Source organism: Eleutherodactylus coqui, chromosome 5, assembly GCF_035609145.1.
Source record: "Eleutherodactylus coqui strain aEleCoq1 chromosome 5, aEleCoq1.hap1, whole genome shotgun sequence".
In the NCBI taxonomy this organism is placed as follows: domain Eukaryota; kingdom Metazoa; phylum Chordata; class Amphibia; order Anura; family Eleutherodactylidae; genus Eleutherodactylus; species Eleutherodactylus coqui.
In genome coordinates this window covers 234,353,277-234,455,251 of record NC_089841.1, presented here as the reverse complement: position 1 = coordinate 234,455,251, position 101,975 = coordinate 234,353,277, and the positions used below count along the sequence as shown (strand labels likewise).

The 101,975-nt window shown below is 45.5% G+C and overlaps 3 protein-coding genes, 1 long non-coding RNA gene and 2 other non-coding genes across 9 annotated transcripts; 1 reads left to right on the top strand and 5 right to left on the bottom strand.

Moving 5' to 3' along the window:
* Positions 1-14,462: 14,462 nt before the first annotated feature.
* Positions 14,463-35,334, bottom strand: HAUS6 (HAUS augmin like complex subunit 6). The gene is made up of 17 exons (XM_066604347.1): positions 35,080-35,334; positions 34,910-35,005; positions 33,848-33,926; positions 32,827-32,959; positions 32,574-32,721; positions 29,861-29,923; positions 29,429-29,483; positions 29,155-29,328; positions 27,644-27,837; positions 26,107-26,236; positions 25,867-25,969; positions 25,005-25,095; positions 23,738-23,798; positions 22,483-22,659; positions 20,511-20,646; positions 17,033-18,010; positions 14,463-15,179 (listed from the first exon to the last, which is right to left on the bottom strand). Exons 1-17 carry the CDS (start codon positions 35,205-35,207, stop codon positions 15,082-15,084), a joined length of 2,844 nt encoding a protein of 947 aa, XP_066460444.1. The 5' UTR covers positions 35,208-35,334; the 3' UTR covers positions 14,463-15,081.
* On the bottom strand, positions 26,310-26,443 carry LOC136630981 (small Cajal body-specific RNA 8). The gene has a single exon (XR_010792983.1). It is a non-coding gene; the product is annotated as a small Cajal body-specific RNA 8 (non-coding RNA).
* On the bottom strand, positions 27,962-28,093 carry LOC136630980 (small Cajal body-specific RNA 8). Its single transcript, XR_010792982.1, has one exon. It is a non-coding gene; the product is annotated as a small Cajal body-specific RNA 8 (non-coding RNA).
* Positions 35,335-40,686: 5,352 nt separating the features above from the next.
* Positions 40,687-51,565, bottom strand: LOC136628440 (perilipin-2-like). The gene is made up of 7 exons (XM_066604346.1): positions 51,393-51,565; positions 51,242-51,305; positions 47,783-47,978; positions 45,697-45,779; positions 45,457-45,598; positions 44,685-44,869; positions 40,687-43,264 (listed from the first exon to the last, which is right to left on the bottom strand). Exons 2-7 carry the CDS (start codon positions 51,287-51,289, stop codon positions 43,148-43,150), a joined length of 771 nt encoding a protein of 256 aa, XP_066460443.1. The 5' UTR covers positions 51,290-51,305; positions 51,393-51,565; the 3' UTR covers positions 40,687-43,147.
* Positions 51,566-52,975: 1,410 nt separating this feature from the next.
* On the top strand, positions 52,976-95,271 carry LOC136628439 (uncharacterized). Of its 3 annotated transcripts, none has more exons than XR_010792880.1 (3): positions 52,976-53,017; positions 75,884-76,004; positions 94,455-95,271. It is a non-coding gene; the product is annotated as an uncharacterized lncRNA (long non-coding RNA). The 3 variants fall into 3 exon arrangements; XR_010792878.1 differs by having other exon boundaries at positions 52,987-53,021; XR_010792879.1 differs by lacking the exon at positions 52,976-53,017 and adding an exon at positions 69,842-70,195.
* Positions 72,795-84,019, bottom strand: PLIN2 (perilipin 2). 2 transcript variants are annotated; one of them, XM_066604343.1, is made up of 9 exons: positions 83,891-84,019; positions 83,329-83,374; positions 80,774-80,969; positions 80,019-80,101; positions 79,664-79,901; positions 78,659-78,843; positions 77,417-77,551; positions 77,042-77,332; positions 72,795-73,413 (listed from the first exon to the last, which is right to left on the bottom strand). In XM_066604343.1, exons 2-9 carry the CDS (start codon positions 83,356-83,358, stop codon positions 73,294-73,296), a joined length of 1,278 nt encoding a protein of 425 aa, XP_066460440.1. In that variant the 5' UTR covers positions 83,359-83,374; positions 83,891-84,019; the 3' UTR covers positions 72,795-73,293. The 2 variants fall into 2 exon arrangements, with proteins under 2 accessions (XP_066460440.1, XP_066460441.1); XM_066604344.1 differs by lacking the exon at positions 72,795-73,413 and having other exon boundaries at positions 76,448-77,332.
* Positions 95,272-101,975: the final 6,704 nt, after the last annotated feature.

Below are 101,975 nucleotides of genomic sequence, written 5' to 3'. Positions count from 1 at the left end.
AGAATAGGGGGCGTGGCTTCGGCCGTGTTAGCGTCATCACGTGCGACGTTGCGGCTGGCGTCATCGCGTAAATAAACCGCATCCCTGTAACCCAGCGACCATGTCGCCCTATACCCAATACCAGCGGCACTATGTTGCGCGATCTGGCGCCACGTTTAACGCGTAAGCAGCGGCATCATTTTTTTTTTTTTTGTGTATCAATCTTTACTTCATTCATAAACCGACATTGGACTATACGCCCGATTGGCTAGTAGACGTGTCACTCCGGACCGTCCCTCCCCTATGCTTTACCCAATTGGTTGCACCACGTTCCTTCCCCTCCCACAAGGAGGAGCTACCCCTACTTAAACCGACCAGGCACAGACAGTTACCAGGTCTGTCAGTTTGAAATAATGCCTCACAGGGGCTGGTAGTGTAGTTTAGATAGCGGTCACCATCTAGGACCGTATTGTACTTTAGCCAGGTTAGAAAATTTATCATCACAATTTCTAATTGACCTCCCTGGCTCTTTTGTCAGTCTGGGACAATAAACGCCAAGTATCAGGTGTTCAGACTGTTTAATCACTAGCACCTATGTTTGTTCAATAGTGTTCAATTAATGGACCTATCTAACATAAGGATTGCTATGTCAGCTGTCTGTTCATTATAAAACAGCATGGTCAATTGCACTATTTGCAAACCAATCGGGTTGCCTTTACAGTCGACTGTCTAGTGTAAGGCAACAAGATTGATTGCATTATAATCGCAAATCAATCTGTTTGTGTAAATCAGCCTCCACAGTCGTCTGTTTAGTGTAAAGCAGTGTTATTAATTACACTACACTAAAAACCATTCTATTTGCTTTTACATAATGTGCAATTAATCTACCAGCCTTCTTACATTGGCGCATTAAAAAACCAGTTCTTACGCGCAATTTTTGTACAACTGCTGTTTGCTATTCGAACCCATTGCAACAAAAATTGTGTGCAGTTGATTGGCATCGCACAATTTTTGGGCATCATTCAGTCTTATTTTCGTCCTGATGAAGCAGCGCGCCAAATAATCTGTCTTGCGCTGCGGAAACGCGTTGACGATTAGACGATTACGGACGATCTTGTTCGCCCTGGTCCACATTGGATTTCAGCTAACTATTTATATGTTCATCAAATTCGCAATTTTGCAAATTGACATATATTATAAGTAGCTTGGACTTCTCCTGACTTAATTGTCATTACAAGTCCAGCCTTCTAGCCTGTTTCCGATGATACAGACTTTGACCTAAGTTAAGAACTGGGTCTTGTCAGATCGATGACCCTATGGGGAAGTGAATAAGTCTAGTAACAAATAAGGTTACGGACTCAGTACAGTGCTCCTATAAGCGAGTGTACTAGTATAATATTTGTCTAGTGTGGATGATCTAATTGTCATTATCCACCACTTAGGGTTTTATGAGTGACGCTCTCTAGTTGTTTTGGAACAGTGTCTTTCCATCAATAGGCATGTTCTTATTAATGTATAACAACATGGAGTTATCTCAGTAGGCGCTACCACTTTCTGGTCCCTTGTATACCTGATAACGGCCCGCTACGGTCACCACCTTATCTGGTAGCCCCTCTTATCATTATCAATTTAAATAATATATTAAAATTCTGTATTTGAGTCATTCTAATTAAGCAAATTGCGCTAACCCCATAGGCAATTAATTTTGTGGTTGTTTTGTATGGTTGTCTGTCATTTTGTGTCCGTTTAGGGCGGAACCATCCTGCCATAGCAGTATTGGTTTTTTATCATTAATATTAATAAAGGTTATATTTTAGTTTCAGGCACTTTCAGTGACAAATAGTTTAAATTGCTCGAAGAGCCTTGGTTGTCACAGTGATTATTAGTTGTTGACACCAAGATCTACATTTCTCGATGCCATCTTGCAGGAGGATGGGTCAGATGGGGACGTTATTTTGGTGTCCTGTGCTGAATCGATGGTGGACATTATAGCATTAAAATTATTGCACTGCAGCCTCTGTAGATGGAGCTGAGGTGCATACAGATGTCTGGCATCTCATTTGTGAGTGTTGGCACTGTAAGGTGCAAGAGAAGTAGAGAGACTTACTGAGAGCAAAATCAAGAAGTCTGTGCCTAGTAAGCCACCGAGGAGCAAACCCAACTGCAAGGACTCAAACCTGGGACCTCTGTACTGCAAACCGCAACCTCCTGATACCGACTCCTAGCTTGGCATCTGTCTGTTATCTGCCTAATCCCTTTGTACTGCATACTGAGAGTTCCGGTTAATGACTCCTGGCTATCCTGACTACTCTCTGTTGACCTGCATGACTACTACACAAACAGCTCCACTTCCATGCCACTAAGACATTACACCAACCCTCTGTTTCTGAGCACCTGTTGAAAACAGCTGAGCGCGTCAGCCCAGCACTATTTCCATATCTTTCATTGAAGTGAATAGGAGCTATGGAAACAGTGTAGCACAGTGCACTACACTATTACTGTAACTCCCCAAGATACGGAAACAGCGTAGCGATGCAACAAAGACTCTCAAAGTGGCAGAGGCCGATAAAGAACTCAGAAGTGGTGCAGGCCACATGTACTGCTATGCTGGGGAGTGGCCAGAGAATGAAAATTCCCACAGGGCATGGGAGGAGTGGGACACTGCCTCCCCACCATTTCCTGACCCCAGACAAGAGCGGATGCCCAGTTGAAGAGACTACTCTGGCCTGTTAAACCTACAGTATCTAGGGTAGTGGGATGTATAAGGGATTGATAGATAAAAGGTTAAAAGGTTAATTACTTAAAGGATAGTTGCAGCTACACAGGATTTATTGGTAGGACAGTTGCTGAAATTGCAATTTGTGGAATAAGTAGTGAAATGAAAACGTCAAATATTTTGTCCTTTTTATGGAAAGAAAAGTTTAACTTTATTATTAAAGGTGATGCAATGTTTAAGCATTTAAAGGGGTTGTCTCACGCCGAAACAGGTTTTTTTTTTTTTCCATAAGCAGGACAACCCCAATGGATGTGTTAAAAAAAAACAAAAAAAAAAAAACATATTACTTACCCGAATCCCCGCTCTGTGACGTCTTCCTTCTTCCGACTTCTTCCTTCACCAAGATGGCTGCTGGGATCTTCACCCACGATGCACCGCGGGTCCTTTCCCATGGTGCACCGTGGGCTCTGTGCGGTCCATTGCCGATTCCAGCCTCCTGATTGGCTGGAATCGTCACACACGTGACGGAGCTACGATGACCAGCTCTCCGGCACAAGCGGCCCCATTCACCAGGAAGAAGACCACACAGCGCAAGCGCGTCTAAAAACACCAGAAGACAGCGAAATTAGACGGCACCATGGCGACGGGGACACTAGCAACGGAGCAGGTAAGTGAATAACTTCTGTATGGCTCATATTTAATGCACGATGTATATTACAAAGTGCATTAATATGGCCATACAGAAGTGTATGACCTCACTTGCTTTCGTGAGACAACCCCTTTAACCCTCCAGTGGAGAGCAGAAATTTAATAAAAAATATTTCTATTTAGTGAAAACATTTTTCGCTGCAATGAACTGGCTCCATCTCCATCTGTCAATACAGTAACATCAAAGTATCACACCTAAATCTTACAGCTTTTCAGAATATACTGCCTTGTGTTTTCATGGCCATTACATGACATATTCTGAAACTGCAAATTAGAGATACAAGCAATGAGCTAGTGCATAGAGACTGATGCTATCATGGTTCCACACACTGTACATGGAGTAAACAGCAGATTCCTAACTCTCTATAGCACACATAGAAATAACATTAGCATGGACACTTCTGAAGTGCCGAGCAGTGTAGATGTGATTTCACTACTTATAAATAACTTACCAGTTAACTGCTGTAGCATCTATTGGAAGCATGAAACCCCCACCTCCACTTCCTGTGCATCTCTCTGTTACTACTAGAGATTGACTAAATCACTTACGAGTTAGTTGCTGCAGTATCTGTGCGAGTCTCTCTTCCTACTCCTCTCCCCTTCCCCTATACACTTCTATCAGAAGCGTTAAATAACATCTATCTCCACTTCTCGTGTCTCTGTTACTAGAGACTGATTTAACTTGACAACAGGCAGTGGACAGCAAATTAGAAGTAAAGGCCCTTTTATACGGGACGAGTGTCGGGCAAATGATGGCCGACATTCGTCCCCATGTATACTCACTCCTGCATTGTTACACAGGAGCGAGTATCGCTGGATCTCTCACAGTGTGGCCGGCAGGGAGGCAGGGCCGCAGGAGGAGAGTTCTCTTCCCCACTCTTCTCCACCTTCCTCCATTCACTATAAGCAGCGGCTCGTCAGGTTATTCAGTTTCTGCATGCTTTTACTCCGGACGATTATCGTTCAAAACCCTGTGGGAGTGCTGGGTTTTTACGACCAGAACGATAATCGTCCCTTATAAAAGGGCCTTAACGGAGACGCCCTAGTGGCCAGCAGCATGTGTAAAGAATTAAAATCCCATCTACACCACCACTTGTGCTGTAAATGCTGTGTATTTTCTGCAGGTTAATCCACTGCATTAAATTTGTAGCATTTCCAACATGTTAAAAAGAACCATCCTGCAGTCTTTGGAAGTATATGTGGAGATATTATTTAGTAAATCAGTTGTACAGCTTGAAGGCCAGTCCCACTAATCCCAACAATAAATGCGGTTTTATAAAAAATAAATAAAAATGTATTCCCTTAAATACACGGGCGTATTTGCACACGTAAAATTGGCGCGTGCAATATGCAGTGCATAAAACACATTGATTTCAGTGGGTTCGTTCACACGTGAGCATTTTACCTGTGCATTTCAGTCGCGCAAGAAAAACCGCAGCAGCCTCTATTTTTCTGCTCATTTGCAAACTCAAAATTCCTATAAAGGTAAATGGGGATGCACAAATGTGCACAAAATACGATAGGAGATGCATAATGGCACAGGAAAAAGAACACATCTGGAACTCCTGACACTAATTAGCCATTTCAACTGGTCATCTGCTTGCTGTGCGCAAATGTGGGTGCAAAAAGCATAGTTCATTCCACAAACACGCATACACTCGTGTGAAGGGGCCCTTAGGGTGCTTTCACATGGGCCGAAAAATTCCGCAACAGTGTTGCGAAATATGCGGTCCTAGAATTCTGCACCAGAATCTGTATATCTAAGTGCTTTTTGGATCTGAAAATCCCTGCAAAATTCTGCCTTTTCAATTCAGAGTATCAAAATCTACGTGTTAGCGGTGTGAACTTTGTCGCCGAATATGACGCTGTGGTGGAATATTCCATCTTATATATGCCTAAATAGGTTAGTATAAAAACATAACAAGAGGTAACCATATAAACAACTGTAATGCATAAGGAAGAAGAGTGGTCAGAGAGGACATGTACAATGTGACACGGTCTATCATGTGGGAAATGGATCATTCATGTATAAACATTGTATCAATCGCTCGCTGCATAGACATTATATCCCTCATACAACAGTCGCTCCTCATCAACAGATCTTCATTCTTAGGAGAAATGTCATCGCTACAGATTGTAATAGGATTATACTCTATTTTTGGAATATGAGGCCACCTGTCACAATATGGGAAATCTGGTTAGAACACAACGCTCTACACGTATACTTATAATGTTGTATATACAAACGAACGAGAAGCGTGAAGAATGCCAATTATTACTGCCAGCAGGCACAGTGACTGCAGGAATCACCCTTTGTGTGTTCATGTATTGTGCCGATCAGCTGAGGGCACAGTAGATGCAGAACTCATAATGTACTATAATGAGCAATCTTGCCAACTACTACTTACCCACAGTTGCAGATCTGACAGATGCACTGGATGGCCGGCTGGGGTTTGTGAGAGTCCATGCTTGTTCTCTGCAGAGTTCAAGGACTTGTTCTCTCGCTGGTCCGATGAAAGGATTTACCTTATCCCCTCACTGCTCTCTTGGATGCTGCTGTTCTCATAGATGCATAGTGGTTACCATGGCGACTACTGTGATTGTCACAGCTGCACTACTTTTATTCACGACTTCTCCGGGTTCTCTCTATGCATTGTAGTTCTTCAAAAGCAGAGACCGACGGCAGGATCTTTATTTTATAGTTACCAGGGGTAAAGGAAAGAATTGATACAATTTATCTGAGCAAGCCTATAAATCGCAATCAAGGGGCACTGACAGAATTCAAAATGTATCAGAAGACATGTTTATGTAACATACCAGAAAGAAAATGCACCAGCAGCACAATGGATGTAAACCCAAGTCAGGGGCGGCAAACTCTGCACAGCCAATTCTAGAGAATGAACGCCACTTCTCCAATCGCAGTCAATATAATATACTCAGTCAATATAATATACTCAGTGTCGAAGGTTTCCCTGCGTGATTGTAACGTTGAGATAAGCGAATATGATTTCAGAGCAAGATAATTTTTAGCAGAAAACTGACCCCTTGAAAGGAGGCTCTAGTACCCTGTTGTACCGCCTCTAGCTTGGATACAAGATGTGATACAGATGACATGGAGGCTCTAGTACCCTGTTGTACCGCCTCTAGCTTGGATACAAGATGTGATACAGGCGGGCATGGAGGCTCTAGTACCCTGTTGTACCGCCTCTAGCTTGGATACAAGATGTGATACAGATGACATGGAGGCTCTAGTACCCTGTTGTACCACCTCTAGCTTGGATAGAAGATGTGATACAGTCAGGCATGGAGGCTCTAGTACCCTGTTGTACCGCCTCTAGCTTGGATACAAGATGTGATACAGGCGGGCATGGAGGCTCTAGTACCCTGTTGTACTGCCTCTAGCTTGGATACAAGATGTGATACAGATGACATGGAGGCTCTAGTACCCTGTTGTACCGCCTCTAGCTTGGATACAAGATGTGATACAGGCAGGCATGGAGGCTCTAGTACCCTGTTGTACCGCCTCCAGCTTGGATAAACAATGTGATACAGGCAGGCATGGAGGCTCTAGTACCATGTTGTACCGCCTCTAGCTTGGATACAAGATGTGATACAGGGGGGGGGGCATGGAGGCTCTAGTACACAAGCTGGAGGCGGTACAAGATGCGGCCGAGCATTATCCTGCTGGAAAATGCCTCTTGGAAGCCGCCATGTGAGGAACACCGGGGTTCATACAGCTTTTCAAAAAAAATTTTATGACAAAATCTTGATTTGGAATGACAATCGCGGAACTCAAAATACACACAATCAAAGGTTTAGGGCCCCTTCACACTGGCGATCACGATATCGCTGCGTGATAATAGTGGCAAAATCGTGACTTTTTTTCTTGCGATTTCTGGGAATCAGAACTGCTTTTTGTCTCGCAAAAACATGGCTGCCACTTGCGATGTTCTCAAGTGATTTTGCTGCAATTTTTTAGCGCGAAGGTCAATAGGTCTTTCTAAATGATAAAAAACACATCGCACACACAAGTTCCTGCTTTGCTATGCGATATACTAGAGAAACCTGCTAGTCAAGCGATTTCCAGTTAAATATATAAATTTTTTTAATATAAATCCAACCCTGAGAGGCCGGTTGAGAACAAAAACTTTGATGCACTTCAAAATCTGAAATATTTTTTGTATTTAAGACAGAGTATTGGGATTCTTGTGTGTTTTTAGTTCTGTTTATCCAGAGCAATTTCTTTATTTCTTTGGCTTTTAGGCTGGGTTCACACGGGGCGGATTTGCCGCGGAAATTCCATGCGAAATTTCGCCGCGGCAAATCCGCATGCGGATTTCAGAAATCTCGTCAACACCGGACGGCAAATCCGCTGCGGCTAAGTCGGCAGAAGCCCCTACTGCGGCGCGGATTTGCCGGCCGCAGCATGTTCATTTTTTTTCCCGCTCCGGCCGCGCTCTCCTCTATGGGAGCGCCGGCTACAGCGGAAGAGCGAGATTCCATGACTTTCATCAAATTCCAGGTCTTTCATGACACGTATGAACCCAGAACACCAGAACACGTGGCTGCAGGATGTCCTGAACACTGCAGTGATGCACGATGACAGCTCAGCGCTAACCACTGAGCCACATTATTTCTCTGTGGAAGCGCAACGCAGTGAGAAATGGATACAAGTCGTGGGTGAAAAAAAAAGTAATTAAAAATTTGATGTAAAATGCTCAGTTTTTCGCTGACCAAAATGTTTGAAAAACGAGACGTAGCAAAAATGCAACAAAAAAATTAGGAAATGTAGGTAGGGTATGAAATCCTTTACAAATTTAAAATGTTATGCATTGTAAAAAAAGATGTAAGGGTGGCTGTAGACGGGCTGGATTGACTATGGGCTTGGCGCAGCGGAAAATCAGCAGCAAACACAGCAACCAAATTCACACTTGTGGATTTTGCCACAAATTTCAAACATTTGCATTACAACAGATTGAAATCCACAGAATACCTGAAATCTGCAGGGCTTTTTTTTTTTTTTTTTTAACCCCCCCCCATTCATCAGGGACGTGGTTAGGCACCAAAAGGATTGGAGGCACATCGGCAGAGCTCTTTAGCTTTACCATTTCAGCATTGCCTTTGATCTACGGTAAGCCCTAATCCCCTTGTGCCATCTATAGATTTTGCACGATTCTGGTATCATTTTAAGGGGTTGAGTTAGAAAAACAGGAATTTTTTCTACCGATAATTCCCTTTCTTGAAGGCATCATGACAGCTTACGCTGGAGGTTGCTAACCTGCTGACCTGAAGGGACAGGAAAAGGCAGAACATAAAAAGGAACCTCCCCTCCACCAAACACCAGTGTGTTCCAAATAACCAGTGACAATACTTAACCAGGTGGTGTGTTTTTGTTGGCATCCCACACCTCAGACAGAGAAATCATAAGCATACACATTACCTCGTGTGTTAGACAAAACAAAGATAATCATGTTGGTAGGGGTGTGGGGAGGGAAGCCTTGTATGCTGTTATGATGCCTTCAAGAAAGGGAATCATCGGTAAGAAAAATTCCCGTTTTCCCTCCGACATCATGACAGCATACGCTGAAGGAACACCAGATAACTGGCATGGGCTTTTTTTTTTTTAGGGAGGGATTACTGCTTGTAGCACCTTCCTCCCGAAGGTTGCATCGTGACTAGATTTAATGTCCAGCCTGTAGGGTTTAATAAAAAGTATTACTAGAAGTACACATGGCCGTATTACAAGTCTGTTCGATTGAGGTGTGCACTCTTTCTGCCCAGGAAGATGCCACCACCCAGGTAGAGTGGGCTTTCAATCCTTCAGGGGAAGGGATGCCCTTAGCCTTGTAAGCCTCTTGGACGGCTCGCCTGAGCCACCTGGCTGTCGAATCTCTTGAAGCAGCCCTTCCTTTATCCTGCCCCGGAGATTGAAAGAAAGGTTCGTCAGTCTTTCTGAAACTTTCCGTCACCTAAAGGTACACTAGGACAGATCTTTTAACGTCAAGATTATTGAGCTTCTGCGCTTTTTCGTTTTCAAAAATTAGACAAAAGGCTGCAATGGACTATTGGCTGGCCTCTGTGGAAATCTGACTAGACTTTGGGCCGGAAGGAAGGGGGCGTAAGCCTTACAAATGGATGCAGTCTACTCACCCCTCTAAAAAAATTTCCTAATCCACTTGTGCTCAGCAAGCGCGAGAACAAAGAATGCCCCCAAAGCCACCACTTGGACTTTGAGGGTATTTGGACTCAACCCTTTATCCAGACCTGCCTGGAGGAAATCTAAAATTTTACGAATGTCTGGCTGGTCTAACGGATGTCCTGGCCCATCCACTCTGAGAATTTTTTCCATGATTTGGAATAAATCTTTTTTTGTTGAGGGCTTAGGGGCCGCAAATAGTGGAAACCACATTAGACGATAGACGCTTTCCTAAGAATTTTACCCGTTCTAGATCCAGGCCGTAAGCCTGAACTTGGGAACCTCCGGCTAAAGGAGAGGACCCTGCAGCAATAGGTGCGGTCTTGGCAGAAGATTGAAAGGCTCTCACACTGACAGATCTCAGGAGAGGAAACCAAGGTCTCTTGGGCCAATAAGGCGCCACTAAAATTACCGACAGCCTTGACCGCAGTAATTTCTTTAGGATGAGCGGAAACAGAAGTAAAGGGGGGAAAGCGCAAGTCAAGTCTCAAACCCGACGGAAATAGGTCTATTTCGGGCACGCCCCCTTTTTGTCACTGGTAGGCTAAACCCCTCGGGATGGAGTTCCAACTCTCCTCGGTCCACTTTCTTCCTGCTTAAAAAGTCTGCAGCTGAATTCTCGGCTCCATTTATGTGGAAGGCTGACAGTGACCTGTTTGGCGGGTAGGTTCCTTCAGTGGGCAGAACTCACAGATGGTGAAGTAAAGGATTCCTGGTGGTACCCTGGTGGCGAATGAGTAATACTGCCGTCAGGTTATCAGAAAAAACCTCACATGCTTCATCCCTAAAAAATTTTTGCAGGCTACGTAGGGATTTCCAAACCTCATTAAGTTCTCTAAAATTAGATGAACTGGATCTCTCATGAGGGTCCCATGTCACCTGTATATAGCCACCTTCAAAGTGGGCCCCCCCACCCTTTGGCGCTGGCATCCGTTATTATCGCGGAGTCAAAACTCCATTCGGATACCTTCGAAAGGTTGTCCGAGGACAACCACCAGCGGAGTGAGGATCTAGCCCTAGTGGAAATGGGGATTGTCCTGTCAAGTGAGGACTGTGACTTATCCCAATTCTGGATAAGTGCCTAGAAATCACGGCTGTAGAACTGGGCCCAGGGAACCACACCAATGCATGAAGTCATTAGCCCCCGGATCCGGGAGGAAGGAACGAACATTGGAGATGAGAATCCAAAATGACTCCCAGGAATTTTTTCCCGGTTTCCGGTTCCATGTTGGATTTCAGATCATTAGTGATCCAGCTCAGATCCTTAAATAGCTGAAGCGTGGAACCCAAGTGTGATCTCAGAATAGTCAAGGAATCTGCCACCAGCAGGAAATCACCCAGTTAGGGGACGATAATACCGTGATTGCGGAAAAGCTACCATTTTAAATCACCACTTTGGAATCTCCTCTGCTCCACAGATCTTTTCCAAAGGGAAGGCAGATAAATTGGAAGTGACGGATTTTCCATTCCACTCTCAGCGCAAATCTCAAGAACCTTTGTTAGTTGACATAATTGGGGATGTGATAATATGCATCCTTTAAGTCAATCGTAGCCATAACTTTATCCCTACCAATCAGGGGGGTGTTGCGGTTCTGATAGTCTTCATTTTAAATTTTCTATGCTCGATAAATTTGTTTAATTCCTTGAGATTATTATGCGGTGGGAGCCATCTGGTTTGTGAACAAGAAAGAAGTAAAACCCTTCCCCCCCCCCCTTTTATTATCCTTTTAGGGATGGGGATAACTGCACCAAGATCCAGCAGGATCTGTACACCCTTAAGTAGAGCCTGCTCTAGGGTTGGTGCCTGGATGACGGCCGCGGTCGAACCGGAAAGCCCGTACTTGGACCCAGGCCCACGCATTCCCCCGAGGTTAAAATGAATCTATTTGGAGGGCGAGATTATAGCGCAATCTTGTACCCCTCAACCACCAGGTGTAAAACACATTCGTTAGTAGTTAGGTTTCTCCAACTAATGCAGAAATGAACTAATCTTCTGCCCACCGGGCACGAAAACGCAGGCTAGGGGACAGCAGTAAGAGCCTTACCCCTTTCCTCCCTTCAGATAAAACCACCTTCTGGTCTTTCCTTTCCCCACGTACGTTGTAGACAAGGGACGTGGAGTGAAGGGTTTTTTGGGAGGTCTGATGACTGGCAGTCCCTGTTTTTTGTCTGCTGCCTTTTCCAACAGGCAATCCAGGTCCGGTCCAAAGATGCGTGAATCCCGAAAGGAAAGGGTGCACAGCCTATTTTGGAGGTTATGTCTGCTGACCACTACTTTACCCAAACTGCCCTCCTGGCCATGTTGGATAGGGCTGCCATGCAGGCTCCGAAGCGGACCATCTCGGTAGAAGCATCTGCCAGAAATCCCGTTGCCATCTGGAGCAGAGGGATGCCACCCGCCATCTCTTCTCTGGAGACTTTCTGGTCAAAGACACAAGCTGATCCAGCCAAACCGCCATAGACCGAAGTGGCTGAAATATTAGACTTAATGAGACTGGACGTGGACCAAGCCTTACGCATGGTCATGTCTACTTTGTTGACCATAGAGTCCTTTAAGTGGGACATATCCTCAAATGGTAGCCCAGTTCTTTTAGACACCATAGAGAGCTGTGTCAACCTTTGGTGTCTCCTCAAAGATAGCCACTTCATCGTCCGCAAATAAGATGCTCCTTAAATTCTTTTAGAAATTAATGGAGCTTGATCCACAGAATTCCACTCATTGAAGGATCAATTGTTTAAGTGTGGTGTTCACAGGGAATGTAGATTTATGTTGTAGAAGCAGACCCGCAAACATGTCGTCCTGCGCACTGCGAGGTTTCCCCATTAGTGGCGGGAAAAGGATATTTTTTTTCTCCCCCGACACTTCCCCAAGATCTTCAAGATCAAATTCTTCTGCCATGTCAGTCGGATTCTGACACTGCTGGAGCAGACCTTCTTGTGGCCCCGAAGGGCCCTGGTTGGAGGTCCGAGAGGGAGGACTGTTTCTTCCCGGAACAGATTTCAGACACGAGAGAAGATTTTTCTTTCTGCAAAATTTTTGCAGAACAGGAAGTGCATAATGTTTTAGTATAGGAGGAGTCAAGTTTTGCTAAGCATACTTGACACTTTTTACTTCTCCTCCTAGCCTCCCTAGGTTTTTGACTATCCCTGTCCTGAAATGACAAGGGAGAACTCTGTTAGCAAGGAAGTGTAGTGCAGGTGTCTGTAGGTTGGCCCACAGGACCACTTACAGCTTGTAGATTCTCTGGGTCCTCCCTGGCCAACATCCTGCGCTTGTGCAGGGGGCTTTTAACTTTTAAATCTGGCACCAAGCCATGCCCCCTCCATGCACTCCGTCTACTGCCAGGCCCCCTTGCGGAGTGTCTGACGTCACTGCTAAGCAGGAAGACCCAGAGGTAGCGTCCGTCACCTGGATGACGGCCGCGGTGGAACCGGAAAGACCGTACTTGGACCCAGGCTCACACAGTCCCCGGTTAGCACCTAGGTGAGGCCCTAACCACTGGGGTAACTGGGGCTGCCAGAAGAGATGCCACCGCTACTGGCAAGTCCTGGGACCTGCAGCATGAGACAGCATCGCTGGAGCTCTGCCGCTGCTGTCCCTGAGGGACAGGAAAAACACTGGTGTTTGGAGGGGAGGTTTCTTTCATGCTCTGCCTCTTCCTGTCCCTTCAGGTCAGCAACCTCCAGCATATGCCGTCATGTCGGAGGGAAAACTCACCCAGACCACTGAAGCCTCCAGCCGTTACTACGAGTATAAATGGCCTGGAAATGAGCCAAAGGAGTGAGGTGGCTCTTCTCTCCTACCGCTACAAGCGCCTGCAGCCATTCAATTCTCAGCCCTACGCAGGAATAAGTCACCTGCAGTGTTCCTACCAGCTTCACTTGGTCCGACACTGGCTCCCCCTTGCAGCACTGTAGTCCATCCTGTGTCGATGACAAGGACGTTGAGATAACAGCAAGAAGGAAGGTTGAAGCTCATCAACTATCCACTCTAGAGCACCTTCTGACCTGCGAACGCCACCCACTAGAGGAGTCTCCTGGCTCGATATACTGGCACCAACTGCATTCCCTCTTAGACACCATGATGTAAATCCCTACGTCCCACAGTATATCTGCAAGCTCAGAGAGAGATGTTTAGTGGAACACATCTTGTGTTCCAGGGAACAGCATGTCATAGACTGTGCGACTCTTTAGCTCCATAACCGGTCAAAGGAGCAACATTTGAGCTACTCTGTAACGATATGCATCTGCGTGTTAGAGTAAGTGCATTTTTTGTATAAATGTATTTTTATGCTCGAGAAGGGCGCCTGAGCACTGAAATGCGTTGTATAGATCAGACCTGATGTTTTCTTAGGGACCGCAAAAACCAGACACTATATTGCAAGATTTAATTCTTTAGCAATCCCAGGCTTTCACTGTCATTCCAGACATGATTAAAAACCTGGAAAAAAGACTCAGAAACACTTAACCCCCATCCAGGTGTACACTTCTAGAACTGTTCACCTCACGTCATTCAGTAGACCTTCTCTCACCATCGGGGCCCCCAAGTCTGGACGATTCTATGGCTAGTTTGGCAAATCCTCAAGAGGGCCAGGACCCTGATTGTGCCAGCCTTTCCACCCAGAATTCCAGCCTACTCCTCCAAATGAAAGCCATTTTTAAAAGGCAGAACTGCAGCAGTTAAGGAGTTTGGGGGATCAAATGTAAGACACGGGCCAGTAATCTGATGATATAGTAGATACAATGGAGGAAGAAGGACCCATGTCGCTGATCTTGAATCAGACTCAAATTTTGGCTTGAAGGAATGCTGCCTTCCAGTAGGTGGCGCTGCAAAGGTATTGTTCCATCTCCCTTATTTTAATTATGTGAAGAGATACTGTGACCGCCTTAGATATGGCATTTCCTCGCCCACAAAGTTATGCTTTGAATCCCTTTCACATGATCCATAGACAATTCCTGTTGACTAGTTTGATATCTATCCATCTCAACGTAAAGTGTTTTTATGTACATTACTCTACAAGTCCCTTAGTTCTCTGGAACAGTGCAAACAAGAGACAGCCCAGAGCGACACAACTGGTACACTGCTTTCTGATATGCTGAACATTTTAATTACAATTACATTTTTCCAACAGAAGCTCAGTATGCCAGGTACATTACGTCCAGAGGAATGAAAAGAATGCTACCTTAGCAAAAAATAAAAAATTTAAAGCGGAGGAGGACCTCAATAGTTTTACGAGAAACTTTATAATTTTACATAAATACTTTAAGTGAAAACCAATTGTTATGTGAGAAAACTGCTTCTAAAGTCAAAGGTTTCCAAATACTGAAACATGGCTGTAATCACAGCAAAATAGGGAAAAAAGGGCGTTGGTTTAGTTTCCTACAAGAAGTCAGGCAAACCTAAAATCTTGCCCATGTAAGCCATTGTCCAGACTAGCTTAAGAGGTAGTGTCCATCCCACTTGTAAGGATGCACCATGACTTCACAACGTTATTAACTGCCCCGTGCCTTCATCTGTGCATTGCTGGAGACTTAATGTTGGCTGTGAGAGATCGAGGGCCCGAGTCAAAGCTCCAGGACCTAAGAGGAAGCAAAAAAAAAAAAAGCGTTACATTTCAAAACCCATTTAGGCCTTTTCTTATGGTATACAGCCAAGATGCCGTCCGCAATCGGAAACCATGACATGGTCCATCTCGCAGCTGACACAATCGGCAGTCGGACTCCACTGACATTGCAATGTGGATCTGTCTAGATAAGACCAGCGCTGCATGCAACATTCTAACCAGCAAATTTTCTGGGATTATGGCAGAAGCTTTGGCCAGCACGAGTGGCAGTGCAAATACTACAAAAAGGGCTCAAACAGCTCCCCATTCACAGGAATTCATAAGATTAATATTGATTTAAAAGGGACTTGTTATTTGTATGTCGCCAACGTATTCTGCAGCGCTTTCAGGTAATTTGTTTATTACACCCCCCGCCCCCCCCCCCCCCCCCGGCAAGCTGGGCACTCATTTTAACTAATTGGAAGGCTAAATTAACCTTGAGCCGGCTACATGACCCATGCAGGGATCGAACTCTGAACCTTGAGGTTACGAGTAAGACCTTAGGACTGCATACTGCTGCCGTAACACTCTAGGGCTCCAAATAAACAAGATGGTCATCAATGCAACATAATATATGCAATTGGCAACAAAGTTCGTTTTGCAATATACACTTGTTACCCACTTGCAACTAGCCCAGCTGCCATGTTATGAAAAATCTAGCATAGGCACCATATGCAAGTCCAGTAGAGGTCCCACCTGACATACAAGCTGCCAACCAGAGAGGAGCACAAGAGAGACCAAGTGATGCAACCACACTACGAAGGGGGTGGGGAAGCAAGCAAGCTCTGGGTACAATTATACGGCAAGGAGTAAAGAGACTTTGGATGTGATTATACTGCAATGGAAGGTTCTGGGTGTGTAGGCTAGGTTGTGGTACTGTTTATTATACTACATATTACTCTAAAAGCTAATTTCACAGGGTCAAGTGCGAAATTTAGCCGTGAAACGCGGTTTGATATTGCGCTTGCCAACATGCTATGTCCCAGCGGATGCGAGGAGTTTATTAAAGCCGCAGCACTTCAGGGAAGTAGCGATAATCTGCTGCAGCTTTTAGCCATGGCAGAGGATCTGAAAGTTTCCAATCGGGTGCATCTAACGCACAGTGCAATGCCGTGCTGGCCCCATTGCCAACAATGTAATATAAACTGGAAGATAAAGACACTGGCAGTATTATACTGCCCACTACAGACATTATGTGTAAAACACTTCCTTCTATTTCATATTAGGATCAGCTTAAAAAGGGTTCCGTCATAAAGAAAGTTTTATACTCACCTATTCTTCCTCAGGCAGTCTTACCCCATCTTCTCCTGTCTCATGCAGTCCCAGAAAGGGAAGGGAGAGTGAGAGTGAGTGTCCTAGCCTCCAGCCCGCCGATTCTTCTGCTTACTGTGATGAAGCGTTCATTCACTGGCAGTCTTCTCCCTGCCGGTCAACGACGTAGGTGTCACAGCCTATCAGGGAGTGCCGAGCTATTGCAGAGACTGGGCATGCACGCTCTCTGCAATAGATCACAATTCCTGCCCCGTCAGTGAACGCTATGACACAGTGACGTAGTGTACATTGCCGGGCAGGAAGAATGTGAGGAATACATGCTTCATAAGAAGAGGATCCAGACAGCTTGTGGTGAGGTGACCTGGGGAACTGGAGACGATCCAGTAAGGAGTCTGACTGGGGAGGTATAGGCAAGTATGTCGTTCCTAAATTTTAGTTTAGGAGTCGATGGCTCCTAGGTAATCTTTATTTTACACTGGAGTCACCAAATGACATTAAATGTAAGAGAATTCTCAAGTCTAAAATACTTACATTAGACCAACAGCAATATGAACTCACCTTGTGAATCAAACACGTCTGCCAATTCCTCCAAGCGACTTCCATAAACTTCATTGTCAGGAGAAAAAGAGATGAGCTGTGGGAGAGAGAGTTTTCTACCTTTTGGGAATGGGGTCATTAAATATTCCAAGGATAAGCCTTCCTCTAAAGGACTACACACATTTCCAAAGTCAGTTTGCAAACAAGATTCTGATTTTTGTTTACAAATCCTCCTTAAAGGAGTTTGCTCTTGACCAGTCTCATCTATATAAAAAGTCTTTTTAAGAGCTTCATATCGAGTCCGTATAGAGTTAATATCCACTTTGCGATCTACACTATTACAGCTGTAGTCTGTATTCTGCAGGAGTTGGTCGCCTCTCGATAGACTCTTTGCTTCGGGAGTCTCTAAACTAGTTGTACTGTTAAGACTTACATTACCAGCTCCTTCTGGAAGGGTTTCATGCAGTATACCGAACTGGATCACCTCATGGCTGTCTGAGCTATTGTTATAATCTGCCATTTTTGAAGAATTCCAGGAAAGGGTTGTTTGTGCAGAAACATTTTCTGGTTGAAGAAAAGACTGAAGCGTTGTGTTGTCCATTATTTTACCAGATGACTGGCTTTGAAACATATTGGTCTCGCTCTTTTCTACTAATGGAGAAAAAGTTCTTGCATTCTCACTTTCCCTCAAGGAGTTCACCTTTTCTGGCTGCAGTTCCTTATTCTCACTTGTTGGTGAATGCAATGTGCTCCGACTGAAAGCTTTCTCCTGGAGTGAGGAAGGCTTCGTGCTTGTGGCAACGTGTGTCTCTGGAGAGTCATTCTGCTCAGACAAGAGAGAGGTAGACAAGAAGCACGCCATGCTCAGGTCTATTTGACTGCAGTGTGCAGGTTCCGGTTCTGCAGGGGTCTCCCTACAGGGGCTTTCCAATGGACTAGACGCCCCAGCGATTTCTTCAGTTTGGATGGCTTCTCTCCAAGATGTACGGATATCTGAAACTGAAAATTAAATTTAAAAAAACAGTTGAAGGGCTTAGAATTCTCTCTCTCTCAGGGCTGTCACCCCGAGGGGCAAAGATAGCAAAAAGCTGGAGTTAGGTTAATAGGTTCAACCCCGCTGTAGGGAAGGTATAATTTATCCATGGGGTCCAAATATTGAGAAATTTATCACCTTTATCTTCCGTTATTGAGGTGAGTTTTTCGTTTATGAGATACCAATTCATTCGGCATTTAACTTCGGAAAAATCCAGAGAAGCTTTATGCCAGGAATGGGCGATAGTTTTTTTATTTTGTAGCTAGGAAAATAAATGAAATTAATTTTCTGGAATTTGGGGGTATATATCTTTTTGTTCAGCAGAGCCTCCCATGGATTTTTGCGAAGATTATGGAACGTTACTAAGTAGATTAAAGAGTACGTCCTGATCCAGAGTTGTTTGACCCTGGGGCAGGACCACCATATATGGAGCATGTCTCCAGGGGACGAGCATCCCCGGAAACATTCTTTTGAATAGCCGGGGACCGCATGTGCAATTCGGGTGGGGACTAGGTACCATCGTAGTAGGATTTTATATTAGGTTTCCAGCATTAATATGTTACGGGCCCCACTGTTGGTAGATCTCCAAATCTGAGACCACTCCTCCTCACTCAGGACATCCCCTAGATCCTGCTCCCATCTAGTTACATAAGGTAGTTGTGCGCGGAACTTTGTGTGAACAAGGTTCGAGTATATTTGGGAGAGGAGACCTTTTGCTTGAGGATATTTAAGGCAATAGGATTCGAAGGGTGTGAGGGAGTATGGAGGTTTTGTGTTCCTCAGTAGGGAAGTTGACCAGTTTTTTAATTGTAAGTAGCGAAATATTTCTGAGGATGGTAAGTCTTTGTTCTGTAGGATGGAAATGCTGTCACACCTTCCTTTGAAAGTAAATGGTGTCGTTTGGAAATGCCTCTATTTATCCAGTTTTGAAAAGCTGAAGGGGAGTCTTGGCCTGGTGGGAATAAAGGGTTACGTAAAAGTGGTAGGAGGGGTAGGTGAGGAGAGATCAGATTCCCTGAATTTTTAATGGAGTCCCAAACTTTAAGGGAATGTTTTAGAATGGGATTGGATATACTTGTCCTGCGAGTCGGGGGAATCCACAATAGTGAGTCTACCGTAAGGGGGTGAATTTCCATGGCCTCTATGGAGAGCCAAAGGGGGGGGGGGGCATTTGCAGTGGAGTGCAAGGAGGCTAACTGGGCTACCTGATAATATTTTGTTATATGTGGGGTTCCCAGACCTCCTTGTTGTCTATGCCTATACAAAGTGGAACGTGATACTCTGGGGATTGAGTTATTCCAGATAAAGCGCAGGGTCATCTGTTGAAGTGTTTTCAAGTAATGCCCAGGAACCTGTACTGGAAGAGCTCGAAAGAAATATAGGAGTTTCGGAAGGAACGACATCTTTGAGTTTACCCTTCCAATCCATGATACATGGTATCGGTTCCAGCTTTCTAGTAGTGGACGTAGTTTACGGAGGAGTGGTATATAATTTTGCATATACAACTGATCGTAAGAGTTGGTCAGGCTCACCCCCCAAGTAGCCCAGCGACCCTGTCATCCATTGGAATGGGAAGTTGGATTGCAGTAGAGAGTGTGCGTGAGGGCAAGGTAAGGTTAAAAGCCTTCGATTTTGTTTCGTTAATTTTCAAGCCGGAGATCGACCCGAACCTGGACAGCTCTGCCATGAGATTCGGGATCGTAGTATGGGGGGAGGGGTGGGGGGGTAATGATATTATGGCAAGTATGTCGTCTGCGAACATGCTAATTTTATGGTGAACCCCGGCGATTTCAAGTCCTCTAATATCAGGGTTATTGCGGATTTTTATAGTTAGTGGTTCTAAAGCTAAAATGAAAAGTGAGGAAAGTGGGCAGCCCTGTCTCGTACCCCGCTGGATCGTGAAATCATCAGAGCAAAAGCCTTTATAGCGGACAAAGGCTTTATAATAATTATACAGGATTCGTAGCCAAGATAGGAATTCTGTAGGGAACTTCCAATGTTCTAATACTGAAAACAAGTATGACCAGTTCAGGGTATCAAAGGCTTTACAAACATCCAGGGAGAGTAACATTGTGGGGATGCCCCTAGTTTGGCAAATATGTGTGAGGTGTGTTATCCGACGAATACTATCCAGGGCTTGGCGGCCTGGAATAAAGCCTACTTGATCCTTCCCGATTATGGATGGTGAAGCCGCATTTAATCTTGAGGCTAGGATCTTAGTGAGGAGTTTTATGTCGCTATTGATTAAGGAGATAGGCCGGTAGTTGTTTGTCCAGCGGATCTCTCTCGAGTTTGGGAATCATGGAGATAGCTGCCCAAAGTGATGTTTGACCCACTTGTTTAGAAGTATTGGTGTAGGCTCCACATTGTTTTTAGCCTTTGTAGCATTCCCCCTAGATTTTCCTTTTTAGGGTTTTACCCATGTTAAAAGGTTTTGAAAAGCACAGGAACAAAAATCAAACTTACTCAAGTTTTCTGGGGTTCTAGGAATCTCTTTTGTAGACAGGAAAGGATCTGAAGACAGCATGCCAATTAAATCTTCAAGCTCCATTCCTCGATTCGGCACAGGCTTTGGTGAATCATTAACTATGTAATCAGCAACCTAGTGGAGAGGAAAAAAAAAAAAAAAAAAAAAAACAGGAGAGGAAAGAATAGAATAGATACTGAGTTACAGAACTTGCTACAGCTGGGGGGGGGGGGGGGATTATTTTTACCCAGTGCACGGAAGGCAATGTGTCGTCCCCAAACTGCAGAGATCACTTTGATGTAATAAAACACTCCACGTTACAAAGAGGTAAAGTTGCACGCATGTTTTTTAGAAGAAGTTTGGGACTACGTATAAGCTCTACATCACGTCTGCTCGGTTCTGGAGTTGGTCATAATTAGCAGATTTTCATGTTACCATGCATCTCCAATGTTATGTCATTTTATAATCTGTCAACTTTATAAAGATCTATATAAATATGGAAGCTGTACTCTGCACCATTTGTGATTATGCCTTGATCATATTTTAACACTTTTTTACATCATCGTTATGTCTAAATGGGGCTTATTGTTCAAAATTCGCTCAAAGGCAATCTTGAGCGATAATTGTTGTGTGCATTTACACAGCAAGATGAGCGCTCAAAATTTGCTTCAACAACAGTTTTGAGCGATCACTTTGCATAAGCGCTTTAGCTACTTAAGAGCTTATTTGTGTGTAAATGAAGGCTCCCGCTGTACACAGAAGACAGCAGGAACGCTGTCCTCTGCATACAGCTGCTTTGTTCTCAGAGAGCTCAGCTGGTATACAACTGAACACTCCAAACAGAGTATGCAGAACTGTAGCGTTTTCTTCATACTCCTAATGTGTTCTTGGAGCTCTCTGTTATCCAGCTGAGCACTCCAAGCAGGGTATACAAAACACAGCTGGAGCGCTGTCGTCTACATACTCCTGCTGTGTTCTCCGAACGGGATACTAGCTGAAATAGCCTCATTGGTATCCCACTGAAAACTCAGCGTGCGGTCCTGATGAGGCTCATCACTGTCTTTCAGCTAGCTGAAAGAAAACGATGAGCGAATGGTTAACGAAAACTGTACGATGGCCGTGTGCTTAGACAACGATCATAAGACGGCTTTTGAGTGATAATAGTATCTAAATGGCACTTTAAACGCTGCCTGGATATGGCATCCATCAACATCTCTGGATCCCTTACCACCTATGGTGAGAGCATGTGGCTTCTGTTACCCATTCATCAGTTCAAACTGAACACTTCTCCCAATGAAAGGTGGCTGCGCTTGACTGATTTTTGAGGTTTAAGGCCCATTTACAAGCGACGATTGTAGTTTTGACCAGACTCAAATGACTTTGCTGTCAATTGATGTGTTTACACGTAACGATAATCATTTGAAATACTCACCATTTCCCTCCTTAGCTGCGTTTAGTAGTGTTTATATGCAAAGTGGACATAAGTGGAAAATTGTTTGCTCAGGTGGGCATGTGTATGCAAAGAATCTCGAGGTGGGAGGTTTTTAAATTAGTGCAAAGAAAAAGCCATTGTCTGCCACGAGTCATTGTGCTTAGCTGGGCAAACAATCACCTCTCCGCTTAAATTGTTTGAGAGACTGAGCGACTGCCATCTAGACATAACTATTAATGCAGGCTAAAACTCAGCGACCAACAAGCGAATGACTAGTGGACGATGGCTTCACATTTACAGACCGGCAAGCGAATGACTAGTGGACGATGGCTTCACATTTACAGACCGGCAAGCGAATGACTAGTGGACGATGGCTTCACATTTACACGTAACCGCTTGTTTAAACAAATTTTGAGCGATAATCATTGCGTGTAAATGGGCCTTTAGGGAGTTCCAGAAGTGACAGAACATTACCATACAGCAGCCTGAATAAGAATGAGATAACTTTGCAAGTTTAAGAAAACAAGAAGGCTACAAACCTGTTGTGCAAGCTGTAGGAGTGCAGCACTTCTGGCATCTGGCTGACTTGGTATTGGGGTACAATGCAGTGAGCTGCTGGTAGGAGGAGTACTCCAGCTAGTGTCAGATCTTCTTTTCTGCATAGCAGATCTTTGTAGAAAATTCTCTTTTCCATTAGAGGTAGGTGTTCGAAATTCCTGTCAAAGTGCAATTAGTACACACTTGTTACATATACATCATGGTGACTGTAAACTCAAGTGCAACAAGTACACTGACTTGTATGTCATAACTACAGTAAAGATTTTATACATATGCAGGACTATTGAAAACCAGAACATTTTGATTGGGCTGGGGGGTGCACAGGAGAAAAGTCAGTACTAAATCAAGACTCCCGTGAGGGATCGAAGAACTTTCCTTGCTGCTTTACCCGTCATGAAACGCAGTTTTAGGCTGTCAGTCATTCCCCTGTCAAGTAATTCTGCTTCTCCTTCATATGATCATGGAGTTAAAGGGGATCTGCCCCTTCGAACATACCGCCTGGACTAACATGTTATAATGCACGAGGAGCTGAACAGATAGATATAGTTTATTGGAGAAAGAAGTGAATAAAATCTCTTATTCTATGCTGTACAGTCCAAGCGGTGGCCCCATCAGTGATAGACAGCTGTATATACATATAGATAGCTGTCAATTACTGACAGCTCCGCCCACTGGACTATTCCGCTCAGAATGTGCAGACATATGAATGAATAAAATACAAGGTATACTAAATATTTCCCCATAAAACTGTATATCAATCTGCCCAGCTCCTCCTGCTCTGTAACAGGACCCTGCAGTTTGGGCAGTATGCTTGAGCTGAAAGATTCCCCTTAAATTATATTTTGTCTGCAGTTACCACTAGGGGGAGCTGCCGGCATGCATGTTTATTGCACTCAGTGTCAGATGTATTAATATGTATGCAGTACAGCTCACAGTACAAAACAAATAAGAAACACTTAAAAACTACCTCCACAGCGCCATCTATTGGATGGTAGCATTCCTGCAAATCAAAGTGACTTCATAACAAGTCTTATCAATGATTGGGAATAGGAAACCAAGCCAGAAAACCATGCACACACTGTTTCAGGGCGATTACCCCTCATCAGTGTGCCGCAGCCTTCTAACTTGGTCTGTGAGGGGCCTGTGACATGGGTCAGAAGCGGGGTCGTGTCAAACATCTGAAAGAATTAAATCGGCTTTGTATACAATTGCATTTGATTTTAACTAGTCACTCACCTTTTCATTTAGGGACAGTCTACGCATACTAAGGTTCATTTTCTTAAACGGTAGAAGTTTCCTTAAAGACAGTGAAAGAGTTATGCAAACATTCCTCTATGTTCATAGCAAACCTAAAGCAAAAAAGTAGCCCATTTAAAAGGCTAGTGGGATCTGGATGCAACTGCACAGATTGCATTCATGCAGGCTAATTACAGGCTCTCTAGGAGACCAGTTACGTTAGGGTACGTTTAGACCTGCTGATTTCTTGTGTGAAAATTGCTTAAAGAAAACTAAGATATTTGGTTTGTGGCAGACTCCTCGGCACATAGAAGGTGGCTCGCTGATCAAATGAGACCAAAATGGGACCTTCTTGGCCATCATGGGAAATGCTATGTGTGGAGCAAATCCGACACGTCTCATAACTCCAAGAACACCATTCCCGCAGTCAATCATGCTGGTGGTAGCATCATGCTATGGGGATGCTTTCATAGGCAGGGATGGGAAAAGTAGCCAGGGTTGAAGGAGAGATAGATGGCAGTAGATGTAGGACAACCCTTGAGGGAAGCTCGTTTGTCTGCCAGATTTGGGACTAGGAAGATTCACCTTCCAGCAGGGGGGGGAAATAAATTAAAAAAAAAAAAAAAAGGGAGCTTGAATATACTGCTAAACACTACTCTGGAGGGGTCTAAGGGTAAAGATGGCAATGACCTAAAATAGTCTAATCAAAGCCCAGACCTCAAGCCAATTGAGACTATGTGAGAATACTGTTGTACATCAACACAACCCATCAAACTTGGGAGTTGGAGTAGTTTTGCCAGGAAGAACAGGCCTAAATCCCAGTGTCTAGATGTGCCAAGCTAATAGATACATACCCAAGTGACTTGCATCTGGAATTGCAAGAAAAGAGACTGCACAAGGTATTGACTTTTAGGGAGTGAATACTTACACACATTAAAAGTTTTGTCTTTATCGCTTATACTGCAGTAAAACAAAATATTTTGGACCTATAAAGTGGCTGCCATGGTGTGCAAGTCAAGAAGTAGAACCCTCTCAAATAAAAATAAATAAAATCAGTTTTTAATTCCAGGTCATAATGGAAGACAGAAAAACACAAAGGGGGTGAGAAAACCCTTGCATAGCACTGTACTGCCTCGGTGCTCATGATGGGGAAGGAGTTTCAACAGTAAAAGAACTAGTGTAATTAAAACATGCTTTGGAAACTACAGCCTTCACTGCTGTGAGCTTCAAAAGGCATTCTAAAAAAGAGTAATTAGGGAATACTTACCTTCCAGTGGGTGTGGACAGAGTACTATCCATGAAGCTCAATGAATCACTGAACGCCTTGTGCTTAACGCCAGAATCACTGATTGGTAACTCTAATGAACAGAATACAAAAACCAAATATAATACAAGAGTAGATGAAGGGAAAAGCTCAATTTGCGATTGTGTGCCTGCAGTGTTACAAGCTCTACAAAAAACCAGACTTCCTATCCAAAATAAAAAGGACCAATATAAGAAATAGTGCGCCATCTACTGGCAGTAACTTCAACACATTTATAAAGCCGAATGTCAGACATAAGTGCAGATTAGACCGAATAAAACTTGGCCTGACCAGCATACGTAATGGCTCGGCGCATTTTATAGCCCTTACCATGTAATTATCAAATTTGGTGCCATTTTATTGCACACTTTTAGCCCCTGGGGTAAATTATCTAGCAGTCAGAAAAGGCCATTTAATTGTGGTGCATTTGTGTGGTTTTTGATGCAACTAAGCATTTTTTTGGTGCATATTGTTATTTTGGCGTTTGCATTGCTCTTGTTTTTATAAACCCCTAACATTTTTTCTAAAACTTAGTTTTAGTAGGATAACATTCTTTATATTGCTGTGAGTCCAGACGCTCAATCACCTCCGCACATAATCTGTGGTACATTTTGAGTTAAGTCTTACAAATTCCCATTTTGGCGCATCTATGTGAATTTTGGCACAGCTAACATGAAGTGTGGCGCATCTCAGTTTCTTATAGCGACGCTATAGAGAGCTTTCACTGAGTTCCCCGTGGCCGGATTATCGCTGCGGGGAACATAATAAAAACCCGCCCGTGGACAGGCAGCCTGTTAACCACCACATGTAAATAAAGACTTCTTACCTGGGAGAGATACTTGGTATTGACTAAAAACACTGTTTCTTAAATCTTCATCAGTTGCAGGTTCAAAGGATAAAGGAGCCAGAGGTGGCTGAAGTTCAAGAACCTGGGAAAGAATGAACATAAACCAAAGCTGTGGATTTATCTACATGCTTATGCTGGGCTTCAGTCTCAGCAGAGTAATGCTCTCAAATTAATAGCTATATAAAAACAGGGATAAAAGTGCTTAAAAAACAAACTTACTGAATTTAATCCCTTAAAGATGCTGAATGGTGACTGGCCCAAAATCCTCTTCCATTTTCTCTCCCAGTCTCTCTCTTTGTCAGCAATCGAATTGTTAATACATACAATGTCCTCCCTTTGTATTTTTTGCCTGCAACATTTAAGTATTAGTAAACTTACTACATAATATTCCATTTTATAGCCAACTGACCAACCAAGCACAAACGTGTCTGCCCCGTATCTGTCCGTTACGATTTCTCTCATTTCGTCCCGGTCATCAAAAGGCAACTTTTCCTTTTAGGGAGATTTTGTGGCAAACAGAGCGAGGATGAACTTTGTTTGTGTATCAGATCTCCCAATGTTCAGCTTATCTTTTACGTCAATGATAAAGCTCAAGAGGCAGATGACAGATCTCAAAAGCCGAATGGTGGCCACATGTGAATTGTCTAAGGCCTCATGTCCACGGGGAAAATCAGGCCCGCCACGAATTCTTCATGGAGAATCCGTGGCGGGTCCCTCCTGCCCCGCAGACATGAGGCCTAAAAATCAGAGTAAACTCACCTGCTCCGGCCGATGTGGATCTTCCTTCGCGGCCTGATCTTTCTTCGGCCCGGCGGATGTGCTTGGCACACCGGTGGAGTGCTGCGCGCATGCGCCGGACCGAAGAAAGAAGATCCAGACGCGAAGAAGGGAAGAACTGCATCGTCCGGAGCAGGGGAGTTTAATTCTGGTAAGGGTCTCCCACGGATCCGGACGGCTTTCATAGAAGCCTGGGGGAGACCCGCACGAAAATGGAGCATGTCCATTTTTTTTCCCGAACGCGGATCAGCGCTTGAGGGGAAAAATGACATCCGCAGGTATTTAAGTACCTGCGGTGTCCAACGCATCCCTATAGGGCGCGGATCCGCGTGCAGATTTTAAGCCCGTGGACATGAGGCCTCAGGCCCAATGCACAGGGCCGTATTTGCACTGCGGGATCTGGAGCGGCCGTTCGCCCCAGAATCTCACAGCAAACACCACCCATTGGGCATGCTATGCAAAGTGCTTTGCCATGCTAATGAGCGGAAATCAACTGCTCGCGGGGGTAAAACAATCACAGCATTTCCTATTCTAGTGCGAGCCTCGCACAGACGGCTTCCATTGCAGTCAATGGAAGCAGTCCGTCCCACTGCGAAATTGCAGCGGATTTGTATCATTCTCTGCACTGCGCATGTGCGGCGGCACGCCAGCGTGCATATTCGCAGCACAGAGAAGACAACTGACAGGTATGCAAGGGTCACGGTCTGATTCCGCTGCAAAATCTCAGTCGAAATCCAACCCGGCCGTGTGCATTTGGGCTAATGTAGATAGATGACTACCTCCCAAGAACTACCCTGTCAGGGAGAAGAACATGCAGTTGCATATCAAGTCCTGCAGAAGGAACCTAGCTGTGCCTTTGTCCTCGCCCTACATTTAGAGGGCATGCATGTGTAAGGGGGTATCGGGTGAGACAAAAAAAAAACAAAAAAAACCTTGGCAGAACCAGCAGCTACTGCCAACTTCCTACTAAATAACTCACCTCATGCACTTTATCCTTTCAAGCATTTCAGTTTCAAACTTCACTTTTGATGAGAGATACTGGACATCTACTTGGAATTCTGTGCGGTTTTTGTATACATTTTCCTGTTCAACTATTTTTAAGGCTTCATTGAGCAGCTGAATAACTGTGATAAGATTCAGTTTTCCAGCTTCATACACATTTTCCAACTGCAACTGAAGAAAGAAACCATTTAGATAAAGCTAGTAAAATAATGGTATGACCTGCGGTTTGAAGGCAACATACAAAGTACAAGTATGTCACAGTATGTTTTATAGCCAACTGACCAACCAAGCACAAACGTGTCTGCCCCGTATCTGTCCGTTACGATTTCTCTCATTTCGTCCCGGTCATCAAAAGGCAACTTTCTTTTAGGGAGATTTTGTGGCAAACAGAGCGAGGATGAACTTTGTTTGTGTATCAGATCTCCCAATGTTCAGCTTATCTTTTATGTCAATGATAAAGCTCAAGAGGCAGATGACAGATCTCAAAAGCCGAATGGTGGCCACATGTGAACCTGGCAATTGTCTAAGGCCCAATGCACACAGGGATATTTGCACTGCGGGATCCGGGGGAGGCCGTTTGCCTCAGAATCCCACAGCAAACATCACCCATAGGGCATGCTATGCTAAACGCTTTTCCATGCCATTATTTTCTCACATCATGACTACAGGGGCAGCCATCTTACCCGAGCTACAGTTAACTGCATTTAGATGTGCTTTACAGCAAAACTCGTGGACCATACAAAGGACAGAAGGGGACCCATTGATATCTATGGGAGACTGTTCTAGGCATGCTCTGTGAACTGTACAGAGGTCATTGGGCAGAAAGGGGGAAGTAGATCACCTGCAAGCACCACTTAAGCAGCTCATCTTAATTGCCCTTACCGTTTAAAGTCCTTCAGGAGCTTGAACGACAGTTGTCCTGTGTAAATGCATACAGTGACTAAAAGTTGTTCAATTTGTGCATGCAGAAAACTGAATCACTAGCCGTTCAGGGTAAACAGTAGCTCACTTCTGAACAACTGTCTGCTTACAGTGAATGGAGGCGGGCGCACCCATCACCCCACCATCACCCCACCTCCATGCCGGCAGAGTGTTCAGCGATACTTCCTCCTGTGCAACATCACAGGAGTAAGCATCACCGAGACGTGCCGTTGGCCATCGTTTGCCCGACAGTTCATCCAGTCTAAATGGGCCATTAGTGTAAATGACAGATCCTGTGCTGTCTATATATAAAAGTGTCACCTTTTATTGCAATCCTGCCTGTGATAATGAGATGACTTAAAAAGTTCTCTTTACAAGACCGGTTTCAGAAGTGTATTTTACATCCGTAAAATGGATCCATATTACGGTAGCGATGTGTTTCAGATGATATTACATCAATAGTCGCCTCCACATTATTCCCTACTCAGCAAATATTGATCTGTATACAGGATATAAAGAGGATTTTTACTCTATTTTTTCCTTAAATATCCCATAAGCATTTCATACCTTGTACATTTCGCTCTCAATTCTAGTCACTAGTATGTTGGGAATGTTTAAGGTAACATTAGATGCATCCAGACAGAACTGATCTACATCTCCAATGACAACAGAATCGACAACCTCCATTTCTTTATTCATAGCGTTGAAGGTTTGAATAATTTTACTCCACATAGTCCGAACCTTTAAAGAAAAAGAAAAAAAAAAATATGCACGGGAGTATTAAATACATTAATAGAGGAAAATCTTTAAAAATATTCAAAAAAAGTCTACAACTGCTTACCTCCTCTACACTGGTATTTCTCCCAGACGCATCAGATTGAACACTTTGCATTTCTCTGAAATAGATGAAATGTAGCCAGCTTAAGAGTAATATTTTCTTCCAAACCAGAAGATACCCAGCAGAATATGCTATTAGGGTACGTTCACACGTAGTGGAAATGCTGCTACAACATCTGCAGCACTTCCACAAAAGAAACCGTGCAAGTATACAGTGGTGCTCCGTATAATGTAACTGGCTTTGTTCACATCATATTTGGACTCTTTGGGTTTCTGGTTTGTTTTTACATCTATGGGAATATTACAGTATATTTCAGATGAAGGACAATCATTATGTGAGCATCTGACCCACAGACACCTTCCATAGTGATATCAGCAATTAAACTCACAGCTTTAAGATGCCAACATAAACCTCCCACAAGGTCAGTCAGCATACCTGGACTGGGTCTGCAAAGCGGCAAATTCAGAGCGCAAGTTCCGTATCTGTTTTACAAGCAACCTTGGGGAGAAGGGAAAATACAAGTCAGTTTCTCCATGTGATCTGATCTGTTCACTGTAGTAAAACTCACTACAAGAAGTCCCATTGCATGCTAAAGAGTTTTTATTTTAAACACGTTTAATGCATTCACAAGTACCGCCACCCCAAATTGGCATTTAATGAAACATTCGATTTATTGCCACATGCAGTTCAAACCAGCACTGTTCTTTGAGACTACAGTCAGCCAAGTTTCATTTTCTGCAGTTTAACCCCTTCACGACCAATGACGTACCGGCACGTCATGGAGCGTCGGAGTATGTATGAAGAGAGGTTGCGTGGCAACCTCTCTTCATACAGTGCGAGCGTCAGCTGTTTATAACAGCTGACACCCGCGGGCAATAACCGCGAGCAGCTATTAACCATTTAAATGCCGCTGTCAATTCTGACAGCGGCATTTAAATCCCACGAACGATGTTCGGGGGTCCCGCATGGCCGCCCCGCGGTGAGATCGGGGGAGTTGTGCAGGAGTCATGGCAGCCGGGGGGGCCTAATGAAAGGCCCCAGGGCTGCCTTAACAGACTGCCTATCAAGCCATCCCCATAGGGTGGCTGGATAAACTGCCTAATGCTATAGCATTACGTCATACTGCAGGAGCGATCAAAGCATCGCATGTTAAAATCATGCAATAAAAAGCAATCAAAGAGTCGTATGTATTCCAAATCGGTACTTTCAGAAACTACAGAACATCCCGCAAAAAACGAGCCCTTGCTAAACTATGTCGACGGAAAAATAAAAAAGTTAGTGTGCACAAAATGACCGTAGAAAATTATTGAAAAAAATTAAATATCTTTGCAAAAAAAAAGGAGTAGTATAGTAAAAAACACACTATACAAGTTTAGTATTGTAGTAATCGTACAGACCCAAAGAATAAAGTTACGTCGTTTTTGTTGCCATTTGTGCGCCGTATAAACAAAACGCACTAAAAGATGGCGAAATGTCGTTTCTTTTTCATTTTACTCCACTTAGAATTAAGAATTATTACGGTTTTTAGTACATTATATGGTACTTTAAATAGCACCATTGAAAAATACAAGTCGTCCCGCAAAAAACAAGCCCTCATACAGCGACGTCGATGGATAAATAAAGGAGTTACAAATTATTTAAAGGACGACGGGGGGGGGGGGGGGGGGGGTAGCGAAAATGAAAAAAGGCGGCGTCATTAACGGGTTAAGAGTCTCACTGCTGCAGCACATCTTTCCACATCAAGACTCACCTCCAATCCTACTGTTAAGGGACTCTACTACCAAGATTTGTTGTATTAATTAAAACCAAATAGTGAAACATTTTTCTAATTGGTTTTTGTTCTTTTGTGTAGAATGTTGTGTTTTATTGTCCATACATGACTACGGGGGCTGACATCTTTCCTGAGCTACATTCAACAGCATTAAGAGCTTTTTACAGCAGCTTCATGGGCTAGTCACACAATAGACAGGAGGGGACCCATTGACTTCGTTTGGGAGACTGTGCCATGACTGGGCATGAAATGTCTCAGAGGTAATTTTTTTTAGGGAAGGGGAGAGTAGATAGTCACAACTGTTCCAGCCTGAATAAAACTAGTCCTTAGTTCGTTTGCTTGTTAGGTTTAACTAGCAGTTCAGTCATTCAAACAACTTGAGGGTAGGGGTCATTGTTTGCCCAGCTGAACTAAATGACTGAGGCCACAGTAGACAATGGCCTTTTCTTTGCACCAATTAAAAACCTCCAGCCTAGAGATTCTTCGCATACACACATGCCCATCTGAGCAAACATAGTGTTTACATATAAACACTACCAAATGACCCAGCTAACAGGAGAATTCCTGAGGATTGCAAAACAATTAGCTTTACGCGTAAACCACTCATCACTTGAAAGCAAAAAAGGTTGCTGAGTGGAGATGAGCGAGTATACTCGCTAAGGCACATTACTCGAGCGAGTAGTGCCCTAGCTGAATATCTGCCCGCTCGTCTCAAGAGTCGAGGGCCGGCGGCAAGATTTCTTTCCCCCTGCTCCCCGCCGCAACTCACCTGCCACCGGCCCCCGAATCTTTAGGCTGGGTTCACATGGGGCAGATTCCTGTCGGAAATCTCGCGGTTTGGCCGCAGCAAAAACGGCGAGATTCCCGCCGGGAGAACCACCGCGGTTTAAGCCGCGGCGGCTTTGAAGCTGCCCGGCCGCTCGCTTTTCCGTTACGGTCGGGGCTCCCATAGACGAGAGCACGGCCGTGACGAAAATAAACAAAAAAGAAAAGTAAATAGACATGCTGCATCTCCTGAAACTGCGGCTGCCGCAGCTTCAGCCGGACTTACCGCAGCGGATTGGCCGTCCCTTGTGGACGAGATTTCTGAGAAATCTCGTCCACATGGCTGGCTAATCCCGAGATTAGCGGCCGCGGGCGGATTTGCCGCGGCAAAGCCGCCCTGTGTGAACCCAGCCTTAGAGACGAGCGGGGAGATACTTGGCTTAGGCACTACTCACTCGAGTAATGTGCCTTAGCGAGTATACTCGCTCATCTCTATTGTTAAGTCGTTCATTCAAACGACAATCGCATGTAAATGAGCCATTAGTAAAGAAGCCCATCAGAAAGCAAGAGAAAAATAAAAATAAATTAAACCAAAAACATGCCAATACTAACTGCGCTTTCTTCTGATACTCTGTGATCACAAAGTCCTCCCTCTGCAATGTTTGCAGGTATCTATGGCGAGCAATCTTATTCCGAGCCAGAGCCTTCAGGGGGTCCTGGATTCTACACTGCAGAGCATCGGGAATAAAAGAGTTTTCAGCTGCAGAAGAGAGAAGAAAAAAAAGTCAGTTTTAAACCTTAGAAACTAGTAAAATATATAAAATTGCCAAAATGAAACAGCCAGCAGCAGATAACCTGAACTCACCGTCAACATCTCTCTTGATATGCTGTAACATAACATATTTTGCAAAGTGATACAGGAGTTGGACAAACTTAGGGCCACCGGGGGACAGGAATATTGATGCTACAACTTGAGGAAAACCGTTACCAACTTCATCCTAGGGAAAGGAAGCACAGCTCATTATGCCAAGTTTATGGCGTAAAAAAAATTTTAAAAAAAAGTTTCAAGTTCAGCAAACAAGAAGGATTGGGTCAAATCAATAAAATGTTGCATCGCAGCCTCTTTCAGATTCACCAATGTAAGAACAAGCCAGGACTATATGAATCCCTTTCTTTAGAGGCATTGAGCGGTGGCTCTCCCAATGTAGCAGGGAGTTCATCGCTGTAGGTTTCCTATAGATCGTAGTATGTAATCCTTCCCTGTTTGACTTGGAGATGGTAACATCCAAGAAGGGCAAGGTATTCGGATGGGTGTCACTGGTGGCTTTCAAATCCAACAGATTTAGGCTGCTGACAAAACTGACGCACGACTCTTGGTACCATTCCATATCACAAAAAAAAAAAAAAGGGTCAATAAAGCCCACCTGATTCGTGTCTCAGTGGGGTGGGTCACCCAAGACCACAATCTCCTCTCACCAGCTCAGGAGTAAAATGGCATTGCATGGGGCACAGGCTTCGCAGTACCCCTGAGCTGGTGGAAGCGCTTGCAATTAAACAGGAACGCATTCCTATTCGAGTGAATCGCAAGAAACTTATTGCGAACGGATTCTGTGCTTCATAGTGACAACCATGCAGCAGATGCTTGAGGAATACCCCCGTACATCTGAGACGGATTCTTATTATACTGAGGTCTTGTAATGAGTAGTAAGCCATTCATCCATGAATGGCTGTGATTGGACGGCGTGGTCATGTGGGCCGGCAGCGAGACTAGAAGCAGGCAACGACAATAGAGGAGAAATTCTGCTTTGAAGAATCAGCGAAACTGGAAACCCGCGAAAGGCGGCGGTGAGGCAAGTAGAGATATGGCTGTATATGAAGATACTTACTGAGATCTTCTTCAGCCAGTCACAGGTCGCTTTCCTGAACTCGGCATCTTTCTTTTTGTCCAGTGGAGGCCAGCAATATCTATGGATGATAAAACAAAGACTTTGGGTAAAGTTTTCATAAATATAGAAATATTTTAAAAAAAAAAAAAAGTTAACAAAAAGTTTCCAGATGTCCCATAAAACAGTCACCAGTAGCGGGCGATTACCCTTGGCGACACTGTCAACTCACAAATCCACATTTGCTCTACCAGTGAGCATCTACTAGAGAATGTAGCGACGGGCACAGAGCTGGAAGGCCCAGAAACTGCAATAAAATTGACGTTGCAGATTTGAATTCCGCGCCGCAAGTCAATTTCCGCACGGGTTTTGTGCAGATTTTTCCTGCAGCTTGTGGATGAGATTTCCTCTTTGCCGTTACTGTAAACGCGGCGGATTTTCTGTGCGGAGAGTTCATACAGAAATACCACCCTGCGTGGACCCAGGCTGAGGGCTCCCGCCCATAGCCAGAGAATTGCTGCAGAATCCATGGTACCATCTGCACCGCGGACCCACAGCAAACAGCGCCTATAGCACGCTCCCAGTTGGCAGCCATCTATGGGCACTCGGCCGCGGCGCCCCACTTGCCACAGCCGCCGGCCATCTATGGGCACTCGGCCGCTGCGCCCCACTTGCCACAGCCTCCCAGTTGGCGGCCATCTATGGGCACTCGGCCGCTGCGCCCCACTTGCCACAGCCTCCCAGTTGGCGGCCATCTATGGGCACTCGGCCGCTGCACCCCACTTGCCACAGTCTCCCAGTTGGCGGCCATCTATGGGCACTCGGCAACGGCACCCCACTTGCCACAGTCTCCCAGTTGGCGGCCATCTACGGACACTCGCCCGCTGCACCCCACTTGCCACAGTCTCCCAGTTGGTGGCCATCTATGGGCACTCGCCCGCTGCGCCCCTCTTGCCACAGTCTCCCAGTTGGTGGCCATCTATGGGCACTCGCCCGCTGCGCCCCTCTTGCCACAGTCTCCCAGTTGGTGACCATCTATGGGCACTCGCCCGCTGCGCCCCTCACCTGAACACCTCCTTGCAGCGCGCGCCGTCCAGCTCAGTAAACAGGAAGTGGAAGACGATGCAGAAGGCGTCCTTGTTGGGCTTATCGAACATGTTCCTAGAAGGGAGAAGAAGCAGAAGATGAAGCACGAGCACCGCATGGCGGCCGCTGCCTCACTGAGGGGCACTCACACTCCGAACGTCACGTGGGCCAGCGTCCTGCCGGCGGTGCTCGCCCCGGCCTCAAAGCCCAGCGCCTGCAGGGTCAGCCACAGGTGCTCCCTCTGCCAGGCCGGCTGGGAGCGCGGAGCGGCCTGCATGGTAGAACCCCCTCCGTGCGCGGCTAGCAGGCAGCTCTACTCCCGGCCTCACGCTTGCGGCTCTCTGGCTTCTCCAGCACGAAAAGTCTCTCAGCGAAATCAGAAGGAGGCCGCCATTTTCCCAGCCAAACCGCCAAAACAGTCTTTTTGTTTAGTCCAATCAGCAAACTCCATAGTGCAGGGCGGCAATTAGGCGAGGCCAGGCGTGGTCTCCAGAAACAGCCAATGACGAGGTAGAGAAGCACTGGTGGGCGGGGCCTGGGACGGACAAGTTAATGATTGGTGATGTCAGAGGCGGCTATAGAAAAAAACTAAGCGCTGGTGGGCGGAGCCTGGGACAACTGTGATTGGTGATGTGAGACGCTAGGGGGAAAGCTTCCTGTACGCCGCCATATTTCCGTAGTCCTGCTAGGAGTGTTGCAGAAAAGGAATTTTCATTCCAAGTCTAGAAGGACATGAACTGTCTGCTCCTGCACAGGGTTTCTAGATTTAAAAAAAAGCAATATTTGGTATAAATGAAGCCTTTGATATGCATGTACAGGGTGATTCTCTCACTAAGGGTCCCTGGGAGTCTGGCCAGTCTATGGGCGTATCAGCGTAGTTCGCACCCATATTGCGTGGGAATTTGCGCCCCACCCCACCCCCTCCCATAGGTTTCTTTGAGGACCTAAAAGTAGTGCATGCTTCTTTTTTTCCCCATGCAAAAAGAGCATCTGTATGACACCCCATAGACATCAATGGGTTCTATTCTCTGCGTGTTCTGTGCGCAAATTTTGAACACACAAAAAGCCTAGATTCACATGGACACATTTGCAAAAGTTTCACAGAAAGTAGAACCCATGAATTTCAATGGGTTCGTTCACATGCGCAGATTTCCTGCGCATTTCGGTTGCACCAAAAAAAGCTACATGCTGTATTTTCCTGCTCATTTGTGTACTCAAAGCTCCCATAAAAGCCAATGGGGGGTGCGAAAATGCACGCGCAATACGCAAGGACACGAACGGGTTTGATTATGCATGCGGAATCCCGCAGCGGAAACTGACTCTGTGCCTTTCGGTAACCCTGCGTACCTGTACGGAATCTTCTTAATCTGTAATGCGGATGGTCGGGCCGGCGCACATCTGCAGTACAGATTTTGCCGCAACGTCACTAGGCGCTGATGCAGATCCTGCCACCTATCCACAATGATGATTGTGTCGTTCACTTCTCATTCATCATTCAGCGTAAGCAGGTGGTCATTCACTTATGAGCGCCTGCCTGCTTACTGTGAATGGAGGCGAGCGGAACAATCCCCAGCCTGCTACAGCTCCATTCAGTCAGCGATGCTCGTTCCTGTGTTAGGCCTCATGTCCTCAGGTGGGTCGGATTCTGCATGCGGGAGCCTGCAGCGAAATCTGACCCTGCCCACGGACGAGGACACCGCTTACCCGTTGGGGTCTTCTTTTTTCTTTACTGCGGACGTGTACAGAAGTGCTGGCAGGGGCATATGTGCAGAAGAGTTTAATTTTTTTTGAAACTCCTCCTTTCCCGCGGAATCCACGGCCTGTCCGCAATGTCAGTTGCGGACGGACCGTGGAAGAGACGGTTTCTATTGACTTCAGTGGAAGCCATCCATGTGGGAACCGCACTGAAATGGAGCATGCTGCGATTTGATTTCCACATCCAAAGATCCGCAAATTAAATCTGCATGCTTTAATTCAAGTGTGGACGCCCATGCTTCCCTATGGGTGGCTTGAATTGCGGATCATCCGCGCGGGTACCCTGAGCGGATTCCGCAATTCATATCGGCCGTGGACATTGGGCCTAAAAGCACAGGAATAGAGATGAGCGAGCGTACTTGTTTCTGCACTCGAGCACCGCTTTTTCCGAGTAACTGACTACTCGGACGAAAAGATTCGGGGGGTGGGGGGTGGCGTGGTGGAGCGGGGGGTAGCAGTGGGGAACAGGGGGGAGCTCTCTCTCTCCCCCCCCCACTCCCCTCTGCAACCCCCCACTCACCCCCGGCGCCCCCTGAATCTTTTCGTCTGAGTAGTCAGTTACTGGGAAAAAGCGGTGCTCGAGTGCAAAAACACCCGAACCGAGTACGCTCGCTCATCTCTACACAGGAGCGATTATTGGACGAGCTGTCGGGTATCTGTTGCTGAGAACCCTGCTGATCGCTAGAATGAGGGGGCTGTAGCAGTCATCAGAGCGTTGCGCCCCCTTGGCTGTCTTTGCTAGTTTTTGACTGTTTCCAGTAGTTAAAGATGGCCGTAGAGAAAGCACCATACAACTCTATGAAGCCACCTTCAGCCGGTGGAAGCGGACGAAAATGAGTGTAGATAGCCGAGGGGCACAGTGCTAGGGTGAGTGCTGCAGCCCCCTCATTCTAGTGATCAGTGGGGTTCTCAGTAGCGGGACCCCCACTGATCAATACGTTTCATATGCACCTATGACATGTTAAAAAGTTATCGGAAAGTGACAGGTTGGGGCGTGGCCTGTCTGTGGGCGCAGGCGGACGCCTATTTCTAAGCTCCGCTTGGCCTTATCCTCCACCAGCAACTACCCTGCATCTGAACCAGATTCTTACCTGAGAGACTCCTCTTTAACTCCTGGACAGTAAAGACATGACGCACCAGAGGACTTCAAAGGTGCAGACGAAGCACCTCATCAAATGTTTTGCTGCTCATGATGCCCTGCGTGACTCCGAGGTTGAGGCCTGCATCTCCTCTCCCAGCGTCTCTCTGCAGGAGGTTCTTCTACTGGACCAACGGGATCGTCACTGGTCCTGCCGGAGGCAAGGGCAGAAAAGAACCCCAAGACTCCACCCAGAGGGGTCAGTAACATCAACTCCTCTCTTCTGAAGAGCGCCCCTCAGACATTTAAGATGGCGCCCATCATAGGACATGCTGAATCCTCCATAGCAAGTCCAGAATAGCAAGTTAGAGACATGTAGTGCTCAGTGCCTACTGTCTGATACTGAGAATACCCTCTGCAATGTCCCTACCTCTAACCAACCTGCTTCAGAAGCTTTTATCAAAGAGATGGTGATGAACACGTTTATCCTCCACCTCTAATGCTACCATAAAAGACTTGGCAGACAGCGTTAGCCACACAGAAAATAAAATAGGCGAACTGACCAAATCCCACAACGATTTAATTGACGCTCACTATTCTCTGGCTGAGGATGTTGATTTTATCAAAATTAAGATGGCTGATCTCAAACATAGAAGTAGGAGGAATAATGGTAAATTCCATCTTATTTTGGAAAATATATCTACACCAGAACTGAAAAGAATACTTTCTCCAATTGATAAAAATGCTACTTTCCTCTAATTCTCATATTGAGCTTGTTATGATAGAGCCCATAGACTCCCAAGACCGATGTTCTTCACTAGCATCACTTCCACTCTACAGCAAACCAAAATCCCATATAAATTGGGCTTTCCTATAAAGCTCCAAATGCAGATGGACGGACTCACCCATGCCTTAGAGTCTCGTGTGGTGCAGAGTGTTAAGGCAGCAGAAATGCAGTCCTAAACTCTTGATCACGACCTGAAGGTTGCTGGTTCAATGGTTCAGGTAGCTGGCTCAAATAGCAAGATTTATTTATTTTATGTCTTATTCAAAACTGAAGACAGTCCTATATTTCTGGAATCCTGGGGCATCCAATCTTCTGAACTCCAACAAAGGTCCTCTGCAAAAAGATCCACCAAAGTGACCCATAAGTGGTCCCACAAGAATTCGTCAAGTTGAGGCAATGTCCAACGTGCGTCCATTTCAAAGGAGGATCCTTTCCTGTCAGGCAAACTCTTTCTTCCCCAACACTATGCAGGTGATTCCTGTCTGGACCTATATCATTTTCTTGTTGGCATTTGTTTTGCTCCCTGGGTCCCTGGGAGTCTGGTCTGTCTCGTCTCCCGCATTTGAATAGAATAGAACAATGTACTTGTTCAAGCTCTTCCATGTTATCTTTCTCTTGTAAAAAGCAGACCTCCAAGGTTGTACTACCCTCATCACTTATCCCATATATTTTATGTCTGTTAGGTTGTGCTGCTGGAGTTTGTTGTTTTACAGGGTTCCAGGAGCACACCTGTACAGGTGAGGGTTAATTGAGCTGGCTGGGTGCGGTTGTTCAGGTCAGCCAATCCCCTGGGGCTGGGTGTAGATATATACCCCAGCCCCTCTGCAATGAGGAAGCTGTATTTCCCCAGTCGTGTCTGCTGTGTGTGTAGTGTCAGGTCAGCTTGCTGCTTGCTGTGTGTGAAGTGTCTGGTCAGCTTGCTGAGTGTTTGGTGTCCTGTGCTGCCTGTTTTGTGTTCCTGCAAGAACCGAGGAGCCTTGTCGAGGCCTTGCAGCTTAAGTTTGTTGGCTAATGTATGAACTAATCCCTCACTTTTTATATTCAGCTTTACCATCTGCTTTAATGTGCGAGGTTGTGTGGTAAGTGAGTTTGTGCATTTAATGTGTCAGTTCCGCCTGTTTGCGAGTGTCACCCTTTCAGGGAGAGCAGGGCCGAGGTTCCAGGGTGGGGCCACCTTTATAGAGGCGATCGCTCTGCTTGTGAGGTAGGTTCTCATCATCTTCCCTGCAGCTCATGGTCAGTTTCCCCTAACTTATGTTTTCAGGTCACGTTCGTGTGGGCCTGGTGCTTATTTGCATGCACGAACATAACAACGTTGCTTAAAATTCTTTCTTTGAACATGAAAGGGTTTAATTCTCCTTTTAAGAGATTCTTAGTCTGGAAGGATGCTATAGAAAAACAAGGCAATAGCCAAAGAGAGGTCGGCTTTACGTGTAAACAAACATGCTTTATTTATAACTGGTGCCATATATCAGGAACAGGACACGTTTCGACTAGAGATGAGCGAGTATACTCGCTAAGGCACATTACTCGAGCGAGTAGTGCCTTAGCCGAGTATCTCCCCGCTCGTCTTTAAAGATTCGGGGGCCGGCGCGGGTGACAGGTGAGTTGCGGCGGGGAGCGGGCGGGAGAGAGGGAGAGAGAGATCTCCCCTCAGTTCCTCCCCGCCCCCCGCCGGCCCCCAAATCTTTACAGACGAGCGGGGAGATACTCGGCTAAGGCACTACTCGATCGAGTAATGTGCCTTAGCGAGTATACTCGCTCATCTCTAGTTTCGACCTAATGCCAGTCTTGGTCACCTAGACTTGGATTAGGTCAAAACGCATCCTGTTCCTGATATATGGCACCATTTATAAATAAAGTATGTTTGTTTACACGTAAAGCCGACCTCTCTTTTGCTATTTCTGCGTTTGGAATACCACTACGACTGGGCGGTGTGGTCTGAGCTCCGTGCCTGCATGCCATCACAAACTACAAAGCATTTGGATGAAGTAGAGGTGAGCAAACTTTTTGCTTTTTTTGTATCTATAGAAAAACAAGGCTGATATTTTATGTTTTTGCATCATTCTCATGTCCCAAAGAAGTTCTCAAATATTTTCATGGCATGTTCAGATAAAAAACAGGCGGCAGTCCTGATAGCGTTCAGTGAAAATGTAAATTTTGACCTTTCTGAGAAACTGATTTATTGTTGTGTTGGAATCTATAAACAATACACCAATTACTTTAGCAAATATTTACTCTCCAAATTCCTCTCAGATTAGATTTTTAAACAAAACTATTAAGAAAATGCGAAACCTCCAAAAGGGCAAGTTTATTATGTGTGGTGATTTTAATGTCATCCCAGATGAGCACTGAGATTCTACAGGTTATGCTAATAGTACCTATCCTAAATTCATGCCGTGGCTTCACAAAGAAGCACTATATGGTAAGTGTCCATGCTTAAATGGCTCCTCCAGAGAATATACTTTCAGAATAGGGCTTTGTTAAGGCCTATTTACACGCAGCGATCATCGCTCAAAAGCCGTAGTTTGAGCGATAATCATTGTGTGTAAATGCTCCCATCTTTCACTCTTCAGCTGAACGATGATTTTTAGGTGATCATAAAATCCATTGTTCAGCCGGAGAGAAGATAACACAGACCGCATGCTGTGTTTGCTGGCCATGGTGCTGTCTTCTCCACGGGAGCGCTGATTACATTGTATCCAGCTTGCAGCCCCACAGCAGAACAAAGGAGCTGAATGCAGAGAATAGACCACCTGTTCTCTGCATACAGGTCCTGGAGGCTCATTTACATGCAAGGGAAGGTAATAAGCTGCTAATGAACATTAGTGTTGATTATCTTTGCGTGTAAATGGGCCTTTATCCACTGTCTGACCTTGTATCAATAAATCTTCTACCAGTTTTCTCTGACCTCCAGTGAGAGCTTGAACTTTTTTCTAGACAAAAATTCTTATGGGTTGGTTGCATAGCTTTATATAAGATGGTGTTACCAAAAATCATGTACTACCTCTGCTCCTTGACTACTCCTATTCCCTATTCTATTATTGCTAAATTTCAAAGACATTTATCAGACTTTATATAGAACTATACAAAACCTGGAGTTGCCTCGTCTATTTTATCTACACTTTGTGCCACCCAATTAGAAGTCCACTATAAACTGCTGACTAGATGATAGCTTGCCAAATGCTTCGCGGGGTCTAGCAACTTATGCTGCAGAAATTGTGGACACATTGGTTCCATTTGTCAGATCCTCTGGAAGTGTCCCATTTTGTCTCTCATGTTTTCTCTCATTGAGAAGACTGCTGGAGAAATGATTCCTATGAATCCAGGCAATGCCTTATTACTACTTGACATTAACTCAGTCTCTCATCCTTATAGAAGATTGACCTTCCATATTTTTTTATCCGCCAAGCTTTTATGGGCAAGGAGTTGGAAGTCTCCCACGTCTCCTTCTAGCAATGCTTTGGTAAGTTTGATCTCTGAATGCGAAAAACTTTTTGCCCTCCGTAATAACAATTTATACAACTATTACTCAATGTGGAATCCTTGGCTTCCACGGTTTCCTTTATTCCATTAAACCTCTGCCTCCTACAGTTTCTTTATTTGCCTTTTTTTAAATTCTCTGTTGCCTGATAACAATTTGTTTTAGTTCTTCTTATCAAAGTGAATGATACAGTCTTATATATTTTGTATGACAAGCTAATATCTGTATTTTAAGACTATTTTTCCCCTTTTGTACACCCTTGTCTTTGTATTCCAAACAAATTTTTTAGTTAAACGTTAATGATTTAAAAAAAGTTATCAGAAAGTGTAGTTACTCCGTAAGGCTTTGTTCCCACGAGCGTATATCAGCTGCGCTTTTCACGACCGGCATACACTACAATCTAAGCAGTAAAAGCTCATGAACGGGCACACAAATCTAATGTTTGTGCACCCGTTCAGACGGCATGGGCCCCGGCGCATATACGCAGAGGCCGCCATGCTGTCACCCCTTCCCTCCCCCTCGCCAGCTCACCTCCTCTCTCCTCCCCTCTGGCAGATTGCAATGGGAGGGGTCCCGCCTCCTCCCATTGCTGGCTGCGGACAAGAGGTGGAGAGGGGGCAAGAGCTAAATTCCCTCCCACCTCCCTTCTCCCATAGGAGCCTATACAGCGTCCAACGTATTCCGGCCTAAAAGAGTTCCAGGACTATCTTTTGGGCACGACGTACAAATGCCCGGCGCTATATTGGCTGGCCAGGCGCTTTTACGTTGCAGGAATACGACTATGTGATCTGATGCATTGGAATCCAAATGGATCAGATCATAGCGTATATCGTCCAACCGTGAAAACGGCGGGCCGATATACGCTCGTAGGAAAGAGGCCTCAGCAAGAAAGCAAAATGTTCAATCATGTGAGAGGCTCCAATTATTAACTTAGGGATTAAAATGGCATACAGCTGTATTTAAGACCTTTGCTTGGCTACTATAAACATGGTGGTGAACTGACATGACGTAGAAATCCATTTTGAATTGCCTTCGGCTTCCAGTGTTGGCAGAAGAGTGCTTACAGAAGGGCCAATGGTTTACAAAGGCAAAATGTGTTAAGAAAACTTCAGCTTATTCTTTCTTTATTACACAGCCACTTGCTTGAATGGAATCTTGCAGTTCTTCTTCCAGTGTATCTGGGTTGCTATCAGTCTCTGAAGCAAGCTCTTTGTCAACAACGTCAGGTACCTAGTGAAAGACAAGGTTTTATTCTTTTCGTAATGTAGACTTTTGTATCATGTAGAAGAATAAACATAATAAATAACTGGTTAAATAAACACATGAAGGCGGCCATATTCTAGGATAAAACAGTACTAGTCTATGTAAGATTGGGTTCAGTCAGTGTCAGAGCCTGGAGGGAGCACATGTACCCTGGTGGACTTCTGCTGTTTGCTGACCATTGCTGCGTCTTGCTGACCATAGGGATGCATTAGCATTTGTAGGGCAGCTAAAAGCATGCAGATGGGACTTCTTCCCAGGGTGTGGGTCGCATGCACTGGAAAAAAAAATCACAGCATGTTCCATTTCCCTGCGGGTCTCCCATACGGACGGCTCCCGCGGCTTCCATTGAAGCCTATGGAAGCCGTCCGTATCTGCAACACAGCCGCAGCTGTTTTTCTGCTGGGCCGCGGATAAGCGGGAAAGCAGCAGGAGTTTTTAAAAAAGAGCTGTGCACCGCGCATGCGCGCGGCATGCTGCCTGCATGCTGAGCAAATCCGCCGGCCAGAAGAAAGAAGATCCGTCCTGCACATGGGAGAGTCCCATAGCGTCCAGAGGAGTAAGTATAATTTCTTTTTCCTCTCCATGGCCCGAGGCACGTATGGATTTCACAGCAGGATTCGGCAGTGGAATTCATGCGTGCAAGTGGACATGAGGCCTTACACTGTCAAGTATTTCAGGACATTTTTCACAGCATCCATGGGTGCATCACTGGGGTTCCATAGACTGGTGGTGACAATTTCATAGACCTGGGAGCATTTTCCTGACATACCCTAGGACTGTTGGTCATCATATCACAATCCTTGAATGGTGAATGCTACAGGCACCTGTTAGCTGACCATTTGCATACATGTCTTCAGGAAGTCTTCCCTGACCACAGTGTCACCTTTCAACACGACAATACTCCGTGTCATAGAGCTCGCATCACTAGGAAGTGATTGGAGGAACATGACAATGAATTCTTCACACTGCCTTGGCCACCAAACTCACTGGACTGTATCCCTATTAAACATGCTTGGGATATGCTGGAACTGTGACATCTGCTCTGACTTATCCCCAAAATGTGCACCAACTGACAAATCTGCTGCAGCGGGCATGGGGTGAGTTGAGTATGGAGGATGTTCACTAACTTGTGGAATCTCTTCCTTGATGCCTGAAAGCTGTGATTGCCCAAAAAGGTCGACCAACTCGTTATTGAGTAGGTTTCCTAATGCAGTGATTGATCAATGTATTGGGACAAGAGTACAACTCCTAGTGATTCTGATCTCAACACAACATAACCCTTACAATGCAAGGTTAGATATGGTTGTAGAAACTTCAGCTGAAGCTTTATGACCGAAGTTTTTCAATTAGCAAACTTGTAATAGATTGCTTGAGTAGATTTACTAACCAGGTCAAGTGTGTTCTGGATCTGAGCAAAGGTTTTCTGACCCATGTTCTTCACATCCTTGATCCCGGTCATGACCTGTTGATGAGCACGATTGAGGACCTTACTAGAGAAGGATTCCAGGCAACCATAAAAGCTTGGCTTATCCTTTGACAACTTTGCATCTTCTGTTTTAGTTGCTTTCTTAGCTACAAAAGAGAAATTAGTTATGCCTACATCGATACTTCAAGGGCGTGTTTCAGTAACTTGTGTTTTGTTTTAACGATACAAGCCTACAAGTTTTGTGTCTTTAAGCTGAGTAGGTTTCTGCTTACCCATCTCTTTATCTGTTGACGGCAGGTATTGTTCCAAGAGAGTATCAGACATTGCAGCTGTCCATTTACACAGGACAGTTATCATTCGGAATAATGTGGGAATTTGAATGATAGTCCTTCTGTGTAAATGCATGCAGCCACTGAACGAGAGTTGTTCAGTCATTCAGTTTCTGCATGCAGAAAACGGAACGATGTGCTGTTCAGTGTAAACAGGCAGTCTTTCACTTCCTAATGACTGTCTGCTTACTGTGAATGGAGGCAGACTGGAGAAGAGAACGCTCCCTGGCCCACTCCGCCTCCACACCGGCAGCGCTAGAAGTGATGCCAACGATACTCGCTCCTGTGTAATAGTGCAGGAGCGAGCATCACTGGAATGAGCTGCCGGGTATCGTTTGCCCCACTATTCATCCCGTCTAAATGGGGTATTAGTGCAGCTTCCACACAATTGCTCACGATCTTACCTGCCTTGTTTCCCAGAACTGTGTTGATGCTGCCACTTCCAACAGCCTTAGTCCTCCCCGCAATACCCTGAACTGCTCCTGTAATACTCTGAACGGCAGCATCTTTGGCACCAACTACTGCTTCAGAGGCACTGGCCACAGCCTTAAAAAAAGAAGGCTATATGGTTATACCAATGAACTCGGAACCCATTGAGCAATTGTTTATACTGTACAAACTAGGTCATGATTTTCATAGCTCACCTTGTCAGAAGGCTGATGGAGAATAGGTAGGTTCTCTTCCAGCAAATCAAGTCCAACAGAGGCAATGGTGTTAGCCAAAGCAACTGAAAGAGGAAAGAAGGAGGGGCAGAATTCAAAAAACTACATTGTCTTTAACATGATACAAGTCATTATTGGTACATACCAAGCCAGCAGAGTCCCTGTGAGTAACACTAGGAATGTTTGCTGGCATTAAAAGGCAGCCATCACACATTAGATATAAGAAGTTTGGGCAACTATTGAACACATGGTCAACACATTCCATGTAGATGGGCCAATACATATTTTAGTTACAGTTATTCTAACAATACTTGCTCTATGACATTGACAGGAGAACAGGCTTTCTGGGAATATTCTTTCTAAAACAAAAATTTCAAATGCGCTCGACTTCTTCCTAGATGATAAGAGTTTTTCATCAGCTGGCTAAAATGACTGTTGGTTGAAACCACCCATCATCTACTTTAGTCTAGTGTGTATGGGCACCTTTAGACTACTTCCTAAGCAAGGAGACTATGAACGGCACATCCATAGAACAAAGCCTGTATATCATTGCAGAAATCAAAGGAAGGTTACAGCCATTCTTAAACTTCCTGTAACAACATATTGCCTTCGTGCTCCACTCCCAATTTCTAGACAACCACAAGTGGTAACAGCAATGTAAATTAGAGAAACTCTGCCTACATACATATGGAAATTATATTAAAGGGGTTTTGTCATTAAAAAAAAAATATCTAAACTTGCCTATCCCTTCCCTGTCTGTCTCCTTATCACATCTTCTCCTGGTTGAGCTTCTCCAGTGCCCCAGGTCAGCTCACTGCAGGCTTGGCCCAGCTTGTTATGAGGGCTGCATATCACAAATTCCTTCCGGCTGGGTCAGTGAAGGTCACATCCCTGTGCTGTAGCTTCACTGCCTAGGAAGGAATTGTAATCTATTTCAGAGATAGCTCTCTTGAACAATCTCTGAAGAAGATAGGCAGTCCCCCTGCTGACCTGTGAGCTGTGACGTAACGTTCATTGGTTGGCAGGCAGAAGACTGCCAACGAAATGTACGTAACCTCACAGGAAGGAGAAGAATCAGGCAGATGGAGGTGAAGTGATTTTTAGGGGTATTTTATCAATTTAAACTATGTTTTTGTGTATTTTTTTAATTTTATTTTTCTTTAAATCAAACTTTATTGAACTTTTTTGACACTATTTCTTAGTCCCTCAAGGGAACTTGAAGACGTGATTGTCCAATCACTAGGATAGTACACTGCATTACTTATGTAGTGCATTCTACTATGTCTATGACAACAGCCTATTAGACTATGCCAAAGAGGGGGTCTAATATACTGAATTATATGGCAGACACAGAGGCCTTTGTTAGGCCTTCAACTGTCATGGGAATCCATTGCTACCTTGTGATCATATTGCGAGGTGCCGATGGGGGACAGAAAGAGCCCCCTCCGCTTGTCATCTGCTTACATACTGCAGTTGCTATTGATTGTGGCATGGAAGGGATTAGAGATGAGCGAGCGTACTCGGAAAAGCACTACTCGCTCGCGTAATTTGCTTTATCCGAGTATCGCTGTGCTCATCCCTGAAGATTCGGGTGCCGGCACGGAGCGGGGAGCTGCAGGGGAGAGCGGGGAGGAACGGAGGGGAGATCTTTCTCTCCCTCTCTCCCGCCCGCTCTCCCCTGCTCCCCGCTGCGACTCACCTGTCAGCCGCAGCGGCACCCGAATCTTCAGGGACGAGCACAGCGATACTCGGATAAAGCACATTACTCGAGCGAGTAGTGCTTTTCCGAGTACGCTCGCTCATCTCTAGAAGGGATTAAACTGCCAGGATCTGAGGTTTCTCCTCTCCAAGTAGTTAAGGCAGGAGCCTGGCCATCAATAGTCAAGCAACCATTTAAAAAGATGTATGTGCAGGTTCAAAGCCCATTAGTGAGGCCAGTAAAAAGGCATACTGGCTGTCACTAAGGGGTTAAGATAGGGAAGTGAAAAAAAGTCTGTCTCTAACATCTTAATTAACAGTGAAAATCAAGAATTGTTGAAAATGAGAACTCGTTTCCTAATTAACATACTTTGAGGCTCAAATGTCTGTAGGATTGGCTTTGCTGTGGTCATCGCTACAGAAGTAATAGTTTTCGCCTTTTTCTCTGTGACGTCACAAACAGATTTCAGGCGGGGATTGTTGTCTTTGGTGTTCTCATAGGCAGAAGACACTTTATTGAAAGCGGAGTTCACCAACGGGAGGTTCATCAACCTTACTGCCGCATTCTAAGGGGAGAAAAACACACTGAAGTGCTTCGAAAGTATTAAAGGGGGTTTCCATGGAGAATTTTATTGATGACCTATTAGGATAGGTCATCAATAGTTGATCAGCTGGGGTCCGTCGCTTGAGACCCCGAGCAATCAGCTGATTGTGCGCCCACTGACAGCGCCGCAATTACACAGAGGTCAGAGAGGAAACAGCAGAAGTCTCTGCTCCGACTTCTGTGTAGTGGCCGGCGCTTGTAACTGCAGCTCACGTTGATTTCAATGAGAGCTGCCCTTGCAGTTACAAGCGCCGGCCACTACACAGAGGTCGGAGCAGAGACTTCCACTCCGACCCCTGTGTAATTGCGTTGCTTTAGCGGGCGCACATCAGCTGATCGGTCAGGTTGCCGAGCGAGGGACCCCAGCCGATCAACTATTGATGTCCTATCCTAAGGATAAGTCATGAATAGTATTCTCCCTGGAAAACCCCTTTAAGGCTGAGAGCCTAAAGAAATTCTTATAATAATTTGTATTACTACTAGCACAAAGTCACTTATATACAGAAGCTTTTGTAATTCTAAGCAAACATGAAATGAGCCAATTATACTTTATGTAGTGGAATCTCACATAGGATTAATAAAAATGTTTGTCCTGAAACCCTGAGGATAAGCCACCAGTGTGTGATTAGTGGGGCTCACCTGTCGGGCACAGCCACATGCAGGTAAAGAGAAGAGGCGATCCAAAAACTGAACCAATACGTTTACTGGCCAGCTGCTGCAATAATACATCACTCTGCAGAAATCAGCGGTTCAATACACGATCGCTTCACGCTCTTTAGAATACTGCGCCATAGTTTTGAACTCTCTAGTAGAGATGAGCGAGCACGCTCGTTTAAGGCTGATGCTCGAGCGAGCTTCATTTTTCTCGAGTAACTAACCACCATGCAGGGGGGCGGCGGGGGGGGGGGGGGGGTTGGGGGGGTGAGAAAGATCTCTCCCCCCCTCCCCCGCATGGGGCTCAAATGAGTATTCAGTTACTCGAAAAAAGCGAAGCTCACTCGAGCATCAGCCTTAAACGAGCGTGCTCGCTCATCTCTACTCTCTAGCAATAGCAACTTCACTGCAATTCACAGTGCAAGTCGGAGCCACTGCAACTTGTAACGCTCTTGAAATAAAGGGGAAGATTTATAAAACTGTCTAAAGCAAAAAATCTTTGTCGCTTTATTTCTTTAAAGAAATCTTTATTTGCACTGATTTACAGAATAAAAGTTAGAGTTTTGGTGCTCGTACAACAGGAGTAATTTTTATACTTACCCAGCTCCCCAATCCAACACTGTCACCCCTGAAAGTCCACGCATGTATCATGCAGCTGGACCAAAAGCTGCATGCAGAGCAATCAATGGTATGCGTAATGAGTGCACGGGCTGTGTGCAAACGTTAGGGGCTAACAGCGGTGGATTGGGGAGCCGGGTAAGCATAGCAAATACCTCCCTAGACTGCAGGGAAGCTGCCATAACGGCACCATAGCTTAGTTTATGGTGCTCATACCTGCTGACTGGTTCCCTTTAAGTTGTTTCAACTGCACCATAACCAAGGTAAAAAGAACACCCAAAAAACAATGGAATAATTGCATTCACTTAAAATCTTACAAGTTGCCCCACAAAACTCAAGCCTTAATACATGTATATCAATGGGTAAAAAATATATATATAGGCATATATGTATATACACACATGAATGGGAATAGGAAACCAACTTCAACATCATGAGGTCTACACCAGGAGTTGTCCTACTGGAGCCCTCTCCCAAGACAACTGGTCTCCCAACAAGACAGTCGTACAATGACAGTGGTGTTTGCATTGCTTCATATGTTCTTTTCTGATTAAAGGGGTTTTCCAAGGAAATACTATTGATAACCTATCATCAGGATAAGTCATCAATAGTTGATCAGCGGCGGTCTGTCACTTGGGACCCTGACCGATCAGCTGAGCGGGCACAAGCTGTCAGTGCCACAATAATACAGAGGTCAGAGCAGAAGCCTCCGCGCCCATGTCCGTGTAGCGGCCGGTGCTTGTAACTGCAGTCACGGCTCTCATTGAAATCAATGGGAGCTGTACCTGCAGTTACAAGCGTCGGCCACTATAAAGAGGTAGGCACAGAGGCTTCTGTTCCGACCTCTGTGTATTTTGAGCGGATGTCTTCGCGTCGACCTCCCATGTAGTGGCCGGCACATGTAACAGCGCAGCATTAATCACTACTAGGGGCTAGATCACAAAGCATTGGAGGTTATGTTCAGAACCTTCTTTCCTGGGCTACTATTTAAAAACAGGACAAAGTAGCGCAGCAGGCTGCAGTATTTCATCCTTAAAAAAAGCCAAGAAGGCGGCTGGAAACTAAACAGACCCCATTATAGTCAAGATAGACCCAATCGACTAGGGGGGGAGGGGGCTGATTTCCTGTTCTCCAAACAGAGCAGTAAAACTGAACGCTCAAGCGCTGCCGTAACTAGCCGTAAGACATGCAGCACTACAGTCAGCACCAGCCACATGTGACTCTGTGTAAGCAGCGGGTTGGAAGACAAATAACTTTAACTGTAAACTTCCTCAGGTTGTTGAGTAGGGAAGACAATACAATGCTGAGACTTCTCTAACATCAGACCACCTTCACATGGGCGTATTTGTGTGCGCCAGTCGCAAAGACTAGAAACCATTGATTTCAATGTGTTCGTTCACATGCATGTATTTTCTGCGCATTTCGGTCTCACAAAAAAACTGAAGCACGCTGTATTTTTCTGTGCAACTATACACAAAATGTCCCCGTAAAAATTAATGGAGAGGCGCTAACGTGCGCAAAATTCAATTGTAGATGCGTGAAACGCTGCTTAATTGAGCAGAAAAAAAAAACACATCTTGCATGTTGTTTTACACTTAAAAATGGAAAAATTGCATACGATTTTTTGACGCACTCATAGGAAATAATAGGCATTTTTTAAACAGAAGCACCGAAGAATAAGATATGCAGCAACTTTTCTATGTCGGTCTCAGGCTGGGAGTAAAATCGCCTGTCTGTATAAACCCATTGGGCTCTTGACTCGTGCGAGTTCCGTCCTTATTGCATTGGATGGAATTGGCATGGGTTTCTCGCCCATTTAGACATACAGCTTCATATACAAGGTGTCTAGTTGATGTAGTCAGGCTCACTTCATGCATCTGTCTATAACAAGGTGCAGATTCAGACATCACCCAGCAGATTAACGTCACCCACTAAATGACACTCAGTAGTTACCGGTTTCTCCTTTTCCACCTGCTTCTGCTTTTCCCCCGCTTCTGCCATGTTTCTGGGCAAAAGCCTACAAAAAGCAAGACACACAGTCATACGCAAGAACTGACGCCCCTCCTGCCCCCCAGCAAGGAGAGAGATACCAAGGAGCACCCACCTTGTGTCTTCACCGCTGCTAAGGAACAACTCCAGACTCCAGCCCAAGGGAAGAATGACTGCTCCTGCGGAGTCTGCGTACTTATGGGTGGCTAAGCATGCCCACTGGGCATTCAGCTGACTGGCAGGCGGCACGGTGCTGTCATGCAATCTGCTTTACTAGTTGCTGGATTGTGGCTCTGCGCAGTATACCGGGGTGAAAGGTAAGGCAGACTACATGTGTGGAAAAGTCATTAGTTAGCAACACACTTCTAATAGGGAAATGGGATTATGTCTACACTTTGTGAGCTGAAGAGTTTGATGTGTCATGAAAGGAATGACACCGGTCTACAAATAGTTCCTTAACTCTATAGATTTGAGGTTGTTGAATGTGAATCTGGAAGTAAAATTGTTCATATTCCATAACATTAGGGTACATTCACATGGGCAAGCATGATATTGGGTCGAGAATATCATGATGCAACCTCTCTCCATGCTCATCTGAGACCGTTCCCAGGTTATATGTAAAGAAACCCAAATGAGGCTGGAGGAAATTAATTTCGAGAGGCGTCGTGGAACCTAGTGTTTGATATGAAGACAGCAGCCATTCACTATTTCTATTAGCTATTGTGCACTTTTTTTCCCAGTTTTTTAACATTTTTGGGCTTTACTTGACGCAATCTTAAATCCCAATAAATCAAATTAAAGTTTAGAACTTACTTATTGTAAAAAAGAAAAATGTATACTGTATAAAGATGTGTTACAATTCAAAACTTTGTTTTCCACCTAAATATATGGACATTACACTATTTTGAAAATATAATGAGTATACAATAAAATTCACAGGCATAAAGTAAGACCCTTTAAAGGGATTTTCTGAGTTTAAAGAGATTAAAGGGATTTATTTTATATAGTTTTCGGTCCCCATGCCCAAAACTATGTGTATAAAATGAATATACTCAGTGTGGCATAGGGGTGATCCAGCACCGAATCATCTGACAGGTGACACCGTCCTAGTGACATCCTGTAAACCTGTCATGTGGACTTCTAATGTTGAAGTTTGTGGCAGGTTTACAGTAAGTCATCAGTGACATCAGGTCTATTGGCTGCAGCGATCACATGGGTAAACAACCCACATGCCCGCTGTAGCGCTTGTAAACAGAAGACCGAAGCAGCAGTGAGCACTGGTGGGGGAACATTGGGGTAGCTGGAGGTAAGTTTTGTGTGTGTTTGGGGATGGGGACGGGGTGTTATGTCTGCTGCATTCCCCCACTGCCACCAATAACTAGGGCTAGTCTTGGGGGCTATTCACATGTGCCTTCCTCCTCTTGCTGACCTTTTTTCCTTAAGCCCTCCCTTTCCTTTTTTCCTCCTTTCTCCTCCCCCTTGGCAAGTTTAGCCATGGTCTAGCTTAGTTGTGGTATTTGTTGTGTGACAGGATGACAGGAGTTGTAGTGGATGGGCGGTATATTTCTCCCAGACTCCTATCATTCTGTGAAGCATTAGGGAACAAGCTCTTCTGCTAGCCAATTAACTAGAAGCTCCAGTGGGAGGATGTAAAAGGTAAGGAGGTGTGCAGTTCTGGGCTCTCTCTGCCTGGAGATTCAGACACCCAAAGCTGTTGGAGCTGAGAGGATGTAAAAACCTGTGCGTGAGTAGAGAAGTTATAATTGGACTTGTGTTGCTTATATGGTGAGGCTGGAGGGAGTAGCCGTCCAGTCGGTAGTTAGAACTATACTTTCTAAAGTTAGAGCCAGACAGGCAGATACTTATTTGGTATAATCATCCAAAGTGGTTGATGTCTGTATAGCTGCACCTCAAGTTAAAGAAACTAAATGCCATCCTGAGTTTGGAAGGTCTGTGTATAAGCTGCTTGCATGGAAGATGTGACTAACAACACTGAGCATATGAACCCGTGCATTGTATGGGAAATGCACTAGCGGCATACTGGTGAAGCATGGGGCTCATATCAAACATGAGCATACCTTGCCCATTTCAAAACTCATACAACAGATTAGGAGTGTGAGTCTTCACACAAATGTACCCATTCAAAGGACATGAGAATTAACATTTTACAAAAGGGGAAAGCCCTGCGCTCGCTCCTCTTGAACAAAGCTAAAGCTACGTTACCCAATGTTTATGAATTTGGTAATAAATATTGCAAATTCCTAGCCGACTATTCAGCAGGCGCACACATATGTCCCCATGTGTATCTTGGAAATTGTCGATGCCTTTAGAGACTTTTACACTATGTTATACTCAATAGACAAATCCAATGGTGTTACTGTATGCTCTGGTTTCTGCGCTCACATCCAAACTCACCTTCTCAATTCAAGATCACCTAAACTAGACGCAGCAGAATGACTGATGTTACACCAATCAACAAAAGCAGGCACGACTTCAAATAATGAGAGAGAGAGAAGTAGATTGAAGAAGAAACATAACGCATTACAAAAAGCTATGGAAAAAGTGAGCACCTCTGCCTCATGCCCCTACGGAGGCAAAAGAAAGGGTAAAGAACCCCATACACTAACATCTGAGCCAAGATGGTTTATATACTACAGAGATCAATTTAATGAATTGGTCCTCAAAGCCAAATTTCTGGAGAACACTATTCTACAGAATCAAAAGCCTTGGTCACCCAGTCCTATTGTGTCCACCCGCCAATCTTAGAAGCTGCCTACACTCTATGGATATTGTCTGAAGTGGACTTACCCAGTCTGGTGAATTATGTTATATATAGTGAAATGTAGCAACAGTATTATGCTTTGATTGGGTCTATATGACCCTCATTCTTCTGAATCCTTCCCTGGCTTTACAATTACAGTTATTGTGGTATCTTTGAGGGTGTCGGGCAAGGAGCCTTGGAGAAAGGCTGCATCACACTAGTTGAGCTAGATAATCAATATGTTGCAGATCAACCTCTGTGTGTTGGAGATTGCCAAGCTGAGTAGGGTACGTTTATGTAATATTGGGTGGGGGTTAAAGAGTTCTGCTTTACAATATGAGTTAGCAGATAAATGGATTGGTTTTCAAGCTTAAAATAGGATTATTTGGTAAAAAATAATTCTATAGGAGGCTTTTTCCTTCAGTACTTATAAATACTGTCTCCCAAGGTTTAACAACATACCTTTGTTGAATGGGGTAGGGTTCGAAATAAAAGTTGTTTTTGCCTGTCTACATTGATAAGATAGTTCTTCCTCCCGTCTCCAATTATCCTTCGACAAAGGAGATAAACAGCTGAAGGCAACCCCACAACGAGGTCTTAAGGGTTACCCATACTAGCGTCTATTTTGTATCTTATCATATGATTCAATAAATATTTGTAATAGCTCTGAGCTAAGATCATTGCTGTTAATTTACTTTTCCCATGATAGCCTAGTTTTCTATTTCAATGTAAGCAGAATAAGGCTGTGATCAGAGATTGCACTAGATAGCTGTTCTGACAGACCTAAAGATATAATATTCCCTATAGTGTGTCATACTGAGGTGTAAGGCATTTCTATTCCCTAATCTCGTGGTGACCGACCCTGCAGAGGTTTCGCCAATTAACATCATTCATCAAAGTAGTGAGTTGTGAGGGGCTTGGGGCCAAATGAGCAGTAGATGATGGAGTGAATCTATTAAAATTTCCCTAATTAAATATTTCCAAGGTTTTTACCTAACTCCTTAGGTGTACAGTATTGGTTAATTCGGGTGTTAGACAGGAAAGAATTGCATCAGAGCGAACTGTGAGTCTGAGATCACCAAGATCACGGGGTGCAAATATGTTATATGGGGATGGGTAAAGAGTTCGCTTTACAATAGGAACTAGCAACTTGATAGATAGTTTTTTGACATTGAAACGGAATATTCTAAAGGCTTTCTCATTCAGTATTTAAAAATACTATCTCTTAAGGTTTAACCATATATCTTAGCTAGAGGGCAGTGGCGTGCCACTAATAGAGGCAAACCACACAACTGCGCTGGGACCCCATGCCACACTTGCTGAACTTCTATGCCCCTACTACCAAACCACCAGCAGTAAAAATCTTCATACGTACTTATACATTCGCACAGACGCTGACTGGAGCATTCAATACATCTGACTCCTCCCCCTTCTGCTGTCAGAGTACAGTGTGCAGGAGACTGGGGAGGAGTCAGACGGTGCTCAGAGTGCTCAGGCTGGCAACAGCATCAGTGTGACTGTCTGAGTAAAGAAGATTTTTAGTAGCAGCTAGCGCTTCAGATGGTGGGAATAGTAGCATTACTAAATGGCGGCCAAAAAGCGTGCCACTATTACTAAGTGGGGGCCACAAAGAGGGATTATGTTACTAAGTGGGGACTACAGAGGGGCACTGTTACTGAATCTTAGAATTGTAGAGCTGGAAGAGACTTCCAGGGTCATCAGGCCCAACCCTCTGCAGGATTCATTAAATTATTCCAGACAGATGTCTGTCCAGCCTCTGTTTGAACACTTCCATTGAAGAAGAACTCACCACCTCCTGTGGCAACCTGTTCCACTCATTGATCACCCCCACTGTCAGAAAGTTTTTTTAAATATCCAATTTGTGTCTCCTATTTTTCAGTTTCACCCCATTGCTTCTAGTCTTTCCTTGTGCAAATGAGAATAGGGCTGATCCTTCTGCACTGTGACAGCCCTTTAGATATTTGTAGACAGCTATTAAGTCTTCTATTAGCCTGCTTTTTTCGCAAGCTAGACATTTTCAGATCCTTTAACCATTCCTAATAGAACATGGTTTGCAGACCCCCCACCATCCGGGTAATTCTTCTCCAAACTTGCTCCAGTTTGTCGCTATTTTTATTTTAAATTGGGGTGCCCAAAATTGGACACAGGATTCCAGATGAGGTTTTACTAAGGAAGACTAGATGGGGATAATTACCTGACGTGATCTAGACTCCACGCTTCTCTTAATATATTCTAGGATTGTCTTTGCCTTTTTTTCTGTTGCATCACACTGTTGACTCATGTTCAGTCTGCGATCTATTAGTATACGCAGATGTAGGACTTTGCATTTCTCCCTGTTAAATACTAATATGTTAAACACCACTCACTGTTTAAAGGGGTGGTCTCGCGAAACCAAGTGGGGTTATACACTTCCGTATGGCCATATTAATGCACTTTGTAATATACATCGTGCATTAAATATGAGCCATACAGAAGTTATTCCACTTACCTGTTCCGTTGCTAGCGTCCTCGTCTCCATGGTTCCGTCTAAATTCGCCGGCAGCTTGCTTTTTTAGACGCGCTTGCGCAGTCCGGTCTTCTCCATTCAGCACGAGCCGCTTCAGTGTGCTCCCCGCTACAGCTCTTCTGCGCATGCGCAGACGAGCTGTCACTGCTCGGGAGCGCGCTGAAGCGGCCATTCTGCACCATCCTCTGTTAGAGGAAGGTGCAGAAACTGGAGCTGCCCAGCGGAGAAGACCAGCCCAGCCCAGCAGCCCCGAGAAGCCTCCCAGGTAAGTGATGGGTCGGGGGGGGCTGCCGCTGCGCCGGGCTGCGCCGGGGGGGGGGCTGCTGCTGCGCCGGGGGGGCTGTCGCTGCGCCGGGGGAGCTAGCGCTAGGCCGGGGGGGCTGTCGCTGCGATGGGGGGGGGCTGTCGCTAGGCCGGGGGGGCTGTCGCTGCGCCGGGGGAGCTAGCGCTAGGCCGGGGGGGCTGTCGCTAGGCCGGGGGAGCTAGCGCTAGGCCGGGGGGGCTGTCGCTGCGATGGGGGGGGCTGTCGCTGCGCCGGGGGAGCTAGCGCTGGGGAGCCGGGGGCTAGCGCCGGTTACCTGCTGTCTGGTCGGCGGCTGCGATGCGTCCGGTTGCCATGGAGACACAGCTGGCGGCGTCTCGGGAGCGCGCACGTCGGGCTGCAGCGAGCGACTGGGAAAGAGCCGGCGGCCATCTTGAGGAAACTTTTATAACTTGCTGAAACGCTGGAACGGTAAGTACGAACCAGCTAGAAATGTCATTTACAGGGGGGCTTAGTAATGTGTGTTTAATGGGGGGGACTGGGCAAAAAAAAAAAATTAACTGCTTCCTCGAGACATCTCCTTTAAGCTTGTCTAAATCTTTTTGAATCCTCTCTCTATTCTCTAGTGTTAGCTATCCCTCCTAGCTTTGTGTCATTGGCAAATTTGATCAGTTTCCCCTCAACTCCATCATCTAGATCATTTAAAAAATGTTGAACAACACTAGGCCCCGAACAGAGCTGTTAGGTTGTGCGTCTGGGACCTGTGGTTCTACAGGTTTCCATGAGCACAGCTTCACAGGTGAGGGTTAATTGAGCTGGCTGGGTGTGGTGTTTCTCCAGCCAATCCCCTCTGATCTGCTGCATATAAAAAAAACCAGCATCTCTTGGCGGTAGATGCTGGTCATTTTAGTGCTTTACTGTTTTACTGTGTTGTAAACCCACTCAGAGCTGGTGTTATGCATGCTTGTCTGAGGTGTCTCTCTCTCTCTCCTTCCCTGAGGACTGTCTGGACACCTGTTGTCCCTTTCCTTCTTACGTTCTGGGGTGCGTGCATCGAGTAGTGTGTGGCATGGTGACCGCGCAGGTAAATGCACCTGCAGGTTTCTTCCTTTTCCTTGGCAGGTGCAGCCTCCAGACGTCTGATGTCTTGTGTGTATGTCAGGTGGGTGATGCCTGACATGGTTTCCTGTATCTCTGCACTGCAGCTGACTCTCTTTCCCCTTGGAATGAGGACACTTGGACTAGTTATGGTTTACTATCTGTATGCATGTGAGTTCTGGGTGGGGTTCCTGTTCTATGTGGTTTGTATAACCTTGTGTGTTGCTGTGAACAACGACGTGCTTTGTATGTCTGTTCATGGGGCCAGATGTGCTCTATATGCAGTCCTGCCCTATGTGGTTTGCATAACCTTGTGTGTTGGTGTGAATAGCAACATGTTTTGTATGTCATAGAATGGTAGAGTTGGAAGAGTCTCCAGGGTCATCTGGTCCAACCCTCTGCTGAGTGCAGGATTCCAGGATGTCTGTGCAGGTGGCCAGACATGAGGTGTGAACTGTTGCGTTCTGTGTTCAGTGTGTGTGACCAGTGTCGTGTCCTGTGTTTTGTGCATCTCCACAGGTTCCTAATCAGGAATAGCCAGGTCCCAGATGAAGACAGTGGGGCTGTCCTTGTGGGGACAATCCCCCTGCTTTTAGGCAGAGGTTCCCCATTTTCCCTAATTAGTAAGGGACTGGAGTCTTTCCATCTTAACCTGGAGAGGTGCAATTGGTCCTTGCACCACTATGAAAGGTGTTTGCAGTTTTAAATAGGACACCATCTTGCGTCCGTATTTAGGCATGGCACTTTAGTGTGCCGCATGGACGTAACAAGAGCCTTGTGGTACCCCACTTGATACATTCTTCCACTTGGATGTGCAGCCATTTATGACCGCTCTTTGAGTACGATCCTTCAGCCAGTTGTGAATCCACCTAACAGTTGGCTTGTCAATCCCATATTTGGTCATTTTTTCAATACGTATGGTATGAGATACTTTGTCAAATGCTTTACTAAAGTCAAGATATACTATATCTACCACATTTCCCTGATTAACCCAGTCAGTGATTCTGTCATAGAAGGAAATTAGATTTGTCCGGCATGACTTCTTTTTTACAAACCCATGCTGGTTCTGGTTAATTACTCCATTTTTATCTGAAGACTTGCATACATGTTGTTTAATAATTTGTTCAAAGATGTTTCCTGGTATAGAAGTCAGGCTCACAGGCTTGTAGTTTCCTGGGTCCACCTTCTTCCCTTTTTTGAAGATGGGGACAACATTTGCCTTTCTCCAATCTTCTTCAAAGATTATGGCGAGTAGTTCAGCAATTACCTCCGCTGCTTCCTTTAGTATCCTAGGATGTAATTAATCTGGCCTTTAGAGACTTGAATTCCATTAAGTTAGGTGTTCCCTCACCATCTTTCTGTTTATAGATAGACTGGATTATTTTATTTCCCCAATAGCACAGGGAAGATCAGTTGATGTTACATTTACTTTCTGCGAGAAAACAGATACTAAATAAGACCTTCTCAACATAATTTTTAACCAATTCACTATTTAAGTCATGTTTTGTTCCGGAGGCCGCCTCTGTACTCAAAAAGGACCATGGACTCCACCTGGTGTCTGTGCTGCAGCCAGTATGTGTAGAAATGCAGAAGGGAAGCAGACCAGGGTCTTCGTTGTATTTGAGTTAAGTGAAAGCACTTGCTGGTCTGCTTGTTACCTGACCAGGACATATTAGTAAGGGCCACTATTAACCCTTTCCAGTCCAATTTGTATCCTGGTTTTCCTAGATGGCTTACTCTTTTTCTGCCATTATACAACGGCGCTATCTGCTGGCTAAATCCAGTACTGCATGAGGTGACACGTTGGATAGGCTCCGACAGCAGAGAGGCTGGCAATATACAGTAAGAGAACCCCGATGGATGTCTACCAACATTGGAGCCTTAAATCATAATGTCTTTAGACGTCAGACAGTTCATTGGAAAGGGTTAATATTGAGGCCAACAGTACCCTGTTGTACCATGTTTAGCTTGGATGCAAGATATGATACGGGCGGGCATGAAGGCTCTAATACCCTATATAGCATAGAAAAGAGGCAGCATCCGTGGGGCAAGAAATATTCAAACGACCAGGATTATCCAAATATGATCATCTTTATTCTTCAATGGTCATAACAGCGACGTTTTGACCCAACATATGGGTCTTTTTAAAGCTGATATACCCCGTTGCATTGCCTTTAGCTTGCATACAAGATGTGATATGGGCGAGTATGGAGGCTCTAGTACCCTGTTGTACCGCCTCAAGCTTGAATACAAGATGTGATACGGGCAGGCATGGGGGCTCTAGTACCCTGTTGTACAGCCTCTAGCTTGGATAGAAGATGTGATAGGGGTGGGCATGGAGGCTCTAGTACCCTGTTGGGCTATCTCTATCTTGGATACAAGATGTGATACAGGCAGGGCCGGAGGCTCTAGTACCCTGTTGGGCCGCCTCTAGCTTGGATATAAGATGTGATATGGGCGGGCATGGAGGCTCTAGTACCCTGTTGTACCGCTTCAAGCTTGAATACAAGATGTGATACAGGCAGGCACGGAGGCTCTAGGACCCTGTTGGGCCGCCTCTAGCTTGGATACAAGATGTGATACGGGCAGGCATGGAGGCATACAGGTTCCGTGTGGTATCCTGTGGCATACTGCTCCACATTTACTGTAACTGACTCTCTAGATAATGCAAACTCATAAGATGTCATCTCAGATGGTCCCAAACATGCTTGTCGGCCGATCAGACGATCTTCTCTACTGGTATTCAGAGCATTGTGTGTGTTTGTCCTCGCACAGCCACTGGTCCCAGCACCTCCAGAACAGCCTAGGTGGTGGGCAGTTCATCAATACGACCATCCAGCCTCTCGCATCCCAATAACGCGCCACTTTCTGGCTCTGGTAACGGGGTGAGATCTGTTCGCTGCGTCATAGAGGGTTTAATAGTCAATAAGTTCTACACAAGCGGAAGAAGAGGTCACTACACACAAGGAGCCTCTGAAAGCCCTTTATAGCCAAGGGTGGAACCACTTTTAGGGCCTCAGGTGTCAAGACCAATTATGTAATCACAGCACAACTCTCATCATTTACATATCTGCCTGAGAAGTAACTGCATGCAGAGTATTTCAGCAAAACAACAACTTCTAGGGACTGGATTAGTTTTTTGACAAAAAGTGTATGCGTTATATATACATCTTTTGAGATTTTTCTGTTTCATTGGCAGTCTACGAGGATAGGCCATCCATGTCTATGTAGTTAAGGGTTTGGCCACATAATTACATGCTCTGGGTTAAAAAGCCAAGCCCCAAAAGAGGCAAGTCTGTTAATGTAGTGTAGGGTCCCATCTAAGAGGTCGCTGGCATATGGGCTCTTACAATTTGATGAAATTGTGAGCTAAGAACATCACATTTCTATACATACAAGTACAGCAGTAATGCAGGTCATATTATATTCAATGTTGGTTTATTTCTGGCCCTTGAAGCGTGCTGTTACACCATTTGTTTGTTTGGTTTTTGCACTGCAGTAATGAACAGTTTTGGTGAGCACCTAGACCAATGAAAGTGTCTTGTCACCAGTTGTAACCTGCATTTTATTATCCAGATGTCTGCAGAAAGAAGCGTTTGATGGACACTAGATGGTGCAGTCAGACCATTACTAGGAAGTCTACATACTAGGTTGATAGAAAGCTTGCTTTTTTTTTTTTAATAACTCATTTTTATTGAACTTTTCATAGTATATAAACCTGAGCATATTATAAATAGAACTCAAAAAGAAGATAGTACAGCATATATTACTTTTACAGATAAATTGCAGTGATTGATTATAATACAATACTGAACAATTTCTATAGTTTATGTAAAGAGAAAGCTTGGTTTTATAAGTAGGCATGCAATAGAACAACTTCTGTTAATTTTTGCATATCTATCTATCTATCTATCTATCTATCTATCTATCTATCTATCTATCCATCCATCCATCCTCCATGTTGCGCTCCCCACCATGTGAATTCCCCAAGGATATGAGGCACTTTCATGACAAAATAGTTTCTCATCATTTCGGGGAAGACGCAATCCTCCGCCGCTACTGCCCATGTGAAGCCGACCTTAGCGGTAGGACAAAAAGTTGAACTTATACTGAAACTGGTATTATTTGCCAATCAGGGGTGCCTCGCCTATGAGAAGATTTCAGCACTCTGTCTCAGGTGGCTCTCTTTCCTAGATGCAGGGGGCTTCAGTTCCCCTACCTGCATATAGGCCAGCACTGTCTTCTGCATACTCCTGCTGTGTTCACGGAGCTCACAGGTGGTATACAGCTGATTGCTCTGAGTGGGGTATATAGAGCACAGCTGCAGCGCTGTTTTCTGCATACTCCTGCTGTGTTCACGGAGCTCACAGCTGGTATACAGCTGAGTGCTCCGAGCAGGGTATAAAGAGCACAGCTGCAGCGCTGTCTTCTGCATACACCTGCTGTGTTCATGGAGCGCTCAGCTGGTATACAGCTGAGCACTCCACAGCAGGAGTATGCAGAAGACAGCGCTCCAGCTGTCTTCTGTATACCCTGCTCGTTCAAGGAGCGCACAGCTGGTATACAGCTGAACGCTCCGAGCGGGGTATGCAGAACACAGCTGGAGCACTGTCTACTTCATACTCCGACTGTGTCCTCCGAGCAGGATACCAGCTGAGAACGCAACCCGTGGCACTGATAAGGCTCATCGTTCTCTATCAGCTTGCTGAAAGACAACGATGAACGACTCGTTAACGAAAACTGCATGATTTCTGTGCAGTTAGACACAATGATTCTCGCTCAAAAGACGGCTTTGAGTGATTTTTGAGCGAGAATCGTTGGGTCTAAATGGGCCTTTACAGATGACATCAGGCGTGAGTCACAATGACAGTGTTTATTCTGCTACTGAATACCTCTGATCAGACATGTTGTCACTGTACGGTCTGTAGAATGATGATGGGTAGGAGCATTCTTGTTTGTGAACTGAAAACCCCCATCATACTTCAATATTGTTCAGGTTGTATTAGGAAGTACACAAATAGCAGGGGCTGCCTTGACTTTACAGTTTATCCCTTATTGATCTTGGTTCTGGTGCTGTATTTATGTACTGAGCTTGGTTCTGGAGGTTATACTTATGTTATGAAGTTGGTTCTGTTGCTGTATTTATCTTAGGAACTGTTCTAGTATGAATGAATATAGCGGTAATAATATATATGGAGTATTGCAATTGTTTTATTGGACTATTGGTTTAATTTTTCTGCAGCATGCTTTGCATGGGCATTTCACATGCATCATTTAATCACCCAGGTAGGGAATGTGTTCAAAATTTGAGTCACACCCCTGAAAGCACCTCCTCCTGATAATTCTAACACTGGCCATTTGCCATTATCAGACGTTCTGTGCAGGCTGGGCGATCTGAGTAGAAAAAGTTTTCAAAGTCCTCATTTATTGTATTTACCCAAACGATAACGGCCAATGAGACTTTCAGTTTGGAAAGTAGAGCAACATTTGTTGCAGCATGCATTGTAGGCCGCTATTTTTGGAGGACGTTGCTGGTAGGGGGCGCCATTTTGTGGCGGCCTCTGTGCGGACCTTTCTTCTGCACTGTGGATGGGCCGCGTGGCTTGCCGTTAGACACGCGCAGTAGATATATATATTTTTAAAATCTCCTGCTTTGCTGAGGGATCCGCGGCCCATCCACTGTTTCAGCTGCGGATGGGCTGCAGAGCAGACGGCTTTCATTGACTTTAATGGAAGCCGTCTGTGTGTGAACCACACAGAAATACAGCATGCTGCAATTTGTTTTCTGGACCAAAAGGTCCGCAAAACAAATATGCATGCTTTAATTAATTTGCGGACACCCATACTTCCCTATGGGCGGATCTCCCGCGGATTCTGCAAATTAAACCCACCCGGGGACATTGGACCTAATGCTATCTGCTGCTTTTTGTGGCCCTTGGCTCCTGTGTGTAATCCAGCCACCACGTTGTCTGCAGGATGGGGGCAAGGGTATTGTGAAGTGGCCATAGCAAGGAGCTGTCATTTGATAGGTGGGAGGAAAAAGTTTGGCCTTCCTCTAGAAATATTCAGTTACATTTACCGTTGCTGAAGCTTGTATCCCGCATGGTTCAAGGGTCTGTACCAGGGGTGTAAAACAATTAGAGGGGCTGTCCGAGATAAAATATAATTTTTTATTTTAACAAAAGGGTCTCGAGTGTGTAAACATAATAAAGAGCTCATATTCACCTTTCCCCGCTTGTCCCCTTCTAGTGGCTTCGGCTCTCATCATTGATATCATGCTTACAGGCTGCAGAGCTCCGTTATTGGCTGCTGCAGCAGCAGGTTTAATAAAATAGCACAACAGTGACCTGGGGCGGCAGCGGCAGGGAGCAGGAAACAGGAAGCATGAGCTCTTTACTAGGTTTACACACTAGGGCACCCATTTGTTAGGACAAATATTTTATCTCGGACAACCCCTTTAAACCTGATCACAGATATACGGCAATAACCAGGGTCTTGGAGAATACCCAATTTCTTTCATGTATCTCTCCTAGCCTTTCATCCCTTCTCTAAGCACTCACTATCCTCTGCTGTACCTTCTGATACACAGAAAGAATTTGAAGTAAAATGAATTCTGGATGCCAAAAAAGTGAAAGGAAAATTACTTTACTTCGGGCAATAACACAAAGTCGTTTGCGCAACTACACTCACCGCTACGGAGCAAAGTTGCGCATTAACCTGGGCTGTTTTTTTTTTTCAGGCCATTTAAACTCTGCGCTGTAGTGCGAGTTGAAGAAAAAAACAGCAGGAAGATCGGTCCTGCCCTATTAACTACATGCGAGAAATATACGGTATTAACTACATATGAGAAATATACGGCAACTCCTATCTTTTCTCGCCTGTACTATTAATGGGTGAGAATACCGCTAATGAAACCCAAACTATTGAAATCAATGGCTTTGTTTTGTCCCGTTATACGGCGAGGATTAGCATTGCCGCTTAACTAAACTAAATCACACCCATCTGAAGAAGCCCTTAGTGGAATGGAAGAGTTTCAGGCCTGAAGAAAATTTATGGGAATCCCTTGAAAATATCTATTACCTTTCTCAAACAACAACAAAAAAAAGAGCAAGAATAAGGCGGAGCACTGTTATAGCTTGCAGGCTCCAGCATACTTCTCGGGGAGCTGCAGCACACGTCCTCCTTCCCTCAGCAACTTTGCTGTATTCTGTTCCCAACCTTGGCTTGTTGGGGGGCGTGGCCAGCGACCAACATGGCGAGTCGCACCTGAGAGGAGCTCCCCAGGGGAAACACGTATCCTGTTAAAATCCTGGCTTTATGGTGACCCACCTGCTAAAAAAAGCACCCTAAAACCTGCTGCGAGAGACGGAGATGGAACTGGGGCAGACTAAATCCTCGGGACCGGCAGCTAAGTGGCGTAGACCAGCCCGGAGGTGAGACCGCGCCATCGCCCTGTCCCGTTCCCGCCACTACCGACATCGGGGACGGCGGCTCCGGAGCCCTACCTCGACCACAGTCCGAGCCGGGCGGAGGAACAGCCCCCCCTTACCACCCTCCGAACGCTGGACGCGGGACTGCGCCTGCGGTGCTGACCGACCGACCGAGCCCTGCCGATCGGCCGCCTGTAATCCCCCCCCCTCCCCCCCCCCCCGCGGCTGAGGAGCAGGTACTCACCACTTCGACCGTGCGCTGCATGAAGAAGACCAAAGCTCCGTGCGGACCCCCGGCAGAGCGTGCACGCTCCCACACCTTGCTATACGGAGCTTCCTCTGATCTCCCTCCCGGACCTGCCCCCCTGCCGCCGCTGTGAGCGCCGCGGAGGGACTGCTCTGATCCGGCCACCTCCCGTGCCGATACCTGTACACAAGCGGCCTCTCTGCCTTCCGGTGTGCACCACCCGCCGCGGCCGCCGCCAGCGGTGAAAACCACATTGATCCCTGCGCACCCCGGAGGTCCGGTGGCCCTGACCAGTGACAGAGCGGACACTCTTAAGAGGCCGTGGGTGTAGTGGGCGGCCCACTCTTTCCACACCTCCTCCTCCAGAGGCGTTTCATTACTTATACATAGCTCCATAAGATGGAATCCCATTAATATTCGTAGAGACCCGGAAGGTAGATCAATATTCGTACATGCCGAAATAGACTCCAAGCTTTACGTCATCCTGTGTATTTATAACCCACCTCATAATAATCTCTCTCTTCTACAAGCGGCCATGGCCTTCGCACACCAATACCCCTCAGCAGGAGTACTCTGCATGGGCGACTTTAACCAGGTGATGGACCCGACCAGAGACAAATTTCACACCCTAACTAACACAGCCACAAACACCAGCTCCCCCCTCCGGCAGATGACTGAAAGTGTGCGTTGGGTCGACCTTTGGTGGTTGCATCACCCTGATACCCTGGAGTACACCTGCCACTCCCTCGGTCATAATGCCCTTTCAAGAATCGACTATATACTCAGCTCTGCGGAGGTCGCGGTGTACCTCTCAAATATAACACACTGCCCGCGAGGTATATCGGACCACAGCCCGGTACTCCTAACACTGAAATTCCCTCAACTCAAAATTCTTCCTACCTGGAAATTACACCCGTTCTGGCTCAAACTTGTAGGTCCAGATGACCAAACCCCACCTCATATATCTCTCTTTTTAGATGCCCATAACAACAACACCCATCCGGCTCTGAGATGGGATACCCTTAAAGCATACCTCCGGGGGTTCCTCAAATCAGCCATTGCATACATCAAACAAACGACTTCCCAAGCTGACAGAGAGATAGAATTCAAGACACTTGAGACAGAAAAGACTTTTATTGATAACCCCACAGACTCTAACAAAGAAGCATGGCTCAGTTGCTCCCGCCTCTACAAACACCAACTTCATGCCAAGGCCAAGCGCAAGCTATTCTTTGTGAAACAATATTATTTTGAGCTGGGTAACCAATCCAGCCATCTGCTAGCCAACCTGATTAAGCACGAGAAGCACCCGAACACGATCCTTAAAATAAAAGACCAACACGGCAATGAGCTGACCGACGCCCCAGCCATCACAAATCGCTTCAAAGAATTTTACGCTGACCTGTATAGCTCACCCACAAATGCCACTAAGGCAGACATCCTAAACTACCTGAGCGATTTGACTTTTCCAACACTGTCTGAAGAACAGGTGGAATTCCTGGAAGCCCCAATCACCCTAGACGAAATCCGGCAGACAATCCGAGACATGGCATCCAATAAAGCCCCGGGCCCGGACGGCCTCCCGATAGAGGTGTACCGGAAATACGACGAACAACTGGCCCCGTTGCTACTAGAGACGATACAACAGGCCCAACTAGATAATTCCCTCCCACCCTCGTTTTATGGAGCATCTATCATAGTCATTTTGAAGCCAGATAAAGACCCTACAGACTGTAGCTCTTACCGGCCCATTTCCCTGGTAAACGCCGACTATAAAATCCTAACAAAACTCCTGGCTACAAGACTAAACCAAGTAATCCTATCTATTATACACCCTGACCAGACCGGATTTATGCCAGGAAAATCCACGACAATCAACATACGGAGAGTCCAGACAGTGATCCAACTGGGCAAACAATTTGACATGCCCTGGGCACTAGTCTCACTGGACATGATGAAGGCCTTTGACTCGCTGGAGTGGACCTTCCTTGAGGCCTGCCTGGTCCGTTTCGGGTTTGGCCCTCAATTCTCACAATGGATCAAAACCATATACAAATCCCCAAGTGCCAATGTAATAGTAAACGGCATCCCATCCACCGAGTTCCGCCTCGCAAGAGGCACCCGGCAGGGATGCCCGTTGTCCCCGGCTTTATTTGCCATGGCCATCGAAGCCATGGCAATTCGGTTGAGAAGCACCCCTGAAGTAACCAGCATTAAATGGGCAGGACTTGAAAGTAAAGTGGGCTTATACGCGGATGATACAATCCTATTTTTGTCAGACCCTATAACCTCCTTCTCCCACGCTATGTCCCAAATTGACAAATTCTCCCACCTATCTGGACTACATGTTAACTGGCCCAAGTCCACAATCCTATATACAAATCTCAACCCAATAACAGACCCTTGCGTCGCCAGATATAACCTAGCCGTGGTCTCTACATTCAAATATTTGGGGATGTATATGTCCCAAAACCAAAACAATGCTATAGAAGATAACATTGTCCCACTGCTGGAAAACGTAAAAAATAAATTTGAACGATGGTCGAAATTACCACTCTCGGTAGCCGGACGCATAAACCTGGTAAAGATGGCCACGCAACCCAAATGCCTATATATACTGCAGCATATGCCAATATCCGTACCCAAACGTATTTTCCAAACCCTCAACTCCCTCATCAGATCCTTCATTTGGAATTCCACTCGCTCAAAGCTCAGTCTTTCGACCCTACAAAGACCTAAAGAGCAGGCTGGAATGGCGCTTCCAGACCTGCACGTATACTACCTAGCCGGGCAGCTGCGTAATGTTCGGAGCTGGTTCTTGGAAGGGGAAATGCCCATCGCTGACCAATACCTGGCAAAACAAGTGAAAGGCAACAATCTTCTAAGCTTCCTGGAATTCCCAGAACATACCAATCCCTCCGATACATTGCCACTTCACAAACTCGCCTTAAAGGTGTGGAGGGAGGCCAGGGCCATCCAACAATACAAAGGAGTGATGTGTGAACTTCCCTTATGGAACAACCCTGGCCTTAAGGCCCTGCAGTCGGTTCCAGACCCCCAATACTGGAGATTGTTGGGGGTAGTGACGGTGGGTGACGTCTATACGGACGGGAACCTCTTCACATTCAATCAACTACGCGAAAAAATACAGTCCCCACAACTTCAACTATTTAGATATTTCCAGCTGAGACATGCCCTGAACTCCCAATTTCCACCTACCTCTACAAACATATCCAAATTCCCCACGATTGGCATCCTCAGATCCCTAGGACCTAAGGGTCTAATCTCGGCCCTTTACACACATCTCCTTTCAGCCAAAACCGACCATAACCCCCCCTCAGCTTACGATAAATGGAAAATTGCCATCCCGTCCTTATCTCCGGGTAGATATATCGGAATCCCACCTCTCAGTCTCCCCCGCAGTCAACAATAAACTGATTCAGCTATACATTATTCACCAAGCGTACCTCACACCCAACCAACTATATAAAATGGGCAATTCTTCCTCTAACTCCTGCCATAGATGCCGTCAACCAGAGGCCAACTTTTGGCATTTGATCTGGGATTGCCCCCTGATAAACAGATTCTGGTCCGAGATTGTATCCTTCATAAACTCGCTACTACCATCCCCCGTTAATATTGGAATGGACCCCAAAGTAACTCTGTTTGGCCTATTGGAGGAGGAGGAGGAGGAGTGGCCGCACCACACCCGCATTTTTCTACAGAAGACCTTGTTCTTGGCACGTAAAACAATAGCTACTCACTGGATGGCTGCGGGAGCCCCAACGATCTCGGGATGGGTTCGGTTGGTAAACACAGTAATCTCATACGAGAAAATAATCTATCAAAATAGAGGATGTCCAAATAGATTTAAAAAAATATGGGATATTTGGCTGGATACCAACTCCACATTATCCACGGACTAAATCCCCAGTCTAGTATCCCCTATCCTCCCTCCCCCACTGTGGGTGCCCCGGTACCCATCCCCTTTCCAAATAGCAAGTGCAGAGCCTTATCCCACAAAGAGTTTAAACAAATCGACACAGACGGTCCAAGTTTATCTGATATAGTTTATTGTTAATTATAAGGAAAATATACAAGGAAAATGTTGTTATACCACTATGATCAAGCAAGTTATAGCACAGCATGTATTCTATGTAACACTGAGTTAATTTCATTATGATTTTACTATGTACTGTGCAATCATCCTTAATAAAGAAAACAAACTTAAAAAACCTTGGTTTGTTATTCTGACTCAGTTTCTGTCTGCCCCGTTGTACCATGCTGAACCTGTTCTGCTTGTCCTGACCTCAGTCTTGTTCCTCGTTCTGAAGTTGTGCTGCCATTTCCAACCCAGACTGACTGAGCCTCTGTTCACACTCAAGTATCACACTACAGTAACGTTAGTCACCACTTTACTGGAACCACTTCTAGAGTAATGGCCTTGATACCCCGTTGCAAAGCCCACATCCCAACTGGTGGAGGTAAAGGTTTAAGACCGGAGTTCCTCAGGTGTCGCCTCTGGATTTGACCCCAAGCCAAACCATTGTGTCGCCCAGTGGATCACCATCTGCTGATCCGGACCCTTTATCGGTAAGGATTGTAATATCTCCCTTGCCTAATAGCTATGCGCTCTAAATGTTATGATTGTTGCCCTCGTGACCATACTGGCTAACCACGTCTGCAAGATGGGCTGATAGGGTAGAAAGAGGCCCAAAAACCAGTGCCGAGGTGAAAAAAAAGTCTCTTATCAGGAAAAACTTTGTTTTGTTATGTGCTACACCCCTTCTTGAAAAATCTTTGTGAAGGATTAATGTATGTCCTACCTTCAACAGATTACAGGAATTTGTTGAAGTCCATCCAGCCTAGGGCCTCCAGAGTTGATGAAGTTTATTTAAAAAAAAAAAAAGCTATGATGGCTGAGAAAACCAGCTTAAGGAAGAACAAATCTATATTATAGATTTAAGTCCAGATTTCTTATGAGAATTGACACCATGTTAAGCTGAATTTGCCTGCTCTGAGAAATGGAGGTCTTGCGAGTACAACTTAGAGTAGACTCCACTTCCCAATGTTGCTTTGGCCATAACCTGCCAGTACGGACATACTGTTCTGCCTGCTCAGACAGATCAAATCTTCAAGCTCCTAGCGATCGCTGCACTGAGGGGGGCACTTACAAGGGTGCCCTCCTCCGCCTCAGCTAAGAGCTCAGCTGCTGAAAGTCTGCCTTCCAGGTGCGGATATCAGAGTTGAGCTAGCAGTCAACAGGTAAAGGGGTCAGTTACATCTATGGCTTGGTTTGCCCTCTGGCTTTGAACCACAGTTAGGGCTCGTTTGCATCTGCATTAAAGGTTTTCAGTCTGTTTAGTTTTTTGGATCAGAACGAAATTAAAAACAGAAAGAAATTTAATTTTTTTCCCCATCGAGTTCAATAGGTTTAAAATAAATCAACCATTTGCTGCCATAATTTTAAATTTGTTTTTTTTAACTAGAACAGGCTGCAGCTTAATTTTTTTTAATGAACAAACAGCATAAACTAATGTTGTTTTTTTTTTTTAAAACCCATTGAAGTCATTGTGGGGAAAAAAAAAACCCAGAAAAATGTTTACTTCCGTTTTAAGTCTGTTTTTCGGCTCTATAAATAGAACGGAGGGACAAAGTCCCAAGACAGAAGTGAACGAGCCCTTGAGGCTTCCATGTATGACCTGTGTGGGTTAGAGCACAAGCCAGATAGACTATTTAGCTTGGAGCTGGAGAAGATATTAAGATCAGGGCTGCATTAGATCATTGCTGCAGTCTTTCAGGGTAAAAATAGACCCTGAAGATTTGAAATTTCACCTCAGAAGGTCCATGACAACAATGCAGAAACAGACAGAAATCCCGAGAGGGAGCAAGGGTCTCTGAAGGCCTTATCCAAGCCAGTCAAGATTGTTGGGTGGTTTAATACTATGCTGAAGTCGCAGTTTTCCCTGAAGACCTATTGCAAGTTCAGAACCACTTCTGATATCTTAAAGTCCATGTTCTAAGGCTGGCCTGTCACCTCCAACTTTCTTCTGATCTGGCTAAGAAGGACCTCAGATTTCTGGGTCCATCCTGTAAAGCGCACCATCCTGGAAGACTCCATGCTACAGTTTCTGGAGACGTAGGTCCTAATGAAAACTGAAGAAAAAAAGAAGGACTTTGTTCTTTAAGTTCCTTTAAGAACTACTTCATTACGAAAAGATTAAGCATGAAGACAAATCGGATTCATGGTTTCCTCTTAAAATATTTCATGGCCTCTATGGACTTCAGGGATGCTTACTAGAGATGAGCGAGCGTACTCGGAAAAGCACTAGTCGCTCGAGTAATTTGCTTTATCCGAGTATCGCTGTGCTCGTCCCCGAAGATTCGGGTGCCGGCACGGAGCGGGGAGCTGCAGGGGAGAGCGGGGAGGAACGGAGGGGAGATCTTTCTCTCCCTCTCTCCCGCCCGCTCTCCCTCTCGCGACTTACCTGTCAGCCGCAGAGGCACCCGAATCTTCAGGGGCGAGCACAGCGATACTCGGATCAAGCAAAATTACTCGAGCGAGTAGTGCTTTTCCGAGTACGCTTGCCTCTAATGCTTACCCATTTTCCTACCTTATAGAAAATCTCACTAATACTAGCGTTGCAGATAAAAGGCAGTGTGGTGCATCTGCAATCCACAGTTCTCTTCCTCAGTGACTTCTACCTTTAGGCCTTGTTCACACAAGTGCCGCTTTAGAATGTAGGTGCGTGGAATAAGTTTAAAGAGTCGCAGCTATACTGCACTAAAGATCCTGTAAATGGGTGATTTCCAGCTATTTTAATTAGCCCGTTCACATGAGAGGTATGTGGTGTGTGTTTTCCAGCACCCATAGGAGTCTATGAAAAGCACACACCAAAGATAGGTCTGGTCCCACCATTTTTTTTTTCACAGACCTTAAGATGCGAGCATTGCAGGCGCATGTCCTATCTTTGATTGGTGTGAGGATTTAGCAAGTCTAAAATTCCTTTATCTCAATAGTACTATTGGAAACCATTGTTTTAGTAGAAGCGATCTTTTCACGTGTCTCTAATGCGCTAAAACAGCGTGAACGAGGCCTTATGTATAGTAAATCCCGCTATAGCTTCCCCTTTTCGTAGACAGGGAACAGCTGTGGTCTCATACCTGGATGACAAAAAGCCCAAACAATGTATGAATTTTACTGAGAACCCAGTGCTTTATTTAATATAGAATATCAAAAGAAGAAATACAAAAAGCAGAACAAGGCAGAATTTGCCATCATGTCAGTCTTATAACTTAGGGATTAAGATAGCAAACAGAAGCTGTAAGAGGCAATGTGGCTGAGGCCCTATATAGGAGACAGATGGTCAATAGATAAACTAATGACTACACGGGCCGATAGTCGCTTGGTTTTTACCCATGTTAAATGGGGGAGAAAAACACAAGACTCCGACAAGTGAGCGATTTTCCACTCCGTGTTCTGTCGAAGGCTGAGTACATGGGACGTCTATTGCCTGTGATTTGGGCGATAATCGCCCCACTGTTACCTTGAGGCGATTTCAGATACTCTTCAAATGCATCTATTATATGAAAGGTGCGAAAGGTCTGAAAGATGGCTTCCAGTGGTAGAAAAGTGCTTACAGAACGGCAAAGTGGCTTACAAAAGCAAAGTGTATTAAGAAAACTGAAACCTATTCTCGGTTTATTACACGGCCGTTTGCTCGGGAGAAATCTTGCATTTCTTCCTCTTCCAATACATTTGGGTGGCCATCAGTCTCTGAATCAAGGTCATTGATGGTGAAGTCAGGTATCTAGCAAGACAAAATGTTTATCAGTTAGTATCAAATACAATAAGTGACAATCTTATAAAAAAAATTGAACTCATTAAGGCCGATATCTGAAGACAATCTTCCTTTAGTGTTGTCTTTAAGAGAGTCTCCAACTTGAGTTTTTGCATTAAAAAATTTGCAGTATGCCCTACAAGTCTCTTCTGCTCCAGGAGACTTGAAAGTCCACCCTAAATAAGTTATACTGATAGCAGAGTGCACCAGCTTACAAATCTGCTACATCTTGTCCATGGCCAACTACATACCAAATACTGAAGCATATACAAACCCTAAGAAAATGCCCTTGATCAAAACAGTCATCTGCATTTCTATCACTTGATGGCAGTATTCTTACCCTTAGAGAACCCCATTAGCCACAAAAACCTGACTATGGCGCATAGTTACACGAGGGCTTGGGTTTGTGCATTTTCTGACAGGGCTCACCATGATAGATTTAATCTATAAAATTTGTGTTTCCACCATGTATTGATGTGACTTTAATAAATCCCATTTTCCCCACTTTATTTTTAAAGTGTACAAAAAAAAGTCATCTGATCAAATGTACAACGTAATGCAATATTTCACCATTACAGTACAGCGTGCATTACAGGCAGGGTCTAATAGGACAAAATCCAAGGCAGTCCTGCTCCAGAGACAAGAGGAGACCCTCTCCAACCCCAGCCTCGGTTTGAGCCCACTGTACATGTATGGCAGATTTCAGCAAGGCGTTAAAGTCAGTGGGATTTCAGCGTTATGGCTTTGATTAACCTGCAGCCATTACTACGTGAAGACAGCCGAGCAGCTTTATAAATAGGCGCTACTCTAGAAAGTAACTTGGGTGCGTTAGATCTACAGTTTGACTTTTTTTGGCTTTGCCTTCATTTTGGTTTTCTACTCCCCACTTTAAGCTTAGCTGTCTGAGGACTTTTTTTGAAGGACAAGTAGTTTATTATTATAGTGTACTGAAAAACTTCACGGAAAGAACTGGAACCTCCCATACAAGTCTATGGGAGAGCTCATGCATGGGACTGTGAAGAGAATAAGCTCTCAGCATTGTGCATGGCCTTCACAGGCACCATGCGATTACGATCCAGCACATCCATCACCTTTATTAGTTTAGTGCGCTCTGGGCAAGTGGAGTGAAATTTCAAATGGATGGGGTGGTTCTCTTAAAGTGTACACAGCAGCAGAGATGACAAACTTTATTCTGTGAGCCAGTAGGATTACAACTATACCAAAATTAGTTTTTGCTGTAGTGCCATGCGGTTTTTCTTGAACTTTAAACGTTTGCTTGTTTATATTATACAGTGCCATGTTTGTGTTGTAGTACATAAGATTTCTGCCTGCATTGTATTAAGACATGCCTTAATAGGCATACACACACGGCACCCAGGGGGCCTTCTAAAGGCTGCTATGACACCCAGACAGTACCCTCATTGCACGGGTCAATTCAAGAGCATCTTGGGCTACATGACTTGGATTTATCCCTGTTAATCACTTACATGCCAGTCAACATGGATTTCAGCATGTAGGTGTTAACTATGCTATCTGGCATCTCCAGTCCCAGTTGTTACTACCTCCTGCTATGGAAGGCATGGGCCCCATTCCCAAGCCATCTACAGGTAGAGTATTTCACTCAAATGATTTCCCTCCTGTGACATACATGTCTGTCATGGAGCAGGAAGGAGTTAAAATAGCTGTACTTGCAGGGGGCAAATACTTTAGAATTTGCCCTTTCAAGTCATACTTGAGCTTCATTTGATTCCCGCTATGAGTGTACTGTTTATGCATCATTCACGACAGTTTGGCTTTTTTTTTTTTTTTTAAACAGACAATTTAAACAAAAGCATGACTTCTAAATGTCAATTTTAAATTTTTTTTTTTTTTTTTTTTTTTTTTTTTTTTTAAGCAGAGGGTGTAGCTGTTGGAAATTAGGTAGAAGGATAGCCCTCTGACGTGTGGTGCATTTAGGAAAAGACTGGTTGCAAGGGGTAAGCTCTATAATACATTTGTGAGTGATGAAGGTTTGGTAGGTAAATTGTCAGTTTGCTGATGAACCAAAAGTAGGATTGTGTTCATGTTCCTGGCAGGGTCTGTAGAATGAAGAGATAGCTCTACAGGACAGAGGTCAAGCCAGAAACTGCAGGTCAAGTGTTTGCAAGTGCAAAATACACTTGAAGAACTCTTTAGGCAGAGTATTATACTGGCCATTCTGTGTCAGCCAGGGCTGAAGCAGCATCTAGGGGGTTCTGATAGCATCAAAAAGGAATCATGGTTGCCAGGCAATATGAGAGGCAAACAGAATCCTTGGCTGCATGTCTAGGAGTAGAACCAGTAGAAAGAGGGAGATTGTGATCCTGCTGTATAGAGCTCTGGCGAGACCATATCTGAGAGGGTTCAGTTCTGGAGAGTAGATCTTAAGGCTGTTTTTTCTTTTTCTCCTTTATACTTTCAGCTCTAACCACCAATGCTGGTGGCCAGATCTTTAACACTGACAGTGGGCTGGAGGATTAGCTGACGGCAGGGGTCCTAAATGGTGGACTTTTGAAGATCAACTAATGGATGATCTAACCTCAGTAAGTGCCTGGAATACTTTAAACTTGTGATAGGGTGCACATTTAAAGAACACTATTAAAGTACCAGCAAGTCCATAATAGTCTGCACTAATACAACACCACATTACCCATTCCCTGTGGTGGACAAGTGCTAGCGCCTAGTTTCAGTCTTGGCCAGGCAGTCACTTTCCCTTAAACACTGTCAATTTTAGTTTGCGCAGTATTAAGTCATTTGCCTAATTTGAGATCTATTGACCAAGTTCCTATTCTCATCTGAAGCTTAATTACTGTAATAACTAGTATGCAAGGGGCTGTAGGTTGTCAACATCTGCAGCAATAAGTACCATTTTCTATATATTTGTCTTACTGGAGAAGTACCATCTTGTTATATCTCAACTAGAACCATATTAAGTTGGTTAGGCCCGAACTAGGCATTATGTAGAATAGTTGTACATACACAAATCTAGCAGACAAGTCAATGCAGACATTTTATTAATACAAAAGTGCACAAATAAAGTACATAGTGGGGTTTATACATAGCAATGAGGCAGCTTACATTTGGGCAGTATTTGTAAAAATAAGCAAGTGCCCAAGAGACAATACCAAAGTTGGAGACAGATCTTCACAACTCCTGTGGCCTGGTGCCACCATCCCTCAGATCAAGGGCTCACTCACACAGGTGCACTTTGTGTAATACAGTAGTAAGTCCATTGAGTCATTCAGACGTCTACTTTTCATGCATGTATTACATGTGTGAAAGATGTGCCATGTCCTATTTTGGTGCACAATATGCCCATTATAAGCTGTAGGTGCATAAATTACACAGTAAATATGCATATTGCATGTAATACACAGCCAAACTACACGTGTGAGCGAGTCCTCGGGAAGGCCATACAGGGCTGTGAAGAGTGATGTAAGATGTGACTAGGGGGTTTGCTCATTTAAGTACAAAGTTGCTTCAACTCAAGCTTTTTTTAATCCTCGTTGGCAGAGTTCTCCCCATCACCGTCTTGCTCCCCATGTGGGCTACTAGCCAGTTGTGGGTAAAAGGGACCTACCAGCCAGTTTAGTGGAGTGTTGTTAACCAAGTAGTCCATCACATCATCCATAGAATCCTTCATTTTTGTGAACTGGTCCTTTGTGGTGGTTAAGAGGCCGTCAGACATTTCTCTGAAGGAAGAGGTAGAGCGGAAGTTCTGATAGACGTCTGCAGCCATGGTGCTAACATTTTGAGCTTTGTTCTGAATGTTTTGAGGAAGGCCTTGGACACTGGTGACCAGAGAGACACACGTCGTTTGTAGCTGTTGGGTCAGATTCCGGGCGATAGTCAGGGTACGGGATTCAATTTGCTATGAAGAGATAGACAGTGTTATTTTCCCAGTGTACAGACGTTGCCTAGCATACACTATATAAGGGGAGAGAATGGTCAATACCTCAGCGCTTTCTGGTTCCCCACCAGCATCTTGTCCTGTGCCTTTGGTCCACTCCGCCCACTTACTGAAGATAGTCTCCTGGGCACTATGGATTTTCTGATTTGCGTCATTCATGTTCTTTCTTGCATATTCAATCTTGAGAGAATAAGGCAGATATATTAGACACATGATCATAGGAGATAGACTAGACAATGGCCATCACAAGTACTTATGGTTAAGTATCAGTGGAGAAATCTTCTGGTGACAGATTTTAAGTGGGCAAATCCATGATCTAGTGCAGTGTTCCCCAACTCCAGTCCTCAGGGACCGCCAACAGGTCATGTTTTCAGGATGTCCTCAGTATTGCACAGGTGATGTAATTATTGTCGGTGCCTCAGACATTGCCTCAGGTGTTCTCTCTATAGGAGATCCTGAAAACATGACCTGTTGGTGGTCCCTGAGGACAGGAGTTGGGGACCTCTGATCTAGTGAGTCTAGACACCGGAAATTGGATATTTTGACGAAAGTGAAACTCCTTGCATACATTTAGAACTTGTCATTGTAATTACAATGCAGTAAAGCCACTATAGTTAGGCTAATGTCACACAAGCATGCGTGATATGGGGCCCCGCAGATGCGTGTTTTTTTTTAATGTTAAAACAGCCTTGTATCACTGGGGTGCAGGGATCCTTCAGCATGGCTGTGAGGTGCAGCAGATTGCAGAATTTCTTCCATTGTTTTTCAATGGAGACCTTGCATTGCATGCACCTGGCACGTGGTGTGATGCTGCTGCCGCCAACGCCATTTAAGACAATGGGCATTGTGATGCGAGAGCACGCAGCAAGATACAACATGCCATGGGAGGGGACGCTCGTATGTATGGCCCCTTTTCAAGAGAACGTTCATATTTGTGCAACACACTAAACTCACGATTCTCACTCATGTGAAGTTGCCTTAAGGGGCTTCTAGATGGAATGAAGATCGTTAAAACTCGTTCAGTGAATGATCATTCAGTCTAAACGTGAGCGAACAAGCAGCATAAAAATAGTTGGCTTGTTCAGTGTTTCACATTCATTATGTGAACAAGTCAACGATGGAATCTGCCCATCTAAACAGACTGCACAAGAGTGAACGAGCTGGTGAGGACATCACTGGCTCCTTTGTGTGTGCAAACAGTCTAAAAGGACACTTGAAGACAACTTCTGCAAGAGTTTGACTATAATATAAGCAACCCGTTAGTTTTGTTTAGGTAGATTTACTAACCAGGTCAACGGTGTTCTGAAGCTGAGCAATGGCTTCCTGACTCCTGCTCTTCACATCCTTGAACCGAGTCAAAGCCTGTTGATAAGCACGTTTGCGGGCCTTAGTAGACAGGGATCCCAGGCGAACATAGTAGCTAGGCTTATCTGTCGCCAACTCAAAGCCTTCTGTTTTAGTTGCTTCCTTAGCTGAAAGGAAATGAAACTAGTTATGCCTACATAGATTCTCCAAGGGCTAGCTTCACCAACAGAACGAGCCTTCCATCCAGCACTGTACTAGTTTTATAAAAGGTGATAGTGGGAGGTTGAAGCTCTGCAGCCCACCTTTACTTGTTGTAGAGACTGTAGTGACCATAGGATTTAAAAGCCCCCACTGGGGTTAGTTTCATAAGTCATAGGTGTATGTTAAACCAATGTTAAAGGAGTTTTTCAGACACCATTGACCTCAGGATAGGCAATCAATAGTTGATCAGAGCCAGTCAGGAGGTCCAATAGATGGCTATGCTTCCATTGATTTCAATAGGAACGAAGCAATCTACTAGACCTGAGCAACCCTACTACAGCGACAGCTGGCTAGGCCAACAGCTGATCACCAGGGATCTGGAACAGCAGATTCTTGGCAGTCATCTTGACCAGTGGTTATCAACTCCAGTCCTCATAACCCCCAACAGGTTGTGTTTTCAGGATATCCTATAGTAAGACCACATGTTGTGATATACTATAGAGATATACTCAGATATACTAAGAAAATGCTGAAAACTAACCTGTTGGGGCTCTGAGGACTGGAGTTGAGAAACACTGATCTTGATAGATTAGCAATATTTTTGCCTGAAACAACTCCGTTGTGAAGTCCCAGTAAGGGACCTTTAACACTGCAGCCTATGGTTTTTTTTATCCCACTTTCAAAAAGTCATACATCTTCCAGCAAGATAGTTACACGAGGGCTCATTTTTTTGTGGGACAAGTTCTATTCTTCCTGCATGACATAGCTTTGTGTCCAGACACCTACCCATCTCTTCATCTGTTGGCGGCAAGTAGTGTTCTAGAAGGTTCTCAGATGTTGCCAGTGCAGTGTCCACACGGCTGCTCATGATCTTCACGACACTACTGATGCTGTCATTTACGACAGACCTAGTCCTCTCCACACTACCCTGCACCGCTCCCTTAGTTTTATCCACCGCCCCTGTAATACTCTCAAGAACAGCATCTTTGGCACCAAAAACGGCTTCTGAGGCATTGGCCACAACCTAAGGAAAAGAGAAAAAAAAAAAAGTTACTAACTCACCCATCAGTCCACTCAGTAACTCAGATTGTAAGATGACCTAGCTTGCACATTTATAAGGCTGCACATTTTAATAGCTTACCTTTTCAGAAGGCTGATAGAGAATAGGTAACTTCTCTTCAATCTTATCCAGGCCAACACAGGCAATGTTGTTAGCCATAGCAACTGAAAGAGGAAAATAAGGATTCAACTCAATGCATAGGAAGCCAGTAGGGTTCCTAGAGAATAATGCTGGGACTATTTGTACATAGCATTAGGCTTCTTCCTAAACTAGGAAGGAAGTTAATTGCACCTCTTAAAGCACAGGATGAATATTTAAGGCCGGGGTTTGTTGTTTGGTAGACTTAATGCATGCGTGTTGTCATCAGCTGATTGGGAAGTGGAGCGCCTACTTCACTCCCACCGTAATTACAGGAGCACAGTGCTGCCATTCTACCACCTGCCCCCATTACTGGCAAGACGTCCTGTCTAACGAGTAGCAGGAAGCGCAATAGCAGTGTGGCGCTCCATTGGGAGTGAAGTTGGCGCTCCCATTTCCTCTAGTCGCTAACAATACCCAGTCTGCTGTCCAGTGTGGCAGGCCGGACAATCAGCTTGATGGGGATGCAGAGCAGCAGACCCCCGTCCACCGATTAGAAGTTTTCACCCATCCACTGGATGGGTAAAAGCCACCTAAAATTTAATACCCCCTTCACATACACTCTGCATGAAAATTAGAGAAACTGCATTTATACATATGGAAGCATCTTAAAACAAGGAGGGGAGGCCTAACGCCCAACATTTTAACTACCAACTAAGAATTGCTGAAGGTTCTCTTTAGTTTCATAATGGACGTACTTTGAGGCTCCAGTTTCTGTAGGATTGGCTTGGCACTGGTCATTGCCACAGAAGTAATGGTTTTCACGCTCTTCTCCGCGACGTCACAGACAGACTTCAGGTAGGGATGGTTGTCTTTGGTGTTGACGTAGGCAGATGACACCACGTCATAAGTCGAGCTCACCAACGGGAGGTTAATCAGCCTTACCACCACATTCTAAAGGAGGGGGAAGAATTAAAGAGTACTTCAGTCATTTGTATAGGCTCTTGGCCTTAATACTTCATTGGTATTATTTCTGGCACAATCTTACTTATAACTGGCTCCTTAGAATTACAAAGTCTTCCGTATAGGTTTTATATACTGGAGTCTGATAGGATAAGCCTGAGGCTAGGCCATCAGTCTGATCACTAGTGCTCACCCCGATCCTCCAACAGGCATCATTCTGAGCAGCTGCATCCAGTAGTCAGTATATTCTCCGACCGCCCAGTTAACCTGACGTGCCCATTTATCCTGTGTCTATTTCACTCCCTGCTTTCACAGCAGTAATAAGTTATATGTTGAGGGAGTCTTCTTCTGGGTCAGTTAATTGCTGCTGGCGAGTCTCAGTAATATTTTACATCCTCTTGGATTCCTAAGACATCCAACATTTGGCCCCTCTCTCAATCAGCTGTTTTCCGGACCTGCTATGAACCAGAACTAGCACCATACATTAATAGTGCTCCAAGCTCTGGCCTATATACTGGCATTACTGCTGATCAGTAGGGGTGCCAGGCATTAGACCTGTACCCATTTGGTATTGATAACCCGTCATCAGTGGCACAGTCCCAGAGAACTACTTTAGGGTACGTTCACACATAACATATTGGTGCAAATTTAAGGGTGAAGTTTGCTGTGGAGCAGCAGTAATGGTGAAAGTCTTCAACATGTGAACATTCCCTTAGCACTCGTATAATTAGTGATAATTGCTGGAGTGAACCTACCTGCGCAGCCCGACAATTAGCACCATTACACGATGATGCCAATCGCCACACTTGCATTCTGTCAATTGTTAAGCCAAGACTGCTGGCACGTGTGTAGTAACTCTTTAGAGTACCAGCACCTTCACTCTGGAGCAGTCCTGCACAGGCAGTCATTTTTGGTCCCTTCTGGCAAATGAAGACCGCCCCATATAGCGCTGTATGGGGCCCATCTTCATCAGCTCCTTTTGACAGCTCCAAGGTGAGAGTGCCGGTACTCGTTGAGGGGGTTTTACAGGTAATCTATCCTCATGATTGATCAGCAAAAAAAATTGCTGCTGAGGATCTGATCCGGTCCATGGTCAGTGCAGCGGGCCAGATGGGAGTCATAAGGGATGAGAGGAACTGCCCTAGCTGACTTCACTCATTGACTTCAATGGGAGTGAAGAGGCCATTATACTTCTGCATCTGACCCCGGTTTTGGAGTTCCTAGTGCTGGAAGTATAACAGCTGCCAACTAAGGCACTTCCTCTGCCAACCTCTGCCACACGTCCGGTCGGAAGAGCGATCAGCTCATTCCTGGGGATCCTGTGCAGACGGTTCCCAGCAATTAACCATTGATGACCCAGCCTGATGTTAGCTCAGTAGTTTCTTGGAAAACCCCTTAAAGCCACAACACTTATGAAAGGCTGGAAACTCAGAACTAGAGATCGACAGCAAATCCTGAAAGTTATTTACAGGGAACAATATAGTACTGTGTAGATTAATCCAGTGTAATTGGGGCAGTGCAGGTTTATCCCCCCACTAGATCACACAGCCTGGATGGAGGGGGGGGGGGCATACATGACCCCTCCCAGAGACAACTGATCGCATGTCATATCAGTGCATCAATGGTCACCGACTACTAAGGCATGTACCTACAGAACTACATTGAGGCCGGGCTCACAGGACCTTATGTTAACAGGCTCTGTACGCTTGTGTGATAAGCAGTAACTCACACAATTACATTGCCTTCTGCAGTTCCGCTCAGATTAGCGTGTTGGAAGTGCATTATACACAAGTACAAAGAAGAACGCAGCATGGTCGATTTTGCTACATATAAATGAGATAGCGCCCATTGTTCTCCAATTACATTGTATGGGCATTATTGCTAAGCAACAGCGCAGGAAGACAAAAAGCAGTGCACTACTGACAGCGGGCGTACACGGCCAAGTGCAGTACAAGTTCACCGCAGTTACATGACAGTACGCAGGGTCCACCGCTGACTATAGGGGGTTACATCTGCTCTCTGCTCAGCGGTCCGGCTCTTAGCCAGAAGCGCAGCGCTAGTCCTTCCTTTACTTAGGGCCGGATCTGTGAGCGAGGTTCCAGCACAGATGTGAGGCCACCATTATGTCAGAGTATCGCCTCCAAGACCTGAGCAGACAGAAGCCGTGAGCTGCCGGACAGGAGGCAGCGGGCTGTCACCAGCATCCAGCTAGGAGGTCCCCAGGACTGTAGAGCAGACACAAGGAGGATCCGGGTCTACATCTACTCATCTATAGCCAGGAAGGCATACAGACACAACACAGCGCCCCCTGTAGATTAATGTCACCCACTGCACAACACTCAGTACTGACCTGTTGCTGCTGCTCCACCACTTCTGCCATAGTGTTAGATGAGAGCCTACAGGAAGAAAGGCACAGAGTCAAACATCACCTGCAGCCCTCCACCAACACCTGCCACAGGCAGCATCCTCCTGCCCCCCACCAACACCTGCCAGCCCTCCTGCCCCCCACCAACACCTGCCAGCCCTCCTGCCCCCCCACCAACACCTGCCACAGGCAGCACCCTCCTGCCCCCCCACCAACACCTGCCACAGGCAGCACCCTCCTGCCCCCCCACCAACACCTGCCACAGGCAGCGCCCTCCTGCTGCCACCAACACCTGCAAGCCATTCTGCCCCCATCACCTGCCACAGGCATCACCCTCCTGCTGCCCACCAACACCAGCCACAGGCAGCACCCTCCTGCTGCCCACCAACACCAGCCACAGGCAGCGCCCTCCTGCTGCCCACCAACACCTGCCACAGGCAGCGCCCTCCTGCTGCCCACCAACACCTGCCACAGGCAGCGCCCTCCTGCTGCCCACCAACACCAGCCAGCCCTCCTGCCCCACGAACACCAGCTACCAGCAGCCCACCTTGCGTATTCACAGCTACTAAGGAACAACAGCCTGCAGTCCGAGGAGAGAATAATGGATCCTCCGGAGTCCGCCTACTTATAGGGTCCGGTCCGCAGCTGATGCTAGAGGTGTGATGTCACCACATGGGCGGGGCCTCTCAGGGTGCCGGGAAGAGCCGCCCACAGACCGCCTACATGGGTGACAGAAAGAGGGAGGGAGGCTTCACCAGGCTGACTGTATGCTGAAGGGGGGTGGGGACGTACTGCATGTCGCAATGGAAGTGCTGTGGTTTACATGGGAATGTATGTTGTCATGGGGACTGTCTGCTGGAGTGGGAATGATATGCTTTACTTGGGACTGTATGTGCGGGAGGGAGATGGAGCTACAGAAAGCTGGGGCAGACAAAAGGAACTACCGGGAGCAGTCTACAGAGGGGGCTATGGGGAACACTGTGTGAGAGGGAGGGGACCATGGGGAACACTGTGTGAGGGAGGGGGCCATGGGGAACACTGTGTGAGAGGGAGGGGGCCATGGGGAACACTGTGTGAGAGGGAGGGGGCCAGGGGGAACACTGTGTGAGAGGGAGGGGGCCAGGGGGAACACTGTGTGAGAGGGAGGGGCCAGGGGGAACACTGTGTGAGAGGGAGGGGCCAGGGGGAACACTGTGAGAGGGAGGGGGCCAGGGGGAACACTGTGTGAGAGGGAGGGGGCCAGGGGGAACACTGTGTGAGAGGGAGGGGGCCAGGGGGAACACTGTGTGAGAGGGAGGGGGCCATGGGGATCACTGTGAGAGGGAGGGGGCCATGGGGAACACTGTGTGAGAGGGAGGGGGCCATGGGGAACACTGTGTGAGAGGGAGGGGGCCATGGGGAACACTGTGTGAGAGGGAGGGGGCCATGGGGATCACTGTGAGAGGGAGGGGGCCATGGGGAACACTGTGTGAGAGGGAGGGGGCCATGGGGAACACTGTGTGAGAGGGAGGGGGCCATGGGGAACACTGTGTGAGAGGGAGGGGGCCATGGGGAACACTGTGTGAGAGGGAGGGGGCCATGGGGAACACTGTGTGAGAGAGAGGGGGCCATGGGGAACACTGTGTGAGAGGGAGGGGGCCATGGGGAACACTGTGTGAGAGGGAGGGGGCCATGGGGAACACTGTGAGAGGGAGGGGGCCAGGGGGAACACTGTGTGAGAGGGAGGGGGCCAGGGGGAACACTGTGTGAGAGGGAGGGGGCCATGGGGATCACTGTGAGAGGGAGGGGGCCATGGGGAACACTGTGTGAGAGGGAGGGGGCCATGGGGAACACTGTGAGAGGGAGGGGGCCATGGGGAACACTGTGTGAGAGAGAGGGGGCCATGGGGAACACTGTGTGAGAGGGAGGGGGCCATGGGGAACACTGTGTGAGAGGGAGGGGGCCATGGGGAACACTGTGTGAGAGGGAGGGGGCGTGAGGAACACTGTGAGAGAGACAGGGTTATGGGGAACACTGTATGAGAGGGAGGGGGCCATGGGGAACACTGAGAGTGAGAGACGGGGTCATGGGGAACACAGAGAGAGAGGGAGGGGGCGTGAGGAACACTGTGTGAGAGAGACAGGGTCATGGGGAACACTGTGTGAGAGGGAGGGGGCCATAGGGAACACAGAGGGAGAGACGGGGTCATGGGGAACACTATGAGAGGGAGGGGGACATGGGGAACACTATGAGAGGGAGGGGGACATGGGGAACACTGTGTGAGAGCGAGGGGGCCATAGGAAACACTGCGAGAGAGATGGAGTTACGGGGAACACTGTGTGAGAGGGAGGGGGCCGTTGGGGAACACTTTGAGAGGGAGAGGGCCATGGGGAACACTGTGAGAGAGACTGAGCCATGGGGAACGCTGTGCGATAGAGACGGGGCCATGGGGAACGCTGTGCGAGAGAGGAGGGTCCATGGGGAACGCTGTGAAAGAGAGACGGGGCCATGGGGAATGCTGTGCGAGAGAGACGGGGCCATGAGGAACGCTGTGCGAGTGAGACGGGGCCATGAGGAACGCTGTGCGAGAGATACGGTGCCATGGGGAACGCTGTGTGAGAGAGAGCTGGCCATAGGAAACACGCTATGAGAGAGAGGGGGCCATGGGGAACACTCTGTGAGAGAGAAGGAGGGGCCATGGGGAACACTGTGAGAGAGAGTGGGCCATGGATAACACTCTGTGAGAGGGAGGAGGCCATCAGGAACACTTTGTGAGAGAGAGTGGGCCATAGGAGCACTCCGTAAGAGAGAGAGGGGCCATGTGAGCACTCCGTAAGAGAGAGGGAACCATGGGAGCAACCCGTAAGAAAAAGAGGGCCATGGAAGCACTCCGTGAGTGGGAGGGGCAATGTAGAACACTCAGGAGAGAGAGGGGGCCATGAGGAACACTGTGAGAGGGAGGGGGCCATGGGAAAAGCTCAGAGAAGGAGGAGGCCATGGGGAACACTTGGAGAGGGCCATGGGGAACACTCTATGAGAGAGAGGGGTCCATTGGGAACACTTTGGGAAAGAGGTGACTATGGGGAACCTCTTTCTTTGCACTGCTGGGGGATTCCTTTTTCTCCTCTGCAGGAAAACCCCGGTCTCACCGCTGCTGGAGGATTCCTTCTCCCCTGCAGGGAAACCCTGGTCTCTCCGCTGCTGGGGAATTAATCACCTTTTGCTAGGCGCCTTGCATAGTCTCCCATAGTAGTCTATGGAGGTTTCTACAATTTTCTCCAACAAGACCTGTTTTTTCACGCAGCAGGGACTTTCAGTCGCTGATGTCCTAACTTTTTTAGTGTACTTTTTTTTTTACACGGCTACAAATCGTTCATATGAAGGTTTCCATGGAAAACCATTGGTTCTATTAGATGTGATTTTTTTTGACGCATGTAACTTTGCTACAGAATATCCTCCATGTGAGGGAGGCCTATGGCCCCGCTTACACAGCGTTTCTTTCCAGTGTTTAACGTTGCGCTAGCGCAACGCCAAACGCTGTCAGAGGCTGCTATTGTTTTCAATGGAGCCCAGCAGATATGCGCTCGATCGCGCCGCGATTTTCTATTTTAATCCGTTAATGCACCTCATCAATGATGGGGGAGGAGCTGCCGTGATCATCGTTGTTTCCTTGCTAGAGGAAGGGAGTATTACACGGTGCCTACTGAACTGGCCGACACAAGTTGTAGTATCTATGCTAATAACTTCTATTACTTTTTCCCCAAGATTCCGTGTAAAAAGCTGTAATGAACATGCAACCCACTGTACTATGACACGTGACGGTGACTTTGCACTGATGATGCAATATGACCTTCATCCCCTTTAAGTTCATTGCTCCGCTGCTATTTTTAACTAGTGTAGTCTCTGGGACTTCGTTCTTTGCACAGTTTATCTTTGTTGTTACTGTATCATTACTTAGCTCACTTACATCTAAGTAATTAGCATGAAAATGTGAAGTCACTCCACTGAATGAGTTGTCCAATGTGGACAACCCTATAGGGCTCTCTAACGCGAGTGTATGCTACTGCGTATTACGCATAATACACAGATCTCACATTCACTTTCAATTGTCCTTCTCACGCACAGTGATCACGGCATGCACTATCTTGGCACGTATTATGACCCATTTATACGCACAGGCAATCTTTCAAACGATTGAAAGATTGACAGTTTTAGCGATCATTTTGCATAAAGTGTTAATGTACACTAATGTCCATTAACACTTTATCAGCTTCATTTGCATGTAAAAGGGCCTCCGGGAGCTGTGTGCAGAGCACAGCATGTGGTCTGAGCTCTACACACAGCTCCATTGTTTTCACACAGGCTTTTGTCAGAATACAACGTAATCTACGACTCCTGTGCAGAACACAGTGTGTGGTCCCTGTTATCTTCTCTCCGGCTGAAGGATGGATTTTAAGCTGAAAATCAGCTTTAAGCTAAAATCATCATTCAGCCGAAAAGTAAATGACGGCAGCATTTACACTGAACGATGATCGCTCATCTGTGGTCATTTAACCACACTTTGAGAGATAATCGTTGCGTGTAAATGGGCCTTAACGCATGCATACACACCAAGATAGTGTATGGGGGATTGTCGGTACGCAGCAAGTACGCATGTCATTGTGTGTCGTATACTTGCTGTGCGCTCCTGTGCGGCAGATACACGCATGATGTGCTACAAAAAAAACACTCTCATGATAGAGCCCCATTGTGAAAGATGCTCTGCCAATCAGCTGATCATTACAGATCTAGCTGCGGAGATCCCAAGCGATCATTCCGGGGAAACCGCAGGAAGCTACACATTTGCAACTATGCTGATGTTTTGATTTTGTTGTCTTTGATGTTCTTAGTGACCAAGTTTTTTTGTTTTTTTTTCCTCCCCCCTCCTTTATTTATCCATCGACGTCGCTGTATGAGGGCTTGTTTTTTGCGGGACGAGTTGTATTTTTCAATGGTGCTATTTAATGTACCGTATAATGTGCTGAAAAACTTTTAAAAAATTCTAAGTAGAGAGGAATGGAAAAAAAACGACATTCCACCATCTTTTGGTGCGTCTTGTTTCTATGGCGCACAAACTGCAACAAAAACGACATGATAACTTTGTTCTGTGGGTCAGTACGATGGCTACGATACTTGTACAGTTTTTTTTTTGCTGTACTTTTCTGTCTCCATCTTAATAGGCATTCAGCCATGACAGCCCTGGGGCCTTTCAGAAGACCCTCGGCTACCATGACACCCGTATGGCACCCTGCGATCTCATTGCAGGGGGGGCTTCGAGTTATATACCACTGAGGCTATTGATTGGCTGCAGCGTTCACATGTGTATACGCAGCGTCCCTGCTGCAGCCAAAGTAAGCACAGACTGGAGGATAGGATGGGAACTGCAACGTTCGACCAGATGGGGATTGGGTGAGTATAACCTTTTTTTTTTCAACCATTTACTTCAATTTCCGCATTTGTTCACTGAGTTCAAAAAAACCATTTAAGCTTTATTTATATCAGGCTTTACAACCTCTTTAATGTAACTCAGTGCCGGACTAATGAGGCCAAAGGTTATTAGACGTGTCTTCTGTTCATGATTCACAAGATTTGGTAAGAGATATATTTCCTTTTTTCCTGTTGGTAGGTTATTCTGTTTCATTCAACTTTGTACTCAGCAATGATCCTTCTGTTCCACTTTAAGCCTCATTAAGTAATTCTGTATTATGTGGCAACATTCAACTCCAGTAACCTCTAATGGTCATTTGTAGGCTCACAGAGATGTCAGTCTTGTGAGTGCTCACTCATGTAAAGTGTTGTGTATCTATTGGTATTCTTAAAGGGGTTGTCCCGAGGCAGCAAGTGGGTCTGTACACTTCTGCATGGCCATAATAATGCACTTTGTAATGTACATTGTGCATTAATTATGAGCCATGCAGAAGTTATAAAAAGTTTTATACTTACCTGTTCCGTTGCTGGCGTCCTCGTCTCCATGGTGCCGACTAATTTTCGCCCTCCGATGGCCAAATTAGCCGCGCTTGCGCAGTCCGGGTCTTCTGCAGTCTTCTATGGGGCTCCGTGTAGCTCCGTGTAGCTCCGCCCCGTCACGTGCCGATTCCAGCCAATCAGGAGGCTGGAATCGGCAGTGGACCGCACAGAAGAGCTGCGGTCCACGGAGGAAGAGGCCATCTTCAGCGGTGAGTAGAGAAGTCACCGGAGCGCGGGGATTCAGGTAAGCGCTCCGGTGAGCTTTCTTTACCTCCCTGCATCGGGGTTGTCTCGCGCCGAACGGGGGGGGGGGTTGAAAAAAAAAAAAACCCGTTTCGGCGCGGGACAACCCCTTTAACAGGGAAACTGGCTCAAAACTCAGATTCTGATATGTCAACGATATACCGTATTAGATTGCATTAAAGGAGCCTGTCATCTTGGTCCTACATCATTTTACGAACAGTACCATAAAAAAACTCATTCAGATGAGGTCAGGACAGGCAGACTTCTTGCATAAATGGAGAGACAGGCAGAAAGTTAGGTGACAATCCAATAAAACATGGTTGAGATACAAGCCGAGGTCAGGACAGGAAAAAATAGGAAAGCTGGGTGAATAGGCATGGATCAAAATAAAAAGTAAATCATGAAACTGTAACACCTTTGCATAACTTTACAGAACCTTTTGCTCAAGCTTCTTCTAAAGGGGGAAGATGTCTTAAATAGCCAGATGACTATCCAGATTGGTTGAGGATGGAAAAGCTGGGTGCAGGCACAGCTTCTTTAAGAGGCGGGCCAGCTGTGCTTGCAGCCAATGGGCGGCTCTGACAGGAGAAAGAATGGTGTGGCATCTGCTGCACACGACTCTAGGGAAATGCTGATGGTCATGACCAGTGGGAGGAGGAGGTAGGGGAAGCTACCGGCCAGAGCCAATCATCATAACAGTAGATGAAGAAACTGCTTCTGTTTACACGCGAGGGTTAATTTCCATAACCTTTATTTTGAGGACTCTTACCTCAAAATGTGTCATTTTTGCAGGACTCAGTAAGATCTAGAAAGTTCAAGTTAGGTCTCGTGGCTTTGCGTATTGTCTTTGCCTATGGAGGTCATGCCGGATCCTAGCCCTTTGCTTTGATCATTGTTCCACTGTAATCACTGCAGCTTTGTTTACAATGTTGTGTCAGTAATGTCCAGGATAAGTGGTGTCACAGGTACCGCACCTCTTAACCCCTTAGTGACCTGCCTGTTTTGGCCTGTAATATCCAAGGAGATTTTTATATATTTTTTTTAATGCCGTATTCCAAGAACCATACCGTTTAATTTTTAAGGTAGATACAGTACAACATATTGAGTTCACCGAGCAGTATAAATAACATGATACATGTGTTCTCTGGGTCAGTATGATTACGGTGATATCAAATGTAAATAGATCTTTAAAATTTTACTATTTTAAACAATAAAAACCTGGATTTTTTGTGACCTGAGGGTTGCGGTTGCAGCATTATGCAAGTCACACCGTGACCCCATAGAGCTCAACGAAAGTACAATGTTGTGCGACCCCTATTGCTGCAAAAGTCATTGTGTAGTCCTAGCCTTATCGCATCTCGGTATATCCCATAAATGTCTCGCAGTCCCTATTCTTGAACTGTTGGCCACTGCTTCTCATGGAAACTGCATGTGAACAGACATATACAGACAACCGTTTCTGTATCCAGATAGTTAGGGGCCGTACAGAATGGCAGTGAGGGCTGCATGTAGCCCCCAGGCCACGGGTTGTACATCCCTGTATTAGACCCTGCCTCTGACCATTGGTAGGCCTCTGGCTCCCATGACAAGCTATGGGGCCAATAGGTGATAGAGGGAGCCCCCTTCCTCTGAAAACACTTAGATGGCATGGTCACTATTGACTTCAGCATCTAAGGGGTTAAATGGCTGGAATTGTTGGTTTCTCTGATTCTGGCCATTAGAGCAGGAGCACAACTGTCCACAGACAGTCGAGGTCTTGCGCCTTCCAGCATAGGAGTCCAATGTTGACCTCAGAGTAGGCTCCTGTAAAAAGTTGGCAGCCTAATCTAAGGTCCCTTTGTGACCACCATAAAAAGACATATTGGCGATCACTAAGGGGTTAAAGGGGTCCTTTGGGAAAATGTAAGAAACATGTCTCTTTAATTACATTTATAAATACCTCTATTTAGCAACAAATGCTCATTTGTTTGTGGGTATAACCAATGATGTTAATAAAAATGACTGCCATTCCGTTATGCTGACAGTAACCCATCCTAGAATCTAACTAGGATGGGGTAGGTGTGGCTTCAGAGTGGGGGAGGGGCCAGTGCAGTACTTTACAGCATTACTCTTCGGGCTGACAGGTCTTTGGGAGCATGGCCCATGGCTGGAACATCAGCAGCTGATTGTGTAACAGCTACTAATGCTCCAGCTGGGGTTCCTTTAGAGGGACGGACCTATGTCAACTGGTCAGTACTCAGCCTATGGCTGACCATCTGTGATTATATAATCCTGCTCAGGACTGACACACCTTACCGGAGCAAAAAGGTTCATTGATTCCTATTCATTTGGTATCATTTGGTTAGGTGTTTTATACAACCGAAGGGCCTTGTGTGGCGACTATTAGGGCAGCAGAAATGCTCAAAGGTTGCGGGTTCAATCCCCGCTTGGTTCAGGTAGCCGGCTTTATGTTGACTTAGCCTTCCATTCCTCCGAGGGCGGTAAAATGAGTACCCAGCTTGCTGGGGGGCAGAGGGGGGGGGGGGGGGGGGATAAAAGATAAGTCTGCTAAGGAAACATCACGATGTGACTGGGTGCTTGCACCAGGGGACTTTACCTACCTTTATACAACCATTCTGTTGTTTATTGACTCTAGTACTTCACTTCAGAAATACCATCTGTAAGCTGATAGCAGCTCCTATTGAAGATTACTCCATGGATGCGACCTGAGGTTGCCCTGCACAAAGTCCATACCTCTGTGAGACTATACATTTCCTAAGATTTCTTAAGACATTTATAGTCTCACAAGTTTAGGCTGGCCAAATTCAATAGCAAAATAGTGGAATAGTGGGTCCACAATCCTGTCCTGATGTCTGACTGTCAAACTCATGCTGCCCCAGTCTACACAGCAAAGCTGTGAGTTGAAGAAGGCAGGAACTGTCAGAGTATTGTGTATTCTCTAGAGGCCAATGTGAAAACTGCAGTATGTCAAGATTTTTTTTAGACAGTCACATAAAAAAACACCAGCAAAAATAAATGTTTATAATGGACAAAAAATGATTTAAATAATATTTTTTAAAAAAGCAACAGCAAAGTCTGAATATGCAGTAAAGGTGCGCGCCCCAGACCTCTGGTCACTACAAAGATAAAACACTGAAAAGAGGTAGTACTCCAAATATACAGTATGATGTACTCAGCAATAATAATAATAATTAATTATCATAGTTTAGGCAAATAGTTGATTGGATCCTAGGCAGTGGAAACCCCATAGACTATTAATGATATCCTAAGATAGGTCATAACTTTTCAGATCTGGACAACCCCTTTAAGAACTCACCAGCATGGGCCCAATAAGAGACAACTATATAATATCAGTATTACCATATGTCTGGCATTCTGCTGTGCTAATGGCACATATCAGGGAGTCTACAATAGCTGAGCATATGTGTAGGCGTGTTGTCCAAGATAGCTGTCCGCCGAATGAGTGTTCAGCCCACAACTATCTTAGGACTCACACGGGCGTATGTTGTCTGCGTATTAGACGTGTATTTTTTACGCATGTAATACACAGTGCTGAAACTCTATTGATTTCCATTAGGCCCTTCAGACCTGCGTAGTAGACGTGTGAAGAAAACATGGGGTGTCTTATTTTGGTGCATGTTACGCACATAATACTCACTATTATAGTCTGTGGGTGCATAAAATACTCAGTGAATATGCGTGTTACATGTGTGTTTGCTGTGTATTCTGTATTAACAGCTCAATTAATGGTGACTAAAGGCAGCCAGAATTTCTAGTGTCTGTTAGGGAGGACTCACAAGAGCATGCTTGCGTGCGTATTTGCACATGCAAAATGTGCATGCGTAATACGCAGAGAATAGAACCCATTGATTTCAATGGGCTCATTCCCACTTGTTGTTTTTGCACGTGCAAAAAAACGCAACATGATCTATTTTTGTGCACCAAAGCCCCATAGAAGTCTATGGGAGGTGCACAATTCCCAGGCAATACGCTGCACAATGCCACGGGAACAAGAACACATTAGGAACTAATTAGGCTAAGCGGCCTTTTAAATCACACATGGGTGCGTCCTGCGCCCATGTGAAATGGCCCTGCAAGCACAAATAGTAAAGTAATATGTGTGTCGTTCACGATGCAAATGCGCTGCACTTACACAAGCATTTTTGCGCATACACCCATGTTTGTTAAACCCTTAGTGTTGATATTTTAAATCTGTGAAGTGTGAAGAAACGTGGAGTTTCTGATGTAACATATATGAAGAAGAGCAGAAACCCCATGCTCTGGTATAGAGTAGTCTGTCAGGAGTTCTACACGTAATCAATAAAGGGGTTTTCCGACTCCAATTTTTAAAAAATCATCCCACAGACTTCTGCCTATTTTAGCACCTTTATTTTGTGCACATATTGCTCTTTCTCATTCTTTAGCGTTGCCGCTGCTGCTCTGTTGTGATCCAAGACCTGATTCCACATCACTTCCATTTCCGCCCACAGGGTAAATGTCCATTGGCAATAGCTCTAGTTTCTATCCATGTTAGCACTACTTTCGCTCTTAGCAAGTGTCCATACAAGTGTTGGCTGGAAGTACTATACCCTACATATACACGACAACGATGGGACCACTGAAAGCACCATGGAGGGGAATTACGTGACTGCATATCGGATCTCCTTCAGGGTGAAAAATTGGAAAGCAAGGCGCGTTGTGAAATTGGTGCCAGTGGTGCAAAAGGTAGATTAGGCTTCTGTGTTTTAGAGTGGGACAACCCCTTTGACACATGTGCTCACATTTACTACATAAAAGAAGTTTATATCTAAAGTGCTATGTTTAATGTTTCACAATTTGCTAGTTTGGATCTTTAACAGCGATCTGTTGTTTATCTTTTCCAGCTCAAGAACATCTACAAAATAACGTAATCAATTACATCTACTTGTAAGGGGGTCGAAGAGAGCTGTGCAACAGCCAAATGCCGAAATGAGGGCGGACATAAGCTAAAAAGTGCTGCCCTGCAGGTGTTACCTCTGAGATATACAGACTTCTGGGAATTCTAATAAGCTACCCTGCTAATGAGTGAGATCAAACCCTGCTCTCTTATCATCAGTTCAAGCGTTAGACTACTTACAGATGGTAGATTCATCAGTCTGAGTAAAAAAGAAACCCTGTGTGTATCCACCCATTCAAGTGAATCGGTCCTATTTCCGTCTGATTTCTGGACCAATTTTTTTGGTCGGAAACATTGTCCATGTGCAAGTAGCCTTCACTAGTAACATAGTATGTAAGGCTGAAAAAAAGACATCTGTACATCCAGTTCTGCCTAGTACCCCTCGCCCCACCACCCCCAATGTTAATCCAGAGGAAGGGAAAATAAAACCTATGATGTAAAAGCCAATTTTCCCCATTTAAGGGAAAAATTCCTTCTGGACCCAATCTGGCAATTGGAATAATCCTCAGATCACCGACCCTTCTGAAGTATTTAATGATTATAAAAGCACCCAGGATGTTCTTGAACTCTTTTATCGAGTTCACCATCATCACATCCTCAGGCAGAGAGTTCCATAGTCTCACTGCTCTTACTGTAAAGAACCCCCTTCTATGTTGGTGTAGAAACCTTCTTTCCTCTAGATGTAGAGCAGGGGTGTCAAACTGATTTCACCCCCATCAGCCTTACATCAGCCTTGTAATGCAATTGAAGTCCAATAAAAGCTGTTGATCTAAGAAATAAAGTGTTGCGCCCTGTCAGTGTAAGGGCCCTTTTCCAAGGAGGGACTATCATTCAGTTAATCACTGGATTATAATCAATCAGTGTAAAGACTGCCAATGATTGAACAACAAACTATAATTCCTTCACTTATCTCTCTTTGTTCGTTCTATGCACGCATAAAAAGCAATCAATAATCCTTCCACGTAGACAGGAAGGGGTCCGTCTATGAATGACTGCCTGTTACTGAATGGAGGCGAGCGGGTGACCGAAAGAGACCTCTAGCGTGCTCTGGCTCTGCGATTACCTCTCCTGTGTGAGAGCAGAGGAATGTAGTCTTTGGGACGATTGTCGGGCTGTGATTGCCCAACAGTCGTCCCGTGTAAAGTTATCCGGACCCTCTTTGACATACTCACTCATCAGCCTAACATTACATTACATTCACTTTTAAACAAACACCATAAGAAACTTTAAAACAAATCGAATCGTGACTTTAAGGTTTGGCAGTAATGAATAATGGCTTCCTAAGAGGATATATATGTACCTACATTTACAGTATGTTCATAAGGGTGAGATGAAGACTATAAATGAGTGTTCAGTGAGCGTGGTTTAGTCATACTGGATGACACAACAGCGTGCAAGCGCTCTTCCTTCTGACCTTTTACCTACTTTCTCCAGCACAGTGAATTTCCCTATTGTGGACGGCGCGTTCATCACATTCTGTTTATTCGGGTCACGTACTTACTAGAAGTATCTGTAACCCAGTCTGCAATGACAATCCTGTGCTCAAAATGTAACATATAAACTGGGGATACCACTCAGAAGAAACTCCGTAAAAGTTAGAGCAGTACAGTAAAGTTAGCCGAGCTGATGTTAAGCTACATTTTATTCCGTTCACGTCTGACCTCTTCTTCACTCTACATATCCATGAGATGCTTTGTTTTATTCTTTTTCTGTTTTTTTCTTTCGGCCATACACAACACCATATTACCCATCCATGTTGTATATATATGCATAATATGGTGCCCACAGAATGTTTTAGGCCCATACTGTATCAGTATGAAGCCATGAAAAAAACTGTGGCACAAGCGTCTCTGTGTGTATGAACCCTTAGGCCTCATGTCCACGGGGAAAATCAGGCCCGCTACGGATTCTCCATGGAGAATCAGTAGCGGGTTCCTCCTGCCCCACGGACATGAGGGCTGAAAATAAGAATAAATAAGAATAAACTCACCCGCAGCGGACCGGGCAGGTCTTCTCTTCTTCACGGCCGGGTCTTCTTTCTTTGGCCGGCGGATGTGCTCGGCACGTCGGCGGAGTGCCGCGCGCATGCGCCGGGCACATCTGCCGGGCCAAAGAAAGAAGAGGAGAAGATCTGCATGGTCCGCTGCGGGTAAGTTTGTTCTTCTTTTAGGTCTCCCGCAGATCCGGACGGCTTCCATAGGCTTCAATAGAAGCCTGCGGGAGCCGTCCCCGCGGGCGACCCGCACGAAAATGGAGCATGTCCATTTTTTTTCATGCTCCATATTTTTTTTAATTCACTTTTATTGACCATACACGGGTATTTATCTACCCGCGGGTGGTCAATGCATCCCTATGGGGTGCGGATCCGCGCGCGGAAGAAGAGTTAAAATCCGCTGCAGATTTAGGCCTCATGTCCACTGGGAAATTCGGGCCCACATGGATTTTCAATGCAGAATCTCGCAGCGGGTCCCACTTTTCTCTCAGACATGGAGTCAGAAAATCCCTATATACTCACTGTCTGGACACTGCGGATCTCCCCTCCGACGTGGCCGGATCTTCTTTCTTCAGCCCGGTGGATGTGCTTGGCACGCTGGCAGCGAGCAGCGCGCATGCACCTTACACACTTTTTTTTAAAAATTCCTGCTTTCCCGCGGCAGAGCACAAATTTAGCTGCGGGTGTGCCACCGATACGGATGGCTTCCATAGGCTTCAATAGAAGCCACGGGAGCCGTCTGTGCGGCAGACCCTCAGGAAAATGAAGCCTGCTGCGATGTCTTACCGTGCATGCGACCTGAACGCCGGGAAGAAATCCCATCCACATGCTTTTAGCTGCCCTACAGATGCTAATGCATCCCTGTGGGCAGCAAGACGCATGGATCTCCCGTGCGGGGGGCCACGCGCGTTTTTTAAAAATAAAATCCACCCGTGGACATTGAGCCTTAGGCAGTACTTTGTGGTACATACATTTAAAATAAATATGAAATAGAAAAGTGCTATAGATTTTTTGTGTATCGTATTTTTTGCTCTGTAAGACGCTCCTGGTGATAAGACGCAGCTAGGTTTTAGGAAATAGGAAAAAATATTTTGAACTCCCCCCCCAGACCAGGCAGTGAGGGAGGTGGTACAGGAGGTGTAAAGAGCAGTAGTGCCGCCTCAGAATGATATATTTTAAAAAGACAATTCTTATTCCAGGTTTTTGAGGTATAAGCTTAAAGGGGTTGTCTCGCGGCAGCAAGTGGGTCTATACACTTCTGTATGGCCATATTAATGCACTTTGTAATGTACATTGTGCATTAAATATGAGCCATACAGAAGTTATACACTTACCTGCTCCGTTGCTGGCGTCCCCGTCTCCATGGTGCCGTCTAACGCTGTCTTCTCCTTCCATTAGACGCGCTTGCGCTGTGCGGTCTTCTGCTCTGTTCAATGGAGCCGCTCCGGCGTGCTCGCGCCGCCGAGGTCTTCTGCGCATGCGGATCGGCTCCATTGAACAGAGCAGAAGACCGCACAGCACAAGCGCGTCTAATGGAAGGAGAAGACAGCGTTAGACGGCACCATGGAGACGGGGACGCCAGCAACGGAGCAGGTAAGTGAATAACTTCTGTATGGCTCATAATTAATGCACAATGTACATTACAAAGTGCATTAATATGGCCATACAGAAGTGTATAACCCCACTTGCTGCCGCAGGACAACCCCTTTAAGGAGAGAGTTGTTAGGATTATCTAGAATGTCCGATGCATAAAGTAAAAGGGAGTCTTTGATAATAGTATAGTAAGCTTCATTTATTACAGTGTTTTTAGAAGGTCCATTGAGAGCTTGCATAGATAGAACTGTGTTATGTGCCTGTTAGTACACTAATTCGGGATCCTGAAGGACTTTATGGGAGTTAAGAACATAAACGTTTTATGACCACAAATTTTAGGTACATTCCAATGGTCAAATTTGTTAGAGGATTCATAACATCCTGATATTTACATCTCTTGTATGAGGTTAGCCAAAGGAAATGCCTAATGTTCCTCTTCAAAAGAGAAAACTCCAAACTGACCCAGAGTTTCTGGCTTGAAGGCTGACATTTTTTTTCCATTATATACAGTGGGGAAAAAAAGTATTGTCAGATACCAATTGTACAAGTTCCTCCACTTACAAAGATGAGAGAGGCCTGTAATTGACATCATAGGTAGACCTCAACTATGAGAGACAACATGAGAAAACACATCCAGAAAATCACATTGTCTGAGTTTTAACGAATTTAATCGCAAATTATGGTGGAAAATAAGTATTTGGTCACCTTCAAACAAGCAAGATTTATGGGTCTCACAGACCTGTAACTTCTTCTTTAAGAGGCTTCTCTGTCCTCCACTCGTTACCTGTAGTAATGAATCGGTTTCAGTGTAAATCCACATTAGCGGGACTGCTTGTCTTCTGCATCCAGCTGCTTTCTGCTCGGAGCGCCCGGCTGTTATACAGCCGAGCGGGGGATGCAGAAGACAAGCGGGGCCGCTTGTCTTCTGTATCCAGCTTTTCTCTGCTCGAAGCGCCCGGCTGTTACACATGAAGAACACAGCTGGACTGCTCTGTTTTTCATACCAGGCTGCTCACGGAGCGCTCAGCTGGCATACAGCTTTGTGCTTCGTGTGGAGTATGGAGAACACAGCTGGACCACTGTGTTCTTCATACCCCGCCTGTGTTTAGGGAGCAGGATGCAGCTGAAACAATAGTATCAGCTGTACCCCGCTGTGAATTCCTGATAAGGCTCATTGTTCTCTTACAGCACGCTGAAAGACAACGATCAGCAATTCCTTAACAAAAACTGCCAGTGCAGTAAGACACAACAATTGTCGCTCAAAAGGCGGCTTTGAGTGATTTTTGAGCGAAATCATTTAGTCTAAATCAGCCTTAAGTCGTTCGGCAGATCAGGATGACAGCAGGTGGTGTCTGCTCAGTCCTCCACTATGTGTATGGTGCAAGAGGTGTACAGTGTAGGCGAGTTGCTGAGATTCTATCTGAATGTGAGCGCAGCAGATAACTATGTCCGAGCTGAGAGTGTTTAAGTCTCAGCACACTTTTTGATATGTCCTTCAATTCTGTTTACAGAACAAAATGTCTAGAATCTTGTCTAAAATGTCTGGGACATCTCTCTGAGGGGGTGAACACTCCATTTACTTCCTGCTATTTCCATGTAGAAGGGACTATCCCAAGTATCTATGACATGTTATGTTCCCTTCCAGACTGTCACAACTTTCACCCAGACATTACAGCAATTAACTTCTCTACTGGACAACAAGATTCCTTTAATATTCATCTAAGTTACTTAATCATTCTAACAGACCTCATTGACTATAAGGGGATCTGTCCAATTATTGGCATTCCAAACAGATTTTTACCGGACTAAATAGCGCAGCATCCTGCAGTACTTCATCCGAAATTTTCAGCTGGATCCATACTGGAGGCTCCGAACAGAACCTGTGATGCAGAAGTGAATGAGCCCTTAATGTCATCTCAAAAGAAGACCAATGTCAGACAGGGTTAGCCTTGCATTATGTGGTTCACTATGTGGTACCTTTGGTTGGCACTCACACCCTCCTTCCCCTCATATATGTTGTAGTGTAATAAAGATTATGCCAGTGTTCCGGATTATGGAAACAGCCGAACTAACTGTTGTACATTGTTTCAGTAACTTCTGAAATGGGGAAACTGAACTATACTATTCATGTAACTTCCATTCATTTCTATGGAACTTATTGAAACAGTGTAGAACGCCCAGGTCAGCTGTTTCTGTAATCCCAGCCACCCCCCACCCCCCTTCCCCTCGGTAGGCATTGGAAACAGGAGAAGGTGAGCTTGGATGGGGATATCTAGAGGATAGTCTGTAAATGTCTGAGATGGTTTATGCCCTTTTATTACAACAACTGAGCTTTACATTTTGAAAGGCACATAGAAATCAAAAATCAGATATTATGCCAATTAACCCCTTCCTGAGTGCCTCACATAAATACACTCAGCGGCCAGCCGTATACCGGTTTGCTGAGTTTCCACGTATTTACATAAGGTCCTCTGTTTCTCAGCCACAGTTGGCTTCCAGCTTCAAAGATGATAACGGCACCTGGATCAGAAACTGTATGTCTAAGGCCGATCTCACACGGGGCGTATTGTCATTGAGCAATTTTCCCGCATGCAACACGTGATGCCAGTAGCCCATTTATTTGTATTGGGCTTCTCACACCTACGATTTTTACTCGCGCAGCATGCACTATCTTGGCACGTATTAAGCGCTAAGATTTTGCATGGGGATTGGAGGCATGCAATAAGTACCCATGTCATTGCGTATTTGCTGTGTGATCGTGTGTAGCACACCAGCACACGCGTTTGTATGAGCTCGGCCTAACCCATCCCATGCTGCAGGAATGTCACGATCAGCAAGTCCCTGCAGCACAGAAACAATCAGCTGTCATAGTAAGTAACATGGGGACCTGTTCCTGATTAGAGATAAGTGAGCATACTCGCTAAGGACAATTACTCGAGCGAGCATTGTCCTTAGCGAGTACCTGCCCGCTCGGAAGAAAAAATTTGGGTGCCGGCGGGGGGCGAGGAGTGCCCGGGGAAAGCAGGGAGGAACGGAGGGGAGATCTCCCTCTCTCTCCCCCGCTCCCCCCTGCTCACTCCCGCAACTCACCGCTCACCCGCGCCAGCACCCAAATCTTTTTTTCTGAGCGGGGAGATACTCGCTGAGGACAATACTCGCTCAAGTAATTGTCCTTAGCGAGTATGCTCGCTCATCTCTATTCCTGATGTTACTTACTGTGATAGCTGATCCATCCTGTGCTGCAGAGACCCACCGATCGTGGGGTCTCCTGGAATAAGTCTGAATCTCTGAATGCAGAAGCGCTGCTTCCTCACTGGGATGGCTGCTAGAGAATCTCTGTGACATCAGTAGTACCGCAGCTTGCCGGTATGCAGAGAATGATGTGCATCCTCTCTCTGTGACTACAGATCACTGCTAACAGCGATGATGAGCTGTTACCATTAGATAACTACTAGTAATTATTGGAAAACTATATAGCACCAGTGTTTCTGGTGGAGCTATCGCCACTTACTAATATAGTATAGTGAAAGGGATTGGAGTTGGGTAAAATATATCCGTGCAAGTAATAAGCTGTTGCCATTATTTGCAATTTTTCTGAACAGTGCAAACACCTATGAATAAGAAAATATCAGAAAATGTACAAAATAGCAATACCGATACTGCAACATTTAAACCTGTGAACATTCCGAAGGGATACCACCAGTCTTCTAACACACAGCTGTGCTACACGCATGTCACACACACACAGCTCTGCTACATGCACATCACACACACACACAGCTCTGGTACATGCACGTCACACACACACAGCTCTGCTATATGAGCGTCACACACACACACTGCTCTGCTACATACATTGTTCATCCCATACAACAGGGATCA

Coding starts and splice junctions, on each gene's coding strand:
- HAUS6 (XM_066604347.1), bottom strand. CDS start 35,207: ATGCAGGCCGCTCCGCGCTCCCAGCCGGCCTGGCAGAGGGAGCACCTG. Junction 32,960..33,847: donor ACTGGCTGAAGAAGATCTCA/GTAAGTATCTTC, acceptor TCCTTTCCCTAG/GATGAAGTTGGTAACGGTTT. Junction 15,180..17,032: donor AGACGTGTTTGATTCACAAG/GTGAGTTCATAT, acceptor GCTTCCTCTTAG/GTCCTGGAGCTTTGACTCGG.
- LOC136628440 (XM_066604346.1), bottom strand. CDS start 51,289: ATGGCAGAAGCGGGGGAAAAGCAGAAGCAGGTGGAAAAGGAGAAACCG. Junction 45,780..47,782: donor ACAGACATTTGAGCCTCAAA/GTATGTTAATTA, acceptor TTCCTCTTTCAG/TTGCTTTGGCTAACACCATT. Junction 43,265..44,684: donor TCCAGAACACACTTGACCTG/GTTAGTAAATCT, acceptor GTCTTTCACTAG/GTACCTGACGTTGTTGACAA.
- PLIN2 (XM_066604343.1), bottom strand. CDS start 83,358: ATGGCAGAAGTGGTGGAGCAGCAGCAACAG. Junction 78,844..79,663: donor GCCAACAGATGAAGAGATGG/GTAGGTGTCTGG, acceptor ATTTCCTTTCAG/CTAAGGAAGCAACTAAAACA. Junction 77,552..78,658: donor TTCAGAACACCGTTGACCTG/GTTAGTAAATCT, acceptor TATTCTCTCAAG/ATTGAATATGCAAGAAAGAA.